Here is a 144,179-nt window from a genome sequence, read left to right on the forward strand (position 1 = left end):
CCTAAAGAATCACTGAAAATCAATGACGGATGTTGCTTTGGAGAGATTGCACCCAAAATGACAGAGACCAATGTGCTCAGTCTTGGTAGAACTATGACATGAGAGATCACCAGATAACAGCTGTCAGACAGAACCAGCTTCTTTTCAATGGTATAATTGTCCATCTCATCCATCGTGAAAACTTAAGCATAAGTTAAGCATAAGTCTTACATACATTATGTCCACCTTTTATTACTGTTGTTAACTACAAAACAGAGCTAAAGAGAACAGAACAGAAAGTCCCACAATTTCCTGGCTGACAAAAATAAAATTAATACATGTGTGCTTAAAGTTCATGCAGTAAAAAAAGTGGGAAGTGAAATAAAAACCTCCTCAACACTCTGCATTTTCACCTGGGGCATTGCAGGAACAGGAAGCAGGTCCAGTGTGCACTGTGGGTTCTTTTGTCCTGCAAGTTTGTTTTCTGGGAAGCTCACAAGCACAGACTCTCAGATTGAGTCATTAATCCACTCCCTGTTTGAAATTTGAGGGACAGTATGCACTTGCTGTGGTCCTGACTTTGCCCACAGGCAATGCCAGCTTGATGAGATAAGGTCTGTGCCATGGGTGAAACCAGCTGGTCACATGCATGTGAGTGGCTCTTGGGCTTCTGCTTCTGCATCCAGCTGCTCTTGCTGTGATATGTCCTGGATCTGGCTGCAGTGTTCCTCCCTCTCAGATCTTCCACAGAGGTTCTGCTGCTGCTGAGCAGGACACAGCCTTGCATAACCCCCTGCATGAGACACCAGCGCATTGGCTTTCGTTGCTTCTAGGCTGAGAAGTCAGGCACACAGGGGGCAGTCAATAAATGCCTGTGGCATCAATGTGGAAAAAAGTACTTGAGAATGAAGGATAAAAAGAATCATAAATGATCTGTAGGTCTCAGCTGGTTGGAAACTAGGAAGTTTGGGTGTTATGGACTCATTTATTATTGTTAGCCAAAAATAGATGCTGTAATGTGTATGTGTGTGTGCCTGTGTGTATATGTGTTCGGGTGTACTAGTGTGTATGCATATGCAAGTGTGTGACTGTGTGTGTGTATGGGTGTGTACCTGTGTGCATGCCTCCATGTACATGTGTGTACCTGTGTGTATGTGTGTGTGTGCCCTAGGATTGTTGGAATGGTAAATCAGCATCATACCTAGGAATACAGATAACCATGGAGGGGAAATATCTCTACCATGAGAATTACAAAACACTGCTCAAAGGAAATCAGAGATGACACAAACAAATAGAAAACCATTCCGTGCTCATGGATAAGAAGAATTAATATTGTTAAAATGGCCATACTGCCCAAAGCAATTTACAGATTTAATGCTACTCCCATCAAACTATCAATGACATTCTTCACAGAACTAGAAAAAAACACTATGTTAAAATTTACGAGGAACCAAAAAAGACTCTAACAGCCAAGGCAGAACAAATGTGGAGGCATTAAATTACCCAACTTCAAACTACATTGAAAAGCTACAATAATGAAAACAGCATGACACTCGTACAAAAACAGACACATGGATCAATGGGACAGAATAGAGAGCCCAGAAGTAATGCTGCACAACTACAATCATCTGATTTCTGACAATTAATAAAAACAAGCACAGGGGAGGGGACTCTCTATTCAAGTGATTGGTACCTGGGTGACAAAATAAGCTCTACACCAAACCCCCATGACATACAATTTACAAACCTGCACATGAACCCTGAACCTAAGAAAAAAGATAAAAAAAGACTGCAATCCAGTATTGATGGACAGTAAAGCAATGTAGCTACTGTCTTTACGGATTTCAGGTGTTTCTATCTATTGGGAGACTGCCTTTCTCTGGCACCCATTGCAACCAATTATTATTTTAGAGAGACAGGTTAACGACTGCTTGACCATCACCTGATGGTCACCTGATATTCCTGGGGAGGGCCACTCTCATGCCCTGCTCATGTCTGACTAACTACCTACCTCAATACTCCAAGACCCAGTTCTTGGGGAAAATGGACAAAGGTCAGGCGTCTATAACTGCTTCCTACTGACAGAGGGGTGGTGAAAGTTGTCCTGTGGGTTTTGGCCTCTTGATAACTGTCAGGACAGAGTGGCTCTGTGGTTTGGTGAAAGTGCTATCCAGGTAGGTCGAAGGGAAACACAAACAGGATTTTTCCTTTGTTGTGTTCTACTGATGGGCAGCCTAGTGGTCTTCTATAGAAGGGTGACTCCTGAGTATTTAGAAGATGGTATCCTCACTGAGGATAATTTGGAGCTTGAAGGTCCATCTCTCTAGTTTCTTCTGAGCTGTAGCCAGAGATCACTGGTTGGTTCATGGAATAGGCAGGGTTAGTCTAAATTGCAGATAAAAATACAAAAACTACTGTGGAGACTAGACTCTAATAACAGGTGTACCACAGTTCTTGAAACATCATTTTTCCCCCTACAGTCCTCATTTTTATTACAAATAAATCATGATAGGACTCATTTGTTTGCAAAATAAGCTTTAGCCTTATTATACTTGGCTTGATTATCTGCATAACACACAGCAAGAATAACTATTTACCATTTAGGCTCCTTTTTAAATTGGCTTTGATGAAACTTTGTTCCATAAGGAATCTCAGATAAGACTTTTTCAAACCTTAAGCCCAGCCATGGGTGTGTGCTATCAAATACCTGCATGATTTGGCTAAATTCCTCTCCTCTTGAGGTCCCAAGACAATTTGAAGCTCCTGGGCCTGTGAGAAAGTGACATTCTTTATTTTCCATGGGTGGCAAACTGTGTAAAGGGACTGTGTAGACAAGGCATGAGGGCATTTTTCCAAAGAGCTATTTTTCGCTCTATAAGTCAAGTTTGATTCCTTAAAGGAAAGCACATCATTCCAGTCAAAACCTTGGTAAAATAAGCAGTTTCTCCAATTGTGTCCTGTTGGGAAAAAACAACAACAACAACAACAACAACGAATTCTTATCACACTTATGCAAATAAATATATTGCCGTATGTTAGGAACACTCAAAAATAGTCTCCAAATTCTGAATAAATCAGGTAGAGAGAAACAAATATGCTCTAAATTTCTTTACAGGAGTGTACATTACTCTATTGTTAAAAGCTGTAAATAAGCTTGAGAGAAAAGTTTTCTTGATTCTGAAAAAGAAAACACAGGATCAGCAACATTCTAAGCAAAAAGTAAAAAGCATATTTTTTGGTCCTTTATTAGTTCAATTTATGCAATTAATTCCTGTTTTGCTCAATATTTATTATCACATTAGTTTTCCAAGAGGGTCTTGGAAGTTTTTTCCTCTCCATGTTAACATCAAAATCTTAAAAGCTATCACAAACCTGCATTCAAGAGCACAGAATCCTAGAGCTGATGATAAAACCACATTTAATAAGGATCAAAACAAGAAAACAATTGTTTGTGGCTGACAAAAGGTCTTAGGGCAGCCACAGTCAAAGACACAATTGGCAAGGAAATTTACTTACCTCTCTGGCACACAATAATCTTACATAACAATTATAATTATAACTGGTAATATAAACTAAGTCATAACAGAATTATAGGAATTTCACATAATTTTTGAACACATACCAATAGGACATTTATACAAATATGTCCAAAGAAAGCAAAAAGTTTCCTTTGCATTAGTATACTTTTAATGTTAAACCCAATCCTTAATAACATCTTACAGACAAATCTACTTCATCTTACTCATTTTGAGCGTAAGGTAAGATTCTCTAGCCTCTAGCTCCATCCATGTTCCTGACAAGGTTATGATATCATTCTTTCTCACAGCTACATAGTATTCCGTGGTGTATATGTACGATATTTTCTTTATCCAGTCTGCCATTGATGGGCATTTAGATTGATTCCATGTCTTTGCTATTGTGAATGGTGCTGCAACGAACACAGGTGTGCATGTGTCCTTGTGATAGAATGATTTATATTCTTTTGGGTACCTACCCAGTAATGGACTTGCCAGGTTAAATGGTAGTTTTGCAAAACTTTTTCTAAAAATAAAATTTAGGGGACAAATTTAAGGGATCAATTTTTTGTCACCAATTATTCTCTTTTTGAGTTCTGTTTCTGAAGTTCATCAACGTTGCTGCAGAAAGACATGATTTCATTCTTTTTTGGCTGAATTATATTCCAGTTTTCCATACACCACATTTTCTTTATCCAATCATCCATTGATGGACACTTAGTTTGATTCGATTGATTTGATTGTTTACTCAAAAGTTATTGAGGGGCATGTTGTTTCATCTCCATGTACTTGTGTAATTTTTTCAGTTCCTCTTGGTATTTATTTTATTCCACTATGGTCTGAGAAGATAATTGATATCATTTTGATTTTTTAAAATTTATTGGCCGGGCATGGTGGCTCACACCTGCAATCCCAGCACTTTGGGAGGCCAAGGCAGGTGGATCACAAAGTCAGGAGATCGAGACCATCCTGGCTAACACGGTGAAACCCCATCTCTACTAAAAATACAAAAAATTAGCCGGGTATGATGGTGGGTGCCTGTGGTCCCGGCTACTCGGGAGGTTGAGGCAGGAGAATGGCGTGAATCCAGGAGGCGGAACTTGCAGTGAGTCAAGATCACGCCACTGCACTCCAGCCTGGGTGACAGAGCAAGACTCTGTCTCAAACAAAAAAAACCTTTTTTTTGAGACTTGCTTTGTGGTGAAGTATACAGTTAAATTTGGAGAATACTCCATGTGCAGATAACGAGAATGTATACTCTGTGGTTGCTGGATAGAATGTTCTGCAAATATTAGGTCCATTTGGTCTGTGGTCTAGTTTATGTCCAGAGATTCTTAGCTGATTTTCTGCCTTGATGTTCTGTCAGGTAATATCAGTGGGTGTTGAAGTGCTGTACTATGATTGTACTGCTATAAATCTGTTTTCTTTGGTCTAGTAGTATTTGTTTTATGTATCTGGGTGCTCCAGTGTTAGGTACGTACAACTTTAAATAATTAGGTCTTTTTTTGTGTTGAACCTTTTATCATTATAAAATGCATTTTATTTGTCCGTTTTTACTGTTGTTCTTTTATGGTCTGTTTTATCTAATACAGGAATGGCTACTCCTGCTCGTTTTGTTTTTTGGTATTTTTTTTCTATTTGTGTGATATATCCATTTCCACCCCTCTTCTTTGAGTCTGTAGGTGCCTTTAGACAGTTGGCGAGTTTCTCCTAGGCTGCGTATGGTTGAGTCTTGCTTTTTTAACCAGTTTAGCACTCTGCATCTTTCAGTGGAGCATTTTGGCCATTTACATTTAAGGTTAACATTGTTATGTGAGGTTCTGTTTCTGTCATAGTGTTGTCTCCTAGTTGTCTTTGAGTTTCAATTGTGTAATTACTTTGTAGGATCTGTGAGATTTGTACTAATGTGCCCTTTTATGATGATGTATATTGTCCCCTAATTTCCATGTTTAGAATTTCTTTCAGCATTTCTTCTAGGACTGGTCTAGTGGTAATAAATTCCCTTAGTAATTGTTTATCTGGAAAAGACTATTCCTGAATCATTTTGGAAGTTTAGCTTAGCAGCATATAAAATACTTGGCTGCCTTTTGTTCTTTAAGGAGGGTGAATATAGGCCTATAGTATATTCTGGCCTGTAGGGTTTCTGCTGAGAATTCAACTGTAGTCTGATGGGATTTCCTTTATAGGTGATTAGGTGTTTCTCTCTTGCAACTCTTAGAATTTTTTTCTTTATGTTGACTTCAAATAGTCTGATGACTATATACTGTGTTGAAGTTCACCTCGAAATGTATTTTCCATGAATTCTCTAATCTTCTTGCATCTGACTGTCTAAATGTTTCCCAATACCAGGGAAGGTTTTCTGAAGTATATCCTCTAAAAAGTTTGCCATACTTTTTACTTCTTTTTCTTCTCACTCCGGAATGCTTACATTTCTCAGGGGTGGTCACTTTACAAAATTCTCTATTTCTCAAATACTTTGTTGATTTTTAAAAATTAATTTTTCTATATTTATGTCTGACTGAGTTAATTTGAAAGACCTGTCTTCCAGCTCTAAAACTCTTTCTTCCTCTTGGTCTAGCCTATTGTTAAAGCTTTCAACTGTATTTCACATATTCTTCAATGATTTTTTTATTTCCAGAAGTTCTGATTTTTTTAAATGATGTCAATATATTCTTTCATATTCTGTATTTTTTTTTCTGATTTCTGTGTGTTAGTTTTAAGCTTTCTGTTTGGTCTCATTGAGCTTCTATAACTCAATATTTTGAATTCTTTGGTATTCCAAAATTTCATTTAAATTAGGATCTATTGTTGAAGAGTTAATATGATCCTTTGAGGGTGTTAAACAGTCTGTTTTTTCATACTTTCAGAGTTATTTCCTGTTTTGTTTCCTCAACTGGATAAACTATTTTACCCTGTTATGTTTTGAATTTGCTTTTGTTTGGATGACAAGCTTATCAGGGAGCTTATCTTATTCCCTAGTGCAGTGGGCTTACATCAGCAGATGTCTTTCTGTGTTGAGTGATTCAAGTTCCAGGCCAGTAGATGGTTCTATGGGTAAGAACTGGCTATGGCTGATACAGAGGTGTATATCTGATCCTTGTTAACTGAGAGAAGCTATCTGTGTAATAAGACCTTGATCTGACCTGTGGAAGGCACAGCCATCTAATCTTCCTGCTTAGCCAAGGAGCAGGCCCGCCTACAGGTTACACAATGGCAGACACAAGCACCAGCAGGAGGGAAAAGTTTCAGTGGGCAGATATCAAGTTCCTCCCCCTGGGCTCGTGGTCTCACTGGCTTCAGGAGTGAAGCTGCAGACCTTCGCGGTGAGTGTTACAGCTCATAAAGGCAGTGTGGACCCAAAGAGTGAGCAGTAACAAGATTTATTGCAAAGAGCAAAAGAACAAAGCTTCCACAGTGTGGAAGGGGACCCGAGTGGGTTTCCACTGCTGGCTCCAGCAGCCTGCTTTTATTCTCTTATCTGGCCCCATCCACATCCTGCTGATTGGTAGAGCCCAGTGGTCTGTTTTGACAGGGCGTTGATTGGTGCATTTACAATCCCTGAGCTAGACACAAAGGTTCTCCACGTCCCCACCAGATTAGCTAGATACAGAGTGTGGACACAAAGGTGTGTGTTTACAAACTTTGAGCTAGATACAGAGTGCCGATTGGTGTATTTACAATCCCTGAGCTAGACATAAAGGTTCTCCAAGTCCCCACCAGAGTAGCTAGATACAGAGTGTCCAATGGTGCATTCACAAACCCTGAGCTAGACACAGGGTGCTGACTGGTGTATTTACAATCCCTGAGCTAGACATAAAGGTTCTCCAAGTCCCCACCAGACTCAGGAGCCCAGCTGGCTTCACCCAGTGGATCCCGCACCGGGGCTGCAGGTGGAGCTGCCTGCCAGTCCCGCGCCCTGCACCTGCACTCCTCAGCCCTTGGGTGGTCGATGGGACTGGGTGCCGTGGAGCAGGGGGTGGTGCTCCTCAAGGGGGCTCGGGTGGCGCAGGAGCCCATGGAGGGGGTGGGAGGCTCAGGCATGGCGGGCTGCAGGTCCCTAGCCCTGCCCCGTTGGAGGCAGCTAAGGCCCGGTGAGAAATCAAGCGCAGCGCGGGTGGGCTGGCACTGCTGGGGGACCCAGTATACCCTCCGCAGCCGCTGGCCCGGGTGCTAAGCCCCTCATTGCCCGGGGCCGGCAGGGCTGGCCGGCTGCTCAGAGTGCGGGCCCACCAAGCCCCTGCCCACCGGGAACTCCAGCTGGCCCGCAAGCACGGTGCGCAGCCCCAGTTCCCGCTCGCGCCTCTCCCTCCATACCTCCCTGCAAGCTGAGGGAGCCGGCTCCGGCCTTGGCCAGCCCAGAAAGGGGCTCCCACAGTGCAGTGGTGGGCTGAAGGGCTCCTCAAGTACCGCTAAAGTGGGAGCCCAGGCAGAGTAGGCCCCCAGAGCAAGTGAGGGCTGTGAGGGCTTGCCAGCATGCTGTCACCTCTCACTGTGACCCAGTCCTAGCCAATGCCACATAAGAAGGACCAATGCTAGGGGCTTCTAGGAATGATTCCTCACTTCTAGAAAGAAATTTTTAAAATGAGGTGGCCTTTCTTCTGCAAGTAGCTATTGTCCTGCTGCAGTGTGAGTTCTAAATTTGCTTCAGCAGCCTCCACCCAGCCCAAAGATAATATCAATACACAGAAGAAGAAGAGTCAGGAGACGATGAGAGAAGTTCTGGACTCCAAGGAACAACACTCAGAGCTTGCCTTCCCTCAGACTTCTTGTTATGGTGGTAACAGATTTCTATTAAATTTATATTAATTATAAATTGTTTTCTTGACCTGGTTTTATGCTAACCAAAACAACCATAAAAGTTAATAATTTTCTCTTTAAAACATCCCCTGCATTTTGTCCCAATCCAGGATTAGTCAGAATAGATGAAAACTGATGAGTCATCCTGAGAGCATGAACCCCAGTGGATTGTAGGGGTTGACTACAGTATTGAGAAATATTAAAATAACAAAAAGTACAGAAGAGGCAGGGATCTCAAAAAGTGCTCAGTGGAACCACCACTTATTGTGAGTCAACATTCAGGACACAGTTGTTTCTTCAGACAGAGTTCACTCTATGAAAACACTATGAGCAAGGTGGGTTTTACTTAAAATTTCATCGTAATTTTTACATTGTAAATTTACATTGTATATTTTATCCAGTGTCATAATTAAAATTTCCTACATATTCCCTTAGGCATCTCTGGCTTTTTCCCAAAATTTCCTCCCGGGGTATCAACAGTGCCCCCTCCTCCTCCACAGCATACCTGTTCTTCCTATTCCCTCCTGCACAGCTTCTGCTGCTCGACTGTTTCCACAACAATGCAAACTGACTGTTAGCCTCCATGGCTCCTCTGCTCAACAGCCATGCCCTCACCCACAAACCTCTGTGAAGTTCAAGTATACCCCTTATTGTTCACATATAAACCCCTCAACCCAGAGAATTGAGTCAACAAAACAGGAAACCTCCTCAGGACAAACACTGCTGCCAATATAAATTTGTATTTATTTATTTTAAAATTTATTTTATTTTCAATGTGAGTGTCGGCTCCCATCTCCCTGTCCTCATGTTCCTTTCGTAAGACTGAGAATTTCTGTGGTCTCCTGAGGTCAGAGTTTTTCACCAGATTGTATACCAGCTGAGGAAAATTTGAATTCTTATCAACTCCACAAACCTATGCTAGTCAGACAGAAGCCCCCATGTGCTAACTGTCTTGTCCTTTGAGCCTTGGGAAGTGACAGGAGACACACCTGGTCACTGGAGGAAATCATGAGTAGAGAGAGAAACAAATGAGGAGAGTTTTGAGCCTGAGCCCTTTGTGATACATGAGTGGTTAAGGCTTGGCACTTTTCACCTAGAATTCGGAGGATGTATCAGAAATCCTGAATTTCCAGACAGATACCTGCTGAAAGGCTGGAGCCCCCACAGAGAGCTTCTATTTAGGCAATGTTGAGTAGAAATATGTGGTTGGAGCTCTGCAGAATGTCTCCATGGGTGCACTGCATAGTGAAGTGGTGGGAGCAAGGCTTCACCCCTCAACATTACAGAATTATAAATGTACTAGCAGCTTGCAACTTCAGCCAGGAAAAGCCACAGGCCTTAAACTCCAAACTGTGAGAGCAGCCACCTCAAGAATTTTAAATATTCTGTCACCACATATGTTGATTATATGTTCATATTGACAAAATCTGCTGTTGAAGCCTTCTAGTGAGTTTTTCAATTCAGTTATATTTTTCAGCTCCAAAAATTTAAAAAAAAAAATTTCTGTATCAGTGATCATATTGTCATTTTTCTATATTTTTTGGATTTCTGACAGTTTTTCTCCACATTTTTCATTAGCAATTTTAGTATACTTATTGTAGTTGTGTAAGTCTTCTACTAATTTCAATGTCTGTAGCTCTTCAGGAATGATTTCAGCCAATTGATTTTCTTTCTTATAATATACTATATTTTTCTATGTCTTTGTATGCCTTGTTATTTTATTTAATTGGGTATTTGTTGGGAGAAAAGCTGAGTGTTGGGAGAGAAGCTGAGGCAGGGCTTGCATTTCTGCTAGACTTGCTGGCTCCTTGCTTCTAGCACTCACGTTATTTCAAGCAGCCATATGTTTCTCATTCACTTGATACGCTGTTTCCTTTCAACCCCCACATCCTCACCACCTGTTTGTTTGTTTGAGCACCAATAAGTAGTGTGGGCTCCCAGAGCTCGGGTCCTTTGCAGCCTCCACCCTGGCGATGGCTCCCTGGTCCTACTTTCTCTCTCAAACTGGCTTTTTCTCATTCCTTTGACTCCGCCAGACTTCCTCGCCCCCATGACCTGGTGTTGTGTCTGATCACCCCAACATTCCTGGCTGCCCAATGTGGGGCAATGAAGACCCCAGTGAAGGAATGCTAGAGTGTGTGAAAGTGGAGGACGCATCGTCAAAGGACACCTGAGGACGTCTCAAAGAAGCTCGGCGGGAGAGCTGAGCGCTCGGAAGAACCAAGGTAACAATGAGACAAAGTGAAAGCAGACATTCTGCTTATTTAAATTTCTTAAGGCATTTATTACAAAGAGGGGGAGTGAAAGTTAGTACTCAGAATTTTTTATCACTCTTTAGTACAGTAATGCAGTTTTGCCCATGGTTTCCTGAACAAGGGACTATGGAGTTAGATGAATGGGAGAGAACTGGAAGAGATTTTAAGAAGGCATATAAAGAGGGAGCAGAAATTCCAGTTTCCACTTGGTCAATGTGGGCGCTAATAAAGGCAGCTTTTGAGCCATTTCAAACAGATAATGAGGCAGATTCAGATGATGAGGAGAATGAGTGTAAAAAAACTGACTTAAGATTCTGAGTGTGAGGAACAGCTACTAGAGGAGATTAAAGAAAAGAAAGGAAAACTAAAAAAAGTATGTTTTACTAGCCCGTCGGCTCCACCTGCTGAATTAAGTGAATGGCCACCTCCTCTCTCTCCCCTTAATGGGGAAGAAAATAAATTAGCTGAAAAACTTACTGCTCCTGTAGTTGCAACATTAAAAGCTGGAGCAATTGGTCATGCTATACAAAATTCTATTCAAAAAGCTAGAGCTGAGGGAGAACTTGAAGCATGACAACTTCCCGTTACTATAATCCAGCAGGGAGGACAGACTATAGCTAATTGGGCCACTTTTCCTTCTAAGTTACTAAAGGAATTTAAGCAAGCCCTTAGTCAATACGGACCAAACTCTCCTTTTGTGCAAACTTTATTTAAAAAATGTGGCTCTTGATAATAGATTAATACCATATGATTAGGATACTTTGACAAAATCTGTTCTCACTGTCTCAGTATTTACAGTTTAAAACCTGGTGGGCTAATGGAGTTCAAACTCAGGCAAGGGAAAACACACAAGCACAGCCACCTGTGCCTGTTTCCTTTGAACAGTTAATGGGAGTTGGCCCTAATTGGGGTCGATTAGAGAATCAAGCAGTAATGGAGGATGCTACCATTGTTCACCTGCACTTTGTGTGCTTACAGGCATAGGAAAGCATAAATGTTACAGGGGAAAAATATCCTCCTTTCAGTTCTGTCTGAAAGAACCATATATTGATTTTATTGCTCAGCTCCAAGAGGCTGTGTATAAGGTCATAACTGATAAAACGGCTCAGGATGTTGTAATACAGCTTCTTGTATATGATAATGCTAATGCAGAGTGTCAACTGCTGTTATAGACCCCTAAGAGGGAAGCCTTATTTAGCTGAATATATTAAGGCTTATAATGGCATTGGAGGTAACTTACATAAGGCTACTCTTTTAGCTCAGGCTATGGCTGGATTAAGAGTAGGAAAGAATATGCCCCATTTCTCAGGCTCTTGTTTTAATTGTGGGCAATTTGGACACACAAAGGAATGTAGAAAAGGAAATCAAAAGGCAAAAACTACTACCATCAATCAACAGAAAAGTCCCAGTATACGTCCCTGGTGTAAGGCAATCACTGGGCAAGTCAGTGTCATTCTAAATTTAGCAAAGATGGACAATCTCTTTCAGGAAAGAGGAAAAGGGGCCCCTCCTTGAGCCCCTTAACAAACTGAGGCATACCCAGCACAGCCAGTGCCCTTACAAATGTACAACAATTATCCCCCGCCTCGCAGGCAATGCTGCCGCAGACCTCTACAGCACAATTCCCATCTCCTTACTTCCTGGGGAGCCACCAAAGAAGGTCCCTATGGGAGTTAGGGGACCCTTACCCTCAGGAACAGTCTATTACTTGGAAGATCTAGTCTAAATTTAAAAGCCATCACTGTGCATGTGGGAATAATTGTCTCTGATTATACCAGAGAAATTCAATTAGTTATTAGTTCCTCCGTGGTCTGCCTCCCCAGGAGAAAGAATTGCTAAGTTGTTGCTGTTACCTTACATAAAACTAGGAAGCAGCACAGTGAAAAGAACGGGAGGCTTTCATAATACTAATCCAGCAGGAAAGGCTGTGTATTGGGTTAATCAAGTGTCTGAAAAAAGACCTATTTGTACAGTAACTATTCAGGGAAAATATTTTGAAGGACTAGTAGATATTGGAGCTGATGTCTCTATTATTGCTATAAATCAATGGCCCAGGCACTGGCCTAAGCAAAATGCATCCATTGGTATTGTTGGAGTAGGAGCTGCCTCAGAAGTTTTTCAAAGTTCCTTGATTTTATCATGTCAAGGGCTGGATGGTCAGGAAGGGACAATTCAGCCTATCATTACACCTATTCCTGTCAATTTATGGGGTGGAGACTTACTGCAACAATGGAATGCTGAAATATCTATTCCTACAGATCAATATAGTAATAATAGTAGACAAATGAAAAATACAGGATATTGTCTGGGAAAAGGACTAGGAAAAGATAAAAAAGGCCAATCAGAGCCTTTATAATTACAAGGGCAAACAGATCGGATCAGATTGGGGTGTCATTTTTAGGAGTGGCCATTGTTGAACCTCCAACTCCCATTCCTCTTGTTTGGCTAACAGCCAAACCGGTTTGGGTGGAGCAATGGCCACTGAAACAGGAAAACCTGGAGGCTTCAAAAGAGCTGGTGCAGGAACAATTGCAAAAGGGACATACAGAGCCTACTTTCTCCCCCTTGGAATTCTCCTGTATTTGTCATTAAGAAAAAAATCAGGGAAATGGAGAATGTTAACAGATTGGAGGGCTGTTAATGCTGTGATTCAACCCATGACTATACTTCTCACAATGTCCCTTCAGCACCTGACCCTCTACCCGCTGGTTATTCCTTGGTTATATTAGTAATACAACAAAGAGTAACATTAAAAGCTAATGATTAATAATGTTTATACTAATGATTGATAATATCCATGATCATCTCTATATCTAATTTGTATTATAACTATTGTTACTCTAACTATTTTCTTATACTGAAACAGTTTGTGCCTTCAGTCTCTTGCCTCGGCACCTGGGTAATCCTTCGCCCACATCTCCCCCCTTTTTATTGATTAGGATTGTCATTGCCATCATTGCTTGTCGCTGGCTTCGAGTTTTTCATTGGACTCCGTGGAGACGCCTGCAGACTAAAAGCAAACAACATAAACACACCAATATTAGTAATGCTGATAACAAAAGTGAACCTCCAACGGGTTTGATCCACTTGAAAGGATTTAGATCAGATAGTCCTTTTGTAATTCTTTCAAATATATCAGAACCAGGAATGGTAGTTAAGTGAGCCTGGGAAGCCTCAAAAATGTGCTCCTTCAGTGTTGAAATGTCTAGGGTTAAATTATCATCCCAGGCTTTTAGATGCCTTTGGACTTTTTCCCAACTATGTTGATCTTCCTTGTAACCATAAGGTGTTATGCAATAATCAGAAGTATTCCAATCCCATTGTAGTTGCATTCAGTGTTCTAAATTCATCATCCTGTCTCCCAACCAGATGACACTCTGGTGGAGATCATTAATTTGATTGGCCAGTTTTTGATCAGTCTGAGCCTGAGAATTCCAAAGTCAGGTGGAATTTTTTTGGCATGTTTCCACATAATGAGTGGTGTGGACCAAGTTATGAATGGCTACTCCAGCAGTAGCCGCTGTTGTAGTAACAGCAATTAAACCTGCAATCACCGCAATGAGAGTAAAAATGAATCTCCTAGTTCTTTTAAGAATCCCTTTAAGGACTTTATTGACTACATGAACAGAAGAGACGATTCCCAGAGGCGGTGTAAAGAAACTGATATCCATACCCCTTTCCTGGCCGTGACCAGGAGAACACTTGTTTTTGGATCAAATGTAGCATCAATGCACGTAAACAATTTGCAATTATTGCATTCAATAGTTTGACTATCAGGGGTGATAATTATGTTTCCAATCAATAACATATGGTGGTTTAACACAGCTCCTAATGGGTACCACCCTCTCAGACATTAAAGAGATCTTATACATGTTTGTTTTGGTATTTGTAAGAATTTTTTGATAAGCAACATTCCATAATCTGATTCCGGATATGGCTGCAGACAACCTCCACAATTCAGGATGTTCCGGGGTAACTATAGGATGAATCATTTTTGGTCTAGGAGGAACGATGACCTTGTCCAACCATTTGAATGGGTAAGGAGACACCCATTCCCTCTTTTTGTAGGACTGCCAGCCTTTCTCTTCATAATCTATTAAATAGTTAAACTCAGGACATTGGGTATTTTGGCCAGAGCAATCTCGCCAATAATATCCTTTTGGGGCCCAGTCAATGACAACACTTGTGATCGGACTCCTTAGCACCACTACTTTTGGGGCATTGCAATCACTCCATAGAATGTTTTGAATTATTAGGTCCCTTTATAAGGTCTTTTAAACAGTCTGGCAATCCTTGTGTTTTATTATGCTTTACTGTGACAGGAATTCTCTGTTCTTCAAATGAATTTATGTTAACGGTCAGAACCTGAAAAGAATTACTACAGAAGACATTATGCACCTGATAAGAATCATTGCTGGAGGCCGGTACAGTCCACATCCAATTTTGATTAGAGAATGCCAAACAACCAGGTGCAAATCCTACACACAATGGTGGAAATTTATATCCAATGGACACATTAAAAGGCATTCCTTCTTCATCTGTTTAAGCCGGAAATCTGTCATCATTAGGGACTGGCATGAATGCACTGTCATTAGTATAAACTTCCACTGAGGAATCCATCCATGAAACAGATCGAATAAGAATGGAAACGGGACATATGCCAGTAGGTGTAATTTTGAGTTGCTGCAGCCCCGGGTATACTTACCACTGCAGTAACTACCATAAAGGCAGCCAAGATAACATTACCCATAGTTTTTGGAATCCCTTTGTCCTGTAGGTGTCTCTCAACCTCTTCGGACATTACTTTTATCTGACCCCCCCACATCAGCAGGGTGGAATTTTAGCATTGGGAGTTATAGGGCGAGGCTGTGAGGCAAACTTGAGATATAAATTGTATTAGTCAGGTGACGAGCCTTGCGTTTTGATTTCTGGCGGCTCTTCTCCTTTTGTTTCTGATGGTTCTTCAGGGCTGGAGTCATGGTACAAATTCAGCTGATGGGAGAGAACCCAAACAGGTTGTTGGTCCTTTCCTGGGGAGACACAAGCAAAACCCCTACTCCATGTTATTACAGTGCGTAATTCCCATTTATTAGTTTTTGTGTCCTTCCACCATACTTGCTTGCCTTTTTGTGGGTCAAATTTATTACCAGCAAAGTGTTGTTCTGCTGCCATGAAAGGTTGGTTCTTGGCCAAATTTAAAAATTTTAATGTGAACAGAGCTAAATTTATCTGAGCATGGGGAGTACTGACATCCCCTTTCTTTTTGTTACCTTGTTTGCGAAGCTGGTCCTTGAGAGGTTTATTAGCTCATTCCACCAGAGGCTGTCCTTGAGAATTATAGGGAATTCCAGTAGTGTGAGTAATGCCCCATGCTTGAGTGAACTTTTTAAAGGCAATGCTGGTATAGCTGGGACCGTTATCAGTTTTAAGCTTAGCAGGGCAGCCCATAACTGAGAAACAAGAAGGCATATGTCATTTAACACGAGCAGTACTTTCTCCTGTTTGGCATGTAACCCAGATGAAATGGGAAAAGGTGTCAAGTGTTACATGTATGAAAGAAAGTCTCCCAAAAGCTGGAAAGTGGGTCACGTCCATTTGCCAGAGTGTGTTGGGGGAAAAGCCTCTAGGATTAACTCTGGAAGGAAGTGGTTGTAGGATTAACTCCGGAAGGAATTGGTTGTAGGATTAACTCCGGAAGGAAGTGGTGTAGGATTAACTCTGGAAGGAAGTGGTTGTAGGATTAACTGCCGAAGGAAGTGGTTGTAAAATTAACTCTTGGCCAGAGGGACAGTGCCGTACTATGGTTTTTGCCTGTTTCCATGTGGGAGGGAACTTGCTTCTGAGTCCTGCAGCATTGACATGAGTTAGGGCACGACAATTTCGCATGTCCATAAAAATGGATGTGGCTAAAGCATCAGCTCTGGCATTTACAGCTGAAAGAGGTCCTGGAAGTGATGTATGGGCTCAAATATGAGTAATGTAAAAGGGGGCACAGTGTGCTCTGAGAACTGTCTAAGACTTTTGAAAAAGTGAAAGTAAACTTTCCTCAGGCAAAAATTTAACACCGTTTCTATGTTGTGGGCAACATGCACGAGGTATGCAGAATCAGAAACAATGTTGACAGACTCAGGAAAATCCTCAAGGACAGTCATAACAGTGCTAAGTTCAGCTCGCTGTACAGAAATAGGTCCTGTGTTAAGAACGCGTTCCCATGGTCCTGTGTATACAGCACGGCCATTAGAGGAAGCATCAGTAAATATAGTAACGGCTCCAGTTAATGGAATACTTCTGGTAATATTAGGTAAAATCCAGGAAGTGAGTTTCAGGAACTGGAACAATTTTACATTAGGGTAATGATTGTCAATTATACCAGGGAAATGGGCCAAATTTACCTGCCAAATAACACAATTTGTAAATGCTTGTCAGAGTTGTTGACGGTTTAAGGGAAGAATAATTTTTTGAGATTCCTGTCCCAAAAGTCATAAAAGATGGGAACAGGCTTGCCTAATGAGGGTAGAAATTTAGTCAAGGTAAATAGTAAGTGTCCTTAGAGAGCTATGGGGAAGAAAACACCATTCAATTATATCATGTTCCTGAGTGATGATCCCTGTTGGAGAGTGTTCAGTGGGAAAAATTAAAATAGTAAAAGGTAATTTGGGATTGAATCTAGTGACCTGAGACCATTGAACTGTTTGTTCAATCAATCATAACTCAGACTCAGCCTCTCTGAGTCTGAGGTTTCTGTAAGAAACCTTTTCCTGTGTAAATCTGGATCCCCACATAATGTGGCAAAAAGGTTTGACATAGCATATGTAGGGATGCCCAAAGAAGGGCAAATCCAATTAATATCCCCAAGTAACTTTTGAAAGTCATTTAAAGTTTTTAAGGCGTCTCTCCTAAGCTGAACTTTTTGTGGTGTAATCAGCTTGTCTTCCAACTGCATGCCCAAATATTGAAAATGAGAGGTAGTTTGAATTTTTTCTGGTGCAATAGTCAAACCTGCTTCTGAAATGGCCTGTTGAATCACAGAAAAGCAGGAAATCAAAATGGTGTATGGGGGGGCTGTGCAGAGGAGATCATCCATGTAGTAAACGATGTAACATCGGGGAAACTGATCCCTGACAGGTTGAAGCACACGCCCCACAAAATACTGACAAATAGTGGGACTATTAAGCATGCCTTGTGGTAGGACTTTCCAATAGTAGCATGTAGCCTGAGCGACATTGTTGAGGGAAGGGACCATAAAAGCAAACTTTTCAAAGTCCTGAGAGGCCAGTGGAATGTTAAAAAAGCAATCTTTAAGATCTATGAGGATTAGAGGCCAATACTCAGCGAGCATAGAGCGGGAGGGTAAGCCAGATTGTAATGTCCCCAGAGGTTGAAGTACAGCATTAACTGCCCTAAGATGAGTGAGCATTCTCTGTTTTCCAGATTTCTTTTGGATAACAAAGACAAGTGAATTCCATGGAGAGAAAGATTCCTCAATGTGTCCCAATTCTAACTGTTCCAGGACTAAATTATGGAGCGCCTCCAGCTTATTTTTTGGGAGCGGCCACTGATCCACCCAAACTGGCTGAGTTTTCAAGTCAAAGGGATGGCATCTGGAGGCTTGACAGTGACTGCTTCTAAAAAGAATAACCAAGCCCTTTGGAGTCAAATTTATAGAAAGGTTGAATAGGCGCAGTAATACCTTGAGCCAATTTTCCCAGACCAGTGTCTTGAACATATCTCATTTTTGTCATAATGTTTTTACTTTGCTCACTGTTGGCAGCATGTGGAAATGAAATTTGTGCACCCCATTGCTGTAAAAGATCTCTTCCCCAGAGATTAACTGGAATAGGTGTAGAGGGTGAACAGTACCAGTCTGTCCCTCTGGGCCAGTACAATGTAAAATAGTGGAACTTTCATAAACCTCAGTGGCCTGACCAACTCCCACCAACCCGGTGAATGTGACTTCTTTGGGCCAGTGACGAGGCCATTGGTGTAAAGCAATAATGGAAACATCAGCACCCAGGTCAATCATGCCCATGAATTTCTTTCTGTGTATATGCGTGGAACAAACAGGTCAGGTGTCAGAAATTTTATTAGCCCAGTAAGCCACTTTACCCTGATTATCTGCACTCCTAAAACCTCCAGTTCTTTTATGAGAACTGGATCTGAGTGGAATGTACAGCAGAAGAAGAAGTTGAGCAATTCAATCTCCTGCTGAAGCTTGGCAAGGAACTGCAGAACTAACAGTAATGTGTATTTCCCCAGAGTAATCAGAGTCAATTACACCATTATGTACCTGAACACCTTTTAAATTTAAGCTTGAGTGACTGAGCAATAAACCAACAGAGCCAGGTGGCAAGGGCCCAAAAGCACCTGTGGGAACAGCTATTGGTGGCTCTCCAGGCAAAAGGGAAATGTCTCTAATACAGCAGAGATCTACTGCTGCAGATCCTGTGGTGGCGGGGGACAAGCATTGAAATGAGATCCTTGTTGGGGTTGTGACATCTATGCTTGTGGCATGAATGGTTGAAGTGGAAACTGAGTGGTTGGATCGATTGGTTGAGCTGGGGATGCCCTCATCTGGCTGCAAGGCCAAGGCTGGGAGTTGGGGAATGCTTCATTGTCTGGAGGGGCCTGGGGCTGGCCCCTCTTACCATTTCCCTGGTTTTGAAGTGGCTGTAAAGGGTTGCCATTAGTGTCGAATTTCGAGTGGCAGTGAGCTGTCCAGTGATTGCCCTTATGGCATCTTGGGCATGGTGTGGATGGTGGGACTCGCAGTTGTACGGCCTTTGGGGATTGGTGTTGTACAGGGTGGTGGTCTGAACACCGAGGACATTTTTTCCTGGTATGTCCAGATTGGCTGCAGTGAAAATAATTACCAGGAAATTGTCCAAGCATTCTAATGCTGGCCATAGCCTGAGCCGTGACCATAGCAGTATGTAACGTTCCACCAACACCCTCACATGCTTTAATATAGGATGTGATTAAATCACTTCCTGGTGGGATTTTACCTTTTACAGAGTGAATAGCAGCCTGATAATCTGGATTTGCTTGTTCATAAGCCATGAGTTCCACAACCAAATGTTGGTTATTTAGATCAGGAATAGATTTTTCTGCCACGTCCTGAAGATGGGCAATGAAGTCAGGGGTATGGTTCATTTTGCATTTGTCTAATGGCTGTAAAGGAGGGACATCTAGTGCCATCATCCTGAATCTTATCCCAAGCACCCAGGCAGCATTTTCGGAGTTGCTCAGTGACTTCATCATTCAATATAGTTTGCTTTCTAATTGCAGCCCACTGCCCCATTCCCAGTAACTGGTCAGTTGTAACGTTAACAGGAGGATTAGAGCCCTGATTAAGGCGGACTCAATCCTGGACAGCATCAACCCACCATGTCCTAAATTGTAAATATTGTGATTTAGATAAGACAGATTTTGCTAGAATTTCCCAGTCACAAGGCACCAAGCATTTATCTTCTGCTAAGGATTTTCGGGCGGAACGGACGAAAGGGGAATTGGTACCATATTGTTTAACCGACTCTTTGAAATCTTTAAGGAATTTGAAAGAAAAACTTTCCCAAGTAGCAGGTCATAGGTGGACCTGACCAGGGTGTAAAGGATCAGGTTGCACCACAGCCCGAATGGAATGTATGCCAGGAACTGGCTCTGCTGGGACATCAGGCCCTTGTTGCACTGGCTGAGGAGCCTGATCCCTGAGCTGCGGGTCTGGAGAGGCAGTGGCGTCAGCTGCCTGCTGAACTTGGTCAGCAGGTGGTGGCTGATCCATTGCAGCCAGAGCAGGGGCAGCTAGAATGGGGGCAGCAGGTATAGGAGATTGTAGAATAACAGGAAACGGCCATGCCTCGGGATCCCCGTATTCCCTTGCCTGAGAAATGGCCCTCATAAGAGGGGTGTCATTATCAGGAATGTATGTAACCTATTGCTTATGGGTAGCAACAGCAGTTGTGACTGGACCAGAAGCAGAAAAGAAATTGGGGTTTTGAATATAGAAGTTGAGAGACTTCAAGCCAGGCTGATGCACAGTTGCCTGCTTTGCAGGTCTTTCAGGGGCCTGAACTCCAGGCTGTTGCATTGACTGCAGGGCCTGAGCTCCAGGCTGGTGCACGGACTGCAGGGCCTGAACTCCAGGCTGGTGCATGGACTGCAGGTTAGGCTTCTGTGGAGCCTGATGCATAAGAGGAAAGGCAGAATTGGGTGAAGAGATAGCATTGAGGGCCTCATTACTGGGCCGAACAGGGATAGAGTTGACAGCCTCATAACCGGGCTGAACAGATGGATGGTTGAGAGCCCTACAGCAGGGCTGAGACAGTACAGGAGGTTCCGGCCACAAGGGCTGCTGATAGTACATTTCAGAGGGATTTTTTAGATCTGGGGGAAGGAGATCCTTCATAAGGTCCTCATAAAGTGATACTGGGGGTGCGGTAGGCATGGTAGGCTGTGGTGTATTTGGTGATGCCAAAGGAATATCAGAATGGAGGTCCATTTCTAAAATGATGGCTTCAGGTTGTGCAGTGCCCTCTGGAGAGAGAGTACTGAGGATTTCCTCAACCTCTTCGGAGGAGAGCAAAGGTAGAGTACCCTCCATTCCCTCCTCCTATGGCTGCAAGGATTCTAAGATGGAGCGAACCGAGGACCAAACTGTGCAAATGGCCGGCGGGATAACATGTTCCCCTCTATGAGCGATTTTAAACTGTTGGCCCACCTCATCCCAATCTTTAAGTTCTAGAGTTCCCTCAGTTGGAAACCAAGGGCAAATGAGAATGACGACCTCAAAGAGTTCAATTAGCTTGTCAGAAGAAACTGAAATTCCTCCTTCTTTAAGAAGGGTTTTTATGAAGTGTTTAAATAGGCCAAGTACTTTGTACTGGCTTGTCCCATGGAGTCCCTGAGATACTCTGAGTGCCCAAGCTTACCACCAAGCTTAATGACGACAATCCTCAGGAATCTGTCGTTGAAAGTCCTCTGCTGAGTCCTGCACTCAAAGTGCAACTTCACACAGTGAGGGAGAAACCCACGTTGGAGCACCAGATGTAAGGTCCAGCCCTACGGGGCTTTGCCGGTGTTCTCCCCATGTGCAGAGATGAGAGATTGTAAGAAATAAAGACACAAGACAAAAGAGATAAAGAGAAAACAGCTGGGCCCAGGGTACCACTACCACCAAGTTGCGGAGACCAGTAGTGGCCCCGAATGGCTGGGCGTGCTGATATTTATTGCATACAAGACAAAGGGACAGGGTAAGGAGGGTGAGTCCTCCAAGTGATTGATAAGGTCAGGCAAGTCATGTGATCATGGGAAAGGGGGCCTTTCCCTTTTAGGTAGCTGAAGCAGAGAGGGAAGGCAGCATACATCAGTGTTTTCTTCTATGCACTTATAAGAAAGATCAAAGACTTTAAGACTTTCACTATTTCTTCTACCATTATCTTCTACGAACTTCAAAGAGGAACCAGGAGTACAGGAGGAACATGAAAGTGGACAAGAAGCATGGCCATTGAAGCACAGCACCACAGGGAGGGGTTTATGCCTCTGGATGACTGTGGGCAGGGCTGGATACACAAGAAGCTGGTGGAGCAGAGTGTTCCCTGACTCCTCCAAGGAATGGAGACTCCCTTTCATGGTCTGCTAAGTAACGGGTGCCTTCCCAGGCACTGGTGTTACAGCTTGACCAAGGAGCCCTCAAGCTGTCCTTATGCAGGCGTGACAGAAGGCTCACCTCTTGCCTTCTAGGTCACTTCTCACAATGTCCCTTCAGCACCTGACCGTATGCCTACCGGTTATTCCTTGGTTATATTAGTAATAAAACAAAGAGTAATATTAAAAGCTAATGATTAACAATGTTTGTAGTAATGATTGGTAATGTCCATGATCATCTCTATATCTAATTTTTATTATAACTATTCTTATTCTAGCTATTTTCTATATTATACTGAAACAGTTTGTGCCTTCAATCTCTTGCCTTGGCACCTGGGTAATCCTTCGCCCACATATAGTCACCCTGAATCTCTACTAAGACACTGGGTAAATAAATACATATACTTTAGTCAATTTTAGACAGTTTCTTGAGGATTCCATGTGTCCACTGTTAGCTTTTTAATCCACTATCTTACTGAAATCATTCTCTGTGAAAATTTTCATGACTTTATAATATTACATTATGTCAATATATAATAATTTACCTATTTCTCTTTTTTTGTTGTTTCATCAAAAAGCAAATGGAAGCAATCAGGGCGTTGCAAAACAACTCAAAGATATTGGTCATGCATGATGCAAACAACAATCATGTTTTAATCTGCCCTGTAAAGGCAGAAACAAGTAATTTCTCATTTTTCTTTAGGAATAATGTTTAGCAAGAGCATAAATTATATAAAATAGTTATCAGTTTTTTGGTTTGTTGCTTTACAATAGCCTCTATTAAAACTGGCTGGAAGAAAAAAAGGCACTGTTTGCATATTGCAAATGACGTCCAAAGTCCAAAGGCTGTTAATCAATACTCCAATAATCAGATTTTCTTTTTCATTTGCACCCTATTCAGGATTATATCTTTATCAGTACTGTACCTTCATCAGCAATGAATATTTTTCTTACAATGCAAAAAAGAAAGAAACAATAAATTTGCTGAGGAAAAAAGCAAAAATACCATTTTTGGGGGGTTTTAACTTTAATTTTTTATTGAGGGTAATCTTTTTAAAGAACTCTTAGTCATTTTTTAAGATTGTGTGTGTGAGAGAAAGAAAGATGAAAGTTGGTTAGTCATTTCAAATGATTCACAATAAAGAAATGATATCATCATGGCACAAACAAAAAACATTTGTAGCTGGAAGTTGTTATAGTTGCACATACAGTCATAATTTGTTCTGAAATATCTTTGAGTAATTGAATAATTTTTGTAATATATAGAGATTCTGAAAAGCAAAACTGCTTCAGAGATAAAATAATGAGTTTATTTGTAAAATGCTTTACTTAAGAATTTTATTAGAGAAGAAACAATTGAACTGGATTCAGTTTTCTTCACAACCAGCATAAGATGGCATGCATACTTTCTTTTACATGCTATTGGTTAACCATTAGGCAGTGTGCAGAGGGCATTGCCTCCATTGATTTTATAACCTGTGAGGGAAGAAGAAAGAAACATTTGCTAGCCAGCTGAGTGACAGTGATGGATTCAAAACATCAGTGTTTGAAGCTAAATGATGGTCACTTCATGCCTGTCCTGGGATTTGGCACCTATGCACCTCCAGAGGTAATAATAATGTTTTTGGTGCAGAGAGTTGAAAAGAGCAAAGCCAGAATAAGTGGAAGCTGACCTGGGTTGTCAGGTTTGTGTTCGTGTATTACTCTGCATGACTCCAACCTGAGTTTCCCTAGGTTAAAGCTATACTGTATGTACAAAGAGAAAAAGTCAACCTTTGTTGTGCATAGAAGTCTGGTTGCATGGTCATCTACTGTTTATTTGGGGCACTGTTTTTTTTCTTCTATTTATGTTTATTTCATAGCTTGTCAGAATCCATGAAACTCAGCAGTGAAAAACACTGCCTGCCTGCTCCTCTCTTGGAAATTGATGGCAATAGAAGTGGTTTCTCTGTTTCCTTCTACACTGAAGAAATCTTTTCTTCTTCTAAGAAGACATAATACAGAAGAATTTTTGTGGCAAAATTTAGTGGAGATGGGGTGCATGAAATATGTTGGGAGAGTATCACTGTTCTGATATGCGGCCTTGAGCACCACATGGTAATACTGGACCTGGACTAAAGAGAATTTCCCATGTACTACTCTCACCTCTGAGAAAATTACCAGAGGATATAAAATATCCTCATTTTAAGAGAAAAGAAAAAACGACTAGAACCTAACAAGTTACGTTTAAATTATTGGCCCTTGTTCATATGCATCAGATTTGTAACAAAATGATAGGAGTGGTCCTCTGACACAAATGTGAGCAAAATGGAGACTTTATTTTATAGACTAAACTATTTCTACACTGGAAGAAAACTTGTATTCCAAGACTGTCCTGAGACTACTATGTTTGTGATTAGGGACTAGATACATGAAATTTGAGTCTCACTTTTCTCTCTATCAGTGTGTTCTGTGCAACATCACTGGGAGAGGACTCATAGGAGCTTGCACTGTATTCCTTCTGTAATTCCTTCCATGTACCTTTGTCCCTGTGTTAATTTCACTTTATTAAAAATATTTAGGACTATATATGTAACTATAGGTTGAGGTCAGTGTGGGTTAACCTGTGCCTCTGCTCTCCTGACTCCATGGAACTTTCCAGAGCAGTCGACATCATTGCCAAATCTGCACCTTCCATGTAGGCCTGGTGTTTTTACTACTGTCTAGTGGACACACTGTGGATACTGCCCATGTGGCCGCATTAGATGTTTCCAAAATTTGTGCTTATATCATGTTCTCCCAAACCTGCTCAGCTCCTTATCAGATCAAAAACATTTCCATCAACCTTGTGGTCCAGGTGCCAATTCTCACCTTCTCCATATGGAATTGCTCACTAAATCCTGTCAATTCGGTGTCTTTACTCATTTCAAATCTCTTTCTTTTTTCTCTTTGGATGTTTGCACATGACCCAAACACTGTATTTGCCTCCAGAAAGGCTGCCTTAGTGGAGTGAATAGGAGCACTTGGATTTAATTTTCTGCAATATGGAGATCTCAATTCTGAGAATAATGAAATTTTAAAATCAAAGAAGGAGTGTGGATGCAAAAGCCCCTTTGTTGGAATAATCTATAGCCAACAAAAGGCATTTACTATTTCTTCATGCTTTGAAGGTTTTAGTAGTCATAGACAGTAACTCATGTAATGAGGGAAAACAGAAGTTATGTAACTGCTGGCAGTGGAGATTTTAACAAGTAATAGAGATGATGAGATAATGTGTGAAAAACATAACAACAATGGCACATTGTAAGAACTCAAAAACTGGTAGATACCATTGTTGATATTTTATTAATATAGAGGAAAATAAAACATAAAAAGGAAATTATTAAATGAAAGGAAGAATAGCAAGCATTTGTAATTCTTACCACCAATGAAATATTTAAGGATAAGTAGGCATTTGTTTTTCCCTTTATTTTTTGTGCTATTTCTACATATACATTTTTAATGCATTGCATATTCCTGGATATTGGACCCTGTATCATACACAACAGTTTACATTTCTGAAAATTACCAAATATGTTTCATAAGGTAGGCAGGCACTAGGTAATAAATAAAGTAATAAAAGACAGCCTAATTGCTACCAGTAGCCATTCACACTCAAAATTATTTATTAGTGATGAGCGTATAACTTGCCTCTTCTTCTTCAAAGTAGGGCAGAAAGAGTTCCTACTTTCCTTGGGAATTTGAAATAGAAAAGGTCAGAATGACTCTTTGCTCTGTAGGCAGATGTACAGGAATGTTTTTGAAGATTTGACTGTGTGTGTGTTTTGTTTTGTTGTTTGTTTGTTTTGAGGCAGAGTTTCACTCTTGTTGCCCAGGCTGGAGTACAGTGGCGTGGTCTCGGCTAACTGCAACCTCCGCCTTCTGTGTTCAAATGATTCTCGTGTCTCAGCCTCCCAAGTAGTTGGAATTACAGGTGCCTGCCACCATACTCGCCTAATTTTTGTATTTTTTAGTAGAGACGGGGTTCCACCATGTTGGTCAGACTGGTCTCAAACTCCTGACCTCAGGTGATCCACTCACCTTGGCCTCCCAAAGTGCTGGGATTACAGGCATGAGCCACTATGCCCAGCTGACTTTGTGTTTTATGTATTAAGTTCCAGGCAGGGGAGTAGAATTGAATAATTTATTATTTTGATAATACAGATACTATAAAGTCATGCTCTCAAAAAATGCAGATTCTCCAGCAATCAGAATATGAACTTCTTAACATCCACACTAATGGCAGCTTCCTAGAAATCACTGTGCTACCCCCCAGTAATGGAATCATTGCAGTTCATATCACGCATTATTCTTTCTTTCTTCAGTCTTGCTGGACACCCTGATTATCCATTTTCAGACAAATATTAACATGGAGGACTTTGCGTGAGTTCTACCAGAGGCCCTGTGTGTAGATGGTGACACAGAGGACGTCTTTATGCTAGTGATTAGACATACCGCCTTTGGCTAAATCTACCCTGCTTAGAGACTTCAGTTAACCAAATATAAGTCCACAGGCCATAAGGGAAAGACAATAAATTTGTTTTCTTTGAAATAATTCAGTGCTCTCTTCTAAAGATTCTTTACCTACTTTGGTCTCCATTATTGTATGTTTTCTTTCTTTCTGACTCATTAGCTCAAAAAGGATGATTTGCTTATAAGTTAGGATCGGGGGTGGTGTGTCTGGAATTGGTGGGTTCTTGGTCTCACTGACTTCAAGAATGAAGCCGTGGACCCTCGCAGTGTTACAGTTCTTAAAGGCAGCGTGTCCAGAGTTTTTTCCTTCTGATGTTCGGACGTATTCGGAGTTTATTCCTTCTGGTGGGTGCATGGTCGCGTTGGCTCAGGAGTGAAGCTGCAGACCTACATGGTGAGTGTTACAGCTCTTAAGGTGGCACGTCTGGAGTTGTTCATTCCTCCTGGTGGGTTCCTGGTCTTGCTGGCTTCAGGAGTGAAGCTGCAGACCTTCATGGTGTTACAGCTCATAAAGGCAGTGTGGACCCAAAGAGTGAGCAGTAGCAAGATTTATTGCAAAGAGTGAAATAACAAAGCTTCCACAGTGTGGAAGGGGACCTGAGCAGGTTGCCACTGCTGGCTTGGCCAGCCTGCTTTTATTCTCTTATCTGGCCCCACCCACATCCTGCTGATTGTTCCATTGTACAGAGAGCTGATTGGTCTGTTTTACAGAGAGCTGATTGGTCCATTTTGACAGGGTGCTGATTGGTGTGTTTACAATCCCTGAGCTAGACACAAAGGTTCTCCAAGTCCCCACCAGAGTAGCTAGAGTGTCGATTGGTACATTCACAAAACCTGAGCTAGACACACGGTGCTAATTGGTGTGTTTATAAACCTCGAGCTAGATACAGAGTGCCGATTGGTATATTTACAATCCCTTAGCTAGAAACAAAGGTTCTCCACGTCCGCACTAGATTAGCTAGATACAGAGTGTGGACACAAAGGTTCTCCAAGTCCCCACCAGAGTAGCTAGATACAGAGTGTCGATTGGTGCATTCACAAACCCTGAGCTAGATGCAGGGTGCTGATTGGTGTGTTTACAAACCTTGAGCTAGATACAGAGTGCCGATTGGTGTATTTACAATCCCTTAGCTAGACATAAAGGTTCTCCAAGTCCCCACCAGAGTAGCTAGATACAGAGTGCCGATTGGTGCATTCACAAACCCTGAGCTAGACACAGGGTGCTGATTGGTGTATTTCCAATCCCTTAGCTAGACATAAAGGTTCTCCAAGTCCCCACCAGACTCAGGAGCCCAGCTGGCTTCACCCAGTGGATCCCATGCTGGGACCGCAGGTGGAGCTGCCTGCCAGTCCCGTGCCATGCGCCCGCACTCCTCAGCACTTGGGTGGTTGATGGGACTGGGTGCCGTGGAGCAGGGGGCAGCGCTCGTCAGGGAGGCTCCAGCCACACAGGAGCCCACGGACGGTGGAGAGGCTCAGGCATGGTGGGCTGCAGGTCCCGAGCCCTGCCCCATGGGGAGGCAGCTAAGGTCCGGTGAGAAATTGAGCACAGCAGCTGCTGGCCCAGGTGCTAAGCCCCTCACTGCCCTGGGCTTGCAGGCTGGCCAGCCGCTCTGAGTGCAGGGCCTGCTGAGCACATGCCCACCCGGAACTCGTGCTGGCCCACAAGGCCATGCGCAGCCCCAGTTCCCACCCATGCCTCTCCCTCCACACCTCCCTGCAAGCTGAGGGAGATGGCTCTGGCCTTGGCCAGCCCAGAAAGGGGCTCCCACAGTGCAGCAGTAGGCTGGAGGGCTGCTCAAGCATGGCCAGAGTAGGCACCAAGGCCAAGGAGGCAACAAGAATGGCAAGGACTGTGAGGCCTGCCAGCACATTGTCACCTCTCAATCCCCCCTCTAAACAGGACACCCTAACTGCTGTTGGGAATTTGGCCAATGACTGCTCTAGCTAATTGCTGCTGGATAGGGGTAATGAAGGGGCCCTGCAGTTGTAGTGTCCTCCAGAGGGGAGTTCTCCAGGCCAGGGGAAGTGCCAGCAGGTTGGTCCAGGGGTCCTTGGTAGAAGTTGTTAATTGAACTCATTTGGGGTTCCATTTGTAAGACCATCTGTAGCTTGATGGCCTTGATTCTAGAGGAAACAAATTTGACAAGAAGGTTAAAAATACAGGGCCCAAAGGCAAGTAACAGTAAGATGGCTGCCACGGGACCTAGAAAGGGGAGAAGCCATGTTGCCCAACTCCAGAGGTTGGTATAAGAATTTGAAAGGCGTTGTCTGATTTCAGAAGCCTTTTCCTGTAAGCGCCGGTTGGCATCTTGTACTATCCCCGACTGGTTAGTGTGAAAACAACACTCTTCCCCTAAGAAGGTGCAGAGTCCTCCTTTCTCAGCAGTGAGGAGGTCTAGGCCTCAGCAGTTTTGGAGAGTCACTGCTGCCAAAGAGTCTATTTGGGATTGTAAAGTAAGAATAGATTTCGTTATTTCTTGCAAACTGTCTGAGAAATCCTTTGAGAGTGTGTGGTAGTAGGATAATGAAGTAGATAAACCAGCTATTCCGGTTCCTGTAGCAGTAGCCATTCCTAACCCTATAAGTAGGGGTATTAGTTGTATGGCTCTGCACTGACGGACTTGAGCTTTGAGGGGTACTGATAAGGTCTGATTTCCTGGGGCAATGTTAATGTTGGGATTTAGAAAGACTAAGGTGCAGGTGCCTGTCCAGTTAGTGGGGAGGCAGATATAGGTCAATGTTCCGCATAAGAAAAATATGCCTTGGCTGGGTAGACAGAACTTTATCCTGGCTTTTAAAGGAATGGGATACACTGTTTTTTTCTTTACTACTTCCATCTCTCTTTCTCTTTGACTTCTTTGTCTCTTCCTCTCTTTCTGACTCTGACTTTCTGTGTCTGTCCCTCTTTCTCTCTGACTCCTTCTCTTTGTCTCTTTCTCTTTGACTCTGTTTCCTCTCTCTCCTTCTCTTTGTCTCCCTGTTTCTGTCTCTGTCTCTTCCCCTCTGTCTCTTTCTTTGACTTCCTGTCTCTTTCTTTCCTTTCTGCTGCCTCTGCCAGCTGCTTATGCTGCTGTTCTCCCCTCTTCTTCCCATTTTGATGGATTTGACAGTGTAAGACTCCCACCTCCTTGGGTTTTTGCACTGCATGCAATAACTCTATAATTTCCTTATGGTATTTAATGGGGGTTCCCCCAGAGGTTAGGAACTCCCTTTCTTTCCACATTGCAGCATGGGCACGCAGGATTAGATAAGCATACTTGCTATCTGTATACACATTTATTCTTTTTCCCTTTCCCAGTTCTAGGGCTTGGGTAAGTGCCACTAGTTCTGCTAACTGGGCACTGGTCCCTGGGGGAAGAGGCTTACTTTCAAATATGGTTACATCTCTGTGGCATAACCTGTCCTTCGTATCCCATTCTCCACAAATGAACTGCCAACTGTATATAGGTTAAGGTCAGGATTAGTTGAGGGGACTTCTAAGAGATCATCTCAGACGGCATAAATCTAGACTATAATTTGTTGGCAGTCATGCTCAATTGGTTCCCCATCCTCTGGGAAAAAGTGGCAGTGTTGAGGGGCATGCACATGCATATTTGAAGCACCAGTCCCTCAAGGAGTAGTGCCTAGTATCTAAGTAGGCAGTTGTCTGACAGCCATAAACTTCCTTTGGCACCTAGTATGCCATTTACATCATGAGTAGTCCAGACAGTGAGATCCTTTCCTTGTATTATTTTGATAGCCTCTGACACTAAGACGTCCACTGCTGCAACTACCCTTAAACAGTGAGGCCAGCCTTTTGCTACTACATTAATTTCCTTACTTAGGTACGCCACTGGTTGTGGGGTTGTCCCACGAGTCTGAGTAAGGACTCCAAGAGCTATACTGGCTCTCTCTGTGACTTATAAAGAGAAGTTTTGTCCTGTGGGAAGGCTTAAAGATGGAGCTTGTACTAGGGCCTGCTTTAAGGTTTTGAAGGCTGTTTCTGCCTCTGGTTCCCATTCTACTAGATGAGTATTTGCCATCTGGGTTTCCTTGATTAGGGTATAGAAGGGCCTGGCTATCTTGCTGTATCTGGGGATCCATAGTCGGCAAAAGCCGGTAATTCCAAGGAACCCCCTCAACTGTTTTAATGTCTTAGGGCAAAGATAAGCCAGTATAGGCTGTATTCGTTCCTTGCTGAGGGCCCTGGTCCCTCTGGCTAAGATTAGGCCTAGATATTTGACCTGCTGTAGCAAAGCTGGGCCTTCAACCTAGACACCTTGTAACCTTGATTAGCTAGAAAGTTCAACAGATCCAGAGTAGCCTGCTGGGACAAGGCTTCCAAACTGGTAGCCAAAAGTAAATCATCCACATATTGAAGGACCAGAGTGCCTGGACTTGAGAAGTGGCCTAGATCTTGGGCCAGTGCCTGACCAAACAGATGAGGGCTATCCCTAAACCCTTGGGGCATGTAAGTTGGGATGTGTGGTCTGTGGGATCCTCAAAGGCAAAGAGGAACTGGGAGTCAGAGTGCAGGGGAATACAGAAGAAGGCATCCTTGAGGTCCAGAACCATGAACGATTCTGCTTCCTCTAGTATTTGAGAGAGCAGGGTATAGGGATTGGGTACAACTGGATATAGAGGAATTACTGCCTCATTGATGTGTCTAAGATCTTGCACTAGTCTCCACTGACCATTCGGTTTTTGTACTCCTAGAATTGGGGTGTTGCAGGGACTGCTGCATTTCCTTACTAAGGCTTGAGCTTTCAAATGTTTAACAATATTCTGTAATCCTTTATGAGCTTCAGGCCTTAAGGGATATTGCCTTTGATAAGGAAAAGTGGTGGGATCCTTTAACCTGATTTGGACTGAGTGGGCATTTTTCGCCCTTCCAAATTGTCCCTCCAATGCCCAGACTTCAGGGTTGATTCCCTCCTCAAGTAGGGGACAACAAATGGGTAACTTGTTTCCCATATTCATGTAGATAATAGCTCCAGCCTTGGCTAATATATGCCTCCCTAATAAGGATGTGGGACTTTCAGGCATAACAAGAAAGGCATGTGAAAAGAGCAAAGTCTCCCAATTACAACTGAGGAGGTGAGAGAAATACCTGGTGCCAGGCTGTCCCAGGATTCCTCGGATGGTAACAGACCTTGAGGACAGTCATCCAGGACAGGAGATTAACACTGAGAAGGCTGCACCAGTGTCCAGGAGGAAGTCAATTTCCTGGTCCTGAATAGTTAAACATACCCGGGGCTCAGTGAGGGTGAAGACATGAGCTGACGCTTGCCCTGGGTACCCTCAGTCCTATTGTTGGATCATCTGGTTGGGGGCTTCTGACCCAGGGAACCTTTGTCCTCTGGGGCAGTGCACCTTCCAGTGATTGCCTCAGCATAGTGGACATGGATGAGGGGGCAGCTTGTTTCTCATTGGACAATCTTTTTTAAAGTGTCCTAGTAAACCACACTGATAACAGGCCCTACCAGGTGATGGGCCTGCTCCATTTTCTGTCCTCTCTGAACCACCAAGGTTTGTTTGTCTGAGGGCCATGACTAAGGCTGCAGCCTTTCTCTGATCATGCTTTTCCTTTTGGGTCTGTTCCTCTTGGTCCCTATTATAGAACACTGAAGTTGCCAGGTTTAATAATGCCTCTAGATTTTGTTCAGGGCCCAGGGCTTGCTTTTGGAGCTTTCTCCTGATATCTGTGGCTGATTGGGTATTAAACTTATCTTTTAGAATCAATTGACCCTCGAGTGATTTGGGTGACGGGAGTATAATTTCTTAAGGCCTCATGTAGCCACTCAAGGAAGGCAGAAGGATTTTCTTCCCTTTCCTGAGTCATGGTGGACATCATTGAATAATTCATGTGCTTTTTTCTAATTCTCCTTAGTCCTTCTAGAACACAGGTCAACAGATGTTTACGACTCCAGTCCCCATGATCTGAGTCAAGGTCCCAGTGGGGATCCATACTGGGGATGGCTTGCTGACTGGTAGGGAATTTGTCCCTTTCTTCGGCTGTCATGCTATCATTTACTGACTAAGATACCACATATCTCCAAACTCTCGGGCTGTAGCTAAAGCTGCATTCTTTTCATTAAAGGCCAGGGTTTGATCTAACAGTAGCATGACATCTCTCCAAGTGAGCTCAAAGGTTTGCCCTAGACCCTGTAGGACATCTATGTACCTATCAGGATCATCTGAAAACTTCCCCAGGTCTGCCTTGATCTGCTTTAAATCAGAGAGGGAGAAGGGGACATGTACCCGGGTTGGGCCAAATTCCCCTCCCCTACAGCTTGAAGGGGACATAACCAATAGCCCGGGGGGTTTTGTGGTCCTTTGGAGATTTCTTTGCTTATTTCCTTCTGGGCGGGGGAGGTTAGAGGAGGATTATCATTAATAGGAAGGGGAGTTATAGGGAGGCTAGGATCTGGAGGTAAGCTGAGAGGTCCTCCTGTGGGATGTAAATTGTAAGCTTTGCATAGTTGTGTATTCTCCTTCAATGAAAAGAAAACTTGGACATAAGGTATTTCACTCCATTTGCCTTCCCTCTTAGAGAAAAGGTCAAGCTCTGCAGGATAGTATTGTAATTTGTACTTCCCTCAGGTGGCCATTTTTCCCCATCAAAGAGAGAATATTGGGGCCAAGCTGTAGTGCAGAAACAAATGAGCCACCTCTTTTTCAGGGTTTGTGGGTCAAATTGGTCCCAATGGCTTAGGATGCATTCCAAGGGTGAGCCTGTTGATGCCTGAGTGTTTCCCATCTGAAAGACAAAATTGCCTGTGGTTTTGGTTTGTTTTGTTTCTCCCCCTGCCCAAGAACCCACAACAGTCCCTGGACCCTGCTGATCAGAATACCTGTGCTCACCAACGCAGCAGTGGAAACAACCCCTGCCCAAGAACCTGCAATGGTCCGTGGACCCTGCTGGTTGGAATACTTGCGCTCACCGACGCAGCAGCAGAAACGCTAGTTTTCCTCCCAGACCACATGGAGGACCAAGGAAGGTTGGATTTAGTGGCTCTTATCGACACATTCTCGAAAACCTGCACCCTTGCCTGTCCTCCTAGACCACAAGGAGGACTGACTGAGAAAAATCAGATTTAGTGGCCCTTACCGACACATTCTCAAAAACCCGTTAGAGTCCTAAGCATTCACCGGTTAGTATTAGGACTTTACCCCTGTCCTGTAAAGATGTTATGCCCCAAAAATGAAGTGAAGGACCTTACCCTGACGGAGGTAAGGGATCTCCAGGGTTGGAAGAGTGACACCTTTTGTCTTTACTTATATGAATAGGAAGGATACAATTTCTGAGGCTCCCCACATCCTAGCTTCAGGAATAGCTTTTGTTAGGCCTGTTAGTCTGAGGAGGGATCCTAAAATTCCAGGTAGTCCCCACTATGATGGGGCTTTGGGCAAAAATTATGTCTTTCTGATTGGTGAATCCAGGTGCCTAAAGAAGGTAACAGAGTTGATACTAGAAGTCATTCTTATGGGAGAAACTAGAAAAACACCAGAGACAGGTAGCAGTCTTTAGAAGCAAGACTAACCTTGGAGAAGAGAGTCAAGAGAAAGTTTCTCTGGCAAGCTTTAGGACCCAGGGGGCAAGGGTCAGGATAGATAGGATAGATGAGTGAGTCTCACTTGGGCGACATGCCTTTGAGAGTTCCACTCATGGCTGCAGGGTCAACCAACTTGTCATCAGGAACCCGGAGCTGCATGGTTTTCCTCTCTGTTGACCCTTGGCTCAGCCCAGAAATACAGGAAAAGCAGAAGCTGGTTATAGGCAAACCAATGGTCCCAACTCCGAAGAGTCGGGGGTTGTTAGCCCTTTCCCAGAAAGCCTGACACCCGTGTCTTTAGTCCAGCGGCCGCACTAGTCCCTTTTAACTGGCTGACAGGTGCCCGGTATTTAGCCCCCAAATTCTAAGGAAAAGTAGGACAGAATAGCAAGCAAAAGGGGTCTGATGGTACTCAGTGCTTGGCGATAGGCGATAGTCTCGCTGCTCAGTGATAGCTGATGGTCTCACCCCTCGGCGATAGTCTCACCCCTTGGCAATAGGTGATGGTCCCTTCGTGGTCGCCAAAATGTGTCCAGAAATGGTGGGTTCTTGGTCTCACTGACTTCAAGAATGAAGCCGCGGACCCTCGCAGTGAGTGTTACAGTTCTTAAAGGCAGCATGTCTGGAGTTTTTTCCTTCTGATGTTTGGATGTGTTTGGAGTTTATTCCTTCTGGTGGGTGCATGGTCTCGCTGGCTCAGGAGTGAAGCTGCAGACCTTTGTGGTGAGTGTTAGAGCTCTTAAGGTGGAACGTCTGGAGTTGTTCATTCCTCCTGGTGGGTTCGTGGTCTTGCTGGCTTCAGGAGTGAAGCTGCAGACCTTCATGGTGTTACAGCTCATAAAGGCAGTGTGGACCCAAAGAGTGAGCAGTAGCAAGATTTATTGCAAAGAGCAAAAGAACAAAGCTTCCACAGTGTGGAAGGGGACCCGAACAGGTTGCCACTGCTGGCTTGGCCAGCCTGCTTTTATTCTCTTTTCTGGTCCCACCCACATCCTGCTGATTGTTCCATTTTACAGAGAGCCGATTGGTCTGTTTTACAGAGAGCTGATTGGTCCGTTTTGATGGTGCTGATTGGTGCATTTACAATCCCTGAGCTAGACACAAAGGTTCTCCAAGTCCCCACCAGAGTAGTTAGATACAGAGTGTCGATTGGTGCATTCACAAACCCTGAGTTAGACACAGGGTGCTGATTGGTGTGTTTACAAACCTCGAGCTAGATACAGAGTGCCAATTGGTGTATTTACAATCCCTTAGCTAGACATAAAGTTTCTCCAAGTCCCCACCAGACTCAGGAGCCCAGCTGGCTTCACTCAGTGGATCCCACACTGGGGCTGCAGGTGGAGCTGCCTTCCAATCCTGTGCCATGTGCCCGCACTCCTCAGCCCTTGGGTGGTCAATGGGACTTGGCGCTGTGGAGCAGGGGGTGGCACTTGTTGGGGAGGCTCAGGCTGCACAGGAGCCCACAGAGGTGGGGAGGCTCAGGCATGGCGGGCTGCAGATCCTGAGCCCTGCCCTGTGGGGAGACAGCTAAGGCCCGGCAAGAAATTGAGCACAGCAGCTGCTGGCCCAGGTGCTAAGTCCCTCACTGCCTGGGGCTTGCGGGCTGGCCAGCTGCTCCAAGTGCAGGGCCTGCTGAGCCCATGCCCACCTGGAACTCACGCTGGCCCACAAGCGTGGCGCACAGCCCCAGTTCCCTCCCGTGCCTCTCCCTCCACACCTCCCTGCAAGCTGAGGGAGCGAGCTCTGGCCTTGGCCAGCCCAGAAAGGGGCTCCCACAGTGCAGCGGCGGGCTGAAGGGCTCCTCAAGTGCAGCCAGTGTGGGCGCCAAGGCCAAGGAGGCACCGAGAGTGAGCGAGGACTGCAAGGGCTGCCAGCACACTGTCACCTCTCAGTGGGAGATGATGACAACCATTTTGCAGACCTTTTTGAGGTGGGCATGGATGATTTCCAGCTTCTGAAGAAGGAGCTGGTGACAGGTATATATCAGTGCATCTTTAGCTATTTGAGGAACAAGAAAACACACAGCATGGAGTCTGGAGGATGAGGGCTATTGACAGGATGACCAGGAATCCATGGGCTTCCTCCAGCAGTGTGGAGATCAGAGCTCCCAGAGCCTAGGAATGAGGCATCCCTATGGGAGGGGTGTTCAGTGAGGAGGGAGGGCACACAGCCAGAAGAAATGATTACAGGTCAGATATGGAAGAGGTTTAGAAGGAGGGGGTTGAGTACATGTATGCTTGGAAAAACGCATTGGCAACATTTTGGGATAATTATATGTTGTGCATAAAAGGAAACTTTCTCCACAATCCTTCAAGAAACCCCAGAGCTGAGAGTCAGGCCTGGACCTCTGATGCCCAATTACAGTATTGACCCTATTGAGCTGTGGTAGGACAGGACATTGAAGACACCATTGACTGATCAGATTCCCCTAACTACCAACCCATCTTTAGAAAATGTTCTTAGATTCCAGAAATATACTATTAATTTATTATACTTGATGTTTTTAAATGTTTCATACATAAAATAAGGCATGCTTGTAAGTATGAAAGACAAAATGTCTTAAAGCCATTACATATTACTCTCAAATTAAGGCCAAAATGGTGAATAATACATCTAATAAAGCAAACTCTCCAAAATCCCAAAAATCTTTTGGAAACAGTGTTTGCAAAATTGCACAAAGTTTTCAAACTTTAGTAAATGTTAGGAACAACTCTTACAAAGACATGTAATTCTTTCACATAGTTTTTAGGAGTACAAAGTAAATCAGCTAATCATGGGGACATAAATTTTCATTTCAGAATACTCTTTTGAGAACTTGGGATATCCTGGTGAAAGCATTTTGAGGACAGTGGTTTTTGACCTGGGCACACTAACACTTTCACTCAACTGTTCTTACTCTGGCGGCCACCTTAACCCCATCAAAGAGGCTTTCTCAAGTCAGGTCTCCCAGCATGTTTTGCAGCCCACAATCTTTCCTTAAACTATGTATTCCTTAAAATTCAGGGAGGCTATAAACTTTGGAGTGCCCTAGGCCAATTTCGTGGACTGTTTTCTGTCTATTTTCATTCCCTTGATGGTCTCTGGCTTTAAATACCACCTCTAGGTTGAGAAACACTCTAAAAATATTTGTAGCTGAGCTTTTCCCTCCAAACTCCAGGACAGAACATAATAATGTGTGCTCTACATCTCCGTATTAGTGTCTAATGAACATTCACCCTTAGCATGTCTCAAGCAAACCATGTAAACCAGTGCCATCCTGTTCCACCTGCACTTTCTTATTTTAACTAATAATTATTTCACATCTCATAAAGTTGATTGAGGTAATTACCAAGAAAACAGTGACATTTTCTCAAAACTTACAGGTCAAGTGTGTAACTCCTAAGAAAAAATTTTAAATGTCGAATTTCTTTAGCAAGCATAACATGTTTTTCCAGATGTGAGATAATCATTAGGGCAGTCATTTGTAAATACTAGATCTGCTACAGGCTTATTCCAGCCAGTTCATTACTTAGCCCTCTATTTCCACAGAACTCCTAGTTAAAAAAAAAAAAAAAAGGAAAGAAAACAAAAAAACTTGTAATTTCTCAAAGCTCAACACTTGGTTTTTAGGAACACTTGGGAATGTAAGAAAATGGTATAGGGACCTCCAATCCCTGATTCATTATTTTTTTCTCTACAAGAAATGCTGAAGTGAATAATTCAGGATGAAGGAGAGGAAATAGATAGTAACTAACAGCCATTTAGACCTATAAAGATGTCCTAGTCAATGTGAATAGGTGGCAAAATATGAAAACATGTATTTTTGAAATTTTGGAATTGTACTCTATTTTTCTTGAAGATTTAAAATATGAATTTATACAAATAAGTATAATTCTAAGTTAATATGTACACAATGTAGAAAGCTGTAATTAGTAACAAAACAATGTGAAGTGGAATAAAAACCTGGGGAAAGGGAGAGTTTTTATATAAAATTTAAGTTACATTGGCATTGATTCAAAGTAAATTGCTATGATTTTATTAAATCGTATGTCATCCCCACAGAACAGAGAATAACTGTGTTAGAATATACTCCACAGGAAATGAGAAAGAAATACCAATGTCATTTTAAAAAATCACATAACCTTACGAAATGGTAGTAAAGGTGAATATGAAGGACAAAAAGCTATAGAGAGTGGGAAACATTGAAAATGGCACAAGTAGCTGGGAGCAGTTGTTCATGCCTGTTATCCCAGCATTTTGAGAGGCTGAGGCAGGCAGATCACTTGAGGCCAGAAGTTTGAGGCCAACATGGTGGAACCCCATCTCTACTAAAAACACAAAATTAAGCCAGGTGTAGTGGTGCAAGCCTGTAACCCCAGTTACTCAGAAGCCTCAGAGGCAGAGGTTGCAGTGAGCCAAGACTGCGCCACTGCAATCCACCCTGGAGGACAGAGGTAGTCTCTGTCTCAGCAAAAAAAAAAAAAAAAAAAAAAAAGGAAAATGGCACAAGTAACTCTTTCCCTGTCAAAAATGACAGTCATGTGTCATGTAATGCCTGGGCTATCTTCTGAGAAAGGCTCTGTGAGGCAGCTCCATCACTGTGGGGACATGAAAGCATGAAGAGAAAATTCTCTCAATGTCATTGCCTCGCCAACTACGTTTATGTCATATTCTAAATCCTTTGCTGTCATTTCAGGAATGTTTACAGCATCTTCATCAGAAGTGGAATCTATTTCACCAAACCAGTTTCTTTGCTCATCCATAAAAGTAGCTTCTCATTTGGTAAAATTATATCGTGAGATTGCAACCATTCAGTAATATTCAAGCTCCAATTTTAACTATAGTTCTCTTACTATTTCCACCACATCTGCAGTTATTTTCTCCACTGAAGTCTTGAATTCCTCAAAGTCACCCATGAGGGTACTAGTACAGAAGCAGGCCCATGGACCAAGGGAACACTAGAGAAGTCCCAGAAATAATGCTGCACACCTGCAATCATTCAACGAGTGATGCTGTGATGACTAGCTAGCCATGTGCAGAAGATTGAAACGGGAAAGCCTTCCTTACACTGTATTAAAAAATCAACTCAAAATATATTAAAACCTTAAGTTTTAAGCCTAAAACTATGAAAAACCCTTGAAGATATCCCAGGAAATACCATTCTGAAATAGGCCCTGGCAAAGATTTCATGATGAAGACACCAAAAGCAATTGCAAGAAAAACAGAAAAGACAAGTGGGACCTAATAAACTAAACAGCTTCTACACAGCAAAAGACACTAGCAACAGAATAAACAGACAACCTAAAGAATGGAAGAAAATGCCCACACACTATGCATCTGATGAATGTCCAATATCCAGAATCTACAAGAAACTTAAACAAAATAACAAGCAAAAAGAACAACAACTCCATTAAAAAGTGGGGAAAATACGTGAAGAGATGCTTTTTAAAAGAAGACATACTTGTGGCAAACATATGAAAAATGCTCAACATCACTGATCATTAGAGGAATGTAAATCAAAACCACAATGAGATACCATCTCATACCAGTCAGAATGCCTATTATTATACTATGCATCTGATGAGTTCCAATATCCAGAATCTACAAGAAACCTAAACAAAATAAGCAAAAAAAAAAAATTAAAAAGTGGGGAAAATACATGAACAGATGTTTTTTAAAAGAAGACATACTTGTGGCAAACAAGCATATGAAAAAAATGTTCAACATCACTGATCATTAGAGAAATGTAAATCAAAACCACAATGAGAAACCATCTCATACCAGTCAGAATGGCTATTACTAAAAAGTCAAAAAATAACAGGTGCTGCTAAGGTTCTAATGAAAAGAGAACACTTATACACTGCTGGTGTATTAGTTCAACCATTGTAGAAAGCAGTGTGGTGATTTCTCAAAGAACTTAAAACAAAATTACTATTCAACCGAGCAATCCCATTATTGAGCATATAGCTCAAAGAATATAAATCATTCTATCATAAAGACACGTGCATGCATATGTTCATTGTAACACTGTTCACAATAGCATAGTCATGGAATCAAATTAAATGCCTGTCAACACCAGACTGGATAAAGAAATCTTTACATTCTCACAAAATGTATATACCACATTTTAACCTCCAAGATGATGATATTAGGAGGTTGGTACTTAGGAGTTGATTGTGTTACCGAAAGAGGGTGTCCAGGTTCTTGGCTTCTTGAACAAAGAATTGGACAAAATGCAGAAAAAAATGCAAGGAAAGAATAAAGTAGCAAAAGGAGATATTTATTCGAAATGAAAGTACACTTCACAGTGTGGTAATGGGCATGAGCATAGGGCCCCATTACAGAATTTGTGGGAGTTTAAATACACTCTAGCAGTTTCCATTGGTTACTTGCTGTATGCCCTATGTAAATGAAGAGGACAAAGTAAGGTTACGAAGTCACTTAGTGTACACCCTATGGAAAGGATATTTCCTGTCATAGCTGAAGTGTTAATTGGCCTTATGTTCCCTGCCTCCAGACATTATTTTCTTGACTCATTTCCCCACTGAGAGATGTGATCTTCATAAATCTTTATGGGAGGCAGAGGGACAGCTGGTCTTTCTTCTGTAGCTGCTTCATGCTGGCTTGGGGTGTAGTTTCTACCTATTGAGGATCACAGAACTCTCACTCTGCTCTCTCTAGTGGAGGCAGGGTATCTCCTTGATGGCCAGGGGTGGTGTCTTTACCTGGAATTGGCTGGAGCCTTTGTTGCATGATCATCTGAAGCTAGATGGTCTCTAGGTGAGAGGAAATGAATTGGGTTAAAACATTTATTGGGAACTTCAGGGGTGGATACCTATGCTGTCGAGAATGTTTGTTATAGAGATTTGCAGGAGACAAACAAAATTTTGCTTGTGGTGTGTTCTAGGATCTGTGTGTTTCCTTAAAGTCTTAGAACTAGCGACTCCATTTTGGTTTGGTTTGGTCTGTTGAGGCTTAGTGCATGAGCCCAGTCCAAAACAATGGCCTCCTATCATTTCATTTCAGAAATTTCCCCTTTTTGATCAGGTTCTCACTTAGGTGAGAATGTGACCAAAACTTAGGGCCTTAGTGCCACTCTCAGTTACCATCATTTTGGGTTTCCCATCTCAGCATGTCATTGACAGGTTACGGTGTCCTCATGGTTGCACATTTCTTTCAGCTCTTGTTATTCCAGTCGAAGAGAGACCAAATGACATCCTAGTGATGGTTGCATATAAGCATTTAAAACCTTTGAGAGAATATAGCGCAGCAACGAGACTATTATTATGACTATTGGGAGCATAATACCTAGAGTTTGGAGTATGGTGCTCATCGAAGGTCCCCATAAGCCAAACCTCCTAAAATAGAATCGATTAAAGAATGAGCTAGATAAAGAGTCTACTCACTTAACTTAGCAGTCTCATCTCCTTCACTGAATTTCCATAATCTTCATTTAATGTATTTTTCCGTAGGTCATAAGTGCCAGCTGCAGCATAGATACTTTTCTGTTCATCCAACTCTATTATAACTTTCACAAAAGAATTTAAAGTCTGTTGTTTAACTGTAGGCCTTACAGTAAAATTTGCTATAGAGCATATAATGGGGGTACATTTCTATTCATTGCTTCTCTACTCTAAACCATGGAAAAAGCACTTAACAAATGATGCCCTTCTAAAAGAGTGAAGGCCTCCTGGCAATGTTCTCTTTAACCCATGATGTGGATTAAGAGGAGTGAATCATTGTTTGTTTGTTTGTTTGTTTGTTTTTGAATGATTATTAGGCAACATATGTACCATTAAAGTTTCTTAAGTACATTGGGCCTTTGTCCTTTATCTAACAAAGTATAAGTTTATCCACTTATAAGGCTGGCTGCAAATTCCTTAAACAAAAGTACACCCCATAAGTGCACATAACAGATCCCTTTTCCATTTCTATTGTTCAGAGAGGCATAAGCAAGAAAAAATAATAAAAGATAAGAATTTCATGACAGTAGAAGTGTTAATCTGTTAACTTGGGAAAAGATATTCACATCAAGGATGCCATCTTCATTTTGGGAGAAATTTCCCTGGTTAGTTTTACCTTAAGGGCTCCAATGAGTGTACAATTCCAAGAGTGTGGAGGGAACTTTCTCAGTTGTGAGATTATGTACCCAAAGTTCAAGGTCCCAAAGTTTTGTTGTAGTGCAGATGGCAAGATCTTCTGATGTTCTCAGAAGATCCAAACAATTGAAAGCTTTTTTTACCTGGTGAAAATATACTGTAGCATAATAATCTACTGTTATAACACCAGCCCTCTTGCATGGGAAAGCTTTTATACAACCAGAAAACATGCATTGAAAATAACAATTGAATGACATCCTTTCATAAAATGTCTAAATTGCACACCAGGTAACTGAATGTACCTGAAGCTTTGTATTCCCAGGAATATGGGGCCAAACAATAGTTATAAACTATGTTAGTAATTTGTAAGTTTCCACACCAATGTACTCAAATTGGATTATTTTATCTTTTCCATGGTGAGTCATGGAGTGCAGAACTTTTAATAATAAATGCTTTAAGGACTCAGGAAGGACAATGTGGCCATCCTGGTTCTCCATGAGTCTAAACTTGATTAACATTAGACTTATATCCTCTTGAATACCAGTTGATTCTCCAAATTAGGTGCATTGTACTGATAGCTGATGAGTTACCATGGGTGATTTGACTCAGACCATGGAGTTTATTCAAATTGTATATTTAAATAATTTTAGTATTAGCTTGTTTAACATGAAAATCTGACAAAGTATTTTCTTGGTATTTGATTAATTTTTTTGTTCTACTTGGATTAGTAGCTTTATACAAGAAAATTTGGTTATTTCTATGGTTTATAGTAACATAATAATCATAATTATAGTTGATGGCATATAATTAGACATTTGAATTTTAGAAATTCCATATAATCTTAGAACATACATTAGCATTATTCACAAAATATAACCTAAAGAAGATTGAACATCATTTTGGTGATCCCATGTACCTAAACATGTTAAATAATCTTGTTTACCTCTTTTCTGGATGTTTTCAGGGGCCATCTGATCCATCCAAAAAGCCAGGCATTAGAAAAGACAATTTTGAAACTGAAGTTTGATTTTGGAATTCCAGATTGCCCTAAATTACTTATTTTGCCAAAATGATGACTCAGAAATTTTAAGCAAAAACCCTTTATAACCTTTTACCAAAAAAAAAAAAAAAACACATTTTACTATTCTTACACATCTTGCATATAAAACTGTTTCTAGTAATCTTAATTACATGTTAATGGTGACTCCTAGCAATCTTAATTGTAATGTAAAACCTGCTAAGTTGTGTTCTGATAAGATTAGAATGTTTCCAGCATAGTTAGGGGCATGGCCAACTCCCCATGGAGAGGGGGTGGCAGGGACTCAGGGGGATCTTCAGGCAGGCAGAGGGGAGAAGAGGCAAGAGCACAGGGAATGCTGGGAGCCTCCCAAGAAGGCCTCTTTCATCTCAGAAGCCCCCAGGGCCATCCCGAGTGGGCTGTCCTCAGGCCTTACCTAGCTGGAAAGCAGGCAAGTTAAACAAATTTCAAACACCAAAGAAGCAGTTTATGACCTTAAAGCATTTAGCAAACCTAATATTTGAACATAACTTAGACCACATGTTTACATTTTCAAGACAACTGTATTTTACCAATAATCTTTAAAACTGTTTATTTCCTAAAGATTACTCAAGTCACATGAACTAAATAAAAAGCATTACATTTTTCACTTTTCTGACAAAATATTTGATTTAAGCTCTTATATTATTATTAAACCAATTTAAAACTTTACAGAAGGGACAAATGGTGACTTTTACCTTTCATTTAACCAGTTTGCACAGAGCGAAAGAGACCAGAGACTAACTGGTAAGAAATATTCTTTTGCAAGCATGTCTGGTTTCTGGGTTCTTTCTCCCTGAGTGGCCCTAGGGACCCTGCTCAACTGTATGCAGACAAACATATTGCCATGAATTAAGAATATTCACAAATAGTTTACAAATTTTGAAGAAATTAGGCAGAGAGAGAAATAGAACTCAAATTCTATTTATGAAAGTATATTCAACATGCTTAAACTGTCTAGAAGCCTAAAATCCAAAAAGTTAGTTAGAATTTGATAACTTCTGAATTATACAAAGTTATTCTTTTTCTCACTACTAACATAATCTTTTCCAGCACATTTTGCCTACTGAATTATGTGTTAACTAGAATTCTTATCCTTATAACCTAAAACTTAAGCGAAACCCTAAAAAGCAAGAATTCCTGGCCAGGCATGGTGGCTTATGCCTGTAATTCCAGCACTTTGAGAGGCCAAGACAGGTGGATCACTTGAGGTCAGGTGTTCAAGATGAGCCTGGCCAACATGGTGAAACCCCCGTCTACTAAAAATACAAAAATTAGCCCAGCATGGTGGCAGGCACCTGTAGTTCCAACTGCTTGGGAGGCTGAGGCATGAGTATTGCTTAAACCCAGGAGGCAGAGGTTGTGGTGAGCTGAGATCACACCATTGCACTCCAGCCTGGGCAATAAGAGTGAAACTCTGTCTCAAAAAAAAAAAGGAAAAGAGCCCTTCCGCCTTCTGCGCAGGGCAAATAGTCCCATTCATTCCTAGGCCTTCAGGCAATACCTGGGAGTGACTCCAGCCAATTGCCTTCAATTTTCAAGGAGCTGCTAGAAAGCAGTTGTTGAGAGGCTGAAAATGAAAGAAAGGAAAAAAAGAGAAGACCCAGGTCCCTTAAGCAAACTGGTTGGTGACGGTTAGGTGCCTTCACATGGACACCCTTAGTTTTCACTGGCCATAGCCAGAATTCTGCAGTTTTCTCTGTGTTTAGGCACTGCCCACCAAGGAGAGATTCCCCTGTATGAAACAGAAAGGAAAGGAGAGAAATAAATCCTAATCTTTGGGCCTAGCTTCTGCTGGAATTTCTCCTGGCTGGCTCAGCAAAATATGTTACCAGTGGAGGGTGTCCAGGTTCTCAGCATCTTGAACAAAGAATTCAACAAAATGCACAAAAAAGCAAAGAAATAATGAAGCAACAAAAGTAGATATTTATGGAAAATAAAAGTACACTCCACATTGTGGAAGTGGGCCTGAGCGTAGTGGCTCAAGGGCCTCGTTACAGAATTTGTGGGGGTTTAAATACTCTCTAGGGATTTTCACTGGTTGCCTGGTGTACACACTATGTAAATGAAAAGGGTGAAGTGAGGTTACAAAGTCATTTACCTGGAATATACCTTATGGAGAGGACATTTCCTGTCATAGCTGAAGTGTGAATTGGCCTTGTGTTCCCTGTCTCCAGACCCTATTTTTCTGTCTCAATTGGATCTTGAGTGTGGAACCATAATAAATGGGATTAGTGTCCTTGTTAAAGAGATTCAAGAGAGAGTGCTTGTCCCTTTTGTGACATGAGGATAGAAAGAGGACAGCTATCTATGAGTCAGGAAGCAGGGCCTCACTAGACACTAAATTTGTCTGCACTTGATCTTGAGCTTCTAGCCTCCAGATCTGTGAGCAATCCATGCCTGATATTTATAACTAACCAGTCTGCAGTCTTTTGTTATAGCAGCTGTCATGAACTAAGACAGCCTGTTAGAAGGAGGCTTAGACTTAACCAGTGTTTTGGGGGTATTTTAGGAGCCCTGATAGGTGATCTTCATGTCTGCTTTGCTTCTATGGGGTGGTATTGATGGGCTGAAGTGGATTGTCCCAGCTACTCTGGAAACATTTCTTTTTGTTGCCTCACAATGGATTTCCACTTATTTACAGAGAATTATATGGCTGTATCTTACTGTGCTTTATGTTGCTATAACAAAATAACTGTAACTGGCTGGTTCTTACACAATAGAGGTATATTTGGCTAATGGCTCCAGAGGCTGGAAATTCCAAGGCCATAGTGATCTCATTGGATGAGAGCCTTCCTGCTGTGGTGCTCCATGGTGCAAAGCAGGAGAGTAAGAGATCAGGAGCAAGAGAATAAATAAGCAAGGGAGATCAGTGGCAGAGACTCTCCCTGCTCTCATGGGCTCTGTCTATTCCCTCTCTACATAATGAGAGTAAAATCCAAAGAGCATGAGGACCAAATCAAATATGACAAAGACTCCTTAGAGGCGTGTCAGTACTGGTAACACCTGTTTTTCACAACTCACGGTGACTAAGGCACAGACCACCCCACACAGTGGCACGGATTCTCTTCTTGAACAGACTTTCCCCAGGCTCCTCTGAGTCTCTTTTGAAATAGGCCTCGCCTTGGTCTGTAAGGATCTGAACACACCCAAACATAATTTCTAACAGTTCAAGGCTACATCAATAGATAACCAAGCCCTGTTAAAGAGCCAGCCTGAGAAAACTCACGGCTTCCAAAAGAATTCAGTATTTGTTCCAGCAATGTCTGAAGAAATGCCTGTCTCCCAGTCTCACAGAGGGCAGGAGTCCAACTTCCCTTAGTTCCAGTTAGCAAACCCAGAGGGACTAATCACATGGCCCAAGCAGCCCCTTCCTACTTTTTGTAATTTTCCGCTTGGCTGATTCCACTCAGTCTCTGCTCAGCCTTTCCCTTCTCCCTCATTTTCCCTTTAAAATGCTGAGTCATCTTGCATAGATCATAGTTCAGTTCAGTTCACGCTGGACCTCTTCTCTACTGCGATGTTATGTTACTGATAAAACCTGTCCTCACCATGTTAATCAGTACCCAGCTTTCTTTGTCTTTGACTTTAGCAATAGCAGAATTTGTTTTTTTTCTGGCTCTTATGATTTAATAGCTACAGACAGGTGGGAATGAAGACCAGCCTATGTGACACTTATCTCTGGGTTCTAGTACTATTGAGCAGCAATTTAAGTATTAGGGATTTACAAATGTGTTTAATTTATGGCCAAACCCTGGCATAAGTCAAAATAAATGCTTATATTTGATCACTAAAATACGAGGTAATGATCCACCTCAGGGAGGAGAGTATGTGACTGCAATTAGAATCTTTAAAGCCTTCTGTTTAGAAAGCATGCTTGCTTGAACTTCAAGTTTCTAGGCAAATGTAAGGGTCATTTGTAAAAGCTGAGTTTTTCCTGTTGCCAATAAGGATAGAGACCTTTTCTTCTATGCTCATGTCTTAGACTATTTTCTTAAGAAAAAAATTGTATTTGTAAACTCTTCCTTAGTCCCTTTATTATGCATGTCAGTTTTTTGAAAAGCTGACTAAGCCTCTAGCCAGAATTGCAACCTGCCAGTGTTGTGTTAAGGGTAAGAGAGACAACTCTTTGGAAATGAAAATATCAAGAAAGATAACTTCCTATCTCCATGGGCCCCTTACTCCAAGCTACAACTGCCTGCTTGTCATAAAGAAATGTTATTTTTCCTTGGGATAAAGGTGACTGTCTAGCACAGAAGGATACCCCAATTACCAGGTGAATTTAGGATGGAGAATGTTATAAAAAGAATGTTTGAAAGAATGTTATAAAAAATGGTGGTGTTAGGCCTTATTACATGAAGACCAGTTATCATTTATCTCAAGAAGATGCATGTAAGGATTATATTTCTTGGCTATATAAAGGGGTGAGATTTCTTTCTGTCTTTGTAATCTCTTTAGCATGTTACCTGTGATGCACATTGCAGCCTGGTTTAATGCTTTTTAAATTTTATTTGTTTATTTATTTATTTTCGAGACAGAGTCTTGCTCTTTCTCCCAGGTTAGAGTGTAGTGGCACAATCTTGGCTCACTGCAACCTCCGCCTCCTGAGTTCAAGTGATTCACATGCCTTAGCCTCTCAAGATGCTGGGATTACAGGCAGGCACCACCCCACCCAGCTAATTTTTGTATTCTTAGTAGAGATGTGATTTCACCATGTTGGCCAGGCTGGTCTCGAACCCTTGTCCTCATGATCCGCCTGCCTCAGCCTCCCAAATTGCTGGGATTACAGGTGTGAGCCACTGCACCCAGCCCTAATGCTTTTTTAATAAGAAAATTATTTTCTTTATTTTCTACTTTATAGAGAGTTTTGTAGAATGGCAGGAGATTTCATTTTTAACATTATTCTCCAATATAAAGGAGAACAGACTTGACAGTTGTCCCAAATTAGGTAAAAGATTGAGATTGGAGATCCCCATAGGCCCATAATTTCTACCTTTGGTAACATAATGGAAGACATAGAACAACCCTCCCCTACACAGACTCCTCAGTGGGACAGCCCAATTACATCCACTGTCCTGAGCACATGGACCCCCTTTCTCTCTCAGTCTTACCCACATGACTCAGCGAGCAGCTCCAGCCCAGATCACAGAACCATATGAAGAATTGAAAACCCCACCTTCTCAAGAGGGCCAAGGGCAGAGCATTGACATATTTGATTAGTACCAAGGAGACATGAGAAAAATGAAAAGACTGCCATGACTGTATTTTGGTATTCCAGAGTTTCTGCCTTGCTGCTATCAAGAACATCACCCTCACCTTGGGTGCTTCTTGTTAGTAATTCTTCCTCCTTGACCTCACCCTGTTCTGTGGTTGTAAATCCCCACTTGTCTTGGTTGAAGGCAGAGTTGAGCTTGAAGGAAACCAAAATATTTCACTCTTGGGAAAGGAAGATAAATCTTAGGGCCCCAAAATCACTAAGCTAAAGAAAAAAGTCAAGCTGGGAACTGCTCAGCACAAACTTGCCCCCCATTCTATTCAAAGTCACCCGTCTGCTCACCGAGATAATTACATATTTGATTGCCTCCTTTGCAGAGGCTAACCAGAAACTCAAAAGAATGTAACCATTTGTCTCTTATCTATCTATGACCTGGAAGCCCCCTCCCCACTTCAAGTTGTCCCACCTTTCCGGACTGAACCAATGTTCATCATACATGTGTTGATTGATGTCTCATGTCTCCCTAAAATGTATGATACCAAGCTGTGCCCCGACCACGTTGGACACATATCCTCAGGACCTCCTGAGGGTGTGTCATGGTCATTTGTCCTCAATATTGGCAAAATAAACTCTCTATATTAACTGAGACCTCTCTCAGATTTTGGGGGTCCATACTCTAAAAGAAAGTATTTTGACAAATTTCAAGATGGCTATTCAGAAGGGCAGGAAATACAAGAACAGCTGAAAACTGTCTGTTATGAGAGAGGCTTGCACCTGTAGAGAAACTCTGCTTGGATGCAGCCAGGCTTTCTCTGAGGCTTTCCCTTTGACTTAGGAAAGATTAACTGACGGTCTGACATCTTTAAAGGTCTGAAGAAAACATTTTCCATCTCTTCTCTTAAGTGCTGCTATCTGTGAGGTTTCATTGACATAGTGTGCAAGAAGATTAAATTTTGGTACCCGAAACTCTTTTAGCCAAAGAGAAAATTCTAGCCAGGAACTGGGACACAAAAACCTGCCTCCCTCTTTTGGTTCCTAAATAAGATGGCTACAAGATGAAAGGCTACCCACCTCCCCCATATTTTGTCCACAAGGAAATTCCTGGTGAGCTGTTGAAACTTCACCATGGTGATACAAATCCATAGCTTATCTTTACAGTTGCGGTCACCCCACAGACACAAATGCATTTCCGATTGTTCACCTACCCCATTTTGTCTGTGTTATCTTATGTAAAATGCAGAGTCCCCATATTTTTCCTCTGCCCCCTGTTGTTGATGTGAGAACTGTGTGCTTCTCAATATCCCGCCCTTTCCCCTTTAAATTTGGAGCCCTCAAAATCAGAGAAAGGCATAGACCTGTCTCCTGGGTGCATCCTCAACTTTGGCAAATAAATCTCCTAAAATTACTGAGACCTGTCTCATCATTCTTTGGTTGACAATAACAAGACCTCTGCTAGCCAGGCCTCCTCTTTTCTCCCTCCCATAACCCATGTTGCCACTACAATCTGTTTTGCCAAGATTTAAGTCCCTCTCTCATTTTTTTTTTATAAACTTAGATGGTTTACACGTTGCTCTGTGGTTCTCCCCTACACATGGTCATAAGTTTGTGTGCCTTTTCTCTTTCTAATCTGCCTTTTGTTAGGTGAATTTTTAGTGAACTTAAGAAGGTAGAGAAAATTTTTTCCCTTGGCCCCCACCAGCATGATCGCTCTCCCACAGAAAGACCCAAATTAAGTGGCCCTACATCTAACGCCATGGCCCCCCTTGAGTGAAGTATTTCTCACTGTGTTTTAGGAAATGTCATAAATAAGTTTTTTTTAACACCCTGTCGGACCATAAAGGATTGATCTACTGGTAGACACTTATTCTCAATCAGAGCTTTTCCCAAGGGAATTTGTCATGTGGAAAAAAGCCATTTGTCAAGGAATGGCCAGGCATTGTGGCTCATGCCTGTAATCCCAGCACTTTGGGAGGCTGAGGTGGGCGAATCACCTGAGGTTGGGAGTTTGAGACCAGCCTGACCAACGTGAAGAAACCCTGTCTCTACTAAAAATACAAAATTAGCCGGGCATGGTGGTGCATGCCTCCTATCCCACCTACTCGGGAGGCTGAGGCAGGAGAATCACTTGAACCCGGGAGGCAGAGGTTGCAGTGAGCCAAGATCATGCCATTGCACTCTAGCCTGGGCAATAAGAGCAAAACTCCATCTCAAAAAAAAAAAAGTCAAGGAATATGGGAGTCACGGGGGCTCGGATGTATTACTAGGGGGGCTCTAGAGAGATGGAGGGGCACAGGTTGCTGGGGCTAAGATATCCTGAGCTGCACTGGTTTCTGAGCTATTCAAATCCCAGTTGTTTCACCCTTTATTTTTGGAATCACCCAGGATCCTTTTAGCAACCACCTTTCACTTGCATTTAAGCCTGTTTTTACGGTTGCAAACACACAAAACACACTTAAATAAGATGATGTAACAGTAGTTCTCAAATCATAGCAACAACTCTAGTAGTTGTGTCCTAGGAAATTAAAATTCTGTGTTACCTACTTGCTATGGTTTGATGTGTTCTCCAAAGTCCATGTGTTGGAAACTTAATCCTCAATGCAATAGTGTTGAGATGTGGGACCTTTAAGTGATAATTAGATCATGAGGGATTTGCCTCATTCATTAATTATTGCTATTATCTCAGGTGAGTTAGTTATCGGAGATTGAAATCCTGATAAAAAGTTGAGTTTGTTCTCTCTGTCTCTCTCTCTCTCTCTCCACTCTAGAATTGTAAAAAACTAATCTCTATTCTGCATAAATTACCCAGTCTCAGGTATTCCATTATATTAGCAGGAAATGGACTAAGACACTACTTTATAAAATTTTGCAGTTTCCAATGTTCAGCTTTTCCTTGATCCGGCTTCATCTACATTTTTCTTTGCTTGTTACTGATGGTGAAATTTTCCTGTTGTCTTTCATTTATGGCTTACACTATCACATGCTCTGTACTAATTCATGCCTTCTATTTCCTTCTGTTGTTTTTGGAAGCATCTCTTTTCATGTGTCTCATTTTTAGGCTCTATAAGACATATCGTAAAACTCACTTGATTCCTCACTGTCATGCATAGAGCTCTGTCTGGGGGAAGTTCTCCCTCCTGACATGCTACGCCATTACCCAGCCAAAGGAGCACTGCCTTTGCTTTATTTGCACATTCCTGTTTTAAACAGTCATGCCCAGAATTATGTGGCTACTTGGCGCACATAATGAAAAATCTGGTTTTTGAAGTCATGCATAAAATTAAAATATCTTTGTATTTGGTTGTCTCACATCCACTGTGGTCTCTGTTTCAGCACCTCATTGGGATTATTGAACTCATTAAATTCTTTACATGAACTTGAATTGTTCATTGAAATCTCTAGCCATTTCCCTGGTTAAACAGGATAATCTTTTTTTTTCACTAAAGAACATTCGTGGTGGTTTAGTGATGAGGTTAATATTCCCCTCTTGTCCACCTCCACATTGGAAAAACCACGTTGGACTGAGTTTTGAGGAGCAAAGAACTAATCACTTGACCAAAGGGGCCCTGTATCCCCACAAGCCCTGGGTATTTTTCTCTCATAGAGAGAAGAGGGTCTGTATGGATACCTGAAAATGTGATTTTATATATTCTTGGCATCCAGGGGAGAAAAATCAAAAAGCAAGGAAGCTACAGTTATCTCCCCAGAAATTAATGGGTCATGTCAAGACTATAGGTTTTCATTTCCTTCTGTTGCTTGTTAGAATGATGTTCTTGTGGGAAACTGGAGTTCCACAATTCCCATTTCTTCTTGACTCCCTACCCTAGCTAAGTACTTTATTCTTAAGAGACTGGCACCAAGTCACTGTGTCCTATTATGGAAATGCAAGGTTTGTCTTTTGAATGGATTTCTGAAGACAATGGGTAAAACATTAAAGTTGATTTAATTGCTTGCCTGTCTGGGCAAGGAGTTTGGTTTTTGCTGAACATTCCCCTTAGTAAAATGGCAGGATGGTTTGCTTGCCATTGAAACTAACCAAACATTTAATCCTTTTCCCTTTAGAGAAAAAAGAAAAAAAAAGGTGCAGCTCACTGCCAGTGCCCATTTAGTTTTACATTAACATGTTCCTTGAGGTTGAAGCAAATCTGACCGATTTTCAATGTAAAAATAACATATAAAAACTGTTCTCGGAGTTATTTCTAAACAGAACTAAGATCAGAATTCTTTGAATCATCAGAATCATCTCTTTTGAAAAATCGATTCATCAAATGAATCTTCAGCCAACAACTGTTCAAGAAGGATGCAAATATCACAGGTAAGAATCCTACATTTTCTAAGATGTGACATTGTCAGTGAGCTGAAAATATGATTACTATATTTTGTAAATGGAAATACCATTACAAAAACAGAAAGCTATAAAAGGAATGATGTCTTTTGTTTCCAAAGTCAACATACTAGAGTGATTCAAAAATAATAATAAGTCAGGTGCGGTGGCTCATGCCTTTAATCCTAACATTTTGGGCGGCTGATGCGGGTGGATCACTTGAGGTTGGGAGTTCGAGACCAGCCTGGCCAACCTCGTCTGGCCAGTGAATGGTGGTGAAACCTCGTCTCTACTGAAAATACAAAAATTAGCCAGGTATGGTGGCATGTGCCTGTAGTCCCCGCTACTCGGGAGGCTGAGGCAGGTAGAATCACTTGAACCTGGGAGGCGGACGTTGCAGTGAACTGATATTGCACCACTGCACTCCAGCCTGGTCAACAGAGCAAGAATCTGTCTCAAATAATAATAACCATAATCATAATCATAAAAGCGAGATAGTTTGTGGCAAAGTTTTCTCAGGGTAAACTGCCACCACGAGTGCCACTGGTGAGAATTCTTGGGTCAAATGAAAAAAGGGTTAAATGCAAGGCAGGTCATCAGCAAAGTACAGTACCTGTTCGTGAGTTGATTTTCTCTCCAGTCCGACATATTCCTCAATATGATTTTTAAATAGAATAGGGATCTCACTGGAGGACATGCAAGTAATTTAAATTTGTTCATACATATAGGCAGGGCCCAGAGAGATTAAGAGCACATGTGGTTTAAATGCTGTTATCTCTGCTTTGTGAATAGCATGGTAAGTTGAAAATATTTGCCATTGAAGCAAGGGACTATTTGCCTCAAGGTTAAATAAGACAAGAAGAGCTTCAGATGCCTGGTCTGCAGTGATGAGTAGAACAGGCCCTTCTGCTGTTGGGTGCAGACATTTCTCCTCCACCTTCTTTAAGGCATTAACACTCACTAGACGTGTTCATGTAAAGGTGTCTCGATAGTGTTAACTCCAGTCTCCTTGTGAGTCTTGCTGACTTACCATGACTAGAGGACTTGGATGGCATGCTAGACCTTCCAGTAGCCAGCCTGGATCATTGTACTTGTTCTGAGTTGCACAGGTGTTTTACTTTTGTGCCAGGTGGTTGGAAATAGGCACATAAAATGGAGCTATTTGTTTTAAAATCATTTCATTTATTGATGCTCTTGTCCAGTGTGTCTGAGGGTGGTATCTGCCTTCCCAGGAGGCAGGAGTGGGGCCCCCAACTGAGGAGCTCATGGTGCACTCTTAGCTTTTAAGACTTGTCATACAGGGTGCAATAAAACAAAATGTGCCACTCAAAATGTACTTTTTTGGTATATTTTGATCTTGCTGTTAAGAGGGGCTACAATTCAGAGAGGCTGCAGACACAGAAATAGCCCTGAAAAGCTTTCTTCTCTGGCAGAGATTTGCAAGTGCTGAGGAAATACACGTTAGTGAAGTGAACAGAGGAGAAAAGCATTTCTCTGAGGCACACCCCACCCCCACCTTATCTGCCTAATTGGATCAAGGAAAGATTAACTCCCAGGAAAAACAGACTGAGATCCTAATGCTTTAAAGGTCTGACTGAGAAACTTCTCCATAGGCCACTGTCTATCTTCCTGAGGGCAGCTTGGGGAGCCCCTGAGAGACTCACATCTGTGTGGGGACAGCCTTGGCTCACCAAGCATACCTCTCTCTCTCCCCCATTACCTGAGACCCCACCTCCCCGAGAGACCCCAAGCCCCTATTCTCTCTGTAGCCTCAGGATGTGAGGAAATCTTCAATCATCTGGTCCTGCTTGGAGTCTCATATTTGCTGCTCCATGTACATGTATATGAATTTATATGCATTTTATGTTAATTATTCCATTGTCAGTGTATCTTATGTAATCAAGTCACCAAAACTTCAGAAGGGCGAGGAAAGAAAATTTTCTTTGCACCTGCAGGGGTATCTGCATGGTATGCAAAGCAGAAAAGTTAAAGCGAAATAATGAATCAGAGTCAGGGAATGAGCAAACATGACCTGGACAATGGCAATGAAGGAATTGTGCACGGCCTCTATACTGGTATTTACATAACTGAGGTCCATCAGTGCCAAGATCTTTGTCTTTTTTCTTTCCTTCCCTCTCACTGCCCATGTCCGGACATAGGCCGGTAAGAGCGTCTGGTTAAGATGTGGAGTAAGAACATCTTAAGATGTGGAGATGGGAAACACTGTATGGGAATGTGAATGAGTGTGTGAAAATGTTAAAAATCGTGTTGAGAAAAAAATCTTTCCTTGTGCAAGTATACTTACTTGCATAATTATCACCTTTAGTTTTGTAATTATAAGATTTCTCAGAGCCTGGCTGGGTGCGGTAGCTAATGTCTGTAATCCCAGCATGTTGGAAGGCTAAGGCAAGTGGATTGCTTGAGGCCAGGAGTTCATGACCAGCCTGGCCAACATGGTGAAACCCCATGTTTAATAAAAATACAAAAATTAGCTGGGCATGGTGGCATGCACCTCTAGTCCCAGCTACTCATGAGGCTGAGGCAGAAGAATTGTTTGAACCCAGGAGGTGCAGGTTGCAGTAAGCTGAGATTGTACCACTGCACCACTCCAGCCTGGGTGACAGACTGAGACTCCGTCTCAAACAAACAAACAAACAAACAAACAAAGATTTCACAGAGCCTGCCATTGAATGTGTAGTGTTTAGGAAGGATGGAAGGATCTTAAGGAAGCCACTATCTGTGTCTCACTTTCTTCGTAGTGTTAGATGAACTTTCTGGTTGACACCTGACAGGAAGAGCCTCTGTATTGGACCACCATGTTTGTGCTCACTGTGTAGTAACAAACCAACACACCAAAATAGCGGGAGTTGCCACTGACAAAGAGTTGAATGATCAAATGACGGCCAAAGGAGGAGGTAGGACGCAACCTCAAATTCACTGCCCCAAGGAGTTTTAGAATGGGGTTTTCAAGGGACTTTTGGCAGATAGAGGGCTGAGGAGTGGGGGGGTTACTGATTAGTTAGGGTGTGGGGGATGAAAACATAAAGATATAGTAAGTGCATTCTAGGATCAAATCAGTTCCTTAAAGTGGGTATTTACACAGGATGGTATCAGTGGATCTGTTGGAATGCAGGATCTGGAAAATATGGAAAATTTGAAACTTCTTCACATTACAGAAGTTATCTATAGAAGTTAGGGCCTTGTAATACAGGCTATAAGCTATAAGCAGCTATAAGAAAGTGGCCTGTGGGGCATAGCTGGTTAATGTTTAACTACCCTTCAACTCAAAAGCTTTGATTTTGCTAAAAACCTAGACATTCATTCAGTTTTATTGATTTTATAAGGATGGTGTCACCTTCATTAAACACATTTGTTCTGAGGGACAGTTGGGCCGCAGTGGCCATTGACTTATGTGGCCAAAATGCTTGCATTGACCAAAAACTTGCTTTCACATGAATAAAAATATTCCTCCAAAATAAGCACTTGTTTTGAGAGTCTCTGAAAAACAATCATTGTATATAAGAAATATATTTTGTGGTTAATGACATAATTTTACTTTACTCAGGGAAGGCTGTTTCTCTCAGTACATCGTTCAACTTTGGCACCAGCCAACATTCTCAGGACTCCCATAAAGCCAACCAACTAAGCAAAATCCTGAATATTGTTCACTAATCCTGATTCTGCCTCCTTTCTAGGTGTGAATTCAAAGGCAGCATTACTCCCCATTTTCTTCCCTCTCCTGTGTCTCTCCCCTGAGGCTTCTCTGCAAAACATCACTGCCCAGCTTAGCATCTGTCCTGGGCACTGGTAATAATGTGGTACCATTCATCCTCTCCTAGCATTTGATCACTCATCAGGAGCCCTCAGCCCCATGGGGAAGAGGACAGAAGAAGAAACCAGTGAGCTCCTGATTTCTTGCTTCTTTCTGTCAGTGTTTTTTCTAATATCTCCAAGTTGCAAGAGAGAAGTAGAAGCTACATGGCATTCACCCTAAACCTACTTGCATGATGCATTCTGTTTGTCTTAGAAGGATCATTGTACTTTATCATAAGAGGAAAAAACATTCTCCATTCTAGCAATTCTCTGGATGATTCTGCCTTAAATAGAGGGAGTTTTACTGTCTAGATTGAGCTTCTGCTCCTTGGTCCACTCCTCTTGAAACTTTACTGAGGTTGTTTATTAAATCTAGGAGTCTTTTTGAGGAACCTTTAGGGTTTTCTAGGTATATAATCCTGTCATCAGCAAACAAAAATAATCTGACTTTTATTTTTGCTACTTAAATGCCTTTTATTTATTTTCTTTACCTGATTGCCATGAATAGTACTTCCAATTTTGTGTTGAATAGGAGTGGTGGAGTGGACATCCTTGTCTTGTTCCAGTTCTTAGGGGAAAGGTTTTCAAGTTTTCTCCATGCAATATGACATTGGCTGTTAATTTGTCCTAGATGTCCCTTATTATTTTGAGTCATGTTCCCTTGATGTCTAGTTTACTGAGAGTTTTTATCATAAAGGTTTTATGTTGCATTTTATCAAAACTCGGCATCTGTTGGGATGATCATTTTTTTTTTGCTTTTAAGTATGTTTATATGGTGAATCGTGGTGTAATCATGTTCAGTGATTTGTGTATGTTTAATCATCCTTGCATCCCTGGAATGAAATCCATTTGGTCATGACGAATTATCTTTTTGATGTGCTATTGGATTTAGTTTGCTAGTATTTTGTTAAGAATATTTGTGACCATGTTTTCCAAGGATATGTTCCTCTAGTTTTATTTTTCTGTTCTGTTTTTGCCTGATTTTGGTATCAGGATGATACTAGTTTAGTAGAACAATTAGGGAGGAATGTCTCCACATTTTTTTAAAAGAGATTCCATAAAATTGGTACCAGCTCTTCTTTCCATGTGTGGCAGAATTGAGTTGTGAATCTCTCTGGTCCCACGCTATTTTTCACTAGAAAATTTTTAATTACTGATTTGATTTAATTACAGAGTATTTTTCATTACTCATTATGGGTCTGCTCTGGATTTCTATTTCTTCCTGATTCAATGTTGGGAGGTTGTGTGTTTCCAGGAATTTATCTATTTTCTCTATTTTTTTTTATTATTATACACTTTAAGTTTTAGGGTACATGTGCACAACGTGCAGGTTTGTTACATATGTATACATGTGCCATGTTGGTGTGCTGCACCCATTAACTTGTCATTTAGCATTAGATATATCTCCTAATGCTATCCCTCCCGACTCCCCCCACCCCACAACAGTCCCCCAGAGTGTGATGTTCCCCTTCCTGTGTCCATGTGTTCTCATTGTTCAATTCCCACCTATGAGTGAGAACATGCGGTGTTTGGTTTTTTGTCCTTGTGATAGTTGGCTGAGAATGATGGTTTCCAGTTTCATCCATGTCCCTAAAAAGGGCATGAACTCATCATTTTTTATGGCTGCATAGTATTCCATGGTGTATAGGTGCCACATTTTCTTAATCCAGTCTATCGTTGTTGGACATTTGGGTTGGTTCCAAGTCTTTGCTATTGTGAATAGTGCCGCTATAAACATACGTGTGCATGTGTCTTTATAGCAGCATGATTTATAATCCTTTGGGTATATACCCAGTAATGGGATGGCTGGGTCAAATGGTATTTCTAGTTCTAGATCCCTGAGCAATCGCCACACTGACTTCCACAATGGTTGAACTAGTTTACAGTCCCACCAACAGTGTAAAAGTGTTCCTATTTCTCCACATCCTCTCCAGCACCTGTTGTTTCCTGACTGTTTAATGATCACCATTCAAACTGGTGTGAGATGGTATCTCATTGTGGTTTTGATTTGTATTTCTCTGATGGCCAGTGATGATGAGCATTTTTTCATGTATTTTTTGGGTGCATAAATGTCTTCTTTTGAGAAGTGTCTGTTCATATACTTTGCCCACTTTTTGATGGGGTTGTTTGTTTTTTCCCTGTAAATTTGTTTGAGTTCATTGTAGATTCTGGATATTAGCCCTTTGTCAGATAAGTAGGCTGCAAAAATTTTCTCCCATTCTGTAGGTTGCCTGTTCACTCTGATGGTAATTTCTTTTGCTATCAGAAGCTCTTTAGTTTAATTAGGTCCCATTTGTCAATTTTGGCTTCTGTTGCCATTGCTTTTGGTGTTTTAGACATGAAGTCCTTGCCCAAGCCTATGTCCTGAATGGTATTGCCTAGGTTTTCTTCTAGGGTTTTTATGGCTTTAGGTCTACATGTAAGTCTTTAATCCATCTTGAATTGATTTTTGTATAAGGTGTAAGGAATGGATCCAGTTTCAGCTTTCTACATGTGGCTAGCCAGTTTTCCCAGCACCATTTATTAAATAGGGAATCCTTTCCCCATTGCTTGTTTTTCTCAGGTTTGTCAAAGATCAGATAGTTGTAGATATGCGGCATTATTTCTGAGGGCTCTGTTCTGTTCCATTGGTCTATATCTCTGTTTTGGTACCAGTACCATACTGTTTTGGTTACTGTAGCCTTGTAGTATAGTTTGAAGTCAGGTAGCATGATGCCTCCGGCTTTGTTCTTTTGGCTTAGGATTGACTTGGTGAGGCGGGCTCTTTTTGGGTTCCATATGAACTTTAAAGTAGTTTTTTCCAATTCTGTGAAGAAAGTAATTGGTAGCTTGATGGGGATGGCATTGAATCTATAAATTACCTTGGGCAGTATGGCCATTTTCATGATATTGATTCTTCCTACCCATGAGCATGGAATATTCTTCCATTTCTTTGTATCCTCTTTTATTTCATTGAGTAGTGGTTTGTAGTTCTCCTTGAAGAGGTCCTTCACATCCCTTGTAAGTTGGATTCCTAGGTATTTTATTCTCTTTGAAGCAATTATGAATAGGAGTTCATTCATGATTTGGCTCTCTGTTTGTCTTTTATTGGTGTATAAGAATGCTTGTGATTTTTGCACATTGATTTTGTATCCTGAGACTTTGCTGAAGTTGCTTATCAGCTTGAGGAGATTTTGGGCTGAGACAATGGGGTTTTCTAGATACACAATCATGTCATCTGCAAACAGGGACAATTTGACTTCTTCTTTTCCTAATTGAATACCCTTTATTTCCTTCTCCTGCCTGATTGCCCTGGCCAGAACTTCCAACACTGTTGAATAGGAGTGGTGAGAGAAGGCATCCCTGTCTTGTGCCAGTTTTCAAAGGGAATGCTTCCAGTTTTTGCCCATTCAGTATGATATTAGCTGTGGGTTTGTCATAGATAGCTCTTATTATTTTGAGATATGTGCCATCAATACCTAATTTATTGAGAGTTTTTAGCATGAAGCGTTGTTGAATTTTGTCAAAGGCCTTTTCTGCATCTATTGAGATAATCATGTGGTTTTTGTCTTTGGTTCTGTTTATATGCTGGATTACATTTATTGATTTGCATATGTTGAACCAACCTTGCATCCCAGGGATGAAGCCCACTTGATTATGGTGGATAAGCTTTTTGATGTGCTGCTGGATTCGGTTTGCCAGTATTTTATTGAGGATTTTTGCATCGATTTCATCAGGGACATTGGTCTAAAATTCTCTTTTTTTGTTGTGTCTCTGCCAGGCTTTGGTATCAGGATGACGCTGGCCTCATTAAATGAGTTAGGGAGGATTCCCTCTTTTTCTATTGATTGGAATAGTTTCAGAAGGAACGGTACCAGCTCTTCTTTGTACCTGTGGTAGAATTCAGCTGTGAATCCATCTGGTCCTGGACTTTTTTTGGTTGGTAAGCTATTGATTATTGCCTCAACTTCAGAGCCTGTTATTGGTCTATTCAGAGATTCAACTTCTTCCTGGTTTAGTCTTGGGAGGATGTATGTGTCAAGGAGTTTATCCATTTCTTCTAGATTTTCTAGTTTATTTGCATAGAGGTGTTTACAGTATTCTCTGATGGTAGTTTGTATTTCTGAGGGATCGGTGGTGATATCCCCTTTATCATTTTTTATTGCGTCTATTTGATTCTTCTCTCTTTTCTTTTTTATTAGTCTTGCTAGCAGTCTATCAATTTTGTTGATCTTTTCAAAAAACCAGCTCCTGGTTTCATTAATTTTTTGAAGGGTTTTTTGTGTCTCTATTTCCTTCAGTTCTGCTCTGATCTTAGTTATTTCTTGCCTTCTGCTAGCTTTTGAATATGTTTGCTCTTGCTTTTCTAGCTCTTTTAATTGTGATGTTAGGGTGTCAGTTTTACATCTTTCCTGCTTTGTCTTGTGGGCATTTAGTGCTATAAATTTCCCTCTACACATTGCTTTGAATGTGTCCCAGAGATTCTGGTATGTTGTGTCTTTGTTCTCATTGGTTTCAAAGAACATCTTTATTTCTGCCTTCATTTTGTTATGTACCCAGTAGTCATTCAGGAGCAGGTTGTTCAGTTTCCATGTAGTTGAGCAGTTTTGAGTGAGTTTCTTAATCCTGAGTTCTAGTTTGATTGCACTGTGATCTGAGAGACAGTTTGTTATAATTTCTGTTCTTTTACATTTGCTGAGGAGAGCTTTACTTCTAACTATGTGGTCAATTTTGGAGTAGGTGTGGTGTGGTGCTGAAAAGAATGTATGTTCTATTGATTTGGGGTGGAGAGCTCTGTAGGTGTCTATTAGGTCCGCTTGGTGCAGAGCTGAGTTCAATTCCTGGGTATCCTTGTTAACTTTCTGTCTCGTTGATCTGTCTAATGTTGACAGTGGGGTGTTAAAGTCTCCCACTATTATTGTGTGGGAATCTAAGTCTCTTTGTAGGTCACTAAGGACTTGCTTTATGAATCTGGGTGCTCCTGTATTGGATGCATATATATTTAGGATAGTTAGCTCTTCTTGTTGAATTGATCCTTTTACCATTATGTAGTGGCCTTCTTTGTCTCTTTTGATCTTTGTTGGTTTAAAGTCTGTTTTATCTGAGACTAGGATTGCAACCCCTGCCTTTTTTTGTTTTCCATTTGCTTGATAGATCTTCCTCCATCCCTTTATTTTGAGCCTATGTGTGTCTCTGCATGTGAGATGGGTTTCCAGCACACTGATGGGTCTTGACTCTTTATCCAATTTGCCAGTCTGTCTTTTAATTGGAGCATTTAGACCATTTACATTTAAAGTTAGTATTGTTATGTGTGAATTTGATCCTGTCATTATGATGTTAGCTGGTTATTTTGCTCGATAGTTGATGCAGTTTCTTCCTAGCCTCGCTGGTCTTTACAATTTGGCATGTTTTTGCAGTGGCTGGTACCGTTTGTTCCTTTCCATGTTTAGTGCTTCCTTCAGGAGCTCCTTTAGGGCAGGCCTGGTGGTGACAAAGTCTCTATATTTTCTAGTTTGTGCACATAGAAATGTTTACAGGAGTCACTGATACTCTCTTGTATTTCTCTGATATCAGTTTTAATGTCACCTTTATCATTTCTTTCTTTTTTTTTTTTTTTTGAGGCTCGCTCTGTTGCCCAGGCTGGAGGGCAGTGGGGCAATCTCAGCTCACTGAAACCTTGACCTCCCAGGTTCAAGCGATTCTTCTGCCTCAGCCTTCCAAGTAGCTGAGATTACAGGCACACACCACCATGCCTGGCTACTGTTTTTTGTATTTTTAGTAGAGGCGGGGTTTCACCATGTTGGCCAGGCTAGTCTCGAACTCTTGACCTCAAGTGACCCTGCCTCAGCCTCCCTAAGTGCTGGGATTACAGACGTAAGCCACTTTGTCCAGCCTCACCTTTATCTTTTCTGTATTGTATTTTTTTGAATATTCTTTTTTTTTCTTTGTTAGCTAGCTGACTATCAATTTTGTTTATCCTTTCAAAGAACCAAATTTTTGTCTCATTGATCCTTTATACCTATTTTTTTTCTTGTCTCAATTTCATTTAGTTATGGTGTGACCATTCTTATTTCTTTTCTTCTGCTAACTTTGGGCTTGGTTTGCTCTTATTTTTCTAGTTCCTTAGAAGTGACTTTAGGTGGTGAGTTTGAGGTCTTTCTATCTTTTCAGGGAGGGTTTAACACTATAAATTTATCTCTTAGCACTGCTTTCCCATATCCGAGAGATTTTGGCATGTTGTATGTCTATTTTCATTCATTTCAAAAAATCTGTTGAATTCTGAATTTCATTCTTTACCCAAAAGTTGTTCAGGGACACATTGTTTAATTTTTCATGCACTTGTATAGCTTTGAGAGTTCCTCTTGATATTGATTTCTAGTTTTATTCAACTGCAGTCTGAAAAAATACTTGATATGATTTTGAGTTTTTAATTTTATTGAGACTTGCTTTATAACCAAGGATGTGGTCAATTTTTGAGAATGGTTCATGTGCAGGTGAGAAAAATGTGTATTCTGTAGTTGTTAGGTAGAATGTTCTGTAAATGATTATGATGTCCATTTGGTTCATATTCCAGCTTAAGTCCAGAGAGTTTTTTTTTTGGCTGATTTTCTGTCTCAATGATCTGCAACATTTATAAGTGGGGTGTTGATGTCATTTACTATTATTGTACTTCTCCCAGTCTGTTTTCTTAGGTGTAGTAGTATTTCTTTTATGAATCTGGGTGCTCCAATATTGAATACATTTATATTTAGGATGGTTAAATCTTCTTGCTGTATGGAATCTTTATAATATAATGCTCTTCTCTGTCTTTTTAAAATATCATTGGTATAAAAGTCTGTTTTATCTAGTATAAGAATGGCTAGTCCTGCTTGCTGACATTGATATATCATGTAAATGAAAACAAATCTGTAGGTGTCATTAGACCTAATGGTAGATCTCCTGTAGATAAAAGCTGTTGGGTCTTGTCCTTTTATCAAATTTTCTGTTCTATTTCTTTTAAGTGGAGGATTTAGGTAATTTATGCTCAAGGTTAACCTAGATATATGAGCTTTTGTTTCTGTCATGGTCTTGTTAGCCAATTGCTTTAGAGACTCAATTGTGCAATTACTGTATAGTAATTATGACCTGTGTACTTCATGTCCTTTTATGATGGTATCATAATATTTTTATATTTAAGATTCCTCTGAGCATTTCCTGAAGGGCTAGTCTAGTGGTGACAAATTCCCTTAAAATTTGCTTGTCTGTGAAAGATGATTTCTCCATTTTTTTCTATAAAAAGGCTAAAAATAGGCCCCCAATATCTTCCGACTTTTAGGTTTTCTGCTGTTAAATCTGTTTAGTATAATAGGATTTTCTTTAGAGGTGATTTGTAGCTTCTCTGTAGCTGCTTTTAAAATTTGTTCATTCTTATTGACCTTGGGTGGTCTGGTGACTGTATGCCTTGTCGATGTACATTTAGCATAGTATCTTTCAGGTATTCTCTGAATTTTTTGAATCTCATTTCTAAATGTCTATCAGGATAAAGAAAATATTTCTGCATTATTTCTTCTACTATGTTTTTCAAACTTCTTACTTCTCTTCATCTTCCTTAGAAATGCTTATTAGTTGTAGATTTGATGGCTTTATATAATCCCATATTTCTCAAAGCCTTTGTTCATTTATAACAATTATTTTCTTTTTTAAATTTCTGACTGGATTAATTTGAAAGACTAGTCTTCAAGATATGAAATGCTTTCTTCTGCTGGTTTAGTCTACTCTCAAAGATTTAAACTGTATTTTAAAATTCCTTCAGTGAATTTTTTTGTTTTCAAATTTTTGGTTTTTTCCCAAAATAAGTATATCTTTTTTTCTTTCCTTGATTGCTTTTGTAGTTTCTTTGTGTTTGTTTTTGACCTTCTCTGGATCTTATTGAGCTTTCTTATAATCCATACTTTGAATTCTATACCTGACGTTTCTCAATTTTATTTTGATTAGAGTCCATTGCTGGAGACTTAGTGTAATTTTTTGACAGTACCACAACATTCAGATTTTTTATGGTGCAAGAATTCTTGTACTGGATTTTTTTCTCATTTGGAGAAGCCGAGAGTTCTTGGTTTGAATTTACATTCATTCCGATGGAATTCTTTTCTCTATTTTTGCTTTATACCTCTGCCCTTGAGGGTGTGATTGTAGAGTGTCATGAGTAGTGTATTTTGGCTTTGCTTCAATAGCCCTATGGCACTTGTGTTGGTAGGTTTTTACATTGAGTTGCGCAGTTCAATTCACAGGCCAGTAGAGGGTACTTATGAGTAAGAGCCAGCTGTGCCAAAGCAGATGGGTATATACTCGATCTTTGTTTACTGTGTGAGGCTTTCTGTTGTTTCAAGTGATGGGATGGACCGTGGAATGATCAGTGCCCTGAGCTTCCTATTCAGTGTGTGACAGAGATATATCTGGGTAGAGCTGGAGTAGCTTAATTACCTGCAAATACCCCAGTGATGAGCACAGGCACCAGCCCAAAGAGAGGTTACCAGAGAAACTTCTGTTGTAAAGCATGAAGTTCTCTGTGGGGGTTAGGAAACTGCACTGATCCACAACCTGGGTAGTCAGTAACACAATCTGTTTCCCTAATACATCCCTGTCTTGGGCCTTGTGACTCTCAGTTCAGATGCACACTGCTGTCTATCTCCAGGCCACAGTGTAGCTGAGAGCCATAAAATAAAAAACTACTGTCCCATAGCTCTCTAAGGAAGTGATAATTGGGGTAGAACCTCTTCACCCAGTTCAATATAGACAGCTTTGTGGCTCTCATGTAGTGTGAGGTGGTAATGCTGCTTCTTCATGGAGATAGAAGGAGAGGCTCCACCTTTCAGCACTTCTGTGTTGGTATCAGCTATATTGGTGTCATCTGGTTGGGTCAGCCCAGTCTCAGGACCCCAGGGAAGTGATCACATGCCAGCATTGTTATACTGTGTTGGGCAATTTTCCAATTTCAAATTTCACATTTCCCAGGCCCCTACATGGTAATGGAATGGCATGTATGAGGAAAGAAGACTGATGAGTGGTGATGAAATTACAAGACAAAGTGAGACTGTTCTGTCCTAGAAGTCAGATGAAGAAATTGTTTTAAGAAAAGAGTCAAATGCTATTAATAGGACAAGTAAGATGGAGTCTCAACATTGACCATTGGCATTGACTATTGACCTTTACAAAGTCAAGAATGTTTTGATAGCATGATGGAGGCAAGAGTCAGAATAGTGTGCATTCAATAAAGTGTAGGATGAGAGTAATTAGATACAGAGTGTAGAACATGTTCAAATAATGGCCTGTAAAGGGGACCAGACGATTGAGCAACCACCGAAGAAGAAAACGGAGTAAAATGAGGGTTATTTTTGTGATGACAGTAAAAACAGCATGCCTGTGTGCTCTTAGGGAGAACTTAGCAGAGAGAAAAAAAACTGATGATGCAGGAAAGAGAGAATGAGAATTGCTGAAATTACGTCCAAATTAGTTTTCTGTTCCTGCTGTAACAAATTACCACAAACGTTATGGCTTGAAACACCACAAATTAATTTTCTCGAAGTTCTGGAGACTAGAATTCCAAAGTCTGGTTCAATGGGCTAATGTCAATGTGGCCACAGGCCTAAACATGTATTTTTCAGAACATATCTCTAATGTTAGGTAATACATGACTGCAATTACTTTGTCATTTTTTATTTATGTCTTTAGCTTTTTGTCCTTCATATCCTCATATCCTTAATTAACAATGTTTTTTGTGTATGATTTTTAATAATATTTGTATTCCTTTCTCAATTGCTCTTTTATTTATTCTGTAGTTATTTTCTTTGTAGTTACTCTTGGGATTATATACAGCACCCTATAGTTATAAAAATCTACTTTGAAAGCAATGCCAATTTAACTGCAATCCTATACAAAACTTCTTCCACAGCTTCGTTTCCACTTCACATTATTGATTTCATGAATTACAAATTTATACATTGTGTACATGTTAACATAGATTTATACTTACTTGTACACATTTGTATTTTAAACGTTGAAGAAGTGTAGAATAAAACCAAACTTTCAAAAACACGTATTTTCACATTTTGCCATATGTATACCTTTAGTAAAGGGCTTCATACTTCTATATGGTTTCAGGTTACTGTCTAAAATGCTTTTATTTTAAGCTGAATTAGTCCCTTTACCATTTCTTGCAAAGCAGATCTAATGGCAATGGACTCTTGCAGCTTTTATCTCACATTGTATTAATAACTTTCTAATTAAAAAAAAATTTTTGCCAAATATAGATTTGTTGGTTGGCAGTTTTATTTTTACCACATTAAATGTATTACCTATTACATCCTTCAAATTGTCTAATCAAAAATCTGTTGATCATCTTGAACAGAATTTATTGTTCTGTACATAATACAGAGTTATGTTTCTCCTGCTGCTTTTAAGATAGTCTATTTGTTGTTGGCTTTTAGAGTTTGATTTTAATGTATGTGGGCCTTGGTCTCTTTATCTGAACTCCAGTTCTTTAAGTTACTCACATATTTAGATTAATGTCTGTTGCCAATTTGAGAACTTTTTGATGATTGTTTTCACCACATAATCTCTCCACCCCCATAGGCTCCTGCTTCTCCTTCTCAGAATCCAATGCTGTGTATACTACTTGGCTTGATGGTGTCCTACAAGCCCTTTAGGGTCTGTTCACATCTCTTTACTCTTTTTTTTTTTTTTTGCCTTAGACTCAAGGATGTAAAATATCTTATCCCTAAACATGTAGATTATATCTTCATTCTGCTCAAATTGCTGTTGAAATCCTCTAGTGAGATTTTCACTTCAGTTATATCGTTCAGCTCCAAAATTTGTTTGGTTTATTTTGTATAATTTCTACATCATTGTTGATACACTCATTTTTCCGTATATGCTTTTCCCAATTTCCTGTAGTTCTATTTCCATATTTTTAATTGGAAATTTTAGCATATTTAAGATAATTGTTTTAAAACCTTTCTCTACTAATTTCAGTGCTCATGGTTCTTCAAAAATAATTTCTGTCAACTCGTTTTCTTTCTTATAAGGGACTGTGTTTTCCTGTTTCTTTATATACCTTATTATTTTATTTGAGCATTTCAAAATATAGACATTTTTCTAACTCTATATAGATTTGTTCTGTGTCATGACGATTATCAACTAATATGCTTGGTATGTTCTTAGTCTTAGCATAAGCCCAACATAAAACCCTAAGGCCTTGTCAGCAATTTTCTGAACTTGTATCTGCCTGGACTGTGTGTGCCCATTAGTAGTTCCCCCAAATACCTACTGGCTTTTGAATAGCTTACTATTTCAAAAATTCACACCCCAGCTTCCCCTCAATGGGTTAGACGGACTATTGCACGTCTCTTCCCCTAATCTCTTGCCCTTGGCATCATACTACATTTCTACTCAGCACCCCCATAAATAAATAAGTTTATTTTAGTCAATTTCAGATCACTTCTTGACGCGTCCATGAGACAAGTAGGGGCCTTTTGATCCACCATATTGCTGAAATCACTCTGTAAAAGCTTTCAATGATTTTATATTATATTGTATCAATGTATAATAATTAACTTATTTCTCAACTTACTTTTTGGTTATTATTTGAGGAAAAGTAAATAGAACGAAATCAGGGCATTGCAAGTTCTGACAACTCCAAGATGTTGATAATGTATTGTGCAAACTACATTCATCATGTTCTAATCTGCCCTCCAAAGGAAGGAACAAGTGAAAACTATCCCACATGAGAATTATTCATCCATTTATATGTAATTAATTTCCAGTTTTTCCTTACAAATAATGTTTAACAAGATGACAGATTATATAAAATGGTTATCAGTTTTTTGGCTAGTTACTTCTTGATAGTCTGTAATAAACCTGGTTGAAGAACAAATACTATTAAGGCACTGCTTGCATATATTAAATGATGTCCAAACTCCAAAAACTGTTAATAATTAACACTCCAATAAAAACTACACCAGAATTTCTTTTTATTTGCACCCTCATCAGGATTACAGCTTTATCAGGACTGCATCTTCTTCAGAAATGAATATTTCTCTTACAACGCAAAGAAAGAAAAATCAAAATAAATTTTCTGATTGAAAATGTAAAAAGGCAAATATTTTTACAGTTTTAACTTTAATTTTTTATTGAGGACCAACTATTTGAAAAATTCTCATTAGTCATTCCTTTAAATTATGTGTATGTGAGAGAAAGACGTAAGATGGTTAATTATTTCAAATGATGCAGTATAAAGAAGGGGCATTATCACGGCAGAAACGAAAAAAGATATTTGTAGCTGGAGGTTTTTATAGTCTAACATATGGTTGCTATTTGTTCTACAAATCCTTTTGAATAATTTAATATAGAGATTTAGAATAGAAAATAATACTTTAGATAGAAATTAATGAGTTTATTATAACCATATATTATAATAATTTACTTAGGAATTCTCTTTGATAAGAAACAAATGAACTGAATGCAATTTTCTCCACAGACCATATAAGACTGCCTATGTACCTCCTCCTACATGCCATTGGTTAACCATCAGTCAGTTTGCAGGGGTGGGGGGAGGGGTTTCCTGCCCATTGTTTTTGTAATCTCTGAGGAGAAGCAGCAGCAAACATTTGCTAGTCAGACAAGTGACAGGGAATGGATTCCAAACACCAGTGTGTAAAGCTAAATGATGGCCACTTCATGCCTGTATTGGGATTTGGCACCTATGCACCTCCAGAGGTAAGAATAATTCCTTTTAGTTTTCGGATTTCAAAAGAATAAACCTAGTAGAAGTGAAACCCGTATTGGGTTGTAAGGTTCGTGTTCCTACCTTACTCTGGATGACTCACTGGTCTAGGTTTCCTAGGCTAGGAGAAAAAAGTAGGCAATCCTTGTTCTGCATTGAGGTCCATTCCTATGGTCACGTACTGCTTATTTTTCGTTTGTGCACTGTTTCTTTCTTCTGTTCATGTCTAGTTCCCAGCTTGGCAGAATATGTAAAACTCAGTATTGAAGAACACTGTTGGTCATCTCCCTCTGGTGGAGATTAATTGCAATAGGAGTGATTTCTCTGTTTCTACAACTGAAGAAATCTTTCCATCTTCCAAGAACATACGATCCAGAGAAATACTTATAGCAAAAATTACTGGATATGGTGTGCACAAAACTGTCGGCAGAGTATCACTGTTCTGATGGGCGGCAGTGAGTGCCACCCAGTATTACCGGACCTGGACTAGAGTTTCCACTGTACTATTTCACTTTTAAAAAGAACTTCCTGAAAGAAAAAAATACCACCTCATTTTAAGTAAAATCTAGAACCTAACAAAGGAAAGTCTAAATTCTTAGTCCTTTTTTGTATGCATCATATTTGTATCAAAGTGGTAGGAGTGGTCTTCTGACACAAAAATGAACAAAATGGAGACCTCATTTTCTAGATAGAACTTGTATTCCAAGACTGTCCTCAGGCTACTAAGTGTGTGAATAGGAACTAATTATTGAAATTTGAGTCTCTCACTTTATCGATAAGTTGTGATGATCTACAAGGATACATTTTCTAGACCAGTGACAAAAGTGGTTTAATTTTTAATATAAATTGGCATGGGCAGGAAATGAAAATAACGACACAACTGAAGCTCCAGCCTTGGTAAACCTTTGAGTGTTGGCACACTTAAAGACTGCTCTCAAAAAAGATTTAAAAAAAAAAAAAAAGACTGTTCTCAGGAGATGGCGGGGAGACCGTTATCTAGTTCCTTGTAATTTCAACGAAACAAGAAAGCTTCTTTAAATACATGTAAAAATGAAAACAGTTTATTTATATTTTTGTCATTAAAAAATACCTTTCAAATCTTTATCCAAATTTGGTCAATAAGTCAGTAATTTTAAATTTCACTGGAATTCTGTCTTTCCTGAAAGAGATAGCCTTATTTTTTATGGCAGAACTGTACCTTAGTAAATTCTTAACAGATTTCAGTGAATTTTTAATGTACAAATCGATATCCTCAGAGTATACATCTTTACCCCTAGTGTTCAGTTCTGTTGTGTAGCCAGAATGACTATGCAGAAAAGACTTAATAGACTACTATTCACAGATGCTTTATTTCCCAAGTGAACCCTAGTTGGGTCGATGTAACTAGCATCCAGTCAAAATCTCAAGAACTGAGACACCAAAGAACATCTCTTGTAGACAGCATTTCCCAAATACGATGTTGGAGGAAGTCTGAGTGAGCATTCTGTGTAATATCACTGGGAGAGAACTCATATGAGCTTGCACCGTTTCCCTTCTATACTCCATGTGATTTTTACCATGTATAATATCACTATATTAAAAATAATTAGGACTATTTCAGTCATGTTAACTTTTCCAACAAATCACTGAATCTGAGGGTGTTATTTGGTACCTCCATAACAGTGATCAACCAGAGATTGCCTGAGACTGAAGGTGTTTCTGGGATGCTCAACCTTTATTACTAACCAGGAAAGACTCAGGCAAACTGAGATGGACTTTTCACCCCACATACAGACAGGAGGAAAAGCTGATTCTTGTATAAAAGTCAATGCTTGTGCCTGAACTACCTCTCAGCCACAGTGATCACCAGATACTACCTTTGGTTGCTCCTCCAGGTTCCGAGAAGTAAAGCTTTGGAGGTCACAAAATTAGCAATAGAAGCTGGGTTCCGCCATATAGATTCTGCTCATTTATACAATAATGAGGAGCAGGTTGGACTGGCCATCCGAAGCAAGATTGCAGATGGCAGTGTGAAGAGAGAAGACATATTCTACACTTCAAAGGTACTGTGTCTATGATGAGCTTGTGTGCACATGTATTTATTGTGATTGTGTGGAGATGACAATTCTATGACTGGATGAGTAGTTGTGGGTGAATTTTGCTTCTGGGTTCAAATTTATTCACACATACTCACATACTAAAACTGAAATCAAAATCAAGGAATGATGATCACTTTTCATTTTGGCTGTGTTCCAATTTATGACCTGAAAGTCCCTTTACTTTTTTGAGCTTCAGCTGAGATCAGTGTGATTTGACATGTGCTATAGAATCACAGAGAACAATAATCATGTTATGGTTTTTCTTATCGCCTGGGTGATTTTCTAAGATTTCTTATTATTCTCTCAATTGCTATCTTTATCAGTGAGATAGAAAGCAATATAAGAAAGCTCTGGGAGTATTAAATAATAGACACTTAAATTGTCCTAAATTGTGTCCAGCATAGTGAGCATGTTCAAAACTTGTTTTACCCCCCTTTTATGTTGCTTTAGTTTCTAAGCAACATAAATAGCTATTCTTAAGCATTGGGTTGAATGGATAGAAGAATTAGACTGTTAAAATGAGTTGTAAACTCTACTGAAGATAATTCAGGTAACATCATAGTTATTACTTAATACTAATCTTTACATTTTAAGAATTTACTCCTATCATTCAGTAGATGTACAAACTATACATCCAACGTATAATAAAGTTTATAAGGATAGGTCAGAGCCAAAGGAATCATGAGAAGGAAGAGAATATGTTTGCCAGTGGTCATAAATTTTGAAGCAGTAGGAAAATATCTAAATACTAGATGGCACAAAGTAATAAGATTTGCTCAAGCATTCATTCAAAATCACCTCCATTCTTTAACCTCTGCAGCTTTGGTCCACTTTTCATCGACCAGAGTTGGTCCGACCAGCCTTGGAAAACTCACTGAAGAAAGCTCAATTGGACTATGTTGACCTCTATCTTATTCATTCTCCAATGTCTCTAAAGGTATGCAGTTTGTATGAGCATAAAATTGCGCTTCTGCTGTCATTATAAACATTGTTTATCTGGATAGTTGAACAGAGCTTTTTATTAGGAGGATGTAGGGATTATCACACAGAAGAAGAACCGTAAGTGGAACACCTAATTTCCTTTCTTTCGAGTAAATTTTGAATCCTACTTCTCTAATGCACACCTACAAGAGAAGAGAGTACAGCAACCTCAAAGCCTCTTCCTCAAAAACTTGAAATTACAATAGTCTCTTTCAAGGCACTGTCTTAGTTGTGGCTTTTGAGTCCATCTCTTGGGATGTTCCCAGACACAGAGTTTCATGCAGTTGTGGTGCCCAATAAAACTGCTGCACATGTGATGCACAATGAGTTTCCACCATCTCTCCCCATTTCAAGCTGAAGCAGATTTGGTGGAAGCCACTATGCATGGTTCTTAAATTAGAAACCCTTAATGTGGACTTGCAAAGCTTTATTATTCTGCTGCCTCTTCTTTCACAATAGAGTTTGAAGCTGTATTTAGCCAGGAATTACTGTGTAGTGTATAACTTTTGATTTAAAGTTACAGAAAACTACTCAGGCTAGTTAATGCAAAAGAGTTTACTGAGTTATGTAAAATGGGAAGTCAAAGACATGGCTACATTTAAGGATATGAAATAGTCTACAAAAATGTATCATTTGTCTATTCTTATCTCTAAACTCCAACACTTTTTTTTATTATTGTTGACCCAAACTTTTTCATTGGTGGCGATTATGGCTTTGGAGCAGCTCAAGGCTCATGGTCATCACCATAAGACAACTCCTCTGGGTCTCCCAACTTCTGCTGACCCTATGTGATTCACAGTCCTGCCCAAAGACTATCAACTCTTCAGGTGGTCTGATAATCCTACCGTGTACAAGAGTACAATCCATTATTTTTGGATATCAAGGTATTTCCAAATCAAAGAGAGGTACTTCAATAGAGGAAATTATAAGGGCGGAATAAAGTGACATAAGTCAACTGTGAAACTTGATTAAGACCTAGAAAATGGTCCTTTTCCATGCATATAATATTTGTAAGAGATTAGAGGAAGCCTGTCTCCTGAATACATTCCTTATACCTTCATATGTAAAACACTTAGCACATATCACTTTCTGGAGCATTGTACCACCTGTCTCATGGAGGATTAGTGTCCTTAAAGGTACCTGGGGTTACAGCTATGAGTGGAGAAATTAATTTGTGACATCATTAAAATGACTGCTTCTATTTCAGCCAGGTGAGGAACTTTCACCAACAGATGAAAATGGAAAAGTAATATTTGACATAGTGGATCTCTGTACCACCTGGGAGGTGAGTGCTTGGCGGAGAGGACACAGAGAAGGATGACAAAAAGAGAAAATCTGTTTCCCAGGTTCAATAGGAAAGAATGGAATATGCACCATTAGATCTAGAAATTCAGAAACTTTACAAGAGTAGCTTTGGTGAGATGAAGGGAAAAACACAAAAGGAATGTTTAGAGAGTGGGGCACAAGACTTGGGGGCAAGGAGGACAGGAATCTCTTTCCTTGCTTGTGCATTAATCTATCCAGTTTCCTAAGGAAGAGATAGAAATTCTTACTCTTGCTGCCTCTATCTTCTTCCCCTATTTGCTGTTTGAATTTTTCTTTTTTTGACAATCACTGCTAGCTATTTTCATTGTCATACTTTGAAAGTTGTTGCTCTCACAGTTCTGTCTTGCATTTACCGTGATTTGCAGCCAACTGCACAAATAATTCCTCACAACCCCTTTCTCCACAGGCCATGGAGAAGTGTAAGGATGCAGGATTGGCCAAGTCCATTGGGGTGTCAAACTTCAACCGCAGGCAGCTGGAGATGATCCTCAACAAGCCAGGACTCAAGTACAAGCCTGTCTGCAACCAGGTGAGCTCCCTTGGCCTTCTCTCCTTTCGGTTCTTCATGCCCCCTCTTCCTGTCCTATTGCCAAATATCTGTTTGTTTTGTCCCAGTTATCTTTGTGAAGTAGAAGATTATCTAGAGAGCAAAGCTTCTGTCAAGAAAGGCGTGAAGATTTCTTGTTTGTACCCTGCTTGGAAAAGTATTAGGGAAAAATTGGAATGAGTTTAATGCTGAATCGTGTGTAATATTTAGGGGAGGTCCATTTGATCAGGGAGGCCTGGAATCATCAATTAGAACTCAAGGAAAGGTGGACTTACCTCTAAGCTATGAAAGATGACCAGAAAGTGCATGGGTGAAGGTGATTTGGAGGGAATGGTGTATAGATATGAAGCTAGGAAAAGATGAAATGAGCTGTACGTGAACAGAGAGTTAGAATAAGAGAAGAGAGGTGCTAGGGGTTTACATGGAATTTGGATGTCTGAATGCCTCTTCTTGATGTTTCAACAATTCTTGACCAGGGGCATAGATATACTAAAAATTAGCTGCAGACAATGAAAGTCATCCATGTCAGAAAGAGAAAAATTAGGCCGGGTGCAGTGGCTTACGCCTGTAATCCCAGCACTTTGGGAGGCAAAGGCAGGTGGATCACCTGAGGTTGGGAGTTTGAGACCAGCCTGACCAACATGGAGAAAGCCCATCTCTACTAAAAATACAAAAAATTAGCTGAGTTTGGTGGCACACGCCTGTAATCCCAGCTACTTGGGAGGCTGAGGCAGGAGAATCGCTTGAACCCAGGAGGCAGAGATTGCGGTGAGCCGAGGTCACGCCATTGCACTCCAGCCTGGGCAACAAGAGTGAAACTCCGTCTCAAAAAAAAAGAGAAAAATTACCTGTTTATGGAGGTAACTGTTCACAGTGGATGAAATCAACACTGAGGAACTTTAGCAGAACATAGACCTGACCTATCACTGCCCATGTCTTAGTCTGCTACTTCTCTTTGGGGTCTGTCATCCAATCAGTTGTTTAAACACATCTATTCTATGCATGGTTTTTTCATAGCTTAGGGATAAGTCCTTTTTTCCCCCTGAGTTATTGTTAATGATTCCAGGCCTCCTTGATCAAATTGACTTCCCCCAAATGTCACAAAAAAATTCAAAATTAAAGTCACTCTACCTTTTTGCTAATTTACACTTTTTTATTCTTTTATACAACTTAGAGCCAATGAGTAAAGATCTACCATTGAAATGTGAAGTGTATAAAATTTGTGAATTTGGCCTAATGATACAGTTCCATCATATCCAAATAGAAACATTAAGAAAATGCAGTTTTAATATTAGTCCTTCAATTTTTTATTATGATAATTTTCAAACTTTCAGAAAATTTGATAAAAATAATACACGATTCAACATAACCATTTATATTCAAAATTGTTAACACTTTGCCACATTGCCAAATATTTATGGCAAATGTTTATGTGGGTATATCTGCATAAATACATATAATATTTTCAAAATCTCTTTAAAATAAATTGGAAAGATGACAATTCACCTCTATAGACCTAAATAAAGTATGTCACAGAAATGAAGACATTCTTCCAGCTACAGTATAATTATTGTATCTAAGGAAACGAACTGCAATGCCCTCATGTCGTTTAACATCCAGTCTATATTTGAATTTCCCACTGTTTAATGGAAATGTCTTTTATAGTGCTCCCTTTTAAAACAGAATGGAAACAAGTTGTGAGCTGATCTGTTCTTTATAATCATAGGTTTCCCATTCAGCAATTACTTATAATCCACTGGGTGATAATTCCTAACAGAAGAAGTCATATTCCATGACAAATTTTCACATATGATTGTGTAAACATCACTAATACTTTTGTATTTAATGGTTATTTATTATTGTATTTATTATTTTTTGGAGTTTTTAGATAATCATTTTCAATTTTAAAACCTTATTTAACTATTCTTACGTGACATTTTACTATGAAAAAAAATCCTTCACCAAATCAAAATGAAGAACAAATATTCCTCAAAGACAAAGTTTAATACTTGCCTCTAAATATCAATTTCCTAAGAGATTACTATAATAACCACCAATGGTGGAGGCAAATTATTTTGTTCTTTCTTGCTCTCTGATTATCTCACTCATTACTCTGGACTTGGACATTTTTCCTTAAGATTTTTAATTAATTTTATTAATTTTTGTTAGTGCTCATTCTTACCCAATGGGTAGATTTTTTTCTTGATGCTGAAATCTATCCAAACATCACCAGTGACATTTCTTTGAAAGTAGTGCTTTTGTCTTTCAGACTTGCACTCACGAGTCCTTGACCAAATTCTTGCTTTCTGGCACAATCTGAAGCCCAAAGGCTCTAAGAATCTTACTGTATCCCAGATATGGAACTTGTTACATCTCCTTCTAGTTGTCAAAGGTCTTTGGAAGCCAGGATCTGATTCATAGATGAGCTTCTGTTCAGAAATGGCATTTCCATTTATACTTTTAGAAGATATATAAAATTTATTTCTATGAAAAAGGTTATTACTTGACAATAATATCCTCAGCTCAAATATAATGCTATACTGATTATTATTCAGCTTCCTTACTTTCATCTTTTCAATATTAACATAACTATTTCATATAAATTGATGCTTCTCTCTTTTGGTCAACTGCAGGTAGAATGTCATCCGTATTTCAACCGGAGTAAATTGCTAGATTTCTGCAAGTCGAAAGATATTGTTCTGGTTGCCTATAGTGCTCTGGGATCTCAACGAGACAAACGATGGTAATAAAAACAATGGGACCTTTACATAAACCTTCATTTTGCAGAAAATTTTTTAGTCAGAGCATCCTCAGTTTCCTGTAGTTAAGTTTCAAGTGGCTCATGGAGAGGAAAGAGAATTGCATTTCTGACGAGATCTTGGATGATGCTGATGGTGATGCTCGGGGGCCTCGCTTGAGAAGCTCCGGTGCAGAGTGGATGCCTTAGTCTGTTTAGGGAGCCGCCTAACAAACTATCGCCAGCCTCAGGGCCTCAGCCTTTCTGCCTTTCCTTCCAGGGTGGACCCGAACTCCCCGGTGCTCTTGGAGGACCCAGTCCTTTGTGCCTTGGCAAAAAAGCACAAGCGAACCCCAGCCCTGATTGCCCTGCGCTACCAGCTGCAGCGTGGGGTTGTGGTCCTGGCCAAGAGCTACAATGAGCAGCGCATCAGACAGAACGTGCAGGTGAGGAGCGGGGCTGTGGGCCTCAGGTCTCCTGCACAGTGTCCTTCACACGTGTGCTTCTTGTAAGGCTCTCAGGACAGCCTTGGGCCAGCTCCATTTCCCTGTATTTCCCATATGAATGCTTTGCGTGCATCCTGAGGGTTTCTTCTACTCTACCACGGGAGAGGCAGCACAGGTGCAGAGAATTAAGATGGGACCAAAAATGGAGATTTTTTTATTTCAGCATTAAGTTGACAATCTACTCTGCATCCCTGCACCAGGAACATCATTTTTTCATGTTGTTTGTTTGGTTTTGGTTTTTTTTTTTTGAGACAGAGTCTCATTCTGTCTCCCAGATGGGATGATTCTCCTGCCTCAGCCTCCTGAGTAGCTGGGATTACAGGTGCCTACCACCAAGCCCGGCTAATTTTTGTAATTTTTAATAGAGAAGGTATTTCACCATGTTGGCCAGGCTAGTTCCAAACTCCTGACCTCAGGCAACCCACCTGCTGTGGCCTCCCAAAGTGGTACTACAGGTGTGAGCCACCGCTCCTGGCCTCCTCTTCATCTTCAGAAATGTGGAGTAGCATTAGGTGTTCTTTAGTCTACCAGTCATTGTGGATTTTTCATTTCCATTTCTTCGTACGCTCAGTTAAAATTTCACATATTTATTCACTTGGAGTTTTCTGTTTGTGTACTGCCTGTTTAAGTCTTTCTTTGACTCTTAGTTGCTTGTCTTTTTTTTAAGTATAGGAGACCATAATTATACTATTAAATAGAGCTGTTAAACAAATCACCCTCAACATAGGGGTTTAAGATGAAAACCACTGATTTACTCAGGATTCTCTAGTTAGAAAATTAGCATGGCCTCAGCCTGAACTTAGTCAAGTTCTGTTCTTGGCTGGGCTCTCTCATGTGTTTGCAGGACAACGAGATAGCTCTGCTTCAAGATGTCAATGGGACATTTGTCTGGGTGCCATTTTCTCCTCCATATAGTTCATCCTGCAGCCATCCAGCCCAGACTTCACCTCAGCACATGGCATGACCCCAAGGCAGTGAGTGGACACATGCAAAGCCTTTTCATGTCTAGGCTCAGGGCTGCCACGCCATTGCTTCTGGCAAATATTACCCACATTACAGGACAGGCCAGACTCAAGGGATGGGTAAACAGACACCACCACTTATTGGAAAGAGCTAGAAATTCATATAACCAAGCAAGTGGATACAGGGACATGTGAGTGTTGGAGGAAGTGTTTCTTATTAATCTATGATGGATTAATATATGATAGGTTAATATATATGATAGATTGATATATATATTATAGTTTAATAAGATATATGAGATAGATTACACATACATACATATATATATTCTGGGTATTAATCGTTTAGAGATTTAGATGTATTATTGAAGTACCACCTCCCAAATTGCATATGTGCTGTGGTTTTCTCTGTAGTTATGTATTCATGAACAAAAGTTGCTACTTTTCATGTAGTTAAATTATTCATGCCTCTTTCCTGTGGTTGATGAGTGGCATGTCTTTTCTTATATTGGGAACATGACAATCTTTTAATATGTTATCTTGCAAAATTGGTAATTCTCTTTACTTATAAATTAGTTGTAAATTCAAATGAATTTCTTTTTCAATACTAAGTAAAATAAAAACCCAAATATGCACATGGAATTTCTAAATTGATATCAAAAGGTGCCACCAACAATTATTGAAAAGCATTCACATTTGCTCACATATCTTGATTTTTTACTCTACCATAAATGAAACATTCATTCACAAATAATATTCTTGCCTCTCTTTTGTCTTCAATTGACTTATTTACTTTTCTGTACTGTCTAAATAATGAAAGGTCTTGCTACCAGAATGGTACAACTTTTTTTCTAACTCTTTATTTTATTTGATAATATCTTGATTATTCTTGACTGACTATTCTGTTATATGAAATTTTGAAACATCAACATCCATGAAAGAGTACATATTTTAGTCTTTGGTTGATATTGTATTGAAACTGCAGTTCACTGTGAAGAGAACTTTTTGACAATATTGAGACTTTCAACCTATGATGAATTTCCAACTATTTAAATGGCCTTTTAATATATATATCATTAATTTTATAACATTCTCCATTAAACCATATGTATTTTTAAATATTTATCCATAGAATACTGAAAATTATTAGAACCTCTTGATAACGTTTTCCTTTTTGTTTTGTGGATTTTCTAATGTGTAGAAATGTTAAAAGAAAAATGTAATGAACACCTTTTACCTAGACTAATTGTTAACTTGTTCATGTTTTTTATTCTCTCTCTCTCATTCTCTGTATCACTATTAGAGTGATTTAGTCAATTTATAGATTTATTCAATTCCATGTGTTAGCAATTAGTGGCATCCTCTTGATATTTAAAGTCTCTCAAATTTAGAGAGTAAGATACACTTCAAGCCTGTATCTGTTTCCTTTAGACATGAAATTGTTAGTAATTAGACAATTCCTGCCTTGAATTATGTTGAAAACAAATGTTGTTTGCATTATACCTGTTTATTAAAGAGATATAGAAATTCAACAATATCTATCAAACTTAATATATAATCTTGTTATTTAAAAATTTGCCTCTAGATTCTTGTGGGCCTTCTAGGTACATGACCCTATCATGTGGGCACAATGTGACCCTATCATGTGGGCACAATGTCAGCGCTGTTTCTTCTCCATTTTCTGTTGAAATTTTCTCTTTGTCTGCAGAGTTGCACAGTTTCAATACATAATATCTAGGAATGGATTTCTGCTTATTTTTCGTGAGCTATTCATTGACCCACCTGAGTGTTTAGAGCTGACTTCTATAACTGTTTAAAACTTACCAATATTTTAAGTATTGTCTCTGCACCCTACTGTCTAATATACTTGGGGATTCACAACTGGCAATCTAAAAATAATAAAAGTTTTTTATTTCTGATAGGTTTTTGAGTTCCAGTTGACTGCAGAGGACATGAAAGCCATAGATGGCCTAGACAGAAATCTCCACTATTTTAACAGTGATAGGTAAGTTTCCTTTGTAAATGGGTGATCTAATTTATTTCTGGAGAAGGAATGTAGGATGGGTGTTGAGAGTGACCTCCATACCAGAGGGACAGAGGCCAATGTGAGTCAGAGGTGAGACTGGAACTCTCCTGCTGGATTCACTCCAGAGCTCTGTTCTCTGGCAGGGTGAGTGGGCAGGGATCAGCATGGGTCAACCTGTGCCTCTGCTCTCCTGACTCCATGGAACTTTCCAGAGCAGCCAACATCATTGCCAAGTCTGCACGTTCCATATAGGCCTGGTGTTTCTACCACTGGACATGCTGTGGATACTGCCCATGTGACTTCATTAGATGTTTCCAAATCTGTGCTTATATCACATTGTCCCAAACCTGCTCAGCTCCTTATCAAATCAAAAACATTTCCATCAACTTTGTGGTCCAGGTGCCAATTCCCACCTCCTTCATATGGAATTGCTTGCTAGATCCTGTCAATTCAGCATCTTTTATTATTTCAAATGTTTTTCCTCCTTCTCCTTGCATGTTTGTTCATGCCCCAAACTCTGCTTTTGCCTCCAGAAAGCCTTCCTTAGTGGAGTGAATAGGAGCGCTTGTCCTTGATTTCCTGCAATATGGAGCTCTCAAGGCAGAGAATTTAAAAAAATTTAAAATCAAGGAGTGTGAGTGTGGAGGCAGAAGCTCCATTGTTGTATATAATTTGTAGCTGATAAAAGATCTTTACTATTCCTTCATGGTCTAAGGTTCTAGGATTCATAGACGGTCATTCATGTAAATGCAGGAAAAGCAGGAAGTTATGGCCGGGCGCAGTGGCTCACGCCTATAATCCCAGCACTTTGGGAGGCTGAGGTGGGCAGATCGACTGAGGTCAGGAGTTCGAGACCAGCCTGGCCAACATGGTGAAACCCTGTCTCTACTAAAAATATAAAAATTAGCCAGGCATGGTGACACTTACCTGTAATCCCAGCTACTTGGAAGGCTGAGGCAGGAGAATCGCTTGAACCCAGGAGGCAAAGGATGCAGCAGTGAGCTGAGATCACACCACTGCACTCCAGCCTGAATGACAGAGTGAGGCTCCATCTCAAAAAAAAAAAGCAGGAAGTTATGTAACTGCTGGCAGTGGAAATTTTAACAAGTGATAGGGTGAGATAGTGTGTGAAAAAGCATAAGTACAGTGGCCCTTCATAAGTGCTTAAAAATTGGTAGATATCATTGTTAATATTTTTTTAGTTTCAAGGAAAATAAATAAAAAAAGGAAACCATGTAAAAGAAAGGAAGAGTAGCGAGCATGAGTAATTCTTATCATCCATTAAAAATGTAATAAGTTGGTGTTTATCTGTTCCTTTATATTTCATGTTATTTCTATATAAGAATTTTTAATGCACTGTAGCTCCTTGGATATTAGACCCTATATCATATATAACAATTTACATTTCTGAATCTTACAAAATATATTGCATACAGTAGACAGTAGCAGGTAATAAGTAAAGTAACAAAAGAAAGTATAATCAGAGTATCTCTGCTCTGCTGACAGATGTACAGGAATATACTTGAATATTTGACTTTGTGTGTTTTACGTGTTAACTTCCAGATAAGGGAATATGATTGAATAATTTATTATTTTGAAAATACTGTATTATGAAGCCATGTTCATAAAGGTAAGAAAGGCAGATTCTACAACTAGTCAGACAACTTAACATTCATACTAATGACAGCTTCATTGAAATCACTTTACTACTCCCCTAGTAATGGAGTCATTGCATTTATATTATACATTATTCTCTTTTCAGTTTTGCTAGCCACCCTAATTATCCATATTCAGATGAATATTAACATGGAGGGCTTTGCCTGATGTCTACCAGAAGCCCTGTGTGTGGATGGTGACGCAGAGGACGTCTCTATGCCGGTGACTGGACATATCACCTCTACTTAAATCCGTCCTGTTTAGCGACTTCAGTCAACTACAGCTGAGTCCATAGGCCAGAAAGACAATAAATTTTTATCATTTTGAAATAATTGAATGTTTTCTCAAAGATTCTTTACCTACTCTGTTCTGTAGTGTGTGTTTTCTTCTGGCTCAGAAGTGTGTGTGTGTGTGTGTGTGTGTGTGTGTGCTTTCTTCTGGCTCAACAGGGCTAAAAACTGTGTGATTTGCCTGTAAGTTAGGAGTGGGGGAATAATAATCATTTATAGACATACTATAGTGGGACTGCAGTAGAGTTTTCAGCCTCTAGAGAAGGAGCAGGTGACAGGTGTGGATCAGTTAGTGCCTCTTTAGCTCTTTCAGGAAGAACTCGCACAGCATGAACTCTGGAAGGTAAGCGATATTGACAGGATGACCAGCAATCCACAGGCTCCCTACAGCAGCGCAAGGGTCAGAGCTCCTGGAGCCTGGGGAGGAGGCATCCCTGTGAGAGGGGTGGTCAGGGCACCCACCAAGGAGAAATAATTGAAAGAAGCTATGGGGGAGGTTAGGAGAAGGGAGTCAATCCCATCTCTGCTTGGAAAATATTGGCACTTTTTTTGATAATCATAGTTGTAAATAAAACACTGAACAATGTTTTTAAAAACCGCAGAGCTGAGAGTCCTGCCTTGACCCCCCCAAGTGGGCCCTGTGACACCAGTGCCCTTGGGGGGCCGTGGTGGGGCAGGACATCAAAGAAACAATGAACTATGTGTACATATGTATGTGTGCATGTGTACGTATGTATGTGTGCATATGTACACATGTGCACATGTGTATATATGTACATATGCACACGTGTATATGTGTGTACTTGTGTGTGTGCATGTATATACATATGCACACGTGTACACATATTTGTATATAATATACAAGTATTTTTTGTTTTATACATAAAATAAGGTACACTATCAAATATGAAACACAAAATATCCCAAAGTCATTACATAGTACTGCCAAATTAATATTAAAATGGTAGGTAATACATCTAATCCAATTTTCAAAAATCTCAAACATCTTTTGAAAACATTACGTGGAAAATAAAAACATTATGTGGAAAATAGCATGATGCTTTTAAACTTTGGTAACTTTTAGGACCACCTCTTACAAAGACATGTAATTATTCTGCAGTTTTTAGGGGTATAAATTTCATCAGCTAATCATGAGGATGCAAATTTTTATTTCAGATGACTCTTTTTGAAAACTTGGGACAATGTCATGGCCTATTGATTAAGGCATTTTGAGAAGAACAGTGTTTTTTAACCTGGGCACACTTTCTAACACATTCATTCTCAACTGTTCTTATGCTGTTGGCCACCTTAACCCCATCAAAGCCATGTCTCTCAGCTGATAAGCATCCCCTCAAGTTTCATAGTAACCACAATCTTTTCTTAAATTATTTGTTCCTGAAAATTGGAAAAAGCCATACACTTTGGAGTTCCCTATGCCAATTTTTGGGTGATTTTCTGTCTATTGTCATTCCATTGATAATCTTACATATTTTCTGGTTTACATACCACTTATAGGCCGAGAAACCCCCAAACAGTGTCTCTAGCTCTGCTTTTTTCCCCAGACTCCTGAATGGAACATGAAATTATCTACTCTAACATCCCTACATTAGTGTCTAACATTCACTGTTGGCATGCCTCAAATAAAACTGATATAAACCACTGTCATCCTGTTCCAAATCAACTTTTTTTACTCTAATGATTATTTCACATCTGCTGAAGTTGATTGACGTAGTTATTAAAGAAACATTCATTTTTTTGAACTTAGTAGTCAAGTGTATAAAGCCAAAGGAAAATTTTTAATTTCTTGAGCATGCAGAACATTTCTTTTTTTAAGATGTGAAATAATTATTAGGGTGGTTATTTGTAACTACTAAATTTGCTAGAGGCTTATTCCAATTCTTCACCCTCCATTTCCACTTCCTATTTTTAAAAGAAAGTTTCTCAGAATTTCATAAAGTTCAATGCCTGGCTTCAGGAACCCTTGGAATGTAACCAAATTCTACAGAAACTACCAATCCTGTTTTCTCTACAAGAAATGCTGGAAGACGGGTATTTCTGCATTTCCATCTGAGGTACCGGGTTCATCTCACTACGGAGTGCCAGACAGTGGGCACAGGTAAGTGGGTGCAGCACACCGTGCGAGAGCCGAAGCAGGGCGAGGCATTGCCTCACTCGGGAAGCACAAGGGGTCAGGGAGTTCCCTTTCCTAGTCAAAGAAAGGGGTGACAGACAGCACCTGGAAAATCAGGTCACTCCCACCCTAATACTGAGCTTTTCCGACAGGCTTAAAAAATGGCGCACCAGGAGATTATATCCCGCACCTGGTTCGGAGGGTCCTACGCCCACGGAGTCTCGCTGATTGCTAGCACAGCAGTCTGAGATCAAACTGCAAGACGGCAGCAAGGCTGCGGGAGGGGCGCCTGCCATTGTCCAGGCTCGCTTAGGTAAACAAAGCAGCCCAGAAGCTCCAACTGGGTGGAGGCCACCACAGCTCAAGGAGGCCTGCCTGCCTCTGTAGGCTCCACCTCTGGGGGCAGGGCACAGACAAACAAAAAGACAGCAGTAACCTCTGCAGACTTAAATGTCCCGGGGTCTGACAGCTTTGAAGAGAGCAGTAGTTCTCCCAGCATGTAGCTGGAGATCTGAGAATGGGCAGACTGCCTCCTCAAGTGGGTCCCTGACCCCTGACCCCCGAGCAGCCTAACTGGGAGGCACCCCCCAGTAGGGGCAGACTGACACCACACATGGCCGGGTACTCTTCTGAGACAAAGAGGAGTTAGACTCTTAAAGTAAAGAGTTAGACTCTTAAGTAAAGACTTAGACTCCCACACATTAATAATGGGGGACTTTAACACCCCACTGTCAACATTAGACAGATCAACGAGACAGAAAGTTAACAAGGATACCCAGGAATTGAACTCAGCTCTGCACCAAGCGGACCTAATAGACATCTACAGAACTCTCCACCCAAAATCAACAGAATATACATTTTTTTCAGCACCACACCACACCTATTCCAAAATTGACCACATAGTTGGAAGTAAAGCTCTCCTCAGCAAATGTAAAAGAACAGAAATTATAACAAACTGTCTCTCAGACCACAGTGCAATTAAACTAGAACTCAGGATTAAGAAAATCACTCAGAACTGTTCAACTATATGGAAACTGAACAACCTGCTCTTGAATGACTACTGGGAATATAACGAAATGAAGGCAGAAATAAAGATGTTCTTTGAAACCAACGAGAACAAAGACACAACATACGAGAATCTCTGGGACACATTCAAAGCACTTTGTAGAGGGAAATCTGTAGCACTAAATGCCCACAAGAGAAAGCAGGAAAGATCTAAAATTGACATCCTAACATCACAATTAAAAGAACTAGAAAAGCAAGAGCAAACACATTCAAAAGCTAGCAGAAGGCAAGAAATAACTAAAATCAGAGCAGAACTGAAGGAAATAGAGACACAAAAACCCTTCAAAAAATTAATGAATCCAGGAGCTGGTTTTTCAAAAGGATCAACAAAATTGATAGACCGCTAGCAAGACTAATAAAGAAAAAATGAGAGAAGAATCAAATAGACACAATAAAAAATGATAAAGGGGATATCACCACCAATCCCACAGAAATACAAACTACCATCAGAGATTACTACAAACACCTCTATGCAAATAAACCAGAAAATCTAGAAGAAATGGATAAATTCCTTGACACATACACTCTCCCAAGACTAAACCAGGAAGAAGTTGAATCTCTGAATAGACCAGTAACAGGAGCTGAAATTGTGGCAATAATCAATAGCTTACCAACCAAAAAGAGTCCAGGACCAGATGGATTCATAGCCGAATTCTACCAGAGGTACAAGGAGGAACTGGTACCATTCCTACTGAAACTATTCCAATCAATAGAAAAAGAGGGAATCCTCCCTAGCTAATTTTCTGAGACCAGCATCATCCTGATACCAAAGCCAGGCAGAGACACAACCAAAACAGAGAATTTTAGACCAATATCCTTGATGAACATTGATGCAAAAATCCTCAATAAAATACTGGCAAACTGAATCCAGCAGCACATCAAAAAGCTTATCCACCATGATCAAGTGGGCTTCATCCCTGGGATGCAAGGCTGGTTCAATATACGCAAATCAATAAATGTAATCCAGCATATACACAGAACCAAAGACAAAAATCACATGATTATCTCAATAGATGCAGAAAAGGCCTTTGACAAAATTCAACAACACTTCATGCCAAAAACTCTCAATAAATTAGGTATTGATGGCATGTATCTCAAAATAATAAGAGCTATCTATGACAAACCCACAGCCAATATCATACTGAATGGGCAAAAACTGGAAACATTCCCTTTGAAAACTGGCACAAGACAGGGATGCCCTCTCTCACCACTCCTATTCAACGTAGTGTTGGAAGTTCTGGCCAGGGCAATCAGGCAGGAGAAGAAAATAAAGGTTATTCAATTAGGAAAAGAGGAAGTCAAATTGTCCCTGTTTGCAGATGACATGATTGTATATCTAGAAAACCCCATTGTCTCAGCCCAAAATCTCCTTAAGCTGATAAGCAACTTCAGCAAAGTCTCAGGATACAAACTCAATGTGCAAAAATCACAAGCATTCTTACACACCAATAACATATAAACAGAGAGCCAAAACATGAGTGAACTCCCATTCACAATTGCTTCAAAGAGAATAAAATACCTAGGAATCCAACTTACAAGGGATGTGAAAGACCTCTTCAAGGAGAACTACAAACCACTGCTCAATGAAATAAAAGAGGATACAAACAAATGGAAGAACATTCCATGCTCATGGGTAGGAAGAATCAATATGGTGAAAATGGCCATACTGCCTAAGGTAATTTATAGATTCAATGCCATCCCCATCAAGCTACCAATGACTTTCTTCACAGAATTGGAAAAAACTACTTTAAAGTTCATATGGAACCAAAAAAGAGCCCGCATTGCCAAGTCAATCCTAAGCCAAAAGAACAGAGCTGGAGGCATCACACTACCTGACTTCAAACTATACTACAAGGCTACAGCAACCAAAACAGCATGGTACTGGTACCAACACAGAGATATAGATCAATGGAACAGAACAGAGCCCTCAGAAATAACGCTGCATATCTACAACTGTCTGATCTTTGACAAACCTGAGAAAAACAAGCAATGGGAAAGGATTCCCTATTTAATAAATGGTGCTGGGAAAACTGGCTAGCCACATGTAAAAAGCTGAAACTGGATCCCTTCCTTACACCTTATACAAAAATCAATTCAAGATGGATTAAAGACTTAAACGTTAGACCTAAAACCATAAATCCCTAGAAGAAAACCTAGGCATTACCATTCAGGACATACACGTGGGCAAGGACTTCATGTCTAAAACACCAAAAGCAATGGCAACAAAAGACAAAATTGACAAATGGGATCTAATTCAACTAAAGAGCTTCTGCACAGCAAAAGAAACTACCATCAGAGTGAACAGGCAACCCACAAAATGGGAGAAAATTTTGGCAACCTACTCATCTGACAAAGGGCTAATATCCAGAATCTACAATGAACTCAAACAAATTTACAAGAAAAAAACAACACCATCAAAAAGTGGGCAAAGGACATGAACAGACACTTCTCAAAAGAAGACATTTATGCAACCAAAAAACACATGAAAAAATGCTCATCATCACTGGCCATCAGAGAAATACAAATCAAAACCACAATGAGATACCATCTCACACCAGTTTGAATGGTGATCATTAAACAGTCAGGAAACAACAGGTGCTGGAGAGGATGTGGAGAAATAGGAACACTTTTACACTGTTGGTGGGACTGTAAACTAGTTCAACCATTGTGGAAGTCAGTGTGGCGATTCCTCAGGGATCTAGAACTAGAAATACCATTTGACCCAGCCATCCCATTACTGGGCATATACCCAAAGGACTATAAATCATGCTGCTATAAAGACACATGCACACATATGTCTATTGCGGCACTATTCACAATAGCAAAGACTTGGAACCAACCCAAATGTCCAACAATGATAGACTGGATTAAGAAAATGTGGCACATGTATACACCATGGAATACTATGCAGCCATAAAAAATGATGAGTTCATGTCCTTTGTAGGGACATGGATGAAATTGGAAATCATCACTCTCAGTAAACTATTGCAAGAACAAAAAACCAAACATCGCATATTCTCACTTATAGGTGGGAATTGAACAATGAGAACACAGGGACACAGGAAGGGGAGCATCACACTCTGGGGACTGTTGTGGGGTGGGGGGAGCGGGGAGGGATAGCACTGGGAGATATACCTAATGCTAGATGACGAGTTAGTGGGTGCAGCACACCAGCATGGCACATGTATACATATGTAACTAACCTGCACATTGTGCACATGTACCCTAAAACTTAAAGTATAATAATAATAAATAATAATAATAAATAATTAAAAAAAAAGAAATGCTGGAGGTAATACTTCAGTTGAATAGAAGGAAGTAGACAGTAACTCAAAGCCATATAGAGCTATAAACACTTCTAGTCTATGTAAATAAATATATGGCAAAATATGAAAACATGTATTTTTGAATTTTTGGTTTGTATTCTATTTTTCTTCAGAATTTAAAACACAGAAATAAGTATAATTATTTGTTAATATGTACACAATATATAATGTCCTAATGAGTGACAAAAATAATATGAAATGGGAAAAAAACCTGGGAAAATTAGTTTTTATATGAAATGGAAGTTAAATTGATGTTGATTCAATGTAAATTGTTATAACTCTATGAAGTTGTATGTCATCCAGACAGCAACTACAAAGATAATAACTGTAGAATACACTCAAGAGGAAATGAGAAGGGAATCCAAATGTCATTTAAAAAATTACACAATCTCACAAAATAGTAGTAATGACGGATATGAAGGACAAAAGCTATAGACATGGAGAAAAACATTAAAAATGGCAAAAGTAACTCTTTTCCCGTCACTAATGACAGTCATGTGTCATGTAATGCCTGGCTATCTTCTTGAGAAGGGCTTTGTTAGGTAACTTTTTCATTGTGCGAACATCATAGTATATAGATAATTCTCTCAAACCTTGTCATGATCTTATCAGCGATCTTTATGTCATATTCTAAATCCTTTGTTTTCATTTCAACATTCTTCATAGCATCTTCATCAGAAGTGAAATCCATTTCACCAAACCACTTTCTTTGTTCATCCATAAAGAGCAACTTCTCATTTGTGAAAATTATATGAGACTGCAACCACTCAGTAATAGTCAGTTTTCAATCTAATTCTAGTTCTCTTGCTATTTTCACCAAATCTGCAATTACTTTCCCCACTGAAGTCCTGAATTCCTCAAAGTCATCCATCTATGAGGGCTGGAATCAACATCTTCCAAACTCCTGTTCAAGTGTATATTTTGCCCTCCTTTCATGAGTCACGAATGTTCTTAGTGGCATCCAGAATAGTGTATTAGCGTTCTCCAGAGGGACAGAACTAGTGGAATATATATATATATATTTAAATATATATAAAGGGGAGTTTACTAAGTATGAACTCACGTGATCACAAGGTCCCACAACAGGCCATCTGCAGGCTGAGGAGCAAAGAGAGCCAGCCCGAGTTCCAAAACTGAAGAATTTGGAGTATGATGTTCAAGGGAAGGAAGCATCTAGCACAGGAGAAAGATATAGACTGTGAGGCTAGGCCAGTCTCTCCTTTCATGTTTTTCTGCCTGCTTATATTCTAGCCATGCTGACAGCTGATTAGATTCTGCCCACCCAGATTAAGGGTGGGTCTGCCTTTTCTAGCCCACTGACTCAAATGTTAATCTCTTTTGGCCACACCCTCAGAAACACACCCAGGATCAACATTGTATTCTTCAATCCAGTGAAGTTGACACTCAGAATTAACCATCCCAAGTCTACCCTTTGTTAACTTGAACCCATACACATCTCCTGAGATCATACATAGTATTCAAATAAATACAATAATAAGGTCATAATTATGCCTAATACAACTATCCTTCCTACAACTGGAAACGCACCAATCCTCACCCCAAATACTATTACATAAAGTAAACAATACTTAAATGCTGATGTGAAGTCAATAAATCTTATGTCACATGATAAAGAAAATAAAATGAAGATTTTTTTTAGTACAAGTATATACATGCACAAATATGGTTTTAACAAAAGGAGGAAATACTCATGACAATTACCGTCCTCTTTTCTGCAGTTGGTCACATGGTCATAGCCAGTATTGATGACTACCTTCTTCTACTACCCAGTATGCATACCTATGTATACCTGATATACAAGCACCTCAGCAGGTCATGTTTTTTTCCTGGTGGAGTGACCCAAACCTTCATTTTTGAAGGATCTGGGTCACTTGTAGTCCTGCTGGATTGGGCTGTTGTAGTTTCCCATTGACCTTAATCACACAGCATGGTAATACTAAGCGACGCCCTAATGCATACTCTTCCTTACCTCTGTTGTGAAGTAGTAGACTGATTTCATCTTGATAGCCCGGGTCAATCACCCCAGCCAACACTGTACCTCCCTTCTTACCCTGTTGACTTAAAGGTAGGAGGAACCCAAAGTGTCCAGATGACTGTCTTTCAGTTTAATGGAATTGTCATTGTGTCTCCCGGTGGCAGCGTTCTTCCCTCTAGAACTAAGATCTCTAGGCCAGCAGAAGGTGAAGTCACGGGAATAGGAAGCAAAAATTTTGTTAGTGGATCACTAGGAGTTATGCTGAGTGGTGCCACTTCCACTTCCACCCCTTGATTCCTGGACCGTGAATCCTGGCTATGAGAGAAAGAGTACTAATACATTGGATGCTGATTCAGGGCATACACAGCCTTCTGGAGAACTTTGCCCCATCCCTGCAAAGCACTGTCACCAACTTTCTAATCATGCTTCTTCCAAGTCCCTGACCACCCAGCCAAAATATTGGCTACAGGCCATGAATCACTATATAATCACACATCTGGTCATTTCTCCTTCCATGCAAAGTGCACAACCAGGTGCACTGCTTGAAGTTCTGCCCACTGGGAAGATTTCCCTTCATTGCTGTCCTTCAGGGATGTAGGACATCAAAGGGGCTGTAGTGCTGCAGCTGTCTGCTTTTGGGTGGCCCCTGCGTATCATGCAGAACCATCTGTGAATGACTTACAAAATACAGTAATTCTTGATCACTGGAAATGTTAAATCCTGGAAAGCGTAGCATTCGTATGTGTGATGTTAACATCATTTTCCCACACTTGTTGGCCGAAGATTCATTTGATGAATCCAATCTCTCCAAAATAGATGATTGTGATGATTCGTAGAATTCTGATGTTAGTTCTCTTTAGAAATAACTCTAAGAACAGTTTTTACATTTTTACATTGAAAATAAGTCAGATTTTCTTCAGCCTCAAAAAGTGTGTTTATGTAAAATTAAATGAGCACTGGCAGTGAGCTTTTTTTTTTTTTTAAACAGGAAAAGGGTTAAAAGGTGCTTCCTAAACATGAGTCTACAAAATAGCCACATTTAATTCACCGCTTAACCACTTTTAAATGTTAGTTTCCTGAGCCAAAATGAGGATTCAGGAGCAAACAATGAGGTAGCGGACTTGAGCTGCCCTCAGATAACAAGACCTATTTGTACATTTGGCTCCAGGGTGGTCTTCAACTATAGGAGATACTGGTTCATGGAGATATGGGAAGAAACATATCCACCCTCAATCGAGGATTTCTGAAGCAAGCCAGGACCTGGGGTAGGATTGATACCCTCCAGATTGTCTCCAATTTGGAAAACTTTGTCACAAATGGTATGTCTGTGATTATCAGGTATTAAGATCACCCACTCAGGACATGCTGGTTCTAGGTGTGTAGAGAAATTAGAAACTGTCTTAGTCCATTGTGTTGCTATAAAGGAATACCTGAAGCTGAGAATTTATAAAGAAGAGGTTTGTTGGCTCACAGTCTGGTGGCTGTACAAGAAGCATAGCATTGGCATCTCTTAGGCCTTTGGTGAGGTCTTCAGGCTGCTTCCACTCATGGCAGAAAGGAAAGGAGAACCAGCATGTTCCGAGTTCACAGAGTGAGAGAGGAAAGCAAGAGAGGAAAGTAAGGTGCCAGGCTCTTTTTAACAAGCAGCTATGAAAAAAGTAATAAAGCCAGAATTCACTTGTTACTGCAGGGAGAGCACCAAGCCATTCATGAGAGATCTGCCCCCATGACCATAATGACTTCACTAGGCCTCACCTCCTACATCGAAAATTCAGCATATGGTTAGGAGGGTCAAATATGCCAACCATAGCATTCTGCCCCTGATCCATAACCTCATGTTCTTCTTACACGCAAAATGTAGCCATTTCATCCCAATAGTTCCCAAAAGTTGTGACTTGGTCTAGCACCAACTTAAAATTCCAAAGTATAAAAATTCATATCAGACTCAAGGCAACTTCCTGCCAGTTATGAGCCTATGAAGTCAAAAATAAGTTATTTACTTCCAAAGTACAACCATGTTATCCATTGTGGGTAAACATTCCTTTTTCAAAAGGGAAGTTAACCAAAAAAAGGCAGGGGTAGGGACAGGGGAAACAGGACTCATGGAAATCAGAATTCCAGCAAAGCAGACATTAAACTTAAAGTTTCAAGGTAATTTCTGTTGACTTTATGTCTTGTACAACCTATGTGTCTAGATTCTTCTTGGCCTAAGTAGCATTCCTTCCTTCTGGCTGTGGGGCAGGGCCTTCTGTGAAATGGGAGTCTTATGACCTAGAGTCAAACAAGATAGGTCAGATAATTATTGTTATGGCCATAATTTACACAGAAAGGTGGAGGGAAAGTTAGAGTAGTATCTTTAGTTTTTATGGCTGGCTTTGGGAAAAATGGATTCTGGTTCCTATGACCTACCTTGGGGAAGAAAGATTCTAGTTTCTGTAACTAGTTTAGAGGAAAAGAGGATTGACATATAAGAGGGCGAGAGAAGCTCATAGAAAAACTTTTGCTTCTGAAGCCTTTATTTGGGGCATTGTTTGCTGAGTCCTGGCATTAATAGAGTTGTATGTTGGTTCTCTTATTAATCTGCCAATCATCAATTGATTTTTAGTGAAACATCAGAGAGCAAAGGGGAAGTTTTCCCTTGGCCCCTATAGCTGCCATTTGACTGGAGGGAGATATTTTGTTTTCTTTCTATTACTGGACAGTAAACATGCCTTCCATTCCCTTGAAGAAAAATACTATCTCTATATGCCAACACTGTTCACTCTATAAATTTCTTTAAAAAAAAAAACAGGTGGAATGCAGGGAAGTCAGTGCCCCCTACTTATCAAATGTGCGGAAATGTGAAAGACCTTGCAGAATGGTCTCCCAATAGGCATTTACCAATTTTGATCAATTACACACTCCTTACATGGTTTGTTTCATTCATAATCTACATCCTCTACCAGACTATAAACTCAAGGCATTTACATTTTATTTCATTTTTGCCTATTTATTGGTAAAACAATGTTTGGCACACAATGAATATTCAATAAAGTTTTGCTAGATGAATAAATGAATGAATGGCACAGTAAGCAAGAACTAACACCATGCCAGAACATGGGTAGATGATTAAGAATCTTAATAAATTAATGAGATGCACTGCTTTAAAGTCAGTAAAATTTTGAAATTTTTGAATAATATTTGATAGCTTGGAAAAATACTTGTTACTTCTGTTATATATAAAAGTACATAATCTACATGTAGAAGATGATTTCATGATTGTAAAAATGCACAAAACAAGCATAAATATTTGCATAGGAAAATTATGAAGAAAAATACACCAAATGTAAATTATTCTGGAATGGATGAATTACACATTATTTTTGTTCTCTATCTTTTCTATTTTCTAAATATTTATGTTATTTATGCACACTTTTTAATAATTAGAAAAACAAACATCCTCATATTCAAATCTTTGTTATTTCATAAAGTGAAGAAGTGAAAGGCAGGCGAACAGAAACTATAGACTCTGCTTTCTAATCCCCTCACCAAATACAGAGATCCTCTCCAAGATGCCTAAAAGGAAGAAATTCTGCTAGTATCACTCAATAGCTCATGGTCAATATTCTTCAGATAATGGATAACAAGGGTGATTAGCAGCATTGAAATAGAAAAAAGAATATTAATTTATAATTCTTTTCCCACTCTGCGAATGCAAGTGTTTTTCCGAAGGTACAGTGAGGGTTTGCTAGCATCCCATAACATGTATCTCTAATATCTAGACATGCAAAAAGTTGTTGGGAACAGGCCCCCAAATCTGGCCATAGACAGGCCCCAAAACTAGCCATAAACAAATCTCTGCAGCACTGTGACATGCTCATGATGGCTATGACACCCACACTGAAGGTTGTTTGTTTACCGGAATGATGGCAAGGAACAGCTGGCCCACCCAGGGCAGAAAACCACTTAAGGCAATCTTAAACCGCAAACAATAGCATGAGCGATCTGTGCCTTATGGACATGTTCCTGCTGCAGATAACTAGCCAGAGCCCATCCCTTTGTTTCCCATTTTAGTTAATCTATAATCTATAGAAACAATGCTTATCACTGGCTTACTGTCGATAAATATGTGGGTAAGACTCTGTGGCTCTCAGCTCTGAAGGCTGTCAGCCCCCTGATTACCACTCCACACTCTATATTTCTGTGTGTGTGTCTTTAATTCCTCTAGTGCCACTGGTTAGGGTCTCCACGATCAAGCTGGTCTCAGCAAAAAGTGATTACTGTTTGATTACTTGTAGGAATTCTTGTTATTCAGTAATAGTAGTATTATTTGTTTTCCTTTTCCCGTGTTCTTTTTTTTCATTTTTATAATTTGTCCTTTCCAACTGAATGTGAATAATGAGTACCTTTTCAGTAGTTAGTGTGCCAGGAGCTGTGATATTGAATAGGGTCACAGAGATGAGTAAGACAAGTCTAAACACTCTCATGAGGGAGGCCACAGATTTCTACTTAAAGCCTTTCAGTATGTAAAAGTCACTTCCCACATTTTTGTTCGTTCAAAAATGTCTTCTCTCAGAATCCTGGTATGGTTTCACAAAAAGAAGAGAGACTGTTCACATATTTTTGGGGGGGACTGAATCTCTATTCTCATAATTAAAATTTTTTCCCTATTTCTGAAATAGTCATATTTTTATTTTATTTTAGTTTTTGGTAATTATTCTACCAGTTTGGAGTGTAGAAGTGGAAAATATGATGCTATTACATTGCTAAGCAGCAAAATGAGCATATATTTCCAAGCCATGCTAATTATGATATTATATATGTAATGTATAAGTAATATAATGAATCAAGGGATTATAAATAGAATTTTAAGTTAATATGCTCTACAACAATCCAGGTTTTTTTTTAAGTGAAGCATAAAACGACATAGAGGCTTTTCTTTTTTTGATTTTTGCATATAAAATCTCTGTCGGGTGCAAACACACATAAAAAATTTCATTTTTTCCCTATTTCTACACTCCCCTCCAAACTTCTTTGTGTTTGATTCCTCTTCTTTCTCCTCAATCCTGAGATCCTGCCACAGTTAATCCAATGGAACGTCATGTTTGTGAACAAACCAAAGTTAAGGGATGTTGGGTTCCCCAGAGATGGGCTTCAGATGGACAAAGATGACACTGGAGTAAGAGTCTTGCCCTGAGGATCCAGAGAAACTCCAGAGGATCTTATCTTGGTAGAGGCCATAGGGGACACCTCAGTCACTAGCACTGAGGGTCTATTAATTTCATAATTCATTTATCATTCAGGTTGGTGAGATTTATAGAGCTGAGAAAATGAGAGTTGTGACAGGCGAAGAAAGCCAAGGAAGACATAAATTTGGGAGATATAAATGGTGTCCTGAAAAGGTAATGCCACATTAAGGAGAAATGCCACTGGACTCTTACGGGAGGACATGGAAGCAGGGCCCACTGTGACTTCCCTAGGACCTACGCACATTTACCTACCTGGGCCCATCTCCATAAAAATATTAAAATTATGTCTTACGTTGCCTCGGTGGAGACACAAAGAGGGACCAGGTTTGAGTCATTATTACATATTTGTTATCATATTAATTTTTCTTTTTTTAGCATAAATTAAGACAGCCCTGTGCCTTCTAGTCTAATGGGTAAGAGCGTCCAAAGCGTAGGACCCAGGCACAGGTAGTGAGGGCATCAAAAAAAGTGATTCACAATGGTGCAGACATAGGCAGTGTTACTTACAGACCAACATTCCTGTTGGGTCAGAAATTGAGCCGTGGAGGAAACCTATGGTCTGAGGGCTACAGTGAATCTCCTGTTTCACCCCATGCCTGAATTCAGGCCTGTCTTCCTGATGTAGGAAAGATGTGTCCCTCTGTTTTTGTGCATCCTGCAGAAAATGGTCTGTGAAAGAATCTGCATCACTTAAAATTGTAACTTAGCATGTCGGAGATTTCCGTTGAGGCTGTCAATGGCTTTCATGTCCTCTGGAGTCAACTCAAAGTCAAAAACCTGAAAGGCAGGCGATACTCACATTCACCTTTCCCAGGACAGCAGCTTCTACCTGGGAATCCAAGGACTTTGCAAGGGGCAAAGGCAAGGATGGCATTAGGGGAGGCATTTCTATCCTCATCGGCTTCCAGGTGCACCTGGCCTGGGACCTCTTCCACCTGAGCTCTGCCTCTTCTCCATCCCACCCCTCTTCTATTCTGCACCACTTCTCAAAAGAAAGATGTGCACTCATCAATCTAAAATATTTCTAGAAAATTGCTTGAGACAGAAAAAGGAAATCACTTGTTTTAAAATGGAAAAGAAAGTGTAGACACAATACCTGCCACCTGGACTTGACCACACTTGGTCAGGCTCTTGTTTCCCCACTTCCCCGGGAACTTGATCCAGCCTTAGACTGAGCAACCCTTAAAACACGGAACAATCCCATTCAAGAAACCAACCTAGACTTAAGCAAGAGAAATTTATTCAAAGGGTAGGACTCTGAGCATAACATCTATGTGTCTCAAAGATCAGTCAGAAAACATTTTTTATAACGACAAGCAAACACAGCTGCAAATAGACAGTATTCAGGGGTCATGAGGTGAGCAAGTAGAACAGTTGATCAGGAAATGCTTTTTCTGGGGCAAACATATTAGTATAATTATGGTGTTCTACACATAGAAAGAGACAAGCAAACTAATAAAAATACCCAAAGACTTTAACAGGTACTACTATAAAGAAAACTCTAAGAGAATATATGAAATTCATACTGAGTAAAGAAGGAAATGAAAAAAATCAGCAATGATTTGGAGACTAGAGAACACCTAATCCAACTCCTCATTTCAGAAAATCAAGAAAAGCAGATGTCGCTAGCACAGGAATGCATAATAAATTGCCAACTTAATGTTGAAACCCAAATCTCTGGTTTTGGTTCCATCCTAATTCTCTCCACCCATGCTGCCTCTTCTGTGGTAGAGTAGAAAACCTTTAGGATGTACAGAAAGCATTTGTGCATAGGAAATAACCAGGAAATGGACTTAGTCCAACAGTATCCTGTTCTCACCTTACAGGAAGCACATGTGTGAAGGACACCATGCAGGAGTCCTAATGCCCACCCAACGCCTCACCTGCATGTTCTCTCTGATCTGCTGTTCATTGGAGCTCTTGACCAGGACCACAGCCCCACGCTGCAGCTGGTAGCACAGAGCAATCAGGGCTGGGGATCACTTGTGCATTTTTGCCATGACACAAATAACTGGGTCCTCCAAAAGAACTGGTGAGTTCTGGTCCACCCTGGAAGGAAACCCAGAAATGCTGAAGCCCTGAGGCTGGATTCAGTTTGTTAGGCGGCTCCCTAAACAGACTAAGGTGTTCATTCTGCACCAGAGCGTCTCAAGTGAGGCCCCTGAATAACAGCAGCAGCATCACCTGGGATCTCGTCAGAAATGCAAATTCTCACCTTACCCTAACTCACTGAGAGTAAACTCCAGGAAAGAGAGTACCATATAATTAAAATACTTCATCAAAATGGCATTTTAGGTAAACTTCCTGATGCTCTTATTACCATAGTTCATGTCGTTGGGTTCCCAGAGCACTGTGGGCAACCAGAACAATGTCTTTTGACTTGCAGAAATCCAGCAGTTTGCTCTGGTTGAGGTAAGGATGACATTCCACCTGCAGATGACAAAGATAGAAAAACATCAGATAATATGAAACAGTTATGTTAATATAAAAAGATTACAGATTAAAGTAAAAGGAGGTGAATAAATATGTGTAGCATCAAATTTGAACTGACAATATTACTGTCAACTAATTATCTTTTCCATCAAAATAAATTTTATATTGCTGTTTCCTAAAAGTATACATAGAAATGTCATTTCTGAGCACAAGCAACTCCATGGACCAGATCCAGTATCTAACTACCTTTGACCACTAGAAGGGCACACAGCCAATTCCAGCTCTGGGATAGGGTAGGATTCTGAGCTTTGGACATCAAATTGTGCCAGAAAGTAAAAATTTCTTCAAAGACTCATGAGGCCAGGTTTAAAATGCAAAATAAGTAGTTTTATAGGAATATTACTAGTAATGTTTGTATAGATTTGAACATCAAAAACAATAATAAGTAAAATCAATCATAAATTATAGCAAAAACAATTCATGGGTTCATAGTCATGAGAGATTAAAAGAGAGAGCAAAAATATTTGCCTCCACTGATGGTGATTATTGCAGTAATTTCTTTCTAGGATATGAATAATTAAAGGGAAAGAGTTAAGCTTTTAGCACTTCTGAGAGGAATAACTATTTCTTTTCTTGACTTGGTGAGGGATTCTTTTTTTCATAATAAAATGTAAAGTCAGAATAATAAAACTAGTAGTTAAAATTGAAAGTAATTACTTTAAAGCCCCAAGGAAGGAACAAATACAATAATAAAATAATAACACAATACAAAAAATTAAAACATTAAATTTTAAACAATACAATTGTAACAATTGTAAACAATACAAAAAATTAAAACATCATTGCTATATACTCAATCATTATGTGGAAATATGTTGTGGAATATAACTTTACCTCTTGATAATTATCATCCAGCAGATTACTAGTAATTGCAAAGGGGAAAACACATCTCTATGAAGATTAGATCTGGCCACCATTAACTTAACCAAGTGATCAAAATTAGCATGACTAATTGTGGGGCAATCTGTCATTTCATGCTGCCTACTGCGGTGTAATTTCAGGGATACAGCAAGGTAGAGACAGTTTATCTCCAAAAATGTTTAACCTCGATGACATAAAGCATTCAAGTATAACTTCTAATTTACAGAAAAGTACCTTTTGAAAACGTAAAAAAAAAAAGTTAACTTATCAAAATACAGTAAGATGAAAATCACAATTGGATTTTTTTTTGTTTTCACGATACATCTTATATTTATTTACCACTTATTTAACATCTCTCATTGTTGTATAATTTTCTCTGTAGAAGTTGTACACATCTTTTATTAGGTATACTTTTGGTACTTAATATCTTTTTATATTATATGGTATCATTAATTTTTTTCATCTGCTGTTTATGGTTAAAAATAAGAGTTATAAAAGACCATTCAAGGAAACAATGGTAAATCTCAATACAGATGGGGTATTAAATAATCTGAGGTCATTATTGGTACTTCCTTAGATATAACAGTTGTACTGTTACTGGGAGAATATCTTCATTCCTATGCTAGCTTTGAAAGCTACCCACCCTGGTAGCTTAACACAAAGGACATAAACTTTTGGGAACTCTGTGACCCTGCCTGTCACCTGAGAAACCAGAATACCTCCCCTAGGGCAACATAAGGCAAGCTCAAATCTCACAGCCGGTGCTCTTTTGCAAGAGCTGGAAACCAACCAACACAGTTCATTACAGCATCCCTGGGTAGAATAACATTGCACCCAGGAAGAAGAAAACTTGTTTGTAATCTCAGCTGTCCCTGTTGCCTGCAACTACCTGACTAACAAGAAGTCCTGAGCCTGTCCCTGAGACATGTTCACTACTATTATATCCAGCATTTGAGAAAGCCAACACAAAATGGCTATCTGTAACCAAGGAATCTCACAGAGTCTATGTCACTTCCTTGACACCATCATGAGAGCTGGTGCTGGTACCCACTGCTGGGAGACATGAAGACAGGTCACATCACAGGATCCCTTGCCAATATTCCCCAGCACTAGCCCAGAGTTGGGCAACCCCACTGGGTGGCTAGACCCAGAAGAGCAATAGCAATCTATCACTGTAGTCTGGCTCTCAGGATCTTCTACTCCTAGTGTAATGGAAGGAGCGTCACATCAAGACAACATCCCGTAGCACAAAAATATCCAGATAGCAGGACTTGAGTTCCAGATCTTTACACTGGTGGGAAGTTTCTTTCAGCAGAGACACAATTTCAGTGCTAGATTCAGTAGGGAAAGTCTAAACCTCTACCACCAACAGTCAAATGGCCTTGGTGCTCATGAAGGGTCTTGGAGAAGGGGTCTTCTTTCCCCCCTTGTCCATCAATGCAGACATAGCTAGGGCTTCTCCTAAAGAAGCTCTGCATGGGTACACCTATACACAGCTTTCCTGGAACACTTCAGAATGACTGCATCCCCACAGGAGGAGCACTCCCCAGGTTCAGGCTTGCATGAGAGGCAGTCACAATTTCTCCCTACTTGTAACATCAACATTTCTACAGATGAAAAGAGGTACCTGTCTGATCTCAAGATTCAGAACACTGGGACAAGAGTGAGGCTGGGAAGTGCATAGCTTTCCTGTCAACCTGGTATGGGAGCTGAGGTAGCTTCCCCCCTTTACGTTGATAAGATAGGGAATCCAGTTGAGAGCTCTCCCAACCACATTGGGTACTTCATTTATCTACCTACTTTAACTACAAATGGTTCCTATCCAGAGATACCACCTCTACTGGCCTGGGGTGGTATCCCTGGGTAGGGGATACTCAATAAATAAAATAAACTCTATAAATAAAATACTGGGAAAAAATTGAATAAATAAAAAAGTGCACACAACAGGAGAATAAGATAAGCTTCAAGAGACTGCTGCCATTCCAACCCCATAGGAGACAGTGAACTTGCCCACACACTGAGTATATAGCTACTACAACCAGCATCTGAGGAAGCCATGATACAAAGACTCTCTATAACCAAGGAACTCATATAACTCTTCACACCTAATAGCACTAAGAACCCAATTAGGCTATTATAAACTATAAACATTAAAGTCAGTTCCTTAAAAGGGAAAAAAGACATTAAAGAAAAACAGGGAAATCAAAAATAAATTCAAGAACAAGTAGAAGAAGTAGTCTATCAAAATGAGAGGACATCAGAAAAGTAATTATGGTAATATGACCAAACAAGATTTTGTCATCCCAAAACCCTGGGGTCACCCAAATCACCCCAAAAAGATCACACTAGCTCCCCAGCAATAAATCCAAACTAAGATAAAATATTTAAAATACCAGATAATGAATTTAGAAGGTTCATTATTAAGCTACTCAACAAGATATCACAGAAAGGTGAAAAACAACCTAAAATTTTTTTTTAAAAAAATTCAGGATATAAATGAAAAATTTTCCAGAGAGATAGATATCACAAAGAAAAACCAATCAGAACTTCTGGAAATGAAAGGCACATTTAGGGAAATACAAAATGCAGTGGAAAGTTTCAACAATAGACTAGAACAAGTAAAGGAAAGAATTTCAGAGCTCAAAGACAAGGCTTTTGAATTAACCCAATCAGACAATAAGAAAAAAGGATCAGGCTGGATGGGTGGCTCACACCTGTAATCCCAGCACTTTGGGAGGCCAAGCTGGGTGAATCACTTGAGGTCAGGAGTTCAAGATCAGCCTGGCCAACATGGTGAAACCCAGTCTCTACTAAAAATATAAAAATTAGCCTGGCATGCTGGCATGTGCCTGTAATCCCAGCTACTCAGGAGCCTGAGTCAGGAGAATCGCTTTAACCTGGGAGGAGGAGGTTGCAGCAGTGAGCCAAGATCATGCACCTGCACTCCAGCAGCCTGGGCAACAAAGCAAGACTCTGTCAAAAAAAAAAAAAAAAAAAAAAAAAAAGAAATGAACAAATTATCCAAGAAATATGAGATTATGTAAAACAGCCAAACCTAAGAATAACTGGTGTTCCTGAGGGAGAAGAGAAGTCTAAAAGTTTGGAAAACTTACCTGAGAGAATAATTGAGAAAAACTTCCCTGGCCTGGCTAGAGATTTAGATATCCAAATAGAAGAAGCTCAAAGTACTCCTTGGAAATTCATTGCAAAAATATTACCACCAAGTCACATAGTCATGAGTCTATCTAAAGTCAACATGAAGGAAATAATCCTAAGAGAGGTGAGAAAAAAGCATCAGGTAACATAAAGAAGAATCTATCAGACTAACAGGAGACTTCTCAGCAGAAACCTCACAAACTAGGAGGGATTGAGGTCCTATCTTTAGCCTTCTTAAACAAAATAACTGTCAGCCAGAAATTTTGTATCCAGCAAAACTATATTTCATAATTGAAGGAGAAATACAGTCATTTTTAGAAAAACAAATGATGAAGGAATTTGACATTATCAAACCAGTTCTACAAGGCATGCTATAAGGAGTTCTAAATCTTCAACCAAAAGACTGTTATACACCACAATGGAACCTCCTGAAAGCATAAAACTCACAAATCCTATAAAACAATAACACAACAACAGCAACCAAAAGTATTTAGGTAACAATTGAAATGATGAAAAGAACTGTACCTCACATCTGAATATTAACATTGAACATAAATGGCCTAAATGCTCCACTTAGAAGACACAGAATGGCAGAATGGATAATAAATCACAAACCAAATACCTGCTATCTTCAAGAGACTCACCTAACACATAAAGATTTGGATAAGCTCAAGTTAAAAAGGTGGGAAAAGAGATTCCATGCAAATGGAAACCAAAAGTATTCAGGAGTTGCTACTCTTATATCAGACAAAACAGACTTTAAAGCAACAGCAGTTAAAAAAAAAGACAAAGAAAATAATTATATAATGATAAAAGAATCAATCCAGCAAGAATATATTACAATCTTAAATTTATATGCACCTAATACTGGAGCTCCCAGATTTATAAAACTATTACTAGCAGACTTAAGAAATGAGATAGCAACACACTAATAGTGAGGGACTCAATACTCCACTGTACAGCACTAGTCAGATAATCAAGGCAGAAAGTAAATAGGAAACAATGGATTTAACATACTATAGAAAAAAATTACTAAACAGATGTTTACAGAACATTCTACCCGCCAACTGCGGAACATACATTCTTATCAGCACATGGAACATTCTCCAAGATAGACGATATGATAGGCCACAAAACAAGTCTCATTAAACTTGAGAAAATCCAAATTACATCAAGTATCTTCTCAGAACACAGTGGAATAAAACTAGAAATTGACTCTGAAAGGGACCCTCAAAACTATACAAATACATGGAAATTAAATAATCTGCTCTTGAATGATTTTGGGTTAACAATAAAATCAAAATGGCAATTAAGTAATTTTTTGAAATAAATTATAATAGTGACACAATGAAGACCTCTGGAATATAGCAAAAGCAGTGCTAAGAGGCAAGTTCATATCATTAAATGCCTACATCTAAAAGTCTGAAACAGCACAAATTGACAACCTAATATCACACCTCTATGTACTAGAGAAATAGGAACTAACTAAACCCAAAGATATCTGAAGAAAAGAAATAATATCAGAACAGAACTAAATGAAATTGAAACAAAACACCCCCACAAAAGATCAATGAAAGATAAAGCTGGTTCTTTGATGAGATGAAGAAACTTGATAGACCATTAGTGAGATTAACCAAGAAAAGGAGAGAAGATCCAAGTAAGCTCAATTAGAAATGAAACTGGACACATTACAAATGATATCACAGAAATACAAAAAATCATTCAAGACAACTAAGAACACCTTTATGTGCACAAACTGTAAAATCTAGAGTAAATGGATAAATTCCTAGAAACATACAACCTTCTTAGATTAGATCAGGAAGAAATAGAAAACCAGAACAGACCAATAACAAGCACCAAGAATGAATCAGTAATAAAAAATTGCCAACAAAAAAAGCCAAGGATCAGATGGATTCACAGCAGAATTCTACTTGACATTCAAAAAGAAGTTGGTACGAATCCTACTGAAAATATTCAAAAAGATAGAGAGAGACGGAACTCTGCCTAAATTATTCTGTGAAGCCAGTATCACCCTAATACCAAAACGAGGAAAGGACATAACAAAAATAGAAAACTATAGGCCAATATCCCTGGTGAACATAGATTAAAAAAATCCTCAAGAAAATACTAGCTAACCAAATGCATCAGCATATCAAAAAGATAATACATCATGATCAAGTGGGTTCCATCCCAAGGGTGCAGGGATGGTATAACATAGGCAAGTCAATAAATATGATATATAACACAAAGAGAATTAAAAAAGAAAAACCATATGGTTATCTCAATAGATGCAAAAAAAGCAATTGGTAAAATCCGCCATTGCTTTATGATTAAAACCCTCAACAAACTAGACATAAAAGGGACTTCCCTGAAAATAATAAAAGCCATATATGACAAACCCAAAGCCAACATTATACTGAATGGAGAAAAGTTTAAAACATTCCCCTGAGAACTGGTTCAAGACAAGGATGCTCAATTTTACCACTTCTGTTAATATTAAACTTAATCCTGGAGGTCCTAGCCAGAGAAATCAAGAAAGAAAAAGTAAGAAAGGGCATTGAAATTTGAATAGAGGAAGTTAAAGTATTGCTGTTTGCCAATAATATAATCATATACCTACAAAACCCTAAAGACTCATCCAAAAGTCTCCTAGATTTGATAAACAAATTCAGTAAAGTATCAGGTTACAAAATCAATGTACAGAAATTGATTTCTGCCATAAACCAGCAACAACCATGCTGAGAGTCAAATTAAGAAATCAAGCCCTTTACAACAGCTGTAAATAAAATAAAATAAAATCCCTAGGAACATATTTAATCAAAGAGATGAAACATCTCTACAAGGAAAACTATAAAACACTGCTAAAAGAAATGATACATAAGACAAACAAATGGAAAAACATCCCATGCTTACAGATAGAATCAATACTCTGAAAATGGCCATATTCTAAATTCATATGGAACCACAAAAGAGCCACAATAACCAAAGCAATACTAAGCAAAAAGAAGAAATCTGGAGGCAGTACATTACCAGACTTTGAATTATACTAGAAGGCTGTAGTTAGGAAAGGAGCATAGTATTAATATAAAAATAGGCATTTAGATAAATGAAACAAAATAGAGAACCCAGAAATGAAGTCAAATACTGATCTTTGATAAAGCAAACAAAAACATAAATTGGGGAAAAGACTCTATTCAATAAATGGTGCTGGGATAACTGGTAAGCCACATGTAGAAGAATGAAACTGGATACCATCTCTCCTTATACACAAATCAACTCAAGATGGATCAAAAACTTAAGTCTAAGACCTGAAACCATAAAAATTCTAGAAGATAACATTGGAAAAACTCTTCCTTACATTGGCCTCGACAAAGAATTTATCTCTAAGACCCCCAAAAGCAAATGCACAAAAAACAAAAATAAATAAATGGGACCTAATTAAACTAAAATAATTCTGCACAGCAAAAGAAATAATCATGAGAGTAAAGAGACAACCTACAGAATGAGAGAAAATTTTTGCAAACTACGCTTCCATCAAAGGACTATTGTCCAGAATCTCCAAGGAACTCAAACAAGTCAGCAAGATAAAAACAAATAATCCCATCCAAAAGTGGGCAAATGACACGAATAGACATTTCTCAAAAGTAGATATACAAACAGCCAACAAACATATGAAAAAAGGTTCAACATTACTAATAATCAGGGAAGTGCAAATTAAAACCACAGTGAGACACCACCTTACTCCTGCAAGAATGGTTATAATTTAAAAGTAAAAAAAAAAACAAAAACAGTAGAAGTTGGCATGAATGTAGTGAAAAGAGAACACTTTTACATTGCTGGTGGGAATGTAAATGAGTAAAACTCCTATGGAAAACAGTATGGAGATTCCTCAAAGAACTCAGAAGTAGATCTGCCATTTGATCCATCAGTCCCACTACTGGCATCTATCAAAAAGAAAAGCTTGCATGAAAAAGACACATGCACACACGTGTATAGCAGTGCAATTCACAATTGCAAAAATATAAAACCAACCTAAGAGTCCGTTGACCAATGCATGAATAATGAAAATGTGTTATATGTACATCATAGAATGGTGTATATGTAAAAAGGATTGAAATAATGTCTTTTGTAGCAACTTGGATGGAGATTAAGGCCATTATTCTAAGTAATTCAGGAATGGAAAACCAAACACAGTACCTTCTCACTTATAAGTGGGAACTAAGCTATGAGGATGTAAAGACATACAGATGATATAATGGCCTTTCAGGACTCAGTGTTGGGGGAGGTTGGGAGTAAGGTGAGGGATAAAAGCCTACATATTGAGTACAGTGTCCACTGATGGCCTGATGGGCTCGCTTAAATCTCAGAATCATCACTATAGAATTCATTCATGTAACCAAAATCCACTTGTACCACAAAAGCCATTGAAATTAAAAAATGAGCGCATAAAAAATATTTTACTGATCTGAGCTGTGGCTCAAAAAAGTAAAGTGATTTTCAAGTAACAAATTTGAACACAACAATGATGAGAAAGACATCATCATTTGCCGCCTTTTATTTTAGTTTTAATACATGAATATGTGTCAATAAATTGGAACCAATAAGCACAATTCACCCACCTACAGATCCAGTTACAGAATTGTCATCTCCACACTATCACATTAAATACATGTGCATGCATGCTTATCATAGGCACAGTACCTTTGAAGTGTAGAATATGTCTTCTCTCTTCACACTGTCATCTGCAATCTTGCTTCAGATGGCCAGTCCAACCTGCTCCTCATTATTGTATAAATGAGCAGAATCAATATGGAAGAAACCAGCTTCTATTGCTAATTTTGTAACCTCCACAACTCTATTCCTAGGAACCCGGAGGAGTAATGAAAAGTAGTATTTGGTGATCAATGTGCTCAACAGGTAGTTCAGGCACAAACAATGACCCTCACAAAAATCACATTATTCTTGCATCTTGGGTTAGTTCTATATATGGGGTGATAAATCCATCCCAATTTGCTTTAGTCTTTCCTGCTTAGTAATAAATGTTGGGTATCCCTGGACCTCTTCAATCCCAGGTAATTCCTGGTTGATCACTAGCAATGAGTTTCCCAAGAACAACCTCAGATTCAGTCATTTGTTGGACAAATTAACAAGACTCAAATTACAGTTATAAATATAGTCTTTATTATTACTATTATTATTTGAGACAGAGTCTCACTCTGTCACCCAGGCTAGAGTACAGTGGCACAATCTCAGCTCACTGAAAACTCTGCCCCTCCCCCACTTCATCTCGGACTGAAACAATCCTCTCACCTCCGTCTCCCCAAATAGCTAGGACCACAGATGCGCGCTATTATGCCAGTTAAATTTTTGTATTTTTGGTAGGTACGGGGTTTCGCTATGTTGCCCAGGCTCAAGCTCCCAAACTCAAGGGATCCACCTGCCTCTGCCGCCCAAAATGCTGCGATTACAGGCGTGAGCCACTGCAGGAAGCCTCCTAATTATTTTTAATATAGTGAAATTAACACATGGAAGAAGGCACATGGAAGGAACTACAGGAAGAATACAGTGCAAGTTCCTATGATTCCTCTCTCAGTGATGTTGCACAAAACACACTGACTTCCTCCAGCATCACATTTTGAGAATATAGGGGAAATGTTGTCTACAAGGGATGCTATTTGGACACTTCATTCCCAAGATTTACCTGGGTACTGATTACATTGACCCAGTCTGTGTACCACACACAAAACTCCAAGTCTTGTAAACAAAGCAGATATGTAGAAACCCCACACTTTGTACAAGCAGTTAATTATAGACAGCACCCTTATTAGTTAGGAAATGGTGAGAAATTCTGGCCTCCAACTTTGAAAACAGGTACATCTACGGGTGGCAGTCTGTTGTGTTCACTCCTTTCTACACAGCCATTAGCCATTCTGTGTGCATGACAGAAGTAAATATGACGAGTAAAGACATACACTCCAAGGATGTAGATTTATACATAAGAAATTAACTGCAACCTGTAAAAGATTAGTAAAGTATATTTTAGTCTTAAAAAATAAGGACAACTTTTTTAGGAAAGATATAATTTCAGTGAAATTTAAAATTATTGATTTATCTACCAAATTTGGATGAAGATTTGAAAGGTACATTTTTTAAACAACAAAGCCATGAATAGAACAATTTTCTATTTTAATATGAGTATTTCAGAAGCTTTCTATTTTCAATGATATTAAAAGGAACTAGATGCCAGGTCTCACTGCCTTCCCCTGATACCAGCCCTGATCTTCTCTTTGCTGTGGAGGCACTCAAGGTTTACCAAGGCTAAAGCTTCCATGTTGTGCTTTTCCTTACTTCCCCCTCATGCCAATTTTCATTACAAAGTAAACCGCTAGTGTTGATGGTCTTCAAGATGTCTCTCTGTAAATTCTTACAATGTACAGTTGAGAAAAGTGAGACAAATTTTATATGACTAGTCCTTATTCAAGCACTTAGTAGCCTTGGAATACACGTTTTCTTCCAGTATAGAAATAGTTCAGTCTAGAAAATAAAGTCTCCATTTTGCCTACTTTCATGTCAGGGGACCATCCATACCATTTTGATACAAATCTGATGCATATTAACATGGACCAAAAATCTAAAATTTCTCCTTCGAGGTTCTAGTTTTTTCTTAAAGTTATTTTTCCTTTTAATTTTCCTAGAGGTGAAAGTTGTACATGGGAACTTGTATTAAGTCCAAGACCAGTATTATTACTCTGTCATGCTCAAGGCCACACAGCAGCTCAGCAATACTCTCCCTAAGAGTTTTCATACACCCCGTCTCCAGACACTGTTACCACAAAGATTTTGTTCGATCATGTATACTTGGAAGAACAAACAATTTCTTCAATTATAGAAAGAAACGGAGAAACCATTCCACTGCAGTCAATCACCTACAAAAGGAAATGCCAGGCAGCGTTCTTCACTCTTGAGTTTTAAATATTCTGCAAAGCTGGGAACACCCATAAACAGAAGAAAAAAACAGTGCACAAAATAAAAGTAAGCAGTACACGACCATATGACCAGACCCCAATGCAGAACAAAGATTGACTACCTTTTCTCTTTGAACATGGAATAGCTCTGGCCTATTAAAACAGACCAGGTGAGTCACGCAGAGTAACACAGGAACACAAAGCTAAAACCCAAGTCATCTACTTATTCTAGCTTTGCTCTTTTAAATGCCCAACACTGAAAATATGATTATGTTACCTCTGGAGGTACACAGGTGCCAAATCCTAATACAGGCATGAAATGACCATCATTTAGCTCCACACACTGATATTTGGGATCCATTGAATGTCATTCCTTTCGCTAAGCAGACACGGTTTCCTTCTTCAACATCCAGCATTTATATTCACAGGTTGTATAAACAATGGGCAGGCAATGCTACACTGCCCACTGTCTGGGGCTGACCAATGTCATGTAGGAAGAGGCAAGTGATGGTGTATTACACAGGCTATGAAGAAAATTGAATCCAGTGCACTTGTTTTTTATCAAAGAGAATTCTTAAGTACATTTTAATATAGTCAGAATAAAATTATTATTTTCTTACTAAAGTAAAATTTTCCATCTGGAATCTATCTATCTATCTATCTATCTGGCTATCTATTATCTATCTATCTATCATCTATCATCTATCTATCTATCATCTATCATCTGTCTATCTCATAAATTCCTCCAATAGATTTATAGAATGATTAATTATCATATGTTGGACTATAAAACAACTCCAGCAACAAGTCTCGTTTTTGTTCATGCCGTGATGATGTTTCATCTTTATTTTATGTCATATAAATGATCAATCATTGTACATCTTTCTCTCACATGATGCTAAAGGAATGACTAGTAAGCATTTTTTAACAGGTGACAATAAAAAAGTTAAACATTAAAACCAAAGAAAATTTCTCCTTTTACCTTTCCATCAGCAAATATTTTGGGTTTTTTTTCTTTGCATTGTAGAAGGAATATTCATTCCTGATGAAAATGCAGTCCTGATGATGTTGTAATCCTGACAAGGGTTCAAAGGAAAAAGAAAATGCAGAAATTATGACATGATGTTTATTGGAGTATTAATTAACAATGTCTGGTCTTTGGACATCATTTGTAATATGGAAACAGTGCCTTATAGTATTTGTATCTTTCACATAGTTTTATAAGAAACTATCAAAGGTAATGTTCCAAAAAACTGGTAACTATTTTACATAATTTGTGATCCTGTTAAATGTTATTCATAAAACTGGAATCTAATTACAATAAATTGGTGAATAATCCTCACATGCCTTAATTTTTACTTGTGTCTCTCTTTGGAGGGCAAATTTGAATGTAATGATTGGGCCAGACACGTTGGCTCACACCCGTAATCCCAGCACTTTGGGAGGCTGAGGTAGGTGGATCACTTGAGATCCAGTGTTCAAGACCAGCCTGGCGAATATGACGAAACCTCGTCTCTACCAAAAATACAAAAATTAGCCACGTGTGGTGGCAAATGCCTATAATTCCAGCTACTCAAGAGGCTGAGGCAGGAGATAAGTTCAACCTGGGAGGCAGAGGCTACAGTGAGCCAAGGTCATACCACTGTATTCCAGTTTGCATGATCCATGATTAACATCCCTGATGAATCCACACCAATATCTGTTGTTTTTTGACATTTTAAGAATAGTCATTCTCACTTGTGTAAAATGATATCTTAATGTGCTTTGCTATGTGTTTCATAAGTGTACATTAAATGTAAATGGCTTAAATTTCCACATCAAAAGGACAATTTGCAGAATGGGTTTTAAAAAATCCAGGATGCAACTATATGTTCTGAATCAGAAACTTCCTTTAGAGGAGGACATAAATAGTGTGAACATGAAGGACAACAATAAGTATTTTAAGAAAATAGTAACCAAAGAAAAGGTGTGATAGCTGTACTAGAATCAGACGAAATAACATTTAGTCAAAAATTCTGACAAGAGATAAACAAGATATAAAACACAGGCATATTTTATAGCTATTAAAAGTCACATTCCAGACCACCAACATAAAGCAAATACCACAATAAAATGAATCACATAAATTTTTAAATTTCAACTGTATGTAAAAATTATGTTTACACTATTTTATATTAGGTAAGCAATAGTATCTGTCTAAGGAAACAATATACATATCTTAATTTAAACATTTTTTGTTACAAAATGCTAACAATTTTCTGAACCTTCAGCAGGATGTAATCTTTTGGCTGCTAGAAACTATTCCCTCACTGGGAGTCCATTCCAAGATGGCTGAATATGAACAGCTCCCATCTGCAGCTCCCAGCGTGATTGATGCAGAAGACAGAGGCCAGCATCATCCTGATACCAAAGCCTGGCAGAGACACAACAAAAAAGAGAATTTTAGACCAATATCCCTGATGAGCATCAAGGCAAAAATCCTCAATAAAATACTGGCAAACCGAATCCAGCAGCACATCAAAAAGCTTATCCACCAAGATCAAGTTAGCTTCATCCCTGGGATGCAAGACTGGTTCAACATACACAAATCAATAAACGTAATCTATCACATAAACAGGACCAACAACAAAAATCACATGATTATCTCAATAGATGGAGAAAAGGCCTTCGACAAAATTCAACCCTGCTTCATGCTAAAAACTCTCAATAAACTAGGTAATAAGAGCTATTTATGACAAACCCACAGCCAATATCATACTGAATGGGCAAAAACTGGAAGCATTCCCTTTGAAAACTGGCACAATATTGGGGCAACTTGCCCCCAATACTTCAGTGTATGTTCTTTCTATTTTCCATGAGTGTCAGCCAGCTGAGAAATAAAGAGAGACAGTATAAAGAGAGGAATTTTACAACTGGGCCGCCAGGGGTGACATCACATATCAGTAGGACCGTGATGCCTGCCTGAGCCTCAAAACCAGCAAATTTTTATTAAGGATTTCAAAAGGGGAGGGGGTGTAAGAACAGGGAATAGGTACAAAGATCACATGCTTCAAAGGGCAAAAAGCAGAACTACTAATAAGGGTCTAAGAAAGATCACATGCTTCTGAGGGAACAGGACAAAGGGCAAAAGCAGAACTACTGATAAGGGTCCAACAAAGATCATAAGGCAAAGGGCAAAAGCAGAACTACTGATAAGGGTCTATGTTCAGCGGTGCACGTACTGTCTTGATAAACATCTTACACAACAGAAAACAGGGTTCGAAAGCAGAGAACTGGTCTGACCACAAATTTACCAGAGTGGAGTTTTTCCACACCCTAGTAAGCCCAAGGGTACTGCAGGAGACCAGGGTGTATCTCAGCCCTTATCTCAACCACATAAGAAAAACATTCCCAGAGCGGCCGTTTATAGACCTCACCCCAGTAATGCATTCCCTTCCCAGGGTATTAATATTAATATTCCTTGCTAGGAAAAGAATTTAGTGATATCTTCCCTACTTGCACGTCCATTTATAGGCTGTTTGCAAAAAGAAAAATATGGCTCTTTTTGCCTGACCCTGCAGGCAGTCAGACCTTATGGTTGTCTTCCCTTGTTCCCTAAAAATCACTGTTATTCTGTTCTTTTTCAAGGTGCACTGATTTCATATTGTTCAAACACACAAGTTTTACAATCAATGTGTACACTTAACAGAATTATCACAGTGGTCTTGAGGCGATGTACATCCTCAGCTTATGAAGATAACAGGATTAAGAGATTAAAGTAAAGACAGGCATAAGAAATTATAAAAGTATTATTTGGGAACTGATAAATGTCCATTAAATCTTCACAATTTATGTTCCTCTGCCACAGCTCCAGTCGGTCCCTCCATTCGGCGTCCCTGACTTCCCACAATAGCACAAGACAGGGATGCCCTCTCTCACCACTCCTATTCAACATAGGAGCAAGAGAAATCAGGCAAGAGAAAGAAATAAAGAGTATTCAATTAGGAAAAGAGGAAGTCAAATTGTCCCTGTTTGCAGATGACATGATTATATATCTAGAAAACCCCAACATCTCAGCCCAAAATCTCCTTAAGCTGATAAGCAACTTCAGCAAAGTCTCAGGATACAAAATCAATGAGCAAAAATCACAAGCATTCCTATACACCAATAACAGATAGAGAGCCAAATCATGAGTGAACTCCCATTCACAATTGCTTCAAAGAGAATAAAATACCTAGGAATCCAACTTACAAGGGATGTGAAGGACCTTTTCAAGGAGAACTACAAACCACTGCTCAATGAAATAAAAGAGGACACAATGGAAGGACATTCCATGCTCATGGATAGGAAGAATCAATATGGTGAAAATGGCCATACTGCCCAAGGTAATTTATAGATTCAATGCCATCCCCATCAAACTACCAATGACTTTCTTCACAGAATTGGAAAAAACTACTTTAAAGTTCATATGGAACCAAAAAAGAGCCTGCATTGCCAAGACAATCCTAAGCAAAAAGAACAAAGCTGGAGGCATTATGCTACCGGACTTCAAACTATACTACAAGGCTACAGTAACCAAAACAACATGGTACTAGTACCAAAACAGAGATATAGACCAATGGAACAGAACAGAGCCCTCAGAAATATCACCACACCTCTACAACCATCTGATCTTTGATAAACCTGACAAAAACAAGAAATGGGGAAAGGATTCCCTATTTAATAAATGGTGCTGGGAAAACTGGCTAGCCATATATAGAAAGCTGAAATTGGATCCCTTCCTTATATCTTGTACAAAAATTAATTCAACATGGATTAAAGACTTAAATGTTAGACCTAAAACCATAAATACCGTAGAAGAAAACCTAGGCAATACCATTCAGGACATAGGCATGGGCAAGGACATCATGACTAAAACACCAAAAACAATGGCAACAAAAGCCAAAATAGACAAATGGGATCTAGTTAAAGAGCTTCTGCACAGCAAAAGGAACTACCATCAGAGTGAACAGGCAACCTACAGAATGGGAGAAAATTTTTGCAACCTACCCATCTGACAAAGGGCTAATATCCAGAATCTACAAAGAACTTAAACAAATTCACAAGAAAAAATCAAACAACCTCATCAAAAAGTGGGCAAAGGACATGAATAGACACTTCTCAAAAGAAGACATCTATGCAGCAAACAGACACATGAAAAAATGCTCATCATCACTGGTCATCAGAGAAATGCAAATCAAAACCACAATGAGATACCATCTCACACCAGTTAGAATGATGATCATTAAAAAGTCAGGAAACAACAGATGCTGGAGAGGATGTGGAGAAATAGGAATGTTTTTACACTGTTGGTGGGAGTGTAAACTAGTTCAACCACTGTGGAAGACAGTGTGGCGATTTCTCAAGGATCTAGAACTAGAAATACCATTTGACCCAGCGATCCCATTACTGGGTATATACCCAAAGGATTATAAATCATGCTACTATAAAGACACATGCACACATATGTTTACTGCAGCACTATTCACAATAGCAAAGACTTGGAACCAACCCAAATGTCCATCAATGATAGACTGGATTAAGAAAATGTGGCACATATACACCATGGAATACTATGCAGCCATAAAAAAGGATGAGTTCATGTCCTTTGTAGGGACATGGATGAAGCTGGAAACCATCATTCTGAGCAAACAATCTCAAGGACAGAAAACCAAACACCACATGTTCTCACTCATAGGTGGGAACTGAACAATGAGAACGCTTGGACACAGGGCGGGAAACATCACACACCAGGACCTGTTGTGGGGTGGGGGGTTGGGGGAGGGATAGCATTAGGAGAAATACCTAATGTAAATGACGAGTTAATGGGTGCTGCAAACCAACATGGCACATGTACATATATGCAACATACCTGCACATTGTGCACATGTACATATATGCAACATACCTGCACATTGTGCACATGTACCCTAGAACTTAAAGTATAATTTAAAAAAAGAAAGAAAGAAAGAAATTATTCCCTCACTGTTGATTGCTGCTGACTGATCAGGGTCATGGTTGCTGAGTTCTGAAATGACTGTGGCAATTTCTTAAATAAAATACAACAATGAAATTTGCCTCATTGATAGACTTCTTTCATGAAAGATTTCTCTGTAGAGAGATTTCTCTGCTGTTTGACAGCTTACACAGTGTGGAACTTCTTTGAAAGTTGAAGTCAATTCTCTGTAACCCAGCCACTGCTTTATCAACTATCTTTTCATAATATTTTAAATCCTTTGTTGTCATTGCAGCAATATTTACAGCATCTTCACCATCTCACAATGGTTAAGAAAAGAGTAGATTTCAACCCAAGAACAACTTTTTGTGCATTCATATGAAGGAACTCTTAATCTCTTAAAGTTTTATCATGAAATTACAGCAATTCAGTCACATATTAAGGCTCTACTTCTCATTCTACCTTTCTTGCTATTTCCATTACATCTGCAGTTACCAAAGCCTTAACCCCCTTAAAATCATCCATGAGAGTTGTAATTAACTTTTTCCAAACTTCTATTCATGTTGATATTTTGACATTTTCTTATGAATTTCTTACAAATTTTCATGATGGCATTCAGAATGCTGAATTCTTTCCAGAAGGCTTTCCATTTACTTTTCCTAGATTCATCAGAAGAATCATTATCTACAGCAGCTGTAACTGATTGAAATGTATTTTATGAACAATAAGACTTGAAAGTTAAAATTGCTCCTTTATCCATGTACTGAAGAATAAATATTGTGAAAGCAGTCATAAAAACAGAAGTAATCTTTTGGTACCTCTGCATTAGAACTCTTTATTAACCAGGTGTATTGCCATTCAACAGTAATATTTTGAAAGGAATCTCTATTTTTGAGCAGGTTTCAACTTCTGCTTTTTATTTTAAACAGTAGACTTGAAATATTCAGTAACCATGCTATAAAGAGCTATGCTGTAAGACAGCTTTTTCTATTTATAGAGCATGGTTTTGAAATTATAACAAAGCATTGGTTTTATCCTGAAATCACCAGGAATGGGAGCTACTAACACAAGAGTCAGCCTGTCTTTTGAATCCAGGCATTGACTTCCTTTTAAATATGAAAGTCCTAGATGGCACCTTTTTTGGTACAAGGCCCTTTCATCTACATTCAAAATCGATTGCTTATTGTAGTCGCTTTCATTAATGATCTTACATAAATCTTCTGGTTGACCTGCTGCAGATTCTCCATCAGTACTTGCTTTATTTTGCACTTTTTTGTTATGGAAATGGCTTATTTTATTCAACCTCATGAATCAACCTCTACTAGATTTCTAACATCTTCTCTGCCGCATCCTCACCTCTATGAGCCTTCATACACTTGAAGAGAGTTAAGGTCTTCTTCTGGATTAGGCTTTGGCCTAAGGGAATGTTGTGGCTGGTTGATCTTCTGTCCACGTCATTAAAACTTTCTTCTTATCAGTAGTAAAGCTTGTTTTGCATTCTAACCATTTCGTATTCACTGGAGTAGCACTGTAGTTTCCTTAAAGAACTTTTCCTTTGTATTCACAACTTGGCTAATAATTAACACAATAGACCTAGCTTTCAACCTACCTCAGCCTTCAACATGCATTCCTCAATAAGCTTAATCATGTGTAGCTTTTGTGCTTAAATGAAAAATACGTTATTCTTTCTTTCATGTGAATATTTAGAGGTCACTGTAGGGTTACAATTTGACCTAGTTTTAACATCGTTATGTCTTAGGGTATAGGAAGGCCTGAACAGAGGGAAAGAGATAGGGGAACCACCTGTCACTGAAGCGGTCAGAAGACACACAATTATCTATTGCATTCACTATCTTATATGGGCACAGTTTAGGGTATCCCAAAACAAGTATAACAGTAACATCAAGATTACAGATCAGACATTACCATAACAGATATAATAATACAGTGGAAGTTTGAAATATTGCAAAAATTACTGAAATGTGGGGAAAAAACACAGAGTGAACATGTGCTATTGGAAAAATGGTACTAACAGGCTTGTTCAATGCAGGGTTGCTACAAATGTTCAATTCCTTTTTTAAAAAAATACAGTATCTTTGAAGGACAAAAAAGTGAGTCATAACAAAATGAGGTGTACTGTGTTCATAAATGGGTTAATTTATAAGGAATATATCAAGTGTAACCGTTAATTTTAGGTGCCAACTGGATTGGATTAAGCAGTATGCCAATACATGGTAGGGCATCATTTCTGGGTGTACCTGTGAGGATGACTCTGCATGATATTGACATTTGAATCAAGGGACCAACTTAAAAAAATTGCCCTAATTCAATATGGGAAACAACCCTTCTATTAGCTGACGTTTCTGATAAACAAGCAGAGGAAAAGTCAGCTTGCTCTCTCTCTCCTGAAGCTGGGTCACCCATCTTCTACCCGTGGACATCAGAACTCCAAGCCTTCTGATCTTTGAACTTGTTCACGAGTGCCTTCTACCCCTGGACGTCAGAAACATCAGAACTCCAGGCCTTCTGATCTTTGCACTCTAGGACTTTCACCAGTGGCCCTCAGCTTCTCAGGCTTTCAGCCTTAGACTGGAGGATACTTTGATGACTCCCCTGATTTCAGGCCTTCACAGTTGGAATTGGCCATGGCACTGGCTTTCATGGTTCTACAGCTTTTGAAAGGTGCTTGGTAGCGCTTTTCAGAAAACATAATTGAAATGAGGCAATCCCTCAAATGTATTCCTGTTCATACATAAAATCATAAAAATGATTTTATACATTTATATATGAGATGACACACATATACATGTATATATAATACATGTGTAAACATATGGATCTAACATATACTAGATATATTATTAAATATATTTAGATATATATTATATATAATATCTATATATTTATATCTATATATATTTTAGATTTCTGTTTCTTTGGAGAATTTTAACCATATTGATTTTGGCAGTGGAAGTGGTTCTAGGGGAACAGAATTTATACTGAGTTTTCTGAATTCATTTTGGAGTTTATGGAATGACCACTCTAATCTAACCAAACTTGAGAATACTAAAGACTCTATTTCCAATAATACAGAAAGTGCTAATAGTTGACAATATGAACTGTTCTTAGAGATGCATAAACTATCCACATTACCATATTCCACAATTTGCAAAAGGCCAGGAAATTGGTAACTCTATATATGATACTTTTGAATAGTTATGGAAAATTATTCAGTTTCAGCTTTCTACATATGGCTAGCCAGTTTTCCCGGCACCATTTATTAAATAGGGAATCCTTTCCCCATTGCTTGTTTTTCTCAGGTTTGTCAAAGATCAGATAGTTGTAGATATGCGGTGTTACTTCTGAGGGCTCTGTTCTGTTCCATTGATCTATATCTCTGTTTTGGTACCAGTACCATGCTGTTTTGGTTACTGTAGCCTTGTAGTATAGTTTGAAGTCAGGTAGCGTGATGCCTCCAGCTTTCTTCTTTTGGCTTAGGATTGACTTGGCGATGCGGGCTCTTTTTTGGTTCCATATGAACTTTAAAGTAGTTTTTTCCAAATCTGTGAAGAAAGGCATTGGTAGCTTGATGGGGATGGCATTGAATCTGTAAATTACCTTGGGCAGTATGGCCATTTTCACGATATTGATTCTTCCTACCCATGAGCATGGAATGTTCTTCCATTTCTTTGTATCCTCTTTTATTTCCTTGAGCAGTGGTTTGTAGTTCTCCTTGAAAAGGTCCTTCACATCCCTTGTAAGTTGGATTCCTAGGTATTTTATTCTCTTTGAAGCAATTGTGAATGGGAATTCACTCATGATTTGGCTCTCTGTCTGTTATTGGTGTATAAGAATGCTTGTGATATTTGTACATTGATTTTGTATCCTGAGACTTTGCTGAAGTTGCTTATCAGCTTAAGGAGATTTTGGGCTGAGACAATGGGGTTTTCTAGATATACAATCATGTCGTCTGCAAACAGGGACAATTTGACTTCCTCTTTTCTTAATTGACTACGCTTTATTTCTTTCTCCTGCCTAATTGCCCTGGCCAGAACTTCCAACACTATGTTGAATAGGAGTGGTGAGAGAGGGCATCCCTGTCTTGTGCCAGTTTTCAAAGGGAATGCTTCCAGTTTTTGCCCATTCAGTATGATATTGGCTGTGGGTTTGTCATAGATAGCTCTTATTATTTTGAAATATGTCCCATCAATACCTAATTTATTGAGAGTTTTTAGCATGAAGGGTTGTTGAATTTTGTCAAAGGCCTTTTCTGCATCTATTGAGATAATCATGTGGTTTTTGTCTTTGGCTCTGTTTATATACTGGATTACATTTATTGATTTGCATATATCAATTCAAGATGGATTAAAGACTTAAACGTTAGACCTAAAACCATAAAAACCCTAGAAGAAAACCTAGGCAATACCATTCAGGACATAGGCATGGGCAAGGACTTCATGTCTAAAACACCAAAAGCAATGGCAACAAAAGACAAAATTGACAAATGGGATCTAATTCAACTAAAGAGCTTCTGCACAGCAAAAGAAACTACCATCAGAGTGAACAGGCAACCTACAAAATGGGAGAAAATTTTCGCAACCTACTCATCTGATAAAGGGCTAATATCCAGAATCTACAATGAACTCAAACAAATTTACAAGAAAAAAAACAAACAACCCCATCAAAAAGTGGGCAAAGGACATGAACAGACATTTCTCAAAAGAAGACATTTATGCAGCCAAAAAACACATGAAAAAATGCTCATCATCACTGGCCATCAGAGAAATGCAAATCAAAACCACAGTGAGACACCATCTCACACCAGTTAGAATGGCAATCATTAAAAAGTCAGGAAACAACAGGTGCTGGAGAGGATGTGGAGAAATAGGAACACTTTTACACTATTGGTGGGACTGTCAACTAGTTCAACCATTGTGGAAGTCAGTGTGGCGATTCCTCAGGGATCTAGAACTAGAAATACCATTTGACCCAGCCATCCCATTACTGGGTATATACCCAAAGGATTATAAATCATGCTGCTATAAAGACACATGTGCACATATGTTTATTGCGGCACTATTCACAATAGCAAAGACTTGGAACCAACCCAAATGTCCAACAATGATAGACTGGATTAAGAAAATGTGGCACATATACACCATGGAATACTATGCAGCCATAAAAAATGATAAGTTCATGTCCTTTGTAGGGACATGGATGAAATTGGAAATCATCATTCTCAGTAAACTATTGCAAGAACAAAAAACCAAACACCGCATATTCTCACTCATAGGTGGGAATTGAACAATGAGGTCACATGGACACAGGAAGGGGAACATCACACTCTGGGGGACTGTTGTGGGGTGGGGGGAGGGGGGAGGGATAGCATTGGGAGATATACCGAATGCTAGATGACGAGTTAGTGGGTGCAGCACCAGCATGGCACATGTATACGTATGTAACTAACCTGCACAATGTGCACATGTACCCTAAAACTTAAAGTATAATAATAAAAGAAGAAAAAAAATTATTCAATAAAATAATGTTGCTTGGTTGTAACTAATGTTGATTGGTAAAGTTAAAAAAATTAGCTCAGGTATTTGAAATAACAGATCAAGCAATGTATCCATGACCTAAGAGCTTCTAGATATCCCGAGAGAGAAGCTTATGTCTCGTAATATAGAAAGTGCTAATAGTTTACAATATGAACTGTTTTTGCAGATGCATAAACTATCCACATTACCATACTCCACAATTTGTGAAAGGCCAGGAAATTAGTGACTCTATATATGATACTTTTGAATAGTTATGGAAAACTATTCAAAATAACCCACTCTATGGGTTGTCTGTTTACTCTGCTGACTGTTCCTTTTGCCATGCAAAAGCTCTTTAGTTTAATTAGGTCCCAGCTACTTATCTTTGCTTTTATTGCATTTGCTTTTGGGTTCTTGGTCATGAAATCATTGCCTAAGCCAATGTCTAGAAGGGTTATCTTCTCAAATGGAAAGCTTTGTCACTAATGGTATGTCTGTGATTATCGGGTATTAAGATCACTCACTCAGGATGTACTGGTTCTAGGTGTGTAGAGAAATTAGATACTGTCTTAGTACATTTGTGTTGCTATAAAGGCATACCCGAAGGTGAGTAATTTATAAAGAAGTCTCTTTGGCTCATGGTTCTGCATACTGTACAAGAAGCATGGCACTGGTATCTGGTAGGCCTCTGGTGAGGGCCCCAGGCTGCTTCCATTCATGGCAAAAGGAGACGTGGAGTTAGCATGCGCTGACGTCAGATGGTGAGATAGGAAAGCAATAGAAGGCGAGTAAGGTGCCAGGCTCTTTTTAACAAGCAGCCATCAAGAAAAGAAATAATGCAAGAATTCACTCACTACTGCAGGCAGAGCACCAAGCCACTCATGATGGATCTGTCCCAATGACCATAACAATCCCACTAGGCCCCACTTCCTACATTGAGAACTCAGCATATGGTTTAGAGGGTCAAATATCGCAATTACAGCATTCTTCCCCTGGCCCAGCACCAACTTAAAATTCCAAAGTACAAAAGTTCATCTCAGACTCAAGGCAAGTTCCTGCTGGTTATGAGCCTGTGAAGTCAAAAACAAGTTATTTGCTTTTGAAGTACAACATCGTTATCAGTTGTGAGTAAACATTCCTTTTCCAGAAGGTAAAAAATTAACCAAAAAAAAAAATGGTGTGGGTAAAGTCAGGAGAAACAGGACCTGTGGAAGCCAGAATCCCAGCAAGGCAGACGTTCAACCTTATAGTTCCAAGATAATTTCTGGTGACTTTGTGTCCTGCATCCTGGGCACATTGATGCAAAGGGCCAGCTCTCAAGCATTTGGGCAGCCCTGTCTCCATGGCTTTGCTGGGCACAGCCCACATGGCTACTCTTACAGGTTGGAGTTCTATGCCTGTGAGACTTTTCCAGGCAGAAGTTTCAAGCTGCCAAAGGGTCTGTGATTCTGGGATCTGGACGGCTGTGGTCCTGCTCCCACATCTCCACTAGGTAGAAACACCATGGTGACTTCTGATCCCACATTTCTGCTTATCATTGCTCAAGTAGAGACTCTGGGTGGGGCCTCCACCCATGCATTAGGCTTCTGCCTGGCTCAGCGAAGCTGCCAAATCTCAACTACTCTTGTGCCACAGAGATATCAGGTTTGAAACTCCCCTCCTTTTTTTGTATTTTTCTACTCAGCATTTCCTCCAGTAGCCAGGTGTGAGGCCTCTGGCTTCACAAGACTCAAGGGACTAGGTGGCTGCTACGTGGGGGCTTCTGCCTGAAGATTGTATACAATCTGGCTGAATGAGAAACTGATCTCAGGAGGCCAGGAGAATGCTCAGTAGTATAGGAGATAGAGAGGAGGAGGAACATAGGAGATAGAGAGGAGGAGGGGAGAAGCAGGGAAGGAGGAAAGTAAAAATAAGAAGTGGGGAGGAGAGATGCAGGGCATCCTTGAGTCAGCAATAACACTCATGTGCCTCAAATAAATAATTGATCTTATTGTAAACCAAAAAGTAACCCAGGCAGATATCAATCTATTAGAGGTTTGTTTTGGCAAGGTTGAGGACACACCCAAGAAAGAAAAATGCAAGTCACAGTAAGATCTTTGACCTGAACTTTTTTCAAAGAGGATTTTGGGAACTGCAATATCTAAAGGGTAAAGAACAAATATTTGAGGATAAAAAAATGCAGGTCAGGTACAGAATGAGGCAAGTGATTACATTCTTGTGAGCCTCTTATTAGTGCTCACTGAATCTACTATCTTACACGTGAAAACAAAGCAGTAGGGAAAAAATTGTGCATTTGTCTTGCGCTCAATAAATCTACATTTTATATAGGATATAGTAAGCATGCAAAATTACAGATATCTGTTTGGAAATAAAAGGAAGGCAGCTTTTGGATGACTCCATTACCAAGCTTAACTTTCCTTCTGACATAGTGAGTATGGGGTCCAGAGAATATATTTTTCTTTCTTTCCTTTCTTAGTAAGGCTCATTCCTATGTCATACCAGGAAGTCTAATTTCTAGGAGGCTGTGAAGTCTTGCGTCCTGTGGAAGAAAGCAGGGACAGAAAGAAAGAAAAAATAGAAAAAAAGATGCCAAGGTCAGATTACAACAAGAAAAGGAAAGGAATCCTGGAAGACAGATTCTGTCTTTACTACTAAAAACTCTACAGTCAGTAAGCACAAATATATATATAGCTGTTATATATATTTAAATGTTTGGTGATTCCAAGTAAGGAAAGTAGTAGAAAAAAATGAAAACATAATTTTGTTGACTTGTAGCCAGAAAATAATTTAGGATTCAGACCAGATAAATTGTAGTAAGTAATAAAAACTGAGAAGCAATGGACAAGTGTAGACTCTAATAACAGGTGTACTATAGTTTCTTTTGAAACATACTTTTTCTCTCCAGTCCCTAGATTTTATCAAAGACAAATAATGATAGAAACAATTTATTTGCAAAATATGTCATAGTCTTATTATTCTTGGCCTGATTATTTGCATACATTGCAACAAGAATAATTATTGTTCAATAGGCTCTTTATAAATTGGCTTTGCTGAAGCTATTTAAAAGACTCTCAGATTAGACTTTTAAAGACCTTTCTATCTCAGCCAAAAATGTATCTGTGCCTTCAGATGAATTGCATAAATTGGTTTATTTTCTCTTTTTTGTGGTCTCAAAATAACTTGAAGTTACTGGACCTGTCATAAAATGGCATTCTTTATTTTTCACAGGTAAGAAACCCTGTAGATGGAATAGGCAAGGTAAAAGGACAGTCTTTCCAAGGCACTTTTATTGGCTTTATAAAGTTAACCTCCATTTCTCAAAGTAATCTGTTCATTTCTGCAAATATGTCATTCCAGTTAAAGCTTTGATAAATTATTAGTGTCTTATTCCAAAAACAAACACATTCTTATTAAACTTATGTGAATAACTATGTTGCCATAAATTAAGAATACTCACAAATACGTTTCAAATTCTGGAAGAATTAGGCGAAGAGAAAAAATATTTTTCAAATTTTGTTTCAAATTTTTCTCAAAAAAGAATATTTTACTCAGTCACTGAAAGCTATAAAAACAGCTCAAAAGAATAAAGTCTTCTGGACTTTGAAAAACAAAACAGAAAGAATCAGCAGTAATTTAAACAAAATGTCATAAAATTGTTTTAGTCTTCTATTAGTTTGGTCCCATGCAATGAACTCATGTTGTTTGATATTGGAGCTAATAATTTTATGAACATATTAGCTCTTCACTGAGGGGATTCCAGGATGTTTTCTTTAGTCCAATGGCACAATTTCCATGGTTACTACAAAAATGCATTTAAATGTACCCGTTGGACTCCTTTCTGCAAGTGTATTTAAAGAAGCAAGTCTTGGACAAGAGGTGATTATAAGTTGCTTTTTGAGAAGGATCAAATTAAGACAACAATTGTCTTTGGATGACAAAATTCTTAGGATAGCCATGATCAAAGACACAATTGACAAAGGAATATTTTATGCCATACACCAATTTAACATAAAAATTATAATAATTAAGAATATATACTAAGATATATCAGAATTATAGAAATCTCATATAATTGAAGAACACATATTAATAACACCCTATATAAATCACACTCAAAGAAAGTTAAACACTATTTCATATTTGACAATGCTTCCTGTATAATTTTAACATCTCAAATATGTAAGTTTTGGACTTTAGGAGCCCTAATATTTGTGAAAGTTAATGAGGTAAAAAAGACTAAATGTGTAACTTGAACTTTTGATTTTTGGAACGTTTGTCAAATAGCAAAGCCTTAAGACATTTTATACCACAAAATAAAGTCACAGATCACTGTAAAATAAGTCATTCATTTAGCCACATAATAATGCAAAGATTAAAAAAAAAACCTCTACTTCTCATAGAAAGGAGACTCAGTTTCCCAAGAAATAAGACCTAATCAAGACAACATTGTAACTGCCCGGTGGGTTCTCCTTGCCACTGCCTAGAATGAGCTGATCTATCAAGACAGGGGAATTGCAATAGAGAAAGAGATTAATTCACACTGTTCCAGGTATATAGAAGAACAGAGTTTTATTACTACTCAAATCAGTCTCCCTGAAGACTCAGGGGTTGGAATTTTTAAGAATAACTTGGTGGGTAGGGGACCAGTGAGTCAGGAGTGTTGATTGGTTGGGTTGGAGATTAAATCATAGGGAGTTGAAGCTGTCCTCTTGCACTGAGTCAGTTCATGGGTGGGGGGCACAAGACCGAATGAGCCAGTTTATTAATCTGGGTGGCACCAGCTGATCTATCAGGTTCAGGGTCTGCAAAATATCTCAAGCACTGATCTTAGGCTTTACAAAAGTGATGTTATCCAGGAGCAATTTATGGAAGTTCAGAATCTTATAGCCTCCAGCCGCATGACTCGTAAACCATAATTTCTAATCTTGTGGCTAATATATTAGTCCTACTAAAGCAGTCTAGTCCCCAGGCAGGAAAGGGTTTGTTTTGGGAAAGGGCTGTTATCATCTTTGTTTCAAACTACAAACTAAGTTCCCCCAAAAGTTAGTTCAGCCTATGCCCATGAGTGAACAAGAAGAGCTTGGAGGTTAGAAGCAGGATGGAGTCAGTTTGTTTCCTTCTCTTTCACTGCAATAATTTTCTAATTATAATTTTGTACTAGTGGTTTCAATTCTTCCCTTTGGGTTTTTTTTTTTTTTTTTGAGACACAGTCTTGTTCTGTCACCCAGGCTGGCATACAGTGGCACAATCTCAGCTTACTGCAACCTCTGCCTCCTGGGTTCAAGTGATTCTCCTACCTCAGCCTCCTAAGTAGCTGGGATTACAGGCACACACCACCATGCCTGGCTAATTTTTGTATTTTCAGTAGAGATGGGATTTCACCATGTTGGCCAGGCTGGTCTTAAACTCCTGACCTCAGGTGATCTGCCCACCTCGGCCTCCCAAAGTGCTGGGATTAAAGGCATGAGCCACTGCACCCAGCCCCTTTGAGTTTTATAACACCTTATTCTTAAGGTGTGGGCTATAAAAATGGGAAAAGGCCAATGACCACTCTGGCTTCTTCCTGCTGACAGGAGTCATAGTAGGAATAGAGTTGACCTCAAGTTGAGGTCTGTACTCATGCAGGCTGGGCTGGGATTCTAAGGTTTGCATGACAAAGGCATTATTATTGTCATCTATAATTTTAGTATAGCATTTAAACAAACAGCATACTATCAGGTAAATAATGAATTCTAGGATAAAGAGTGCAATTTCCAGTTTTAAATGTAAAAATTTGAAAGCACTAGTTTGGGGACTTGCAGCCCACAAAGAATTTGGGATTTAGTGCAAATTACAGAAAATAATAAAAACTCAAGAACAACTAACAACAGGTGTGCTATAGTTTTTTGAAACATAATTTTTGTCTTTCCAGTTCCCATTTGGGAATGCCACTGTTTGCTTGAATCATACATAGAGCTCTAGCCCATATTTGCTGTTACCGCCAAAAATGGACACAATTTTTTAAGCAAACTGATCTATGTGGCTCAGAGTAAATCATCACAGCAACTTGTATAAGTAGCTTTGTGACTGTTGATGTATAAACTGCTCAGAAAATTTACTGGAACACCAGGATCAAACTACAACTCAGAAAAATTGTCAGATTGCCATTGCAATTTAAAAATACTTCAAGGACTCTAGAAAACCTCATCTGTGGACTACTTCAGACATTAACATTTTTCTCCGTGGAAATGCTGTGGGGAAGAGGGATTCTAGTTTCTGTGGCTAGCCTTGGAGAAGAATGGGACTGAGAGACAGCAGATTAGGAGAGGGTCAGAGAAAACCTTTTGCTTCTGGGGCCTTCATTTGAGGGTATTGTTTTATGAGTCCCAACATTAATTAAATTGTATGCCTTTTCATAATGAGTCTGCCTTTCATCAGGTGATTTTCATTGGCCCTTCAGAGTGCAAAGGGAAAATTTTCTCTTAGCCCCTAAAGCTGTGATTTTAATGCGGGGAGATATTTTCTTTTCTTTGTATTACTGGACAGTAAACATGTCTTCATTTTCTTGGAGGGAGCTACCACCTTTATATGACAAAGCTGTTCAATGTACAAATTTCTTGAAAAAAAAGTTTGGAATGGAGGGCAATCAGTGGCCTTATCAAATATGCAGCAATGTTAGAGATCTTGCAGAAGGATCTCCCTACAAGCACTTAGCAATTTCTAACAACTACGTACTTATATGTTTCTTGCATTCATAGTTGACATTCTCCACTAGACTACAAACTCAGGGATTTTAAAATTTTTATTTTGTTTAATTTTTGCCTATTTAATTTACTGCTAAAACAACGTGTGGCATACAATGGATACTCAATAAAGTTTTGCTTAATAAATGAATGAATGGAACAATATACAAAAATAATAAAAATGCCGAAATGTGGGTAGATGATTAAGAAACAAAATACATTGAAAGATACACTGCTTTACAACAAGTAAAATATAATTCTGTAATTTTTGAATAATAGTTGCTTGCTTGGAAAAATATGGTAGTTATTTAAAAAGTATAGAATCTGAACATTGATTATTTCAAGTTTATAAAAACACATATGTAAATAAGTGAACATTGGGTTAGTCCGTTGTCACACTGCTATAAAGGAATACCTAAGACTGGGTAACTTTTATAAAAGTTTAATTGGCTCACAGTTCTGCAGGCTGTGTAGGATGCATGGCTGGGTAAGCGTCAGGAAACTTACAGTCATGGTGGAAGGCAAGGGGGAGCAGACGCGTCTTCATGTGGCCAGAGCAGCAGGAAGAGAGTGAAGGGGAGATGCTACACATTTTTAAACAACCAGATTTCATGAGAACTCACTATCACCAGAACAGCAAGGGTAAAGACCGCCCCTATGATCCAATAACCTCCCACCAGATCCCTCCTCCAATACTGGAGATTATCATTGACATGATATTTGTGTGGGGACACAGATCCAAACCATATCAGACATGTTGTTTAGAAAAATCATGAAGGAAAATGCATCAAATGATAAGTATTCTGTAAGGAAAGAATTACAGGTCTTTTTTTGTATTTTTTATTTTTCTAAAATTTATGGGTATTACTTTAATAATCAGGAAAAACAAACATCTTCTTGTTAAAGTCTTCATTTCATAAAATAAAGAAAGGCAAGCAACCTGCAACTACAGATCCTACTTCCTACTCCTCTATCAAATACTGAAATCCTCTCTCTGTCACCTAAAAGGAGGAAATTGTGGTGGTAATGTTCAATAGCTCATGGTCAATATTCTTCAGAAAATGGAAAATAAGGGTGATTAGCAGCACTGAAAGAGAAAAAATATTAATTTAGTAACTTTTTTCCATTCTGTCAAAGAGTTTTTCTGAAGAAGCACTTGGGATGGGCTAAAATTCCCGAATTTACCACCACGTCCCTACTTGTACCTCGGCACACATGGTTTAATCTATGGAGGGGATGAGATGCATTTCTAATACCCACACCTGAAAAACACAATTATGACTTATTTAAATATAATCATAAAGATACTTGTTAGTAATTAAAATTACTGTTTGTTTTCCTTTTTATGTTCATTTTTCTTTTTTACAATTTGTTCTTTTTAATTGGGTGACATTAAAGAGTACCTTCTAAGCAGTTAAATGTGCCAGGAGTCATATTGACACAGGGCCACAGACATGAGTAAGACAATGCATTCACAGTCTCATAAGGCAGATCACAGACTTATACTTAGCCTCTGGGTACAGAAAAGTTACTTCCCACATTTTTCTCATTGAAAATGTTTCCTCTCAGAATCTTGGTGTGGTTTTACATAAAGGAGGATTCTTCAGATCTTTTTTGGAGACTGAGTCTTTACTCTGGCAACCAAAATTGTATTTCCCCTGCTTCTAAACTTTCCTCTAAACTCCTCTCTATTTAGCCTTCTCTCTCCTTAGTCCTGAGATCCTGCAGTAGTTGAGCAACTGGAACGTCACGTTTATAAATAAACCAAAGTCAAGGGATGTTGGGCTCTCCAGAGGTGGACTTCAGGTGGACAAAGATGACACTGGAGTAAGAGTCATGCCTTGAGGATCCAGAGAAACTCCAAAGGATCTTATCTTGGTAAAGGCTATTGACACCTCAGTCACTAGCATTTGAGGGTCTATTAATCTCATAATTCATTCACAATTCAGCATGGTGAGATTATATAGCTGAGGAAATGGGAGTTGTGGTAGGTAAAGAGGGCCAAGAAAGACATAAATTTTTGCAGAAATAGTTGGTATCCTGAAGAGGGAATACCACATTAAGGCTTCCCTAGGAGACAGGCACCTTTGCCTTCATGGGCCCATCCTGTATTAATACTTAAATTGTGTTTCCATTGCCATGATGTAAACACAAAGATAGAGCTGGATGGAGTCATTATTACATATGCATTATTATTGTATTCATTTTTCTTCTGATTTTAATATAAATTAAAGAGAACGTTATGATGGGCCCCTATAGGTTTGTAGGTCCTACACACTGAGCCTTCTAGACTCATAGGCAGTGGGCCCTGAGTGCTAGACCCAGGCACAGATAGTAAGGGCCTTCAAGAATTGGATTCACAATGGTGCAGACATTGGCAGTTTCACTTACAGACACATTTCTGCTGGGTCAGAGATTGAGTCCTGGAGGAAACCTCTGGTCTGAAGGCTACAGGGCATCTCCTATTTCACCCCATGCCTGAATTTGGGCCTGTCTTCCTGATGTAGGGAAGATGTGTTCCCCATTTCCCTGCATACTACAGAAAACAGCCTGTGAGAGAATCTACAAGCATCACTTACAATTGTAACTTGTCATATCGGAGATTTCTGTTGAGGCCATCAATGGCTTTCATGTCCTCTGGAGTCAACTCAAAGTCAAAAATCTGAAAGGAAGAAAACACTCACATTAACCCCTCCCCAGGGCAGCAGCTTCTACATGGGAATACAAGGACTTTCCAGGAGGCAGAGGCAAGGATGGCATTGGGGGAAGCATTTTCATCCTCATCAGCTTCCAGGTGCATGTGGCTTGAGACGTCTTCCACCTGAGACCTCTTCCACCTTCATTCTGCCTCTTCTCCATCCCATCCCTCTCCTACTGGGCTCCACTTCTCAAAAGAAAGGTGTGCACTCATCAATCTAAAATATTTATTGAGAATTGCTTGAGGCAGAAAAAGGAAATCCTTTATTTTAAAATAGAAAATAAAGTATGCAAAATAACTGCCACCTGGACATGTCCACACTTGGTCAGGGATTTGTTTCCTCACTTCCCGTGGAACCTGATCCAGCCTTGGAATGACAGAGCCTTAGAACACAGGAAACTCCCACTCAAGAATCTGTTTGCCTCAGAAAAAGCATTTTCTGGACAACTGTTCTACTTGCTCACCTCAGGACCCCTAAATACTATTTCCAGCTGTGTTTGCTCTTCCTTATAAAAAATGCTTACTAATTGATCTTTGAGACACTTAGATCTTATGTTCAAAGAGTTCTGCATTTTTAATAAATCTCTCTTACTTAAGTCAAGAGTAGTTTTCATTTGTCAACACATAGTCCCTGATGAGGAGCCCATTAATAGTAAAACAGATATTTTTTGGTTAAAAAAAAAATGCTACTTTCATTATGTGATCCAGGACACAATTTCATGAAAGACTCAGATCTATCTATCTATCTATCTATCTATCTAATGTATTTATCTCTTTCTCTATATGTATCCGTCCATCTTCTTTCTATCTACCAACACATTTATCCACCACTCTTTTTAAAAATGTACTTCAGAAGTTATATGGTTGTCATGAGAGCAGGTATTAACATTTTGAATTGGATCAAAAAATAAAATGGGCATTTTTTGTTTAAGTTGTCACAATGAGATTTAGATTTACCTATTTAATTTTTCCACAAGTTAATATACTTAATCTAGAACTACAATATTTTGAAATAAATACATTATATATGACTCAAATGTCATCTCTTGTAAATATTAAACTCATAATAAAATTTGTAGCTGTCATTTTAAAATGAGAAACAGCTTACATATTTTTTCAAAATTCTTGTGGGATTCAAAACAAAATAAGTTGGAGACCTGTGATTAATACAAGGTCCAGAGTGGATGTGGAGAAGGGTTTACAAGATAACTTCACTCCTCAATTTCTTAGTTTGGTTGGTCTGTAAACTTATGCCTAGTTTCATACCTGCTAGAGTCACTGCCAGGGGAAGGGTAATAAAAGATAATCCAGAAGGAGCCATTGTATTTAGGTTCTCACAGTCCAGAGAGCACACTGAAGTATTAGCAAATGATGTAAAATTAATAAACAAAAAACTCACTAACAGAGTCATGCCAGGCCAGGGGCTTTTGTGGTGAAAACTGGCCTGGGGTGTCCCAGTAGTTTAACAGAGCAGCTAATTTTATTTGGGTTTGATTTTAAAATACAAATAGGCATTTATAGGTAGAGAAGGTGAAGGAGAAGAATCAGGGTCCTTAAAGTTCATTACCATGTAGAAGAACTCCTGAAACGGATGAAAATAAGTGAGTTGAAATTTGCTTAGTGTCAACCAACTAGTAAGTGGCAAAGCCAAGCCTAGAGATGATAAACCTGAGGACTCTGAGTTCAGTGCCCTCTCGTCGATCCTTCCACACTGCCCTCCTCCCTTAGCACAGAGTGGAGAGCACAGGAATGAATGACACGTGTCGCATTCTCCCATGTAAGAGAGATCGCCCAGATCAGCACCCATGGCTCACTCTGGAGCGACTCTGCTCAACCTTTACCTGGAAGTTCTCTTTGATTCTCTCCTGAGAGAAGCTCTTGGCCAGCACCACCACTCCCCGCTGCAGCTGGTAGCGCAGGGCGACCTGGCCTGGGCTTCCACTGTGTTTCTTGGCAATGGATTTCAAGATCGGCTCCTCCAAGAGATGTGGGCAGTCGGGATCCACCCTGTTGGGGAGGGAACAGACACAGATGTGAAGGATGCAGGATGGAAAATCTACAGTGCGCTGCTCCTTTTCCCCAAATTCTCCAGAGAGTTGAGAGGAGTGGGCACAATACAATTTGATTTAAAACGGTCTGATAACTATTCATATGGATTCATTCATAAATGCAGTGAACTGGAAACAATAAGGCTGTCCATTAACAGGTGAATGGATAAACAAGTTATCCATACCCTGGAATAACACCCAGAAATAAAATGGAAAGAACTACAGATACTCACAGCTACATGAATGCAGCTCACAGATATGGTGAAAGAAGCCAGGTGCAAACTAATGCACATGATCTCTTTCATAGGAAATTTTAGAGCACACAAAACTAATCTAAGGTGAAAAAACCAGAAAATAGTTTCCTAGCAATGAGAAGTTATTGTCTCAGAAGGAAAAAAAATAACTTCTTTGGGAGATAACAAGTTTGTATACCACATTAGGGATGTGGGTTACAGAGTATGTCCATTTGCCAAAATTGTACAGCATTACAGCCTAGGCAAATCTTACCTAAAGACCACTTTAAAATTTATTTTAGGAGTGGGGTTGGGAGTAAGTAGTCACATAGATGAAACAGGAAGGAAAGAATGTTGGTGACATTTAAGCTCAGTAGTGATACATGGGAACAAACTACACCGTTGCTTTTCGCTTTTAATCTTTGAGCTTTTTTATAATACAATTTTTAAAACTTCGCTTTAATAGGAGTTTTTCAGCATCAGCAGAATTCCCGCCATAGGTTAACTCTTTGACATTCTTATTACCACTGTGGGTCTCTTTGGGATCCCAGGGCACTGTAGGCAACTAGAACAATGTCCTTGGACTTGCAGAACTCCAGGAGTTTGCTCTGGTTGAGGTAAGGGTGACATTCCACCTGTAATTTTTCAAGACCAAAAGGTGTCACAATATATGAGCCAATAACCACATGCAAATTTAAAATTGGTCTGAAGGAATGTGTAATACTACATTAATAGATGTACTATACTTTTCATGTTGGCCCTTTTCCCCATGCACCTTCTGAAGCACTTTCAAATCCCATCATTTGCCACACTGATACAGTAATTTTCTTATTCCTTTTCTATTCGTGTTTGAAAATTATTAAAATACCTTGTGCCCCAATTATAGCCTCTAAAAGCCATTTTTACTGAAAGAAACCAAGATTCCTTAGAGGAAGGGCATATTCCAGTTCTGAGTGTGAAAGTTTCCATTTGAGCCTAGAAGAGCTTGCACTCTAGAAAGGAGAGAAGATAAGAATGACAATGACGCATGCTGCCAAAGGACCCAGGATCTTACTTGAAGAGGCTCCTGCTGGTCAAAATATGGAAACTTGAGCATCAAAAAAATAGTAATTATGATGAATGGAAAATGACGTATTGGCTAAAATTCATAAATTCGCATGGCATTAATCAAGTGAGATCAGATCTGTAGCACTAAGCTTCAATTTACAGGAAGTACAAAAGGAACATGTCAAAGTGTGTCACGTGGATCGATGAGTAAGCCATTAGGAAGTGATGTGGAAATCTTTACAGGACAAACGACTTGATTTCTTTCATAAAACCGAAACTTTCACTGGATTCCTGACACCACCCTCTCCTGGTTGTCTCCATCTGTCTGGCAGCTTCTTTTCAGTCTCCTTGCCAGTGCCTCTCTGCCTCACCCTCTCCTGTGGATCTTCCTACCTGTTCCTTTTCATCCATGAACTTTCCCTAGGAGAACAAATCCATGTCTGTGAGTTTAGTTACCATCCATAAAGCAATGACTCCAAACATCTGTATCTCCACCTGGACCATCCCGAGCTCCAGACCAAAGCTGCCATTTCCCAACTCAGCACCTCCACATGGCTGTCTCATAGAAACTTTCACCCCTTCTGAAGAATTGTGCTCTTCCACCCCACTCAAATTGCTCTTTCTCTGGTATCTCCTATTTCTGAGAGAAAAGAACTCTCATCTACACAGAAGACATCAAGCAGAAACTTGGAGACATGATTAAGCAGGAAGTGTGTGAACAGCAAAAAGTCAGAGAAGGTCCCGGTGGGCTAAGGGCTCACCTGGTTGCAGGTGGGCTTGTACTTGAGCCCTGGCTTGTTGAGGATGAGTTCCAGCAGCTTGTGATTGAAATTGGACACCCCAATGGACCTGGTTAAACCTGCTTCTTTGCACTTCTCCAGGGCCTGGGGAGGAAGGATATGGGTGATAGACCTTTAGTGTAAATTTTTCTTTTCAATTGGCGTTTGACTTTGTAAATGCTGGAAATCTGTTTTAACATATATAAATATTAGACTGAATTAAACAGTTTTATCACTTGAATATACAATTTCCTAATGCATTACCTTGCTATGCATATATGTTTGTCTCCTTGATTCTATTACAAGCATACTCATAACAGCAAGTAGACATATTTGTTGTCTCCCACTTATTTCAATACTACCTATCTGGCTTGAGATATGCAATAGTTCCTTAACAAATTATACCAGAGTCATAAGCAAAGGAGACTCTTGGGTTTTCTGTTAGTAGAGGGTTTTCTGCTACCTCTGTTCTAGAATGGGAAAAAAAAATGAAAAAAAATCAATCAAATGGGTTTTTCAAGGGCAGGTTCACTGTCCTGCACCTTCCACCCTCCTGCTGAGTCAGTCCGCAGCTGTCCCTCCTCCATGATGTGTTTCTATCCAAAGATAACATGCTGACTCCTTTTGTGCTTCTCTATGCTGACCCCTTATAGGGCTCACATCCTCAACCTGATCTCAAGGCCAAAGGTGCCTCTATGTCTACTTAGAACCTTAGAAGTTACAATTAAAATGAACTGTAGAGGCCATCTCATTCCACTCTCTCACTTCACAGATGAGAACACAGAGGCACAGAGAAGCTCCACATCTGAGGTCAGACAACTGCTGGAGCAAAATCCCATCTCTTCTGACCCCTCCTCCTGCAATTCCAACCTCACTACACAGTGCTGCCTGGTGTCTGCAGCAGAACATACCTCCCAAGTGTCACAAAGCTCCACAGTTTCTAAAATAATCTCTCCACTGGCATCCTTTGGCAGTAATTCTTTCCCAGGCTGGAAAATAGAAAAGAAGATAAAGAAGGACATTTTCTATGGAATTCTCCTTTCTGGTGCCTAAGGAGCTCGGCCAAACAACCTTCAAGAGTTTCAGGAGGTGGTGATTATTAATCTGAGTGCACATATTTGTGCCTACATTTGCATGCACGTGTGCATGTGTGTATATATATGTGTGTGGGTATGTGTGTAAATGTGTTTGCATGCATGTGTGGATTATGTGTACATATGTGTATGTGTGTGCAAAGACATGAGTGGAAAGAAAGATAACTTCCAGGTTCCATCCTCCACACATCCCTACTCGTCACTAAGAATGAGGTCCCTACAGTTGGAATTCATTTTGTTTCCCAAGGACAAGCTGGTGTGGAGGACAGTGCTTAATATAGCTATTCATCAGTGTGTTTAGCCCCAGTTTACGCTCACCCGACTCAGAGAGTAAGGACATCAGAAGTGCTCAGCCAACGTCCACTGTGATGAGAGGTTAGATCAGCGGAGCCCAAAGGAGCCCATCTGTGCCACATGCACCATCCCAGGTATCTCTCTTTTGTTGGGCTGAAGGGTACATACGGGAGACCCTCCCACTAAAGAGGTGGGGGTTCCCATTGTATCTCTGCAGTCTGTGGTAACTCAACATTCTTGAAGATCCTAATGGCTCAGGGCTTCCATTCAGGAACACAAGCACTGAGAAATACAGTGCAATGCCCTCAACTGTCTAGGGTAGAGGAAGTGAGATCATTGAATCTGAATCCCCCTTAAGGCTGGGGGACAAGGATAGACAGAAAATCTTGATGGTAGAGTCACTCAATTGTGAAAGATACTCACGAAAGTTTTGGCAATCCTATGCACCTCACTCAAATCTGCCTCTCTCAGGAAGAACCCTGGAAACCAAGCTAGAATTAGATAATTCAGATGCTTATAACCATGATGAAACAGTCTTGGGCATAACAAGGAAAAACAAAAGCTGACCTTCATAGCAAATGGTACATGAATAATGAAGAGATCTACATAGTCCGGTCCAAGTTTCTTCAGTGACCTTTCTAGGGCCGGGTGAACCAATTCTGCCCGAAAGAAAGTAGCCCAAAGCTGCAGTGACCAAAAGAAACAAAAATGGATTATAATTTCACACATTTGAGGACAAAAATTAAACTTCATGGTCAGACATTGAGATATGAGTCTTAAAACACTGTGGTCCAAAGCTAAAAGAGCTGGGACTAAACATATGTTACTCAGTATAAATCAAGTCCTTGCTGGGATACTGAGATTTCCTTGAATGACTGCAATGTAAGAAAACTGTGAAGAAAACTGTGAGTAAAACTAATAAGGGGCAGGAAAATCAACTTCAACGTATCAAGGATTAGAGGATTCATCCACCAAAATGAGTCAAGAAATGGCAGGACAGGGAGAACAGAATCTCTTGTCCTGTATAATAAATTCCTAGAAAGAATTATTCTGAGAGACCTACATTCTAAAAATAAATTATCGATGTAAACACACACAGGGTGCATCCCTGGAGACCTCAGCTCTGTTTACATATGAAGCATGGATTTCCATCTAGGACAATTTTAGAGAGTTCAGAAAACTCAATGCTGATTTGAGAAAAAGTGTTTTCTTGTCTGGATCACTTTTCTGATTAATATGTGACCTTACTTGCTACATCCTAAGAGCTCTTACTGAAGAACTGAAGGAGTGGACCCATAGTGGCTTGGTTAATCCATACAACAGTTAAAGGAGATAAGTATTATTTCCATTTTATACATGAATACTGTCTGATGCTCAGAGACACTGAAGAATTGTGTTCTACCAGTAAAATATTTCAGAGTAAGAAAGTCTTTTCTGTTTCTATAATATGCCTTCATAATATTAGGAGGTAAATAAAGAATTCAACTTAGACCATGTTTTCATTTCAAAATAATATATCTGAACTTATAGTGGCCTCTGGCTACTGTACACACAGAACTTTCACCTTGATGGTGTAGAATATTTCCTCTCTCTTGACGGTACCATCAGCGATCTTCTCCCAAATGGCCTGTCCAACCTCCTCCTCATTTTGGTATAAGTATGCTGAATCAATATGGCGGAAGCCTACGTCAATAGCCACTTTGGTGGCCTCGGCAGCCTGGCTTTTGGGAGTCTATAAGACAGGAGTAAAGAGTTGTTGATCTGCCCAACTCAAAGAAAATCAATGCATTTCCCCCAATAGCATTTTCACTGTCGGTTTCTGCTGGCCGCCTCCTCCAATTTTGATGACACGGGTTTCAGTGACAGACCTGTACTCTGAGGACATTGATTAAACTCCAGTATAACTTCTATTCCCAAATGAATTAGAGAAATTGGCTTCACCCTGGAGCATGGAAAAATCATGTCTCATTCCATATCAATCAACTGTAGAAATTGAATATAACATATTAGACACACCTTATACTTACTGGATAAAATGGATAATTATGCCACTGAAAGCAACTGGCCCTGTCTGACAGCTGTTGTAAATTGACTTCTCATGTTATAGTTCTACCAAGATTAAGCACATTGTTCTATCATTTTTAGAGCAATTCTTGCAAAGCAACCCCAAAGCTCACCCTACCTCCCTGTGACCAGTGTGACACTTTAAATTCCCTTCAGTAAACTGAGTGGATGGCAAATAGTGTATTTCATGAGAAGCACAATCTAGTCCCCATTATGACACTATGCCTCCTAAGTCTTCCCTTCTCACTTCCTAATGTGTAGAATTAAGATAAAAAAGTTAGTAAGTTAGGGTGGGTTCTTGGTAAAACTCCTTTAAACAGAGAAATGGCCTGAAAAATCAGGCTGCAGACACAGATAAGGAAACTTCCACAAATCTCTGGCCCATTCGGATAAAAGACAAAGGCCCAACATAAAAACACATTTGTCCTTTATGCCTAAGACATACCAACAACTACACTAATAAGAGAACAAGACTCACCACAGATATGCCTTTGTCCCAACATAAAAACGCCTTTGTCCTTTAAGCCTAAGACATACCCATAACTACACTAATAAGAGAACAAGACCCAACATAGAAATGCCCCTGTCCTTTGTGTAACCAACAGGCTTCTAGAAAGTAGTCTCTTCTCCTTTTGTGGACGTGTACACTGTGGGCTACAGTGGCTTCCAGTGGACACTTTTCTTTTTTGGACATGCTTTTGACTGTGAGCTGAGCCTCTAAGAATCATCACTACAGCCTTTGATTGCTCCTGGGCCAAGGTCCTTGGTCAAGCTTTTACTCCAACTCTCTATTAGTCTCGGACCAAGGTCCTGGACAAAACTTTCACTTCAGTCTCTGATTGGTCCTGGGCCTAGGTCCAAGGCAAAGCTGAGTTACACTTTCTCCAAGTCCACTCAACACATTCTTTCCTTTCCAGTTCAGAACAGCCCAGACCCAACCTCACAGATGACAAACCATTCAGGCCCCCTCTCTACTATAGAGAGCTTTCTTCTTTCATTTATTAAACTTTCCTTCTAACCTCACCCTTTGTGTCCACAATTTTCTTGGTGGTAAGTCAAAAAACTTTGGGTGATACATCATGAGAGACTACTACATTTTTGATACATTGATGAGACTGTAACATATTTTTGGTGCATGGGTTGGGAATGGGATTTATGGGAAGGGTTAGCAGGAGCCAACCGTCAAACTCTTTACTTTCATTTCAGATATTTTTCTCTCTCAAGAGCAAACAAAACACTGGGCCCCTGTCAGTGAATAGGGCAGCTGCCAGCCTTACAAGACTCAGGGGACAGGCTTCCTGAAGAGGACTTCGTCAATGCCCATCATCCTCAGGTGTTGGGAATGTTGATTCTGTTCCACTCCAGTTTTCTTTCATGGAAGACCTACCTGTCACATGCAGCTGAAAAGAGGTCCTAAGACAACTGAAATTTACTGGCCGAGGCTACATCTCAGTGTTATCTGAAGGCTCCTGCACTAACTCCAGTTCCCAACAGCCTGTCAGGGCTTTGGCACCAGAACTTCTAGCCTTTCCTACTGCATTTTCTTTCTCTCTTTTCATGGCTATCATGTCTTCTGTTCCTTCTTTGTATATAATGTTATAGCATTTTTACAAGTTGTGGATATATTCTTATTGGGTAAACTCAGCCAGTGTTGTAGTAATCAGGAATGTAATTCAAATAGGTACTGATTTTGTGATTCCCTAGAAACAAGGGGAATTCAATATTTCTGTCTAAATTTTCACCTAATAAGGGCCTTTTTGTCCCTACTGATAGACATTCATGACACTGTATAGGGGGTTATTTCACCACGAGTGAATACCCTCCTCCCTCTCCATTTGGGTTGTCTTTCCTCCATGTAAAAATTCACCACTGCCCAATGAATTTTAACAGTTTCTTTATGAAGCAAATTAGTTTTTTTTCCACTGTGGAACATATTATAGGAACAGCCTATTAAGCCTCAAACCTCTAACTTCTACCTGGAAAAAATCTGGAGTCAGAGTTTTTGCCTAACATTTCAGACCCTACAACACCTCCTAGGGGGATAGGATTTTTTCTCCATGGGGAGCCTTGTCAGCCCTTTGCTCAAAACCTCTAGTTTCCCAATTCCTCTCCCTTCTATATCCCTCTAATAGTGATCAAACTTCATACCCCATCTGTGAACAGAAAAAGGCCACTTTCACCAATCAGAAAGAAACTTCCCTGGAGAAACAAATTCTAGCCTCAGTGATGTCCCCATCAGCGGGAGGACAGCCATTCAATCCTCAGCTTCTTTTGAGACACCTGTTCTACATCCACTTACACTGACATTTAAACAAAAAAGAGTACTTTATGTTTAATAGTCAATCAGTCTCATTCTCTAGAAATTCAATGCTTTACCAGGGCCATAGCTTGAAAAGACAGAGATGGGGTTAAAACAGTCCCTTCATTAAAGGGTCTTACCCAAATCTGACTACTGTACAATGTCTCCCAGACACCTAGGGTAACTCCAGGGAGGCTTATGATCTAAGAAATCTAGAAAGACACAGAACTAGTACCTCACACAGGTGAACATGACTACTCCTAACGACTAACTTGTTCAGATCTATGGGTGAAGGTGACACTTGCATCCATGGGTGACTCCTATAACAGTCACTGGGACCCAGAGGATGAGAGAAAAAAGGAAAAGTGGGACACCCTTTCTATCTTTCTCTCCACCCTGGGTCACTCTAAAAAGAAGAAAGAGACTAAGGGACATCTTTTCTCCTCCCTTGTCTAGATGAGTAACAAACCATCTTCAGCCTGCACTCTTCTCAAGTGCATTCTGAAGCATTGAGATTCCTTTGACCCCGAGACTCTGAAGAAAAAAAATGGCCATACTGCCCAAGGTAATTTATAGATTCAATGCCATCCCCATCAAGCTACCAATGACTTTCTTCACAGAATTGGAAAAAACTACTTTAAAGTTCATATGGAACCAAAAAAGAGCCTGCATTGCCAAGTCAATCCTAAGCCAAAAAAACAAAGCTGGAGGCATCATGCTACCTGACTTCAAACTATACTACAAGGCTACAGTACCCAAAACAGCATGGTACTGGTACCAAAACAGAGATATAGACCAACGGAACAGAACAGAGCCCTCAGAAATAATGCCACATATCTACAACCACCTGATCTTTGACAAACCTGACAAAAACAAGAAATGGGGAAATGATTCCCTATTTAATAAATGATGCTGGGAAAAGTGGCTAGCCATATGTAGAAAGCTGAAACTGGATCCCTTCCTTACACCTTATACAAAAATTAATTTAAGATGGGTTAAAGACTTAAACGATAGACCTAAAACCATAAAAACCCTAGAAGAAAACCTAGGCAATAACATTCAGGACATAGGCATGGGCAAGGACTTCATGTCTAAAACACCAAAAGCAATGGCAACAAAAGCCAAAATTGACAAATGGGATCTAATTAAACTCAAGAGCTTCTGCACAGCAAAAGAAACTACCCTCAGAGTGAACAGGCAACCTAGAGAATGGGAGAAAATTTTTGCAATCTACTCATCTGACAAAGGGCAAATATCAAGAATCTACAATGAACTCCAACAAATTTACAAGAAAAAAAAAACCCATCAAAAAGTGGGCAAAGGATATGAAGAGACGCTTCTCAAAAGAAGACATTTATGCAGCCAAAAGACACATGAAAAAATGCTCATCATCACTGGTCATCAGAGAAATACAAATCAAACCCACAATGAGATACCATCTCACACCAGTTAGAATGGTGATCATTAAAAAGTCAGGAAACAACAGGTGCTGGAGAGGATGTGGAGAAATAGGAACACTTTTACACTGTTGGTGGGTCTGTAAACTAGTTCAACCCTTATGGAAGTCAGTATGGTGATTCCTCAGGGATCTAGAACTAGAAATACCATTTGACCCAGCAATCCCATTACTGGGTATATACCCAAAGGATTATAAATCATGCTGCTATAAAGACACATGCACACATATGTTTATTGCGGCACTATTCACAATAGCAAAGACTTGGAACCAACCCAAATGTCCAACAATGATAGACTGGATTAAGAAAATGCGGCACCTATACAGCATGGAATACTATGCAGCCATAAAAAATTATAAGTTCATGTCCTTTGTAGGGACATGGATGAAGCTGGAAACTATCATTCTCAGCAAACTATCGCAAGGACAAAAAACCAAACACCGCATGTTCTCACTCATAGGTGGGAATTGAACAATGAGAACACATGGACACAGGAAGGGGAACAACACACACTGGGGCTTGTTGTGAGGGGAGTGGGGAGGGATAGCATTTGGAGATATACCTAATGTTAAATGACTAGTTACTGGATGCAGCACACCAACATGGCACATGTATACATATGTAAGTAACCTGCACATTGTGCACATGTAGCCTAAAACTTAAGTATAACAAAAAAAAGACAGTAAATGATTAGGCTTATCTGGTAAATTGTATAAAAAACACTGTAAAATGATACGTGATGCTAGCTAGACCTTCTTTCAGTTACATTTATGTGTGTGTTTTTATAGGAATGTTCCAAAATTGTATACAACTCTTAGAAACCTAATATGCCATAACTGTGGTTATTATGTTGTATGCTACAGAAATAGTCAGATTTCCTTGTCAATTGCTAATTATAATGAACTTCCACCAGATTAAAAAAAAAGACTTATATTCTTATACACATGGCATGGCTTTCTTACCAACTCTAGGATGGACAGGCCTAGACTCCTGAGAAAAGTGTTAATTTTAATACTATCCAACAACTAGATCTTTCCTGCACACAGGAGAGGAAACGGTCTGAGGTTTCCTATGTGCAAGCTTCTTTGCCCTGAAAAACAACCCAGATCTTTGTAAGCATTATAAAATTGACCCTACCCTCTTAACAGTTGTATCAGACAAGCCCACAGTAGACAACTCCCCAAAGTCAGAGAAATGACCCCCCAGAAAACCCTCAAATGCAACTCCCAGGTGCCCCAGCCCTTCTTGTTCCCATTTTCCAGAGCCTCTCTTGTCACATAGTCATCAATTCCTCCAGTTCTACCACCCAAACCCCCGAGTCCACTACTATCCCTACCAGAAATGCCTGATAGTCATGGTACCACTACAGTCCAGATTCCTTTTTCATTACAAGACCTTAAACAACTAGAGGGAGACCTGGGCAAGTTATTTGATGACCCTGATAGATACATGAAGGCTTTCCAAAATCTAACTTAAGTGCTTGATCTTACATAGAGAGATGTTATGTTACTCTTAAACCAAACCCTAACTACTACTGAGAAACAGAGAGCTCTGCAGACAACAAAGAGATTCAGAGATGAAAACATGTCTCCTGTAACTGGCTGAAAAAGAAAACCAGTAAAAAGGGGAAAGAGAATGAAAAAGATAAGATCCCCATTCCCAATAACAAGAGAGCCAATATCCCTTGAAAACCCTAACTAGAGTTCTAGTGATCCCATAGAGGTGTGAAAAAGAAAGCACTTTCTGATGTACATATTAAAAGACTGACAAAAAATCAGAACCAAGTCTCTTAATTACTCTAAACTGTCCATGTTGAATCTAAAAACAGATGAAAATACCTCAGCCTTTATGGAAAGGCTGAGATAGACTTTAGTGAAACCCACCTCCCTATCTCCTGATTCAATTGAGGGACAATTAATCTTAAAAGACAAATGTATTACTCAGACAAGCACTGACATCAAAAGGAAACTACAAAAACAGGTCATAGGTCCAAATAACACCGCACCTCCCCCTGTGCCTGAGCTGTCTTTTCTGTGTTTTACTGTCTGCTCTTTCTGGCTGCTTGTAGTTAGAAGAGAAGTGATTTCCTTGAAATGCATGAGGCTAGAAAGGGAGCTGCAATTTAAAGTGGTAGTGTTTGTCCGAGATGATGGTGCTCCTGTTCTATAATT

General features: G+C 39.6%; 2 protein-coding genes, 2 long non-coding RNA genes and 1 other non-coding gene across 20 annotated transcripts in view, besides 4 other annotated features; 2 read left to right on the top strand and 3 right to left on the bottom strand.

Annotated features, from left to right (window-relative positions):
• The first annotated feature begins 7,966 nt into the window (after window positions 1-7,966).
• LOC107984198 (uncharacterized) lies at window positions 7,967-55,871 on the top strand. The gene is made up of 5 exons (XR_001747341.2): window positions 7,967-8,268; window positions 8,402-8,626; window positions 10,328-10,516; window positions 52,800-52,877; window positions 55,646-55,871. It is a non-coding gene; the product is annotated as an uncharacterized LOC107984198 (long non-coding RNA).
• On the top strand, window positions 23,681-82,586 carry AKR1C3 (aldo-keto reductase family 1 member C3). 3 transcript variants are annotated; one of them, NM_001253908.2, is made up of 9 exons: window positions 23,681-23,795; window positions 71,310-71,477; window positions 72,334-72,450; window positions 73,702-73,779; window positions 74,227-74,349; window positions 77,001-77,110; window positions 77,385-77,550; window positions 80,495-80,577; window positions 82,361-82,586. In NM_001253908.2, the coding sequence occupies exons 1-9, from the start codon at window positions 23,712-23,714 to the stop codon at window positions 82,401-82,403; spliced, it is 972 nt and encodes a 323-aa protein (NP_001240837.1). In that variant the 5' UTR covers window positions 23,681-23,711; the 3' UTR covers window positions 82,404-82,586. The 3 variants fall into 3 exon arrangements, with proteins under 3 accessions (NP_001240837.1, NP_003730.4, NP_001240838.1); NM_003739.6 differs by lacking the exon at window positions 23,681-23,795 and adding an exon at window positions 69,314-69,428; NM_001253909.2 differs by lacking the exons at window positions 23,681-23,795; window positions 73,702-73,779; window positions 74,227-74,349; ... (2 more) ...; window positions 80,495-80,577; window positions 82,361-82,586 and adding an exon at window positions 69,314-69,428 and having other exon boundaries at window positions 72,334-73,076.
• On the bottom strand, window positions 40,454-47,869 carry LOC124902366 (uncharacterized). Of its 2 annotated transcripts, XR_007062040.1 has the most exons (3): window positions 43,237-43,254; window positions 41,601-42,436; window positions 40,454-40,970 (listed from the first exon to the last, which is right to left on the bottom strand). It is a non-coding gene; the product is annotated as an uncharacterized LOC124902366 (long non-coding RNA). The 2 variants fall into 2 exon arrangements; XR_007062039.1 differs by having other exon boundaries at window positions 41,601-47,869.
• Window positions 64,797-65,091: a silencer, noted in NCBI's record as "tiled region #11333; HepG2 Repressive DNase matched - State 12:CtcfO, and K562 Repressive non-DNase unmatched - State 13:Ctcf". NCBI's record gives its function as "represses a minimal TATA promoter and a strong SV40 promoter by Sharpr-MPRA in HepG2 and K562 cells {active_cell/tissue: HepG2 | K562}" and the evidence as "EXISTENCE:reporter gene assay evidence [ECO:0000049][PMID:27701403]".
• Window positions 68,308-68,443, bottom strand: LOC124900291 (U8 small nucleolar RNA). Its single transcript, XR_007062398.1, has one exon. It is a non-coding gene; the product is annotated as a U8 small nucleolar RNA (small nucleolar RNA).
• Window positions 69,157-69,451: an enhancer, noted in NCBI's record as "tiled region #1972; K562 Activating non-DNase unmatched - State 6:EnhF". NCBI's record gives its function as "activates a minimal TATA promoter and a strong SV40 promoter by Sharpr-MPRA in K562 cells {active_cell/tissue: K562}" and the evidence as "EXISTENCE:reporter gene assay evidence [ECO:0000049][PMID:27701403]".
• The window catches only part of AKR1C8 (aldo-keto reductase family 1 member C8), a 69,338-nt gene continuing 15,871 nt past the window's right edge, over window positions 90,713-144,179 (bottom strand). For 2 of the 13 annotated variants that reach the window (XM_047425156.1, XM_047425164.1), the window contains exons 2-12: window positions 137,753-137,920; window positions 136,612-136,872; window positions 135,712-135,789; window positions 134,783-134,905; window positions 133,500-133,609; window positions 132,535-132,700; window positions 130,575-130,657; window positions 112,030-112,178; window positions 110,748-110,841; window positions 98,611-98,720; window positions 95,381-98,339 (exon numbers count right to left, since the gene is read on the bottom strand). In XM_047425156.1, the coding sequence (XP_047281112.1) occupies window positions 112,064-112,178; window positions 130,575-130,657; window positions 132,535-132,700; window positions 133,500-133,609; window positions 134,783-134,905; window positions 135,712-135,789; window positions 136,612-136,872; window positions 137,753-137,920 (1,104 nt within the window). In that variant the 3' untranslated portion in view covers window positions 95,381-98,339; window positions 98,611-98,720; window positions 110,748-110,841; window positions 112,030-112,063. Of the gene's footprint in view, window positions 91,253-91,744; window positions 91,931-95,380; window positions 98,340-98,610; window positions 98,721-108,247; window positions 110,290-110,747; window positions 110,842-112,017; window positions 112,179-121,654; window positions 123,813-128,819; window positions 130,658-132,534; window positions 132,701-133,499; window positions 133,610-134,782; window positions 134,906-135,085; window positions 135,271-135,711; window positions 135,790-136,611; window positions 136,873-137,752; window positions 137,921-144,179 lie in introns of those variants that run through there. The other 11 variants (XM_047425162.1, XM_047425161.1, XM_047425160.1 and 8 more) reach the window with 11 other exon arrangements.
• Window positions 138,533-138,733: a silencer, noted in NCBI's record as "peak852 fragment used in MPRA reporter construct". NCBI's record gives its function as "represses an SCP1 promoter by STARR-seq MPRAs in K562 erythroleukemia cells {active_cell/tissue: K562}" and the evidence as "EXISTENCE:reporter gene assay evidence [ECO:0000049][PMID:32103011]".
• Window positions 143,893-144,093: a silencer, noted in NCBI's record as "peak853 fragment used in MPRA reporter construct". NCBI's record gives its function as "represses an SCP1 promoter by STARR-seq MPRAs in K562 erythroleukemia cells {active_cell/tissue: K562}" and the evidence as "EXISTENCE:reporter gene assay evidence [ECO:0000049][PMID:32103011]".

The sequence above is a fragment of the Homo sapiens genome, chromosome 10 (assembly GCF_000001405.40).
Source record: "Homo sapiens chromosome 10, GRCh38.p14 Primary Assembly".
Classification (NCBI taxonomy): Eukaryota; Metazoa; Chordata; class Mammalia; order Primates; family Hominidae; genus Homo; species Homo sapiens.

Coding starts and splice junctions, on each gene's coding strand:
- AKR1C3 (NM_001253908.2), top strand. CDS start 23,712: ATGGATTCAAAACATCAGTGTTTGAAGCTAAATGATGGTCACTTCATG. Junction 74,350..77,000: donor ACAAGCCTGTCTGCAACCAG/GTGAGCTCCCTT, acceptor GGTCAACTGCAG/GTAGAATGTCATCCGTATTT. Junction 77,551..80,494: donor GCATCAGACAGAACGTGCAG/GTGAGGAGCGGG, acceptor TATTTCTGATAG/GTTTTTGAGTTCCAGTTGAC.